At 42.4% G+C, this 144,179-nt stretch overlaps 4 protein-coding genes, 2 long non-coding RNA genes and 1 pseudogene across 6 annotated transcripts; 6 read left to right on the forward strand and 1 right to left on the reverse strand.

Annotated features, from left to right (window-relative positions):
* The first annotated feature begins 11,337 nt into the window (after positions 1 to 11,337).
* LOC143483336 (polymeric immunoglobulin receptor-like) lies at positions 11,338 to 44,849 on the forward strand. Its single transcript, XM_076982179.1, has 5 exons — positions 11,338 to 11,341; positions 11,736 to 12,044; positions 25,824 to 26,129; positions 26,424 to 26,498; positions 44,821 to 44,849. Exons 1-5 carry the CDS (start codon positions 11,338 to 11,340, stop codon positions 44,847 to 44,849), a joined length of 723 nt encoding a protein of 240 aa, XP_076838294.1.
* An 837-nt stretch (positions 44,850 to 45,686) lies between these two features.
* LOC143483167 (uncharacterized) lies at positions 45,687 to 49,350 on the forward strand. The gene is made up of 5 exons (XR_013122423.1): positions 45,687 to 45,796; positions 45,963 to 46,037; positions 46,148 to 46,202; positions 46,962 to 46,999; positions 47,588 to 49,350. It is a non-coding gene; the product is annotated as an uncharacterized LOC143483167 (long non-coding RNA).
* A 19,136-nt stretch (positions 49,351 to 68,486) lies between these two features.
* LOC143483337 (polymeric immunoglobulin receptor-like) lies at positions 68,487 to 92,144 on the forward strand (annotated as a pseudogene).
* A 565-nt stretch (positions 92,145 to 92,709) lies between these two features.
* On the reverse strand, positions 92,710 to 97,327 carry LOC143483035 (uncharacterized). Its single transcript, XM_076981711.1, has 2 exons — positions 96,438 to 97,327; positions 92,710 to 96,353 (listed from the first exon to the last, which is right to left on the reverse strand). Exons 1-2 carry the CDS (start codon positions 97,073 to 97,075, stop codon positions 96,191 to 96,193), a joined length of 801 nt encoding a protein of 266 aa, XP_076837826.1. The 5' UTR covers positions 97,076 to 97,327; the 3' UTR covers positions 92,710 to 96,190.
* Positions 97,328 to 107,052: 9,725 nt separating this feature from the next.
* Positions 107,053 to 110,340, forward strand: LOC143483036 (uncharacterized). The gene is made up of 5 exons (XM_076981712.1): positions 107,053 to 107,205; positions 107,518 to 107,592; positions 107,884 to 107,952; positions 109,285 to 109,330; positions 110,056 to 110,340. The coding sequence occupies exons 1-5, from the start codon at positions 107,109 to 107,111 to the stop codon at positions 110,090 to 110,092; spliced, it is 324 nt and encodes a 107-aa protein (XP_076837827.1). The 5' UTR covers positions 107,053 to 107,108; the 3' UTR covers positions 110,093 to 110,340.
* A 1,290-nt stretch (positions 110,341 to 111,630) lies between these two features.
* On the forward strand, positions 111,631 to 117,424 carry LOC143483338 (uncharacterized). Its single transcript, XM_076982180.1, has 11 exons — positions 111,631 to 111,649; positions 112,254 to 112,446; positions 112,891 to 112,961; positions 113,199 to 113,519; positions 113,636 to 113,941; positions 114,062 to 114,088; positions 114,433 to 114,487; positions 114,881 to 114,984; positions 115,215 to 115,252; positions 116,351 to 116,419; positions 116,703 to 117,424. The coding sequence occupies exons 1-11, from the start codon at positions 111,631 to 111,633 to the stop codon at positions 116,757 to 116,759; spliced, it is 1,260 nt and encodes a 419-aa protein (XP_076838295.1). The 3' UTR covers positions 116,760 to 117,424.
* A 5,977-nt stretch (positions 117,425 to 123,401) lies between these two features.
* LOC143483309 (uncharacterized) lies at positions 123,402 to 126,112 on the forward strand. Its single transcript, XR_013122474.1, has 3 exons — positions 123,402 to 123,849; positions 125,259 to 125,304; positions 125,670 to 126,112. It is a non-coding gene; the product is annotated as an uncharacterized LOC143483309 (long non-coding RNA).
* Positions 126,113 to 144,179: the final 18,067 nt, after the last annotated feature.

Raw genomic sequence — 144,179 nt, forward strand, 5'->3', positions numbered from 1 at the left:
ATCCCAGAATTCAGCAGTGTTGATCAGGGAAGGGATAAGATCCTTCACGGTGGAGATGACTGGACTGAAGAAGAGTGATTCTGGCTGGTACTGGTGCTCTGTTGGATATGTACAGGTTCCTGTTCACCTCACAGTCACTGATGCACTCACAGGTATTTTTGTTTGTGGTGTCTTAATGAATTATGTGTTGTGACCATAATCACATGGTGTTTAATGTTATTATGTTGATTTGAGATTTCATGCATCAAGCTGCTTAATCTTTCCTCATACTGACAGAGGCACCTGACAGTGAGAACCAGCATCAGGGCCGGTTTTGGTCCCCCCCAGTTTTTACGGTTAAAACCAAATATTTAAATAGCGACGAATCCATGTCCCCCCCACTTTTGAAATCAAAATTACGTCCATGCACTGAGCACATGGTGAATGAAAACATGATTGACAGGTGAGGGTTGAGCCAGATGTGACACTGTGTTTCTAAGATCAATTTGCTTATATTTTCTCACCATGGAAACAGCTGTGAATGAAGTTCCTGACATTGTCAAAACATACACTGTCAAAAAAATTCTAAAAAAACGGTAAACGACCGGCAGCAGTGGCTGCCAAACAAAAACTTTAATTTTAAAGTGAAAAACCCTGATTTCAATTAAGTGGAAAAACAATAAATTTACAGAAAAATTCATTAAACATTCTGCAGATAAATACCGTAATTTTACAGATTTTTCCTGTCCATATTCATCATGACTTCCAGGCAGTGGTGGACAAAGTACACCAATTATGTACTTGAGTAAAAGTACAGTTACCTTGCATTGAATATTACTCAAGTAAAAGTAAAAGTATTCACCTCAATTTTTTACTTGAGTAGAAGTACAAAAGTATCTGCCTTCAAAAATACTTAAGTATTAAAAGTAAAAGTAAAAACCTTTTTTTCTTAGCGTCACATCAAAACCCCTAGGCCTACTCGATCAAAAGGTGAACAGGAAACAGTGCCTTACATTTGCCTAGCAAACACAAAATACACAAAACTAGCCTATATTATCCTCACAACATTCATCTCCAAACTTTATCCATATTAATAATTCACACTAGAAAGGTAGACAAGTGGACAAACAGTTTTATATAAAAACATAATTCACCACCAAACAGAACAATAATTTCGAACTGGCCACTTCAGTCCTAGCTTGGGGGACTTTTTCTGAGGTTCTACGTTGTCCACCACATGGCGGGACAGGGAAGCTAGAAGCTCTAGCACCTAGAACTAGAACTGTGTGCAGCCCTACCAACTGAACTCATAATATTAAACTTGGCCGAATAATTAATATAATAATAATCAGAGTTGCCAACTCTCACGCAATGAGCGTGAGACACACGCATTGACTGTCTTTACCAGAGACCGTTTTCACTCGCACTACACTTCACATACATCCGATTTCTCACAATGAAAAAAAATCTAGTTTATTTACCTCTGATCTACATCTATGATTCAATGAGTTACTAGTTCGCTGTGGCGCCAACCACTGGCGATCGATCGCGACATAATACTTAATTTGTGTCCAACAATTTACACTCGCCGCCACCCCCGCCAACATTTTACACACATGCCGCCGCCCCGCCCCCCAACCCTAATAATAATAATTTTAATAATAATTTTAATAATTTTGCTTCGCTCATATTTACTTGCCTTCGCCTCCCTCATATGAATAAATTGCGAAGTTCGCTTCGCTTGTATGTGTCCCCGGCTTTAACGTTTGATGTGGGAGTCTCCTGTGTTAAACTGGCGCTTAGCATCTCCACAGATTGCAATTCGGGTACTAGCACATTGCTTTGGATAAAAGCATCTGTTAAATGTAGTGTACTTCAATGTGATATAATTAACCGGGGTATATAAACCTACTAATCTAATGGTGAACTTACTTCGATGTGTTTTTTCAAGTTTGACAGCGAGTTCATAAATGATGACAGCGATGTGTTCTTCGGAATGCAGAGGAGGAATACGAATAATTCTTCTTTTCGAGGAATACAAACACTTCGGCTAAATAAGGCCAGGGGTGTTGGGGGAAGACATCTGTTGCAGCCATGTCAGATCCTCAGCCATTTAGCGTACAAATCTTAATCTCTTACTGAGCGCTGATTGGTTATAGTCTGTGACATGGTATACTTTTACCTTTCGGTATTTTATTAAACGTTGATTTAAAAATGAATAAGGAACGAGATGTTTCTGTAAATGTAACGAAGTGAAAAGTACAAATTTTCGCTTTGAAATGTAGTGAAGTAAAAGTATAAAGTCTTACCAAATAAAAGTACTTAAGTAAAGTACAGATACATGGAAATGTTACTTAAGTGCAGTAACGAATTACATTTACTTAGTTACTGTCCACCACTGCTTCCAGGACAAACTCAAATGTGCAATGCAAACTGCAGTTATTGTATACAAATGAAAAAGTATATTATACCAATGATGAGCACCTCAATGTCCTCTTTCATCACTTTTAATCATTTAAATCCCCAGGGCTGTACTCAGTGTCTTTCTCTATCACCAATATCAGTAGCCTGAACACACCTACAAACACATAACACTGATGTGAAATGAAAGATACACTCCTTATCATTTACATGTAGGGCATTTAGCAGACGCTCTTATCCAGAGCACCTTACGAAGTGCTTTGCCATCTGTTCACAGAATTAATTCTAAATAGTACATAGATAGGTCAGAATTTAAGATACCCTCGAACCAGAATACTACTAAACTACAGAAATCAATGCAAATACCTTGAAGTACACAAAAACATAGGCAGAATATTGCTAAACTACAGGAATTAAAATGGAAATTCAAATTCACATAGGTACTATATCATACAACGGAAACAACTATGACAAATGCTAGAGATTCAGTCTGTTCTACAGATGAGTCTTCAGTCTACATTTGAAGACTGATAAGGACTCTGCAGTCTGGACAGCCAATGGAAGCTAATTCCACTATCTTGGAGCCAGGACAGGTCTTGAAGTTTGTTTTCTGTGGGACTTTAAGCATGGCGTTTTAAGCCAAGCCGTACTTGAGGTTCAAAGTACTCAAGGTTTGGATGGGGCTTTGACATTGGCCATCATGTAGGGAGGGGTTGGTCCATTTTTGGCTTTGCAGGCAAGCATCGAGGTTTTAGATCTGATGTATGCAGCTACTGGAAGGCAGTAAAGATTGAAAGATTGATTGGGGAGATTGAAGACCAGTCTTGCTGCTGCATTCTGGATCAGTTGTAGAGGTCTGATGACCCATAGAGAAAGATCCGTAAGTAAGCAGTTGCAGTAGTCCAGCTTTGAGATGATGAGAGACTGTACAAGCACCTGGGTAGCTTCCTGTGAAAGAAAGGGTTGTATTCTCTGTATGTTGCAGAGAAGAAATCTGCGAGATCTGGTCATTGGCCTCTCAGAACTGAAAAGCAGAAGTCTGCCTGTTAAAAAGTTGCAGACAAAATCCAAAGTTAGCTGCTGTTAATTTTGTTCCAATAACATTACAAATATTATAGTTCTTATGAGCTGAAATATTTACCATGATTTGGTAACAAATCAGCAAATCAGATTAAAACAAATAAAGTTGTTTAGCAGCACATGTATTTGTTTGATCCTCTCATTGCTTTTATTAAGTATATTCTGTCTAGAATAGATTCAATCTATTTATCTAAATAAATAGATAATGATAAATAGATAGGTAGATGTATCTAAATCTATCTAAATAAATAGATAATGATAAATAGATAGGTAGATGTATCTAAATCTATCTAAATAATGATAAATAGATAGATTTATCTAAATAATTATATAGAAAATGATAAATAGATAGGTAGACAGATAGATAGAAAGAATCTTTCTTTTCAGTTTGGGGCATGACGCCTGTGACGGGCGGGGTGAGCAACTAAAAAGGAAGCGATCACGCCAAGTCTCAGGGAAAAAGGATGGTTTAATAGAAAGTGTGCAAACCAAAACCAGTGCAATAGATCCAAATTAAGGATATAATGACCAGCGGTCAACTGGTACAAAGACAAGACATATATAGGCGAACAAATGACCCTCAGGTGAGACGGATCACGGGCTCCGCCCACCTGAGGGACGCACATGACGTCACAAAACAACAACAACAACAGCCGCTGTGGACAGAGGCGACCGGTAGGGGGCCACCTCACCATGACAGACTCCCCCACCAAGCCGCACTCCCCTCCACTGGGTGTGTGGCACACAGCGGCTGCACACAAAACACGAAGGGGCAGGAAGGCAGGGACAAGCATGAACGCACCTCCTGCAGTCCAAGAGCTGGAACACAAAAACACACATTACTCAGCTCGCCTCCCCGGGTGGAACCCTGGACCAGTTCATGGTTGCTTGTTGTACTTCCTAGTTGTTTGCTTATCGCACATTTATTTTCTTGTTCTCTGTGTTTCCCTGCCTGGTTGTGTTTCCTTGTGTTCATCATGCCTCTCGGACTGCCCTTCTATTATGACCCCGGATTGTTTCAGCGACTCTGATGATGGTATGCCCTTTAATAAATCTCGCTCTTCTCAGCATATGTGTCCGTCCCCTCGCTCCGTGGTGCGTGGTACATAATAACCGACCTCCCAAGGACACAGCAAGAGAGCGAGACTCTGGTAAGTTCGTTCGCTGTAATGAGATGTTGGCTGGTTTAATTTGGTTTGACTCTCCGGTATTACAGCTAGAACAAACCAGAGACAGACCCCTGTTGCTGTGGGAACAAGGAAGTCTCATCGACAACCGAAGAAAGCGCAGCCGCTTTCGGTTTCGACTGGCTTTTGCGATGAGACTCCTATAGGGCGCTGTGTGTCTGCCCGGCTTGGTGAACACTACGGGGAGGATTATCCTGTAGTGCAAGTCGCGGGCAGATGGTTTGAGCACACTGACGAGCATTTGCTTAACCCTCGGTTGGCTCTCTATGACCACTGAGAGCTCCCGACGCCTCGAGGGAGGCTTGTCTGTCTGTGTGTTCTGCCAGGCTCGCCCAGGACCCAGAGGAAGAAGACCTCCCTCCGCTACTCCCGGAAGCCACTCCCCGAAGGCTCCCCAAGAATTTTTTGGGGGGGAGTAGTGGCCACGTCAGCCGGGAGGCCCCGCCCTCCAATGATGTCGGTGCGGCGGTCCCGCCTCCCGAGCACATCAGCCGGGAGGCCCCGCCCCCGATGACGTCAGTATGGCGGTCACGCCCCCCGAGGATGTCAGCCCGGTGGTCCCGCCTCCCGGTCCCTCCTCCCGACAACGTCAGCCCGGTGGTCCCGGCTCCCGACCACGCCTGCCTGGCGTCCCCGGCTTCCCCTGTCGCCTCTTCGTCGCCCACACCTCCAGTTCCCGCGACCCGGAGGGGGTCATCCGCGCCCCCTGACGACTGCACTCCGGTGGCCCCGCCCTGCAATGACTGCAGGGCGGCGGCCCCGCCCTGCGATGACTGCACGGTGGCCCCGCCTCCCGATGGCGTCTGCACGGCGGCCCCGCCTCGTGATGACGTTGGCCCGGCAACCCGTCGTCCGGTGCCTCCGGTCCCTGCGGCTCGTCGTCCGGTGACTCCGGTCCCTGCGGCCCATCGTCCAGTCCCTGTGCCCCGCCGCCCGGCCGCTCCTGTTCCCGCTGCCCGCCAGCCGGCCGCGCCTGTTCCCGCTGCCCGCCAGCCGGCCGCGCCTGTTCCCGCTGCCCGCCAGCCGGCCGCACCTGCTCACGCTGCCCGTCAGCCGGCTGCGCCTGCTCCCCCAGAGACTGTGCTGCCTGCGTGTGGGCATGGACTTGATGTGTTCCCCTTGTTCCCATGTTCCGTCCCTGGTTTTGTGTTGGTCCCAGTTCCCGAACGTAGTTGTATTTCGCGATCGATCGCCAGTGGAGGGCGACATATATATATGGATCAGAGGTAAATAAACTAGATTTTTTTTTTTCGCCGTGTGATCGGAAGTGTGGCGTGTGAAGACGGTAAAATGCGTGTGTCACACGCTTAATGCGTGAGACTTGAGAACACTGATAAAGAAACACCCGTCAAAAACAGGGGAATAAACATTCATTCATTTATTTATTTATTTAGTTGACACTTTTATCCAAAGCAACTTAGAATAATACAAAAGAATAGTTACAATAGTTAAAATTCAGATTTGGCATTAAATAGATGACAGGGCAGTGGAGTATTTATGGTCACTAGAGCAGGTGCTCTAGTTCGCTCTGGCGTCAACCACTGGCAATCAATCGATCGCAATATAATATAATCCACTCTGGCTCTCGCTGGTCCCAGATGATAAAGGGTGTGACAAAAAGCATTGAGCGTGAAAACCATGTTTTCTCAATACAGGCTTAGATATTTCAGACACCCCCCATTCATTAGGCTTGTTTGCATGCGTCCTACCCTCTATGATGTCGTGTTCTTCTCTTATACCTTCCCTCCCCATATTAACTCTCTACTACCCCCTATGGCCAGAGCTGGGATTACAATAAATACCCGTATCCAAGGGACGACGGTTACATCATAAAGCTGTGGATCATACCCGTGATATCGCAGGTGGAGGAGAAGTAAATGTTCCTTGAGGAACACATGACTGAATCCTGTCTGCTCTCCTTATATGAGGCATTTATGTAATGACTGAAATTACTGAATATCCCTGATAGGAACAGATGTGATTCTGCTGTGTACTGAGTTCTGAGGGGGTTAAAGCAAAACATAATTTCATATTCCAATGATTCTTTAGGTTGGAACAGGAGAGACACTGGACTGTCTGACAATACCAAACCCACGTGAGTGCAACAAACCCAAATTATTATTATGTGATATCTTGCTGAAGAGAATGTATCAGGTTCTTAAGAAGCAAAACTTTGTTTCTCCAGGCTATGCTGACTTGTGTGTAATTAAACATTATGGTCTAAGCTTTGTAATTGTATTGGTTATCTGACTCTTTACAAAACTCTGACTCTTTATTAAAAACTGTATTAGCTTCATAGCTGTTGAGGGAAAGTGTCAGATATTCAAGCGCTTCATCTGAGTTTGTGTTCCATCCCAATTCCTTCTGCTGCCTTGTCCTTGGCTTTAAAATGTATAAAAATGTCACGTAGAAAAACAGACTTGAACAAAGACAATGTAACTTAGACAGGGCTGAATTTAAAAAATCTGCCAATTTATTTTTTGACTCAAGATGAGGTTCACAGGAAGTGATGTGTTGTGGACGTCTCAGCAGTTTGGCCCATTGTGATTCATTTATGGTTTTTTATGTTTCAGAGATGTCGTGGAGTTCTGCATTTAACACAACTGAACCGCTGATGTACGGTTGTGGTCTAAGATTGGCGATAATCTTGTGGCCATAAGATTGTGTTCTATTCTGTTGGCTTCTTAAATTGTGATGAAATCTTTTGTACAAAGTTTGTACCAAGAAATGAATCTTCAACTGCTTTCAGCTGTTCATTCCTGGTCTAACTGCATTTAGATAACTCAACTATATCCCCTCATATTAAGTTGTACATTATTGTATTATATTGTATTAAAGTTCCTGTTGTCACGTCCAGCCCCTCCGTCCTCTCTGGTCCCGCCTAGCTCCCCGTTCCCATTCGCTCCTCTGTCTACGAGTGCCCCCACAGAGACTGCCTTGCCCTCCTGAGGGTCTGGGGATGACCCCTTGCCAAACTGTTCAGACATTGGCACCCTTACTGATCCTGTTTTGCGCCTACCTACGTTCCCTTTGTTGCCCTGTCCCCTCCCTGGCTTCCTGTTGGTCCCTCTTCCTGTGTCGACTCCCTGTCCTGTCTGGCCCCGTTCCCACGTCACCGCCCGTTCCTTTTCCCAGCCCTCCTGTACGTCCGGAGTCCGGGCTCTTGTATCCGTCCTGCCCCGTGTCTGTTATCCCTGCCCCAGCCTTGCCTGCTCGTCTCCCTCTGTGTCATGGAGTCTATGTCCCCAGCGTCTGTCCGGCCCTCTCTGGTTGGCGTGCCCCGGAGTTGCACGCCTTGAGGGCGGGTTATGTCACGCCCAGCCCCTCCCTCCTCCCTGGTCCCGCCTAGCTCCCCGTTCCCATTCGCTCCTCTGTCTACGAGTGCCCCCGCAGAGACTGCCTTGCCCTCCTGCGGGTCTGGGGATGACCCCTTGCCGAGCTGTTCAGACATTGGCACCCTTACTGATTCTGTTTTGCGCCTACCTACGTTCCCTTTGTTGCCCTGTCCCCTCCCTGGCTTCCTGTTGGTCCCTGTTCCTGTGTGCATCTTCGTCCGCGTCCGCGTACCTGTCCCTGTGTCTGTCCTCGGTGGTGTCCTCCATGTCCCTGTGCCTGTCTCTGTTCCCCAGGTAGTCACCCACTTTGTTCCCGTCCCCATCTTCGTCGTCCTCCCTGGTGTCCGGTCCTGTACCCTTGACCCCGTCTTGTCCGGCCCCCTTGGTCCTGCCTCCATGTTGTCGCGTACCAAGCCTTTATTCCTGTCTGTCTTTCTGTGCACCGAACTCTGCTTGTTCCCTAGACCACGTCTCCCGCCTGATCGCCTGATCCCTGATCGCCTGTTACCTCTCGGACTCTGCTCTCGCCTCACGACCCCGGACCGTCCTGACCACCGCTACTCCGCTAAAGCCCTGCACCAGCATAACACAGCCGCGTTGACAGCATGGTTCGCTGTACTGAATTGTAAAAATAAAAACAAATCGTTTCTGCATCAGGATCTCTCTCTGCGTGCTCTATTCGTTACACCTGTTTTCACTCCTGTAACGCATTTCTGGGTCTAGACACCCTGGACAAACCGTGAAACATTCTCAAACCAACAGAGAATGATCTTCTCAAATTTCTGGGTTATGGGACAGTAATGTTTTCAGTTTTTAGTGATGTCTTCTCCAATGTGCATGTCCAGTAGGATAATGCAAGTTTCCACTCTAATAGATTCTTATTCTCTTGTGTTTTGCTCACCGCTGTTATTGTTATTGCTGGAGAATGAATAATCTCACCGCACTCACATCCCCCTCCGTCACCATCACATGTCACATGTAAATACAGTATAGAAAAAACTAACAATGTTCTCATGCGTGCATACAGCGTGAGAAAGAGCAATCGAGTTGCCGAGATGAGATGGGCTGCGGTGGAGGCTGTGCTGCCTCAGCTTATCATACACAACACTCTACAACACTCCACTGTGCTGCCACTGCTCCTCGATCGTAACTCCGGTCCATCGTTAACCAGACCCGTTGTTAAGTGGGGACTCACTGTAAACAATATTTCATTTGCTCACAATGAGAAAACATTTCATGACTTTTAGAACCTCATGAAGACATTTTGTTTGCACACCACAGTATCACATGTGTGTTTTTCTTTGTTCTGCTGTGTTCTGCAGTGACACCGTCTGAGAATCTAGAAACCACATCCCACAGTGACCGGACAGCAGACAAGTAATGTGTGTGCGCGTGTGTGTGTAAGGGACAAAACATATTCCTCACACAGCCATACCGACTGTAAACGGTGTTGCTATGTGTTGCTCTATCACCTCTGGGTGCAACAGTTTTCTCAGTAAAAAAAAACTCACCGATTTGTTGTACTGCACAAACAATTATTGTGAAAATATTGCATGCCAAATTCTAATTCCAAATTCAACTTATTTTGAGCAGAATATGATAAACGTACTTTAGCATTTGCAGTATATGTGAACAGAATTAAACGTGAAGCACTGCTCCCTCCTGTTGCAACAGTGTGGTGGGTTGTCAGGTACTTTCCAGGTAGTTCTTTATTGTCTTTAATCACTTTGATTTAGTGTCTTCATTAATGAATAAGCAGAAGAGAGAGATGTAAAAATGTGAGACAAACAAGCACATGATACAGACCAAGTGTCTCTCCCCTGATGCAGGAAGTGTGTTAGTCATTTGCACCCTGCAGGAAGTCTTTCATGTGCTGTTACTCTCTCATGGATTCTGTCATTCTCTTTGTGTTTCTCCTCTGTATCTCAGGTAAAATCAGCACTGGTTCACTCCTATGAACCACCTGTGTGGTCTTCAGTTTTATGGGTGTAACTGGTCCTAGCTGACCTATTAGCTGACCTATTTCAGAGTGCAGTGCGGCTCCAGACATCATACCTGTTTATATACCAAGATACAGACGGTGACCTTTGTAAAGCAGTGTGTGTGTGTGTGTGTGTGTGTGTGTTTCTGCAGACTCAGAGTGCATGAGGACGCTGAAACACGTTGCTGTAAAAGTAGAGACTTTGTCACTATTCCATGTTTTTATGATGAATCCTATAAATCAAACAACAAATTCTGGTGTCAGGGACACTTTGGTCCTCTTGCAGAATAGTAGCCAATACAAACACACATGGAAACTCAGTCACTCAGTGAGCTCAGTCACTGCGCTTAGTTAAAACACTTGTACTTACTGCACTATTACGGCATAATACTCATGCCACTACCTTGCACATCAATCTCGTGTAATTTAGACATCTATTACTCTCATACTGTTATATTTAATATTTTTATTCTATTTAACCTATCTATATCATATATTCATTACTTCTGATACTTTTATATTGTTCTTGCTCTCTTTGTAACTGTGCTGCTGCAATAACTGACTTTCCCTCTGGGATTAATAAAGTTCAATCTAATATAATCTACCTGTGTAGTACTGAAATACAGACAGTGATCTTTGTAAAGCAGTGTGTGTGTGTGTGTGTGTGTGTGTGTGTGTGTGTGTGTGTGTGTGTGTGTGTGTTTGTCTGCAGACTCAGAATATATGAGGACGCTGAAGCACGCTGCTGTAAAAAGTGGAGATTCTGTCACTATTCCATGTTTTTATGATGAATCCTATAAATCAAACAACAAATTCTGGTGTCATGGATACTATTGGTCCTCTTGCACCATAGTAGCTTATACAAACACACAAGGAAGCACATCAGTTATTGATCATCCAACCCACAATACGTTTACTGTAGAACTGAACAGACTGAACACTGATCACTCTGGATGGTTCTGGTGTGCTGCTGAAATTGGTGGTAAACTGGATGATACGGATTATTTGTATCTGACAGTTAGTGCAGGTAAGAAATCCCTCTGTATTAGATATATGTGACACCCTGAATGGATTGTCACATTTATGTATTCAGGTCTATGTTAGAAATGTTAACACCATGTGTGAAGGTTAATGTATTGAAGGTGCGGGTTGTGACCTGAAGGGGGAGCAGTGCTAGAGGTGGACTCGGCTCCGGCTTTAGGTGGGAAAATCCCTCAAAGCAGTTTCAGGAGTTTGAGCGAAGCCACTGTCTCACTGCCTCATCTTTTCATCCTGCCAATACAGGTGGGTAAAAATGAATAAAAGCTGTTCTGAGTAGGGGAGATAATTAGTTAAATGGATGGGGAGTGAGCAAATGGGTACCGCGTTCGAAGTAAGCCTTAAATGGATGCTTTTGTGGATTCATCTGACGAACAAACGGTGTAATGGCGGACGTGTGATTAAGATTGGTTAGTCTAAGACCATGCTAATGTCACGCACAAACATTGACCCAGTATGAATAATGTTTCAGTCCTTGAGTTAGTAAGGGCCTAGGTGGGAAAATCCCCCAAAGCAGTTTCAGGAGTTTGAGCGAAGCCACTGTCTCACTGCCTCGTCTTTTAATCCTGCCAATACAGGAACATAACTGTTACCCTGTCCCAGACATTCTGGGGCGTGCAACATATAGACTCTGAATGTTTGTAAGGCTTCTATCAGATGTTTCTTATGATGGAGGACATGTTTACACTGCTGTATTTATATGTGTTTGTTCAGCTCCTGCGGTGTCTGTGTTGGGGAGCAGAGTGAGTGGAGAGGAGGGGAGCAGCGTCAGTGTCCAGTGTCTCCACAGTGCTGCATATCAGAATAAACAGAAGCAGTGGTGCAGATCTACAGACTGGAGCTGCTACACAGTGGGGAGGACTCACACATCCCAGAATTCAGCAGTGTGGATCAGGATTAGTATAGGATACTTCAAGGAGGTGTTGACTGGACTGAAGAAGAGTGATGCTGGCTGGTACTGGTGTTCTGTTGGAGATGTACAGGTTCCTGTTCACCTCACAGTCAATGATGCACTCACAGTATGTTTGCATGTACCTTTTTGTCTTTAATAATTAGTAATTAAATTGTGAAATTATATGTTGGTGAACCTTTAAGCCAGCTTTAATTAACCTTTAATGACAGCACTGACTAGATACATGTAACCCCGGTAAAATGAGCACTCTTGCTTATCGCTGGGTCGTTCTGTGGATTGAGTGCGTTTGCCCCTCCCACTCTCTTCCCTCCCCCTTCTTCCCCTGTCATTATTTTTTTTCTCAAGCACATGGTGTGAGAGCGAGTTTTGAGCTGAACAAGTAAAGCTAGTATAAATTTACTTGTGATAAAGAGACCTAAAACGTCCAGTATTGGCGTTTTTCTTTTCAATTGTCGTCTAGCTGGGAGCTGAGTGGACTCTCGCCATTTTTTAGTGGATAAACTGGTGGAGAGAGGCTCCGGTGAGTTTGGACATTGTTGGCGGATGAAAGATTCGGTTAAGTAGTATATGTGGTGTATATATTCAGGTTTTGAGAGAGTTAATGAGTTAATAAAATAGTTTAAAGCATATTAAAAGCAACCGGAGTAAAAAACTATGCTGGTTATATGTTGTTAAGAGTTCGTTTTTCTGTTGCTAATTTGTCGGCTAAGCGGGGTGGGCTAGCATTTGGTGTGGGAGATGTACAATTTCAGTGTATAGCGTGAGAGTCTGCAAATACGACTCGGTTATGTGTTATGTGTATGTTTGCAGTACAGCCTTGTTAATCTGAGCCGTATTGTGTAGGTTGCTTTAATAGACGGGAAGCGTTAAGAGAATTTACCCAATCCGGGATTTCCAGAATTCTGTGCTTGTGAGACTCTGCAGCACGAGTTGCTGAAAGCGGCACAGAGAGAGACAACGCGGATGAAGAGAGCCAGCACTAGCAACACACATACACACCCACACCACTTTTTTTTGTCTACCCGGGTAGTGGAGACATAACATCTTTTTGGGACAAACTGATTCATACATGAAAAAAAACCGGACATTGACTTTATCAATTTATTTTCAAGTTAAGCAGCTGTTCTATACTCAAAAGTCCTTATTCAGGGAGTGATGAGATTTTCATGCAGAGTTGAGCTAAATCCAATTTCTGTGAAGTTGACTGTGTGTTTCATAAAACTAGCAATTTTACAATAACTTAATTCAGGAACTTTGCCTTTTGGAGTTTTTTTTTCCAGTAATTGTTTTATAGACTATTTATTGTTTATCAACAGAATTTCATATGTTTAATTGATATATCCCATTGTATACATATTCAAGCCGGATTATCATTTTGTTTATATTTCCTTTATTTTTTTTCCTTTCCTAGTCATCCACACACGTCAGTCCAAAAGGGATCCATTATTTTCTTTTGTCAATAAATACACAACTGTACCTCTGTCCCTGCACAACTTGGTCTGTTTCATTTTTTTTCTGTCCCAGCCCTCCTTTCCGAGCCTAGAGTGTGTGTTTGAACAGTCCAAGTTCATTGGTCGACTCATCCTCCATAGTATTATCATTGTGGCCATTGAGCTACATACGAGTGCTACATCGCTTTTTGTGGCGAGCCAGCCAGGAGGGCTCTGACGACTTGCAACCAGACCATTTTGCACTTTTTCTGTTCTTTTCAAATATTGTGGTTATACGATTTCCAAATCATTATGGATATTGAGGAGCTATATGGGGTAAATTTAAGCAGGTCACTTTGGCTGTCTGGCCTCTCAGGTAGTGAAACTCATGATGAAATCACAGCTGCTCTAGAACAGTATGGTACTGTGACCAAAGTTGTTCAGCTCCAGACAAAGCAGACAGGCGAACCTATAGCTGTTGTTGAGTTTAGTTCTGAAGCTTCTATCCTGGGACCTAAACCTAATTTCCCTATTGAGCTTCCTAGAGCATCAAACATCCAGTGGGTTCTTGATCATATACAAAGCCTACCAGAATTTCAGCCTGCAGTTCAGGAAAGATATGTGACAGAAGGCGACTCTAGTGATTCTGACAGTTCCTCTGATACAAGTGTAAGCAAAACCCTATCACATCACCAAGCATTTGCAGGTGCTAGTCCTACTCCCCAAAAGTCCTCCCAAAAAACACGAAAGCCAGTTAAATCTGAAACCCTGAGTACTGACATGTTGAACCCTCCTGACATACAACGAGTAGTAGTAGAACATGTTATTAGGAATGAATCACTGCCAGCGCAGAGCTATGCATCTAAATGGCTACAAATCTTTTCAGGGAAGATACCAAAGCCATCTGGAGAAGTTAACTTTGAAACATGGTACCTCCATGTAGAGCTTATGTTCCAAGACCATCTTCCTGTTGATGTTCAGAGGAGGAAGATATTAGAGAGTCTCCTCCCACCAGCAGCAACAGTAGTAAAACAGCTTGGCCCCTCTGCTCATCCAGAACAATATGTCACCCTGCTTGAATCTGCTTATGGGTTCGTGGAGGATGGGGAAGAGATTTTCGCAAAATTCTTGAACACACACCAAGATTCTGGCGAGAAAGCTTCGTATTATATCCAGAAACTACAAGTTCTTCTTGGTTCTGCTATCAAAAGAGGTGGTGTAGACCAGTCTGGTGCAAATCGCCATTTACTAAAACAATTCATCCGTAGTTGCTGGGACCACACCCTTATACTTAGCCTACAGTTGGATGCAAAGCTCAGTAATCCCCCAGATTTTGCGGAGTTTCTTCTTTTGCTTCGAACTGAAGAGGACAGAAGATCTTCAAAACTTGAACGGATGCAATGGCATTTTAGCAATTCAAAGCAAAAGACATCCTTGAATTTTCACTCTGCGTTGCAAGTTTCCCAACATCTGGATCCACATGCCGAAACATTACAGAAGTACATGAGTGAGACAGAGCAGTTAAGAAAGGAGCTTGCCGAAGTAAAGCTACAGCTAAGCATAAAGAATTCCAAGAAAGAAAAAAAAAACGATTCCTTGAAAGACACAAACCCAGAAAGCTCTACTAGTGTTCAGGCTAACTCTCTGTCTTACCAGGAACCTGCCAGACCTAGAGATGTTGCACGAACCCATCAGGTTACGTCTGCATCTCAGCCAAAAGCCTGGTTTTGTTTCAGATGTGGACAAGATGGTCACATTGCACGGGAGTGTGTTGAAGCCATAAAAAACGCGTGTTGATCAAAAATTCAAAGAGCTACGAGCCAAGCAGGATGAGTGGAAGATTAGACATGGCCAGTCATTAAACAGGTCAGGGCCCCAGTAAAGGGACAGACTGAGGCCCACTTTGTTAATGCTTGTCCCAGCCAAACTTTGAGAAAAGAAAGAATTGCTTGTGAGAGCTGTGTTGAATGTAAACCCTGCAGCGAACTTATTGATGGACTAGTGGGCCCTAAATGTATGGCCACTGTCGTTATTGAGGGAAATGAGTGTCAGTCTATTCTGGATTCCCGTTCCCAAGTGACTACGCTGTCAAAGTCTTTCCATGAGCAGTACTTGTCTTCACATCCTATATTTCCTTTGAATGATCTCCTTGAAGTAGAAGGTGCTGGAGGCCATGTTGTTCCTTATCTTGGCTATGTTGCCATTAACATCTATTTTGACAGCAGCATTACTGGACAGCCAGCTGAAGTAAGCACACTGGCTCTAGTTGTTCCAAACTGCAGGTCAAACATGGCTGTTCCTGTGCTCATAGGCACAAACACTTTGGACATGCTTTATAGTGCATCTTCTTGTTGTTCTGACCTCCCATCCAATAGGTGTAAAGGGAGTCATGCTTACTCTGCCCTTTTGAAGAACTTGTGCCATAAACACAAAGCAAATAAGGAAGGTGGCAGGGTGGGCAAAGTGAGGCTACAGAGCAAGAGCAATTTTGCAATCTCTGCAGGCCAGAAAGTCGCTTTATCAGGCTATGTGAGAAATGTTGTACACATATCAGGGACCCCGCTACTGGTTGAACCACCTGATTTTCCTTGTTTGCCCAGTGGTCTTGTTTGTTGCAGTTACATTATGACCAGTCCCTCCAGAACTTGCTTTAAAGTCCCTGTTCTGATTAAGAATGAAACTGACCATACCATCACCATTCCTGCAAAGCGTACTATAGCAGAGCTGTTTGTACCAAAAGTTGTTTATCAACCCCCAGCCCCAGGCATCTCAGAGTCTCCTGAGCATTCTAAAATTTCAGCTTCCTATAGCTTGCTAGCTCCTGTAGATGGGCAGAACATGATCTCGTTTAATTTGGACGAATCTCAATTGAGTGTTGAGTGGAAAGACAGAATAACAGCCAAGCTGAACTCTGTTCCTGAAGTGTTTGCCAGTGGTGACCTTGACTATGGTCACACTAATGCGGTCACACATCGTATTCGGCTATCTGACCCCACACCATTCAAACAGCGAGCCCGGCCCATCCATCCATCAGATTATGAAGCTGTACGACTTCATCTAAAGGAGCTGCAGGATGCAAACATCATAAGGGAGTCTGAAAGCCCTTTCTCTTCGCCCGTGAAATACGGACATGTTGAGTTGTCTGCTCATTAGCATAACGTGGTTTACGTCCACTGGAAACAAGGTATCGGATGTTGGTATCAGAGCGATTACGAGTACGGGTAAATGGACATGGTATCGGGCAAATACCCGATACCAGTATCGGTATTCATGCATCTCTATTAGTGACTATAAAACACATACGTATAACTCACATAACCACACTGGGTTAGTGACTATAAAACACATACGTATAACTCACATAACCGCACTGGGTCTGCACACTGCAGGCACACTGCAGTGGTGGTGGGACTGGGGCTGCTGGTTATTCTGGTCATTCTAACCTGCACTCTGAAACACAGAAGAACGCACAGTAAGCAGGCGGCTCCATCTCCTGTTATACTGGCACTCTTGAAAAGAATAAAGTACACCAATTAATCATAGTTACCACAGTTGTTAATTACAGAAACCTGATCAATTTTATCAAAGGCTTATATTACGGTAACCATTAATGTTTGTATTGCTATCCTAGATATATCATTATTATGTCATAATGGCAAGCGTGTATCTGCTGACGTACAAACTCATAACTCTAACCAGCAGAAGAAAACCAATGTGGGAGCAGAAACACTGCTGACACAGTTAGTATTGTGTTTAATGGGTATTAGTGTCGTGTTTGATATTAGTATGATGTTTGATGGGTTTTAGTTTTGTGTCTGATGGATATTAATGTTGTATTTTTTCAAAATAAGCTGCAAGTGATGCAAGTCAGCCATCTTAGCAGTTAGATACATTGTGCCTCAACGAATACAAACACCACAGCCTTCACCTGTAAAACACTGTTAGTTATATGTAAGCACACTGTTGAGATATGGGACTGGAACACTTTGGGTATGGTTAGTTTTGTTTCTGTGTTGGTCTTTATTCTGTTATGTTTGTTGTTCCTTTGTTCCTATAAGTGGACAGTTTAGGTGGGCCCTCTGACTCTCTTACATCCATGCAGGAATACTGCCTGGTTAGTACACCACTTTAGGGGCACGTGCCATCTTTGTATTTTTGGTTAGGGAATTAGTTCGTGTTACGTAGGTTAGTTTCTTTTCTTTATTTCTTTCCTTTGGCACGGTCTACAGTCCACTTATAGTAAACTTAAAGTTTGTTTTGGTCTATTGTGCTGCACTCCAGTAAAAACAAAGTCTGGCAAACCGTTATATCTGTCTCCTAGTTTTCCCAATTCACTTGCACTCCACCGTGTCTTTCTTTATTCGGTCCGCCTCTATCATAGACAGGGGCGGGTCGTAACACCAAAGTTCCCAAACGTGAAACTGTAAGTATGCTGCTAAACATACAGTCAGGTCTGTTGTCATGAACACACCCATTAATTCACTGTCCTGAGCCAAAGACAAGGGAGCACTGGCTGATTGACATCAGTAACTGTTTATGACAATAGTTCAACCTGTTGTAACTGTAAATGGGTGTCTAGCTTACATTCAGTTTCAGTGTCCTTATCAAGACTTTTGCTGGTGATACAGTCTGTAACCAAAGAGAATCCTGGATGGTAGGAGTCTGTGGTTCACCATGTACCAGACCTCTAAAACTGCCCCATTGTTCAGCTCTCTCCCACAACCACAGATGACGGGGTGATCTACAGCTCTGTGCTTCACAAGTAAGACATGGTGGGATCAGAGTGTCAAAAATGGCCTGGACCACAATGCACTGGTGCATTTCTTGACATGTGCATGTGAAAAGTTTAACCAGGTAACCACTTACATCGCAATGCACTCAGCCGTGACCTTTCACCTCCGCTAGCTAAACAGGCATTCCGAACCTGTTCTGGTCCAGACAGTGAAATCATGGGCCAATCCATTAATGGACAGGAACAAATCTCATCAGAGACACATCAGGAACTGACAAAGTGTCTTTGGCACTTCCACCTGATCCTGTAAATGTGCAAATGAATCAGTCTTTGATTTTGCTTCGTTTGAGTAATGCATACAGAAATATAGCGCCACCAGGTGTCAGGTAGAGGACAAGAAGTGGTCTCTTGGGTCTAAATTAAGTGCCTTTATAATTGCAATAAAAGATGAACATATAATATTAACCTTTAAATGATTGTGACTGACCACATGCTGAAGTTCAGAGAGAGACACTGATGTTTTAACATTTTATCATGTTTTGTTCAACTCATGTTTTACCATGTAAAATACTAATTCAGATCTACAGGCATTATTTGTTGTCTTCCTGTGTACCATATGTGGAGCCTTAGGCTACATGGAATTTAAATCCTTGAACAAAACCAAAACAACAACGTGTGAAGAATGTGGGAAACACATTACAGAAACTGAAACACCACATAAAAGTTCATAAGCCACATGAAAACACACCCAGATAGGTTTGTATAGTTTAGGTTAGCCACTTAGCCATCATTACAGCTAGCATATTAGCCCCAATTAGCGTTGTAGGCACTTGAAAATAATCATCAAAACAACAATAGACATTTTAAGTTACCTGTAAATAAACTGAGGTATTTGACTTGCCACAATTATTGTTTCACGGGAGTAATACGTGTGTAAATTCATGTCCAGAAAAAACATCACACACTGCTAACTAAAAAACAAACAGCAATGCCCCACTTGGTATTATTCTGGAGACGATGTTGAGTCTATGTTGCATCAGAACATGAAACAATGACCATCAATCTACAGATGAGACAGCAGACAAGGGACAACAGTCCCTCACAAAACAGATGAGAAACACAACAGGAAAATGTCAAACTTTGTAAACCCAGTTTCCAGAAAGCTTAGGGCATGTTACAAACACCAACACGTAATAAAGAGGAGCTTTTGTTAAACTGTTGTCTAGGGCGCCCCATGTGGGGGATCATACGAACGAACACTGATTAGATCCCAAACTCTTCGCCTCCCTCTGGTGGCAGCCTGCTGGCATTGCATACCACCCCTCACAGTAAAGATTGTCTTGTCTGGATATCAGCCATCCTTTTACAGGTGAATTTGTTTCTTGAGAGCAGGGGAATTTAAATTTTGCAGTTGAATGTATTAATTGATTTCTTTCAAGGACAAACATTCACCAAAACATTTATTGACAACAAAACGTAAACATTTTATACAAACCTGCACATTATTGGTCCTACCAAAGTCAGATACCTCCTATGCAAATATCAGACTTTAAATGTACTGAATAAATTAATTCTATGGCATCTTAAATTTTATTTTCTTAATTTTTAATATGATTATACAAATTGTTTCGGGATAATTAAATCTCCATATTTCATACTATTCAGGTTCATGTTTGTGTGAGAACAGGGTCATTTGCTGTTACGAAGTGACCAGGCAGAGAGGGATCCAAATGCGGAAGAACACCGCTTTTATTGAAATGAGAAGCTGGTACAGAAACAGGCAGGGGAATCACGAGTACTAGGATAAGTAACAGCGTGTTCTTGGCGTGGTCAGGACGGTCCAGGGTCATACCGGGGGAGCAGAAGTCAGGAGGTACAGAGGGACTAGGCAGGAGACAAGGTCGGGGACGTAAGCGAGGGTCAGAACACAGGAAAGCAGACAGGTAATAGAACGGCTTGGTATGCGGCATGAGTCGGCAATACTTCGCGACTGAGACGTGCTGGGGAAGGTGTATAAGTGTGACTGAAAGGGGGCGTGGTAATGAGGGGCAGGTGAGGCTGGTTAGGGAAGATCAGGTGGCATTCCTTACATTTGCGTTTTTACCAAGTTAGAGCAATAAGGAATCAGCTTAGCTGTCGCTCTATCACTTCTGTGAGCAACACTTTTCACAGTAAGAGAAAAATAATGAAGAAAATCAAGTAATGAAAAAACAACATAAAGAAACGAAAATATTGAAAAGTAACTACTTTTCAAAACTTTTCTGAAACCGCAAATAGAAGTACAAGAATAGGTGACGTTATTTGTGGTCAAACACACATGCTTCACTTTCTTATACAGGTGGGCATTTCCTCTTTCACATCAAACGTGGTGATGTTGGACGTTGCAGAAGAGGTGTAATAGTGCACATTAAAGAGTCGATTCCTAAATTAGATGAATGACATAGCCAGTACTGAGAGGAGGAGAGAGGAGTAACACACACCTGCTGTGAAAGGCTGATGAGCTGAACCTGTACTGATACTCCCAGTTCTTCCAGTACTGATTGAAACATGCATGCATTATGAATTCATAGATAAAAGCAAGTCCAGGTATAAAAATGTTGGCAGTGTGTTTGTAAATTTCCTCCATGATTACATTTGAAGTTTTATGACCGAATAAATTGTTTTGTACAATATGTGTACAACCCAATGACCCAAACAACCATGTGCTTAGCACAGAATGAGATCATCAAAGTCTTTACAGAACTGACTAATGAACCACATGTGTCATATTAGTATTCTGGGGATGGTGATTGTGTGATGTCATTGGTTTCCTGTGCATTCTGCTAACTGTGAATGTCCATATTCGGTGGTTCAGAGGACTGTGTGACCGTCTCATTGGACAGCCAGTGTCTCGTCTTTAGGCCACAACGCTTCATTTGCAGCGTGTCTGAAGTAGAGCAGTGTGAGGCACTCTGGGAAAACCTCCTCCTGCAGGTTACAGCCTCACTCTGCAATCGTACCCATATTAGACTGACAACCAGCACCACTGTGTCCAGTAAAGACATGTGGTTACACTGGCAATCACACACCACCCAACATAATTCACACACAGTACACAACATAACTGTTACATGTCTTTCACAGTCTTATTGGTACTTAATATTTTTCTACTCTTCCTATTTTTAATATCATTAGTGTTTCATCTTTATTATCTAAATAACTTTTGTAAACTTGATTTTAAAGGTGCTATACATACAACAATTATTATTGTTTCAACAATTATTATTGTTATCCATCTCCAGAAATATACTTAGGAAGTGATTCCCTCAACAAATCCATATTTCACAATTACTTTTCCTGTCATACAAACACAATGATTGTTGTGCATATTTTACTATGTAATCCTGCAATGAACAACAAACTATTCACACAATGTATATAGCAGACAAAACTAAATCCATTGTATTTTGACCTGCAGGTTTGTTTGAATTCAGAGTGATATAGTTCCACCTCCACATTAGAACAACTGTTTACATGAGTAATCAGACCCCCCAGAAAGTCGCGATGTTGCGATTTGCAACTTCAACGCAACTTCAAGCAAACCCCGCGAATTCAGGGCGGTGTTGCAACTTCAGCCAATCACCGCAACATTCCCGCAAATTTGACCAATCACTGATGTCGTCTTGATGTGACGTCGACAAACTCCCGCCTTACTTCCGTATATACGTTCAAGAGGAGCAGACTGAAAGCAGCATGAGCGACGAAAATAACGGCAAAAAGATCGGGAAAAGCAGTATCCCGGTACACTACATGAAAGCGGGGATAAACTGTCCAGATCAGACCCGCGAATTGATTATCTATGGCCCCCTGGATGATATTTAATTACTATTAGAACCGGCCCGCAGGCCACAGCCGCCCGATGGTGTTTTGCACGCACAAACACTACATTCCCCACAATGCAACGGTAGCCCGCGAAGTCACTGCAGCGCACGCAAGCGGCGAGGGTCTGAGATAAAGTTTATTTATCTCTGATCCATATCTATGAGTTACTAGTTCGCTCTGGCGCCAACCACTGGCGATCAATCTCGATATAATACTTAATTTGTGTCCATTTTACAGGCCGCCCGGTAACAACTTACGTTCGCTAACCCCGCCCCCGTCAACAATTAATGTTCGCCACCCCCTCCAGGATGAAATCTCACTTCAAGCGATCTTGAAAAGTTGGCAACCCTGAATAAATAGGTAAATAGATAATTAAAATGGACTACTAAATAGAGGAAACCATACAACATTTACTCCCTATTGCAATGTACTCACAAAAAAGCAAAAACACACTGCAACTTCCATCGCAATTTTTTTGAAAAACACCCGCAACATCAAACATTTTAGCCCGCAACAATCACAAAAAAGGCCCGCAAAATCCTGGTGGGACTGAGTAATGACAATGAACTTGTCACGTTGAGGACCCTGGCCCCTCCCCTTTTGGGCGTGTGTTTACGTTGTCCACGTGCATCGTCTATCGTCTGTGGATCTAAGTGGTTATGGTTATGTCTTGTGATAATTCGTCTCACCTGTGACTCGTCTCGTAATCACGTGGGGCTAATCTGTCTATTTAATGTGCGCTCGCGCAGTGTCCTGTGCTCGTCGTTGTCTAAAGTTTACTCGTATCTGTAAGAGTTGTATGTTCTTCGTGCGCTTTGTGCGCTATATCTGTGTATTAAAACTAAAGTGACGTCATTCAAGGAGGAATCGTGTCTCTTCCTTCCCTGCTCCGCCGCATGTCACAAGACGACGAGCTGTTTCGAGACACCAGGACCATGCCAGGTTACGCCACCAGGCCAAAGAGAGGAAAGAAGCCCAGCAAGCGACATCACCGCGCTTCGTCCTCCCCCCCACGCCGCTGCTCCACGCCGACTCTGGCACAGATGAAGCGGGACCCCGAGTGCTCATATCTGTTGTGTGCGGCACGGGAGACCGCTATACCGGAATTGGCGGAGGAGTACCGCAAGACAGCGGTGCGGGTGTGGCAAGAGAGACATTCCTCTCCTTCCCGGGAACCCTCGTCCATACGGGTAAGCGTCCCTGAGCTCTATGGGACAGGGACGACACCCAAGGGCAAGCTGGAGGAGGACTCCCCCCTGTGCCAAGAGGCCACACCGTCGATCGAGGAGCTGGAAGAGGACCCAGTGTGTGCCTACCAACTGGTCACAGCCCGGGGGCTCGAGTGCAGGCACCCCGAGCTGGCGGAGATACTCCGTGAGGGAGTGGTGCATCTATGGAGGGAGCGACACCTTGCTCCTTCCCGTGCCACCTCGCCTCTGAGGGTTGGCGCAACCGCGTCCACCCCGGAGGTGGAATTCGGGGAGAAGGATTCTGAGGGGGAGGAGCAGGATGAAGACGAGGAGGACTATCCCCCTTCGGTATGCGACGCCTCCACCGTTAACTACGGTGGCGAGGAGGAGGAAGCCTACCCCCCCTCGGTATGCAACGCCTCCACCGAGGACTACGGTGGCGAGGAGGAGGAGGACTACCCCCCAACGGTGAGCGACGCCTCTACCGTCGACTACGGCGAAAAGGAGGAGGAGGAGTCGGAGAAAGAGGACTACCTCCCTCCGCCCGTAGGTCCCTTTCTCACCGTAGAGGAAGACGGGGAGGAGGAGGAAGGCTCCTATACGGAGGAGGAGGAGGAGAGTCCGCCCTCCTCAGAGAGAACAGCCGGGACTATGAAAAAGAGTTCGGAGAGGAGTCCACCCTCCGATCGCTCTGGCGAGAGTGCATTGGACTGCTCCCGGGGTGGCAGCCCGGAGCAGTCCATGGAGTGGAGCCGGAGGGCAGAGAAGGAGATGGACACAGAGGAAGAGCTCCCTTGCGGCCCGCAAGGCGCGCACGCCAGCCGCGCTGCATCTGGCACGTCCGCCAGTCGTGCTGCACCCAGCGGAGGGTCCGCAGTGAAGGCTGGAAGAGGAGCGTCCCCCGCAGCGCCTGTAGCTCCCGGTCTCTCTCCCCTCCTAGCTCTCCTCCTGGCGCATAGCTGGGCACCTGTTTCATGTTTGTGTGTACCAGTGTTTGTAAGTCTTCCCATTTGTGTGCCTAACCCATTTTTCCCTTTTGTGCCACTATGTGTAAGTGTACCGGTCTGTGTGTTTGTGAACGTGCTGTTTAATGTGTCCAACGTCTTTTCCCCGGTCTTCCCAGGGAGGGTGTGCTAGGCGATTTGTGGCGGACGCAGGACTGAGTGCGTCGGATCCGCCCATCGTTGTGGGTTCGGGGCACTCCGTCCTGTTGGCACCCCAGGACGGGTAGTGCCCTTGGAGGGGGCGTCTGTCACGTTGAGAACCCCGGCCCCTCCCCTTTTGGGCTTGTGTTTACGTTGTCCACGTGCATCGTCTGCGTCTATGGATCTACGTGGTTATGGTTATGTCTTGTGATAAATCGTCTCACCTGTGACTCGTCTTGTAATCACATGGGGCTAATGTGGTCTGTCTATTTAATGTGCGCTCGTGCAGTGTCCTGTGCTCGTCGTTGTCTAAAGTTTACTCGTATCTGTAGGAGTTGTATGTTCTTCGTGCGCTTTGTGCGCTATATCTGTGTATTAAAACTAAAGTGACATCATTCGAGGAGGAATCGTGTCTCTTCCTTCCCTGCTCCGCCGCGCGTCACAGAACTAATCTGGTTTGGAACATTTATAGTTATATATAACACTTCAAAACATTAGCACAGAAAATAGTGCCCATCTTCTTCAACCCATGAACCGTGCTGATTTGTCCAGCAGTGAAGCCACAATTCAAATCTTTCTAAAGAAACACCATTATTAGATCATCTCATGTATTTACGAGAGAGAGAGAGAGGGGGGAAATAATGTGAGAAAATAATGTTCTCCTGATAGATAGATAGATAGATAGATAGATAGATAGATAGATAGATAGATAGATAGATAGCAGAAGAGATGTAAAAATGTGAGACAAACAAGCACATGACTCAGACCAAGTGTCTGACGCAGGAAGTGTGTTTGTCATTTGTGTCCTGCAGCAACTGTTACATGTGCTGTTACTCTCTCATGGATTCTGTCGTTCTCTTTGTGTTTCTCCTCTGCATCTCAGGTAAGATCAGCGCTGGTTCACTCCTATGAACCACCTGTGTGGTCTTCAGTTTCATGGGTGTAACTGGTCCTTTATTAGCTGACGTATTTCAGAGTGCAGTGCTGCTCCAGACATCTCTGAACTGATCTTCACTTTAAAATTGGACATAATACTACCTGCTCAGTACTGAGATACAATGATCTTTGTAAAGCAGTGTGTGTGTGTGTGTGTTTGTCTGCAGACTCAGAGAGCATGAGGACGCTAAAGCAGGTTGCTGTAAAAAGTGGAGATTCTGTCACTATTCCATGTTTTTATGATGAATCCTATAAATCAAACAACAAATTCTGGTGTCATGATACTATTGGGCCTCTTGCACCATAGTAACTTATACAAACACAAATGGAAGCACATCAGTTATTGATCATCCAACCCACAATATGTTTACTGTGGAACTGAACAGACTGAACACTGATCACTGGATGGTACTGGTGTGCTGCTGAAATTGGTGGTAAACTGGATGATAAGGATTATTTGTATCTGACAGTTAGTGCAGGTAAGAAATCTCTCTGTATTAAATATAGACTTGTTGACTGTTTGTAAGGCTTCTATGAGATGTTTCTTATGATGGAGGACATGTTTACACTGCTGTATTTATATGTGTTTGTTCAGCTCCTGCGGTGTCTGTGTTGGGGAGCAGAGTGAGTGGAGAGGAGGGGAGCAGCGTCAGTGTCCAGTGTCTCTACAGTGCTGCATATCAGAATAAACAGAAGCAGTGGTGCAGATCTACAGACTGGAGCTGCTACACAGTGGGGAGGACTCACACATCCCAGAATTCAATAGTGTTGATCAGGGAAGGGACAAGATACTTCATGGTGGAGATGACTGGACTGAAGAAGAGTGATGCTGGCTGGTACTGGTGCTCTGTTGGAGATGTACAGGTTCCTGTTCACCTCACAGTCACTGATGCACTCACAGGTATGTTTACATGTACCTTTGTGTTTTAATGAAGTATGTAAATGGTGAAATTATTTGGCTGTGAACATGACAGCACTGAGTATAGACAGAATAACCAATCCTGTGTCTGTGGTGTGATACTAGATTTGGTCCTAGTCAGTTTTGGTCTTTCATATTTGGTGTGTGTTGTGTCCTGAATGCAGCGTTCTCAGTATGGAGAACAGAGGTATCAACCAGAGCTCATCTTACTGAAAAATGTTCTCACTGATACCAGAATGTGTTTGAAAGGTTAAGTTGTTCATTCTTTCCTCATAGTGACAACAGCTGTGAAAATGACACCTGACAATAAGAAATCCAGCATCAGAAATGTCAAGCCATACACCACTCCAGGTACCAGAACAGGTAGTGTTGTGACCATAATCACATGGTGTTTGACGTTACTGTGTTGATTTGAGAGTTCATGCATCAATCTGCTTAATCTTTCCTCATACTGACAGAGACAACTGACAGTGAGAACCAGCATCAGAGAGACCATTCCTGTACACCAACACATACTGATCTTACATTGGGAACAATCTTACTAACTTCACTTTCTCACGGAGCTTTAAAGACCTCATGAAGCTTCTCACACCTCAGTAGCACATGTGGGGTTTACTCTAATTTGCTGTTGGTTGGTCGGAGAAAACCAGCATCAGAAAGACGAATCCACAGACCACCACAGGTACCATCAGTATTATTGATCTAATTTATGTAGCCAGGTAATATGATTTTTTTCTGTGATGTTAGATAACTATTACTACACCAGCCATGTTCACTATTACACTGACTTATTTTCAACAAAAATGTCATCACATACAGGGATACAGGGATGTGATTACAGTGATTCACGCGTCTCCAACATGATTAATATAGAAATAAACATACCAGCAGTGATCCTCATTACACTGATATGAACACTTACAGAATAACATCACTCACACACACACACACACACGCAGGCACGAACGCACACACACACACACACACACACACACACACACACACACAATACAGGGATCTTGTTTTTTCATGTTAAAGCAAATCATCGATTCACTTTATGGTCTATGATTTAAAAATGTTAAAAGAAATACATTATTACTCAATTAGAAAACAAGCATTTTTTAATCAGAAAAAGTCAGCTTCTATAGGCTATTTAGAATTTAAGTATTTAGTCTGATCTACCACAAAACACCTAAAAAAAAAGTACTGAAAGAAACCTGGTATAATTCACCTAAAGATTAGGCCTACTTCAGAAACCTTCAGTCTCCCCAAAAGAGTTCAATATTTGTACATTGTGTATATTTTTTCTGCATTTTCTATTTGCATATTAATACATAGATGGAAATCCACACCCTTTCTTATGTTGTTTCTTCTTGTTGTTTTGGTATAATAAAGCTGTGGGTCCTACCTGTGATAACGCAGGTGGAGGAGAAGTGAATGTTCCTTGAGGAACACATGACTGAATCCTGTCTACTCTCCATATAATAATAATAATAATAATAATAATTTCCACTTCTATAGCGCCTTTCAAAGTACCCAAGGACGCTGTACAGAGAAATACAAAAAAAAACACAGACAAGAACAGACAATAAAAAGAAAAAGAAAATCCCATAGAACAGACCTAAGTTGAGGAAGTTGTGAGAAAATGTTGATTAAATAGGTGGGTCTTTAGTTGAGCCTTGAATGCGTTAAGAGATGGTAAGAGACGGAGGGAGAAGGGAAGAGAGTTCCAGAGAGTCGGAGCTGCCACACTGAAAGATCGACCACCCATGGTGCTTAACTTGAATCTAGGAACAACTAAGAGTCCAGTGTCAGATGACCGAAGCCGGCGAGTGGGGGCATAGCGGTGCAAAAGATTAGCCAGATATATGGGAGCCAAACCAGAGAGTGCTTTGAAAGTAAGTACTAGAATTTTGTACTGGATACGGAGATTTATCGGAAGCCAATGAAGACGCTCTAAGACAGGTGTTATATGGTCGTACTTCCTTGACTGGGTCAGAACACGAGCAGCAGCATTCTGAACAGTCTGAAGGGACCAAAGAGACTTAGAGGGAAGGCCATAGAAGAGAGAGTTGCAGTAGTATAGTTTGGAAGTGATGAGAGCATGAACCAAGGTTTCAGCAGATGTAGGAGACAGAAATGAACGTAGGTGGGAGATATTTCGGAGTTGAAGGAAGGCTGATTTAGTGAGTGAACGTATCTGAGGTTCGAATGAAAGAGTCAGATCAAACAGAACCCCAAGATTACGTGCAACAGGTGATGATTTGACCGGCATACCAGCAACAGTAAGTGATAGACTTAGTGCCAATAATAAGAAACTCAGTCTTATGGGCATTTAATAAAAGAAAATTGGCTTGTAGCCACAGGTTGAGGTCAGATATACATTTAGTGATGGATGGGGGTGGGAAAGGTGCATGAGGCTTAAAGCTGAGATAAAGCTGAGTGTCATCAGCATAGAGATGGTATTTTAATCCATACTGTCGTAAAAACTCACCGAGTGGCAGAATATAAATAGTAAAAAGCAGTGGTCCTAGCACTGAGCCCTGAGGAACACCCTGAGCAACCGGAGCTAAATCTGATTTACTATTACCCAAGTGTATAAACTGACGCCTATCCGAGAGGTATGAAGTGAACCAAGAAATAACGGTGCCAGAAAACCCAAGATCACGGAGCCGTGAGAGCAGTATTGAATGATTGACTGTATCGAAGGCAGCAGTGAGATCGAGGAGTAGAAGAAGAGAGGCATGGCCATTATCAGAGGAGAGAAGAAGGTCATTTAGCACATAAACAAGGGTGGTCTCAGTGCTGTGCTGAGCACGGAAACCAGACTGGAAAATATCAAAAAGATTATTGGAAGACATGTACTGGAGTAGTTGGGAGGCCACCACACGTTCAAGGATCTTTGAGAGAAATGGTAGATTAGATATTGGGCGATAATTATTTAAAACAGTAGTGTCAAGATTTTGTTTTTTGATAACCGGGGTGATGGCAGATGTCTTTAGATCTAATGGAACGTGACCAGAAACAAGAGAAAGATTAACAAGATGACAGATAGAGGAGGATAGAGAAGAGACGCCCTGTTTTAGCAGTGATGTAGGCAGTGATGGCTGGGTTACCTTGAGAAAGTAATCCGATTACTGATTACTGATTACTCCTTTTAAAAGTAACTTAGTTACGTTACATATTACTTGATTTTAAAAGTAACTACGTTAGATTACAAGTTACTTTAGTAGTTACATTCAGCAGCAAAATAAATTTTTCCAATACTCACTTTATTGGCAGTGCATTTTTAACAGTAACAATGTATTGAAGCAGGTTCGGTAACCGAGGCAGAAACTGCTTAATCCAAAAATCCCGAGGAGGGAAACTTTATTGATAACGCAACCCTGGCGCGCGCAGGCTCCGCCCCCCAGTGTCACTTAAAGGGCAAGACTCGCCGTGAGGAGTAGGAGTCGCTACAGTATCTCCTGACATTACGTTTGTGTAGCTGCGCGGTATTATTTGTAAATTTATTTGTAAACGTAATACAAGCGAACTGGGGTGGGTTTCCCGAAACGTTCGTAGCGCCAAGTACTTCGTAACCTCGTATGAAACGTACGAGGTTAAGAAGTGCTTAGCGCTACGAACGTTTCGGGAAACCCACCCCAGTTCAGTCAGACAGCTTGTGAAACGAAATACCATTACAATTTCAAGCATTTTAAAGTAGGCGACGTTAGTCAAAATTCCAGCACTTTTCAAACGTGGAACACAAAGCAACATTGAAATTGGTCAGGTAAATGTTCCTTCCCCTGTTTTTGAGGGGTGTTTCTTTACACTACCACACGTCGTTACGGGAGGACACTGCACAGAATGACTTGTAAAACGTGCTCGCGCTCTCACAGGGTCGCGCGCAGCGTGCGGAGTCGAGCGCTACGCAAAAGTAGAACTGAGCCAAGAAGAAAGCAAAAATATATATTTTACTAGGGAAAATATAAATAGTAACGCACAGTTATTTGGATAAGTAACTTTAATCTGATTACTGGACTGGAAATAGTAGCGCGTTATATTACTCGTTACCGAAAAAAGTGGTAAGATTAGAGTAACGCGTTACTAAGTAACGCGTTACTGACATCACTGGATGTAGGTATGGGATCAAGAATGCAAGTAGTAGACTTGGAACTGGTGAGGAGTTTAATGATAAGATCAGAGCTAACTAACGAAAAAGTGGAGAATGACAGAGAGGGTGAGACAGTCATCTGGGAGGAAGTGGAGAAAGAAGAACTACGTGATTGAACCTTCAACAAGTCCTGGTAGATAACTGAGACTTTGTTAGTAAAAAAACTAAGAAATGTGTTACATTGATCGGATGTAGGGGCCAGTGGAGATGAAGGGGGACGCAGTAGATTATTAACAATTTTAAATAGTCGTTTGGGGTTGGAACCAGAGTTATTTATTGCAGACGTGTAGTATAGAGCACGGGCTGAGTTTAAGGCATCCTTATATTTGGTCAGATGGTCAATATAAGCCTGGTGATGAACAGGCAAACCAGTTTTCTTATAAAGCCGCTCAAGACGCCTGCCCGTAGTCTTTAGAACACGTAGGTCAGGTGTGAACCAGGGTGACACGTGGGTGGAGGGAACGTATCGAGTTATGACAGGTGCTAAGGAGTTCAGAGTGTCAGAGAGGGAATGATTGTAGACTGATAGGGCAGTGTCAAGATTGGGAATAGTGGGAAAAGGAGATGATTACAGGGCACAGAAGAACACCAAAGAGTTTACAGATGTAAGTTTACGGTAGGTGAGAAGTGTTTTGGAGGAAGGAGGCAGAGTGCTAGGAGAGAGACATGAAGTGATAAACAGATGGTCAGATACCCCAGTGTCATGACCCACCACATTGGTAATAGTTCCAGGAGTGGAACAAATTAAATCCAGAATGTGGCCATGTTTATGGGTAGGAAAATCAACAAGCTGATGCAACTCAAAACAGCTTAACAGTGATGAAAAGTCAAGAGAACCGGATGAGACAGAGTCAGTATGGATGTTGAAGTCACCAAGGGTAACCAGAGAATTTGATAGAGGACTGAGAGTGGAAAGGACTTCACCAAGTTCTTGCAAGAAGTCAGAGACCGAGCTGTTAGGGGGGCGGTAAACTAACAAAAGTACAGATGAGTTGTAACCAGATGTTTTAACTGCCATGCATTCACAGTGAACTGTTTTCTGAATTGTAATTTCACTGATAGTATATTTACTATTAAATATGACAGCTAAACCTCTGCCACGACCACACAGTCTGGGGGCAGAGAGATGTTTAAACCCAGGCGGGGCAGCAGCATTTAAATAGTAGTAGTCATGCTGTAACTGCCAGGTTTCAGTCAGCAGGAGGAAATCAAGGCGATGCTGTCCGATGAGGTCATTGATAAGGGCAGCTTTATTGGAGACATTTATGTAATGACTGAGATTACTGAACAGCCCTCATAGAAACAGTGTAGGAACAGATATGGTTCTGCTATGTTCTTAGTTCTGAGGGGGTTAAAGCAAAACATAATATTCATATTCCCATGACTCTTTAGGTTGTAACACAAGAGACACTGGACTGTCTGACAATAACAAACCCACGTGAGTGCAACAAACCCAAATTATTTTTATGTGAGAACTAGGGCTGCACGATTAATCGTATTTTTATCGTTATCGCGATGTGAAGTTTCACGATAAACACATCGAAAGAGCCACGATAACTCCTTGAATAACAGCAAACTCAAATTGCGTTATCCTCGTCCAGCAATAGAGGGAGCTATTCGCGCTGCAGACTATGATCACGTGACGTAAGTAGGCAAGAGGCAGAGTGAGGCAGAGTTGCCAGGTTCGCGGTTTTCACGCCAAATTGGGCTTGTTTGAAAATCCAGCCGCGGGTAAAAATTCTGGGGCCGCGGGGTGCGGTTTTTGGGCTACTTTTGAGTTGGGCTACTGCGGAAGTTACAAGTCAACACTAAGAATCGATCGCGATATAATACTTAATTTGTCTCCAGTTCACACTCGCAACACCCCCTCCCCTCCGCCGACAACTTACACTCGCAGATTTTGTGCGGAAAACTTTTGTAGGACCTGGCAACCCTGGAGTGAGGTGAACACGCTCATCAGACACGCGATTTGGTTTAAGCCTGGTTTACACTTGATGCGGCGCGAGGGTCCGGGAGACGAAAATAACGTAATCGCGGTGGCTTCGCCCGTGTGCAATTGCCTCGCGCGCTGTCGATTCACGAGGTCGTGCACCTCTCGAATTTTGTAAGTTCGCGCGCGCCGCGTCTCGGCGCAATGAGAACAGTCATGTTTGCAGGGTTCATACACCTATACAAGGTGGAATTCAAGCACTTGTATGTCACTTTCAAGGTCCATTTCAATTATTCCCAGCACGTTATTGAATTAAATATTTATACATATACTCTAAATGATTCGAAATAATTCGCTTTTTTATCACATTATTTAATGTTATTATTTATTTAAAGTTCGCGCGCACCGCGTCTCGGCGCAATGAGAACAGTCATGTTTGCAGGGTTCATACACCTATACAAGGTAGAATTCAAGCACTTGTACGTCACTTTCAAGGTCCATTTCAATAATTCCCAGCACGTTATTGAATTAAATATTTATACATATACTCTAAATGATTCGAAATAATTCGCTTTTTTATCACATTATTTAATGGATATTTATTTTCAAAACGCCCAATCTTAACGTCTTCACGTTCTCTCATGTTTCGTCCTGGAATTACAAGAGGCTCGTATTTGTTAACGTAATACAAGAGAATTGTTCAGTCAGACAGATATTTGTTGTGAAACGAAGTAGTTACAATTTCAAGCCTTTTCAAATACTTTAGCCTAAATTCCAGCACTTTTCAAACCTGAAACACAAAGCAACATTAAAATTGGTCAGGTAAAAGTTCATTCCCCTGTATTTGAGGGGTGTTTTTATGTTGGCTTGCGAAGCAGCCAACATACTGTTCTCTCTATTCTTCTTATTATTATTATTCTATTCGAGTTTTCGGTAACTTTCACAGGTCGCAGTTTTTGAACTAGAACCTTGAAAATTGGCAGGATCACAGATCCCATATGGAAGAAGTGTGCTTGTGCTTTTGGGACATATCGGACATACGGTGTCCTCAGGACAAGTCCTCAAAGTTGACTTTTTCCCATAGAGAATGAATGGCGGAATGTTCAGAACTGAACATTCCGTAAGGGAAATCCCCACAGGCTCACACAACACACGCACGGAACCTCTTCTCTCCCTCAGTCCCTGCAGCAGTATTAACTGTATAACTGAACAACCACTCAATTTTAACTAACCCACAACCAATTACCCCTCAACAGTAATTGCCCCATAACAGTAATTGCCCCACCACAAATAAATACCCCCTCAAAAAAAAAACAAAAAAAAAAACAAGCTTTTACCTGGAACTACACAATAATCTTAATACACATCAACAACAATAACCCCAACAGGTCAATAACCCCTCAATATCAACTACCCCACCGCCAATTGCCCCTCAGCAGTAATTGCCCCAAACAGCTAAGTTACCTCTTAACTTTAACAACCCCATTAAACGAATAGCCTTCAACAATATCAAATACATCAGCATTAACTACCCCAATGGCAATAGCCCCTCAACAGTAATTGCCCCACCACAGGTAATTGCCCCTCAACAACAAATACAACATCTAAACAAGCTTTTAACAGGAACTACACAGAAATCTTTAAAGCTATCAACAACAATAACCCCAACAGGTCAATAACCCCTCAATGCCAACTACCCCACAGCCAATTACCCCTCAACAGTAATTGCCCCACCACAGGTAAATACCCCCTCAACAAAACATTCCACATCTAAACAAGCTTTTAACAGGAACTACACAGAAATCGTTAAAGCTATCAACAACAAAAACCCCAACAGGTCAATAACCCCTCAATGTCAACTACCCCACAGCCAATTACCCCTCAGCAGTAATTGCCCCACCACAGGTAAATACCCCCTCAACAAAACATTCCACATCTAAACAAGCTTTTAACAGGAACTACACAGTAATCTTAATACCCATCAACAACAATAACCCCAACAGGTCAATAACCCCTCTATATCAACTACCCCACAGCCAATTACCCCTCAACAATAATTGCCCCACCACAGGTAAATACCCCCTCAACAAAACATTCCACATCTAAACAAGCTTTTACCAGGAACTACACAGAAATCGTTAAAGCTATCAACAACAATAACCCCAACAGGTCAATAACACCTCAATGTCAACTACCCCACAGCCAATTACCCCTCAACAGTAATTGCCCCACCACAGGTAAATACCCCCTCAACAAAACATTCTACATCTAAACAAGCTTTTAACAGGAACTACACAGTAATCTTAATACCCATCAACAACAATAACACCAACAGGTCAATAACCCCTCAATATCAACTACCCCACAGCCAATTACCCCTCAGCAGTAATTGCCCCAAACAGCTATATTACCTATTAACCGCAACAACACCATTAAACTAATAGCCTTCAACAATAACAAATACATCTGCATTTACTACCCCAATGGCAATAGCCCCTCAACAGTAATTGCCCCACCACAGGTAATTGCCCCTCAACAAAACATTCCACATCTAAACAAGCTTTTAACAGGAACTACACAGTAATCTTAATACCCATCAACAACAATAACCCCAACAGGTGAATAACCCCTCAATATCAACTACCCCACAGCCAATTACCCCTCAGCAATAATTACCCCAACAGCTAAACTACCCCTCAACTGCAACTACCCCTTTAGCCAAATACATCAGCATCAACCACACCAGTCAATTTAGTAGCTGATGCCTAGTGCTACACTGATTATCATATTGATGCCATTTGTCTATCCTCCCCTTCTATCATTTCATTCATCCTTCCATCCTCCCATAGGAATGCATTGATTTAATCAATCCCTTAATTTTCAAGATATAGTGATCAAACTTCGTAAAATGACTCAGGAGCTGATGCCTAACACCACACTGAATATCATATTGATGCCATTTGTCTATCCTCCCCTTCTATCATTTCATTCATCCTTCCATCCTCCCATAGGAATGCATTGATTTAATCAATCCCTTAATTTTCAAGATATAGTGATCAAACTTGGTAAAATGACTCAGGAGCTGATGCCTTGCACTGCACTGAATATCATATTGATGCCATTTGTCTATCCTCCCATTCTATCATTTCATTCATCCCCCCATCTCATAGAAATGCATTGATTTAATCAATCCCTTAATTTTCAAGATATAGTGATCAAACTTGGTAATATGACTCAGGAGCTGATACCTAACACCACACTGAATATCATATTGATGCCATTTGTCTATCCTCCCGTTCTATCATTTCATTCATCCCCCCATCTCATAGAAATGCATTGATTTAATTAATCCCTTAATTTTCAAGATATAGTGATCAAACTTCGTAAAATGACTCAGGAGCTGATCCCCAACACTACACTGTATATCATATTAATGTCATTTGTCCTCCCCTTCTATCATTTCATTCATCCCTCCATCCTCCTATAGGAATGCACTGATTTCATCCATCTCTTAATTTTCAAGACTTAATGATCAGACTTGGTGAAATTACCCAATAGCTGATCCCTAGCACTTCACTGAATATCAATTAACAGTGATAACATTGAAACAACCTTTAACATCATTTAGCAGGTTGTCAACATTTAAACAGCCTTCAATTTAGCAGGATATCAACATTAAAACAACCTTTAAAATTAGGTCAACAACATTCAAAACAGCGTTTCAGCTGCTTTGCAAGCCAACATAAAGTTTGTTCACAAACTTTGCCTATCTAGTTTTTATACTACTAGGCCTACATATCGTTTCGGACAACACTGCAAAGAATGTGACACGGCAAGATTAAACGCTTCCGCCGTTCGTGGAGGTTAACGAGGTGTGCGGAGTCGCTCGTGAAAGTATAAACCTAGATTGAATCTATTGTTGAATAAACCTGCAAAATATTTGGAATTATTCTGGATTCATTACACAGTAAAAAACAAAACAAATTAACGTGCTGCTGTTCAGAGAGACACTACATTTCTGTATTTTAATCTTAATTTATCGTGGTTCACATCGATATCGGGATATCCAACAATGTTATCGCACATCGCAATTCTAGTCCATATCGTGCACCCCTAGTGAGAACTTCCTGAAGAGAATGGAGAAGGTTCTCGTGAGGTAAATCTTTGTTACTGCAGGCTATGCTGAGTTGTGTGTAATTAAACATTACAGTGATGGTGAAAGCTGTCACGATACGGCGGGCCCCCCACTGGTCATCACCCCCATATACAGCGGCAGTTGTCTTGTTGTTGTTGCTTTGTGGTCATCCCTCAGGTGGGCGGGGCCTATGATCCGCCTCACCAGACGGTCATTTGTTTGTCTATATATGTCTTGTCTTTGTACCAGTTGACTGCTGGTTATTATATCCTTAATTCGGATTGAGTCAGAGGTTTTTGTTATACATTAAACCCTCTTTTTTCCCTGAGACTTGGCGTGATCGCTTCCTTTTTCATTCGCATCCCTGCCTGTCACAAATGCTCTGTGATTGTAGTGGTCATCTGACTCTTTACAAAACTCCGATTCTTTATTAAAAACCGTATTAGCTTCATATGTGTTGATGGAAAGTGGGTGTCAGATATCCAATCATTGGATGTATAAACACATGATGTACAAAAAAGGACTTGAACAAAGTTAATTTAACTTTGACAGGGCTAAATTTTAATAATCTACCATTTTGTTTTTAGACTGAAGATAAGGTTCACAGGAAGTGATGTGTTGTGACATCTCAGCAGTTTGATCCTTTGTGATTCATTATTTGTTTTATGTTTCAGAGATGTTGTGGAGTTCTGCATTTCACACACAACATAATAGGGAACAGGTGCTAGTATTCTGGTGATTGGGACCGAGGGACTGGTTTGGTGCTCGGGGGTGTGTGTTGTGAAGCAGTGTGAACTGAGACACGCGCCCTCTGGTGGCGACCCGGCCTCCCCACTGTGACAGAAACATTATAAAACTAATAGTTTTCACGAGATAATGGTCTCACTTCCCTCGTCTGACAATCTGCTCTTCATGTATTTCAACACCATCATGTTTTTTGTTCTACTCACTATAGTGAATGTGAATGTGTCCTGTATGAATAAATATCCATTAACATCATTACTGATGTTGTTGTCATTTAGTTTTAATGGAAGTTGAAATTCCAGAGTCAAGTTTGCAGACATCCCTATTTTTCCAGAGGTTCCAGGAGTCTCCAGCATTTTAATAGGGACTCAAGATTAGAGACAGAACTAGAGACAGATTAGAGTCCAACATTCAACTTTTTTGAGATTTGATTGACTGAGGCAGAGCATGAGAGAGGGTGAGACACACACACACACACACACACACGAAGACACATACCTACTGCGGCATCATATGTAATTCCATCAAACATAATAGACAGTTCATCTTATGTTCATAGATAGAGATGCTCTGATGTCTTAACATGTTTTGTGTTTGTGTAACTCGTGTTTTAACATGTTGTTTAACATTATTTGAAATGTTCACACACACTGTCCTGATGTTAGATGTAAGAGTCATGCCCAAGGTTAATGCCTAATGAACATTCACAACATTGCCTTTGGTGTTTTTATGCTTTAATTTTCTGAGTTCACTGCATACTGTAACTGTAGGACAGCATGACTGTCAGTATAATCAGGGGAGATGCACCCATACAGACTGAACCCCTGCTTGATACTCTAGGAGGATACCCACCCAACCAGATAAACCACCCCCCCCCCCCCACCCCTGTGACCCCGACGTGAAGATAATGGATGGATATATCTTGTAAGGTCGATGGAATTAGCATCCACAAACATCAATACTTGGGTAAGCACTAGAGCAAAAGAAAAAACACGTGCCAAGATTGAGCTTCAAAAAAAAAATAAAATCTATTGAAATTCTGACATTTCATTCCTTTCCTTATTCTTATAACTCAAATAGCATGGTCAAAACAATCTAACCTACGTCATATGGATCGGGCCATACTATGTCTAACAAATAGGAGTGTGTTATATTTACAAAGTAATTAAATGTTAGTCATCAAAATCACACGTGTAATTACAAACATATATCTTACAGACCTAATACTTGGTTAATTACAATATTACTGTTCTATGTTATTGTGGATCATTGTTTTTAATTCATTTATTTAGATGTCTACCTTTCTGTGATAGAAAGCGGAGTGCGAGGTGAGAATGGAGGTAAAGATATTGTTCACAATCTCTACAGGGCAGCACGTCATAATAAAGCATTGTGGAGATCTGGCGCCATCTGGTGGTAGTACATGTAGTCACAGGAGTACTAACGCACCTCCTCAGCTAATGATCACGCTGGTCTGAAGGAACCAGCTTATCGGTCTATCACTTCTGTGTGCAACACTTTTCCCAATAAGAGAAAAATAATGAAGAAAATCAAAAATAATGAAACAAAAATATTGAAAATTTTTCAAAACTGCAAATAGAAGGACAAGAATCTGTGATGTTATTTGTGGTCAAAGACGCGCGCTTCACTTTCTTGTGCAGTTGTGCGTTTACTCTGTCACATCACACGTGGTGATGTTGGACATTGCAGAAGAGGTGTGATAGTGCACATTAAAGAGTCGTCTCCTACATTAGAGGAAGTGAATAACAGAGAGGAGGAGAGAGGAGTAACACACACCTGCTGTTAAAGACTGATGAGCTGAATCTGTACTGATGACAGAATAAACAGTTTTATTCAACATCGTGTGATGTGATTGGCTTCTTGTGCATTTTGGTAACTGGATGCATTCAGTGGTTCAGAGGACTGTGTGATTGTCTCATTAGACAGCCAGTGTCTCGTCTTTAGGCCACAACGCTTCATTTGCAGCGTGTCTGAAGTAGAGCAGTGTGAGGCACTCTGGGAAAACCTCCTCCTGCAGGTTACAGCCTCACTCTGCAATCGTACCCATATTAGACTGACAACCAGCACCACTGTGTCCAGTAAAGACATGTGGTTACACTGGCAATCACACACCACCCAACATAATTCAATCAATCAATCAATCAAAGTTTATTTGTATAGCGCTTTTAACAACTCAAGTTGTCGCAAAGCAGCTTTACAGGGTTTACAAGGTTAACAATACTATGGGTCCAGAACCCTAATGAGCAAGCCAAAGGCGACAGTGGCGAGGAAAAACTCCCTATGATGGTGGGGAATAGGAAGAAACCTCGGGAGAACCAAGACTCAAAAGGGAATCCATCCTCCATTGGGCGGCCCGTTAACACACAAATACACAAGTCACACATAATTCACACAATCAGACTAGGTAAAAGGTAGAATTGAAAGTTCTGGGTTTTGATATTGTCACTGTAAATGTCTGTTGATGAATGCCAGGCTTTCATTCCGTGTCGGAGCAGTGATGCTGGTATTGTAGGCTCCGACTGCAGTGTTACTCCCCAGGTGAACCCCGGTATCAGCACATCCACCGGCAGCCAGACCATCCCCCAGGTGCCTGCAGGTGCCTGTATCCAATCGTCTTGGGTAGAGCCATGCAAGAAGATAGATAATACAGACTGAGTGGACATGAATTTAAACCACCGTTGATTTAAATCGTAGCTCACGTGCCAGTGATCAGCATGTGGCTCCGGCAGACTAATCTATAGCAGCATAACTAAAGGGAGAGGTTCAGAGGTGACCACAGGCATGAGGGCTCACTGAGACATTGCTTTCCAGTCAAGTCATAGTCACAAATAGAGTGATGCCAAGACACAGCTGGATGACAGCATCAACATCTCAGATCACCAGAAATCTCAACGTCTGGGGGCCCCCAAGCCCCTACACCTTACAAGGGGAATTTTAGCTGAAGGCTTGACTAAACAGGTGAGTCTTAAGTCTAGATTTAAAGATTGGAACTGTGTCAGAGCCTCGGATTGGAGCTGGAAGGCTATTCCATAATTGAGGGGCTTTAAAAGAGAAAGCTCTGCCTCCGGCTGTAGTTTTACAAATTTTTGGAACTACGAGAAATCCAGCATTTTGGGAGCGCAAAGGGCGAGATGGGTTGTAGTAATCAATGAGTTCACTCAGATATTGCGGGGCTGTCACGGTGAGGCGGCCCCCTACCGGCCGCCTCTGTCCACAGCGGCTGTGTTGTTGTTGTTTTGTGACGTCGTGTACGCCCCTCAGGTGGGCGGAGCCCGTGATCCGTTCCCACCTGATGGTCGTTTGTCTGTCTATATATGTCTTGTCTTTGTACCAGTTGACCGCTGGTCATTATATCCTTAATTCGGATCTATTGCACGGGTTTTAGGTTTGCACACTTTATATTAAACCATCCTTTTTCCCTGAGACTTGGCGTGATCGCTTCCTTTTTGTTGCTCACACCTGCCCGTCACAGAATGACCAGCCACCCTTCGGAAGCCGCCGAGTCTCTTTTTCTTTCTCCTTCGTTCGTGGTCATGTCTCGTGGTAAGTGTTTGTCTGCGTGGTGTCTGATTGAAGAGATCCGCCGTGCTTTTGTGTTGTTTGTGGCACGGCGAGGGACAGGGCTCTCGCCCTGGAAATACTCTTCGTGTTTGTTGTTTGTTTGTGTGTGTGAAGAGTTCCGCCGTGTTTTCGTGTTGTGTCCGTGGCACGGCGAAGACCAGGAATGTCTTCCTGGCGATAACTCTTCGTGTTGTTGTGAATGTGTGTATGCGTGAACGGACGTGTCGATCGATATGCGCGCTCGTTGTGTTATATGTTACATGTTCTGTGTGTGACGCTGGTGCCGCTCCTCACCGTCGCCTCGCTCCCCGTGTTGTCTTGTGTTTCATGTGGGGAGCGACTGCGAACGTGAGCGGCGCGTCACTGTGTCTGTTTATGGAGAGCGCGCGTTTGTGGGTCCCGTCTGTTTGTGTGTACGCCGTTTTTTGTTTGCTTGTCTAGTCTTTGCGTGTGTGTTGTGTCCTAACGTGTTGTCTAATGTTTGCGTGTAATTCCACGCATGCTCCTCCCCCTGAATGTGTGTTTGGGGGGGGACCGGCTGTGGTCCCGTGCCATGGGGTGTGGCACGGAGGGCGTCTCTCCCAAGGGAGGCCCTGAATAGGGTAAGGCGCGTTTGTGTTTTGTGTTTGTGTGTGTGTGTGTGTGTGTGTGTGTGTGTGAGGGTGTGTTCTTTGTGCAGGTGCTTCTCCTTGGCAGTGTTCCTGGACCTTGTGGGGGTCTCCACCTGGCAGGAGCCCCCTTGTGTTGTGGGGTGACCGGAGCCCGGTCGTGAAGAGCCCCTCCCTAGAGGGCTGGGGCCCCCGGATGTTTGGGGACCATGGGGCTCCGGTCTGAAAAGCTCCTGCTGGGGATGGAGATCCTCCCTCCTGCCCGGGGTGACCAGGAGGCCCTTGGGGCTGCTCCCTAGCCCGCGTCGGGGGTGCTCTGGGCCTCGGTCTCTGGCGCTCCTGGGTTGGGTGGAGGAGTCCACCTTGAGATGAGAGGCCCCGGGAGGGGTTGGCTCCCCAGGAGGCTGGGGTGACCCCTAGCAGAAGGCAGGGGTCAGCTCTGGGATGAGGTAGGTCCAGGAGGTGAAGTAGCCACGCCTTGGAGAGGTAGCCTGCACACCCACACACACACACAAGGGACGAGAGAGGAGCCGTAGCCCCTCGTCCTCACACTCATGGGGCTTACCAGCTGAATGCCGGTTAGGGCGTGAGGGCCCTGTGACCGACTGGGGCGTGGTTTTGTGTTGTTAACGGCCCGGTCGGTCCAGGGTCCCGCCCAGGGAGGTGAGCTGACTAATGTTATGTGTTTTGTGTTTCAGCTCGTGGACTGCAGGAGGTGTGTCCCTGCCTGTCCTTGCCTTCCTGCCCCTTCATGTTGTTGTGCAGCCGCTGTGTGCCACACACCCAGTGGAGGGGAGTGCGGCTTGGTGGGGGGGTCTGTCACGGTGAGGCGGCCCCCTACCGGCCGCCTCTGTCCACAGCGGCTGTGTTGTTGTTGTTTTGTGACGTCGTGTACGCCCCTCAGGTGGGCGGAGCCCGTGATCCGTTCCCACCTGATGGTCGTTTGTCTGTCTATATATGTCTTGTCTTTGTACCAGTTGACCGCTGGTCATTATATCCTTAATTCGGATCTATTGCACGGGTTTTAGGTTTGCACACTTTATATTAAACCATCCTTTTTCCCTGAGACTTGGCGTGATCGCTTCCTTTTTGTTGCTCACACCTGCCCGTCACAGGGGCAAGACCATTTAACGCCTTATAGGTTAACAGGAGAACTTTAAATTCAATGCGATATTTAATCGGCAGCCAGTGTAGTGCAGCGAGAGTGGGACTAATATGATCGAATTTCCTAGCCTTGGTTAGGACTCTAGCTGCGGCATTTTGTACAAGTTGTAGCTTCTTTATGGACTGTTTAGAGCATCCAATTAGAAGACTATTACAGTAGTCCAATCTCGACGAGACAAAAGCATGAACTAGCTTCTCTGCATCAGCTAAAGAAAGTAAGTGTCTCAGCTTGGCAATATTACGTAAATGGAAAAAGGCAGCCTTAGTGACATTGCATACATGTGTGTCAAATGAAAGATCAGAATCAATAGTGACACCTAAACTTTTTGCAGTAGATTTTGGTGTTACTGAAAAACCATCTAGGGTAAGGGGAATATCAGCCCAATTGCTTCTAACAGCTTTAGGCCCAAGAATCAGTACCTCAGTCTTGTCAGAATTTAGTTTAAGAAAATTAGACGCCATCCAGTTTTTAATATCCTGGACGCAGTTCTCAATCTTGAGAGTTGTGGTGGTATCATCTGGATTAGAAGATATATACAACTGAGTATCATCTGCGTAGCAATGGAAGCTAATACCATGCCTACGAATGATAGTGCCCAGTGGTAGCATATATAATGAGAATAATATGGGGCCCAGTACAGATCCTTGTGGGACACCATACTTTACTTTAGAATGCTCAGAGCATTCGTTATTTACTAGCACAAATTGGTAACGATCTGTCAGGTAGGACCTGAACCAGGAGAGTGCTTGACCTCTTATGCCAATGAGTGTCTCCAGTCTATTAAGTAGAATATTATGATCAATGGTGTCAAAAGCAGCACTGAGGTCTAGCAGTATGAGAAACGAAATGTGTCCTTTATCAGAGGATATTAAGAGATCATTCAGTACTTTAGTTAGTGCTGTTTCAGTGCTGTGATGAGCTCTAAATCCAGACTGAAATAACTCTAAGACATGTTCTGTCTGTAAGAAGGAAGAGAGTTGTGAAGAAACTACTTTCTCTAAAATTTTGGATATGAATGACAGATTAGAAATTGGCCTATAGTTGGACAGTTCTTGGGGGTTAAGACCAGGTTTTTTAATTAGCGGCTTGATGACTGCAAGTTTAAATGAACTGGGAACGTAGCCCAGGCTCAGAGAATAATTTATTATAGTAAGCAACGGTTCTACATTGCTGTGCAGTAATTCTTTAAGTAGATGGGTTGGTACAGCATCTAGTATGCATGTGGAGGGTTTAGCAGATTTCACCAGTGAAATAAGCTCCTCACGACCAATTGGGGAGAAGGACTCGAACAGGGCATCAGAGCTGACCAGACAGCTGTCAAGGTGCATTGGCATGTTGACAGGCTCTGAGATAGCACTACTAATGTTTTCCCTAATTTTATCAATCTTATCATTAAAGAATTTCATAAAATTGTTACTGCTACACTCTAGTGGAATAAGAGAATTGTTTTGTTCATGACTCCTCGTAAGGCTGGAAACAGTTTTAAAAAGGAGTCCTGAATTGTTTTTATGTTTTTCTATTAAGGCCGATAAGTATAAGGACTTTGCCATATGGAGGGCATGCTTATATTCAATAAGGCTGCTTTTCCATGATAGTCTATACACTTCTAACTTCATATTTCGCCATTTACGTTCCAGGATCCGCGCGGCTCGTTTGAGGCTACGCGTGTGCTCATTGTACCATGGCGCTATTCTTCTCTCCGTGGCTCTCTTATATCGTAGTGGTGCAACTTTGTCTAAAGCTGTACGAAGGGAAGTCTCGACGTGCTCGGTGAAACGCTCTAGTCCTTCCGGAGCTACAAGTGGATCAGTGTTTGTCAGACCCGGTAAAATATCAGTGAGCGCGGCTATGGTGCTGGGTGTTATAGCTCGTTTAATTTGATAATTCACACACAGTACACAACAGAACTGTTACATGTCTTTCACAGTCCTGTTGGTCTTCCATTTGTTCTACTCTTCCTGTTCTACTCTTACTATTTTTAATATCATTAGTGTTAATATCATCATCATCTAAAGAACTTTGTAAGCTTATTTTTAAAGGTTCTATACATACAACAATTATTGAGAGAGAGAGAAATAATGAGAAAATAATGTTCTCCTTATTAATAAAAACCAAATTGACCCAAACTTTCATAAATTGCTCGTTTTCTTTATTTTTGTCTTTCATCATTTTTAGTGAATTAGTGAAATAGCAGAAGAGATGTAAAAATGGGAGACAAACAAGTACATCACTCAGACCAAGTGTCTGACGCAGGAAGTGTGTTTGTCATTTGTGACCTGCAGCAACTGTTACAGGTGCTGTTACTCTCTCATGGATTCTGTCGTTCTCTTTGTGTTTCTCCTCTGTATCTCAGGTAAGATCAGCGCTGGTTCAATCCTATGAACCACCTGTGTGGTCTTCAGTTTCATGGGTGTAACTGGTCCTTTATTAGCTGACCTATTTCAGAGTGCAGTGTGGCTCCAAACATCTCTGAACTGATCTTCAATTTAACATTGGACATACATCCTACCTGATCAGTACTGAGATCCAGACAGTGATCTTTGTAAAGCAGTGTGTGTGTGTGTGTGTGTGTGTGTGTGTGTGTATCTGCAGACTCAGAGTGCATGAGGACGCCGAAGCACATTGCTGTAAAAAGGGGAGATTCTGTCACTATTCCATGTTTTTATGATAAATCCTATAAATCAAACAACAAATACTGGTGTCATGGATACTATCGGTCCTCTTGCACCATAGTAGCTTATGCAAACACACATGGACGCACATCAGTTATTGATCATCCAACCCACAATATGTTTACTGTGGAACTGAACAGACTGAACACTGATCACTCTGGATGGTACTGGTGTGCTGCTGAAATTGGTGGTAAATATGATGATATGGATTATTTGTATCTGACAGTTAGTGCAGGTAAGAAATCTCTCTGTATTAAATATAGACTTGCTGACTGTTTGTAAGGCTTGTATCAGATGTTTCTTATGATGGAGGACATGTTTACACTGCTGTATTTATATGTGTTTGTTCAGCTCCTGCGGTGTCTGTGTTGGGGAGCAGAGTGAGTGGAGAGGAGGGGAGCAGCGTCAGTGTCCAGTGTCTCTACAGTGCTGCATATCAGAATAAACAGAAGCAGTGGTGCAGATCTACAGACTGGAGCTGCTACACAGTGGGGAGGACTCACATATCCCAGAATTCAGCAGTGGTGATCAGGGAAGGGATTAGATCCTTCACGGTGGAGATGACTGGACTGAAGAAGAGTGATGCTGGCTGGTACTGGTGCTCTGTTGGAGATGTACAGGTTCCTGTTCACCTCACAGTCAGTGATGCACTCAGAGGTATGCTTGCATGTACCTTTGTGTTTTAAATGGTGAAACTATATGTCGATGAACATGTAAAACATGATAATACTGACTAGAGACATAATAACTAATCCTGTGTCTGTGGTGTGATGCTAGATTTGGTCCCAGTGTAAAAGAGTAGAAGTCTTTTCTGTCCTCATAGTGACAACAGCTGTGACAAAGACACCTGAAAATAAGAAAACCAGCATCAGAGATGTTAATCCACACACCACTCCAGGTACCAGAACTAATATGTATCTTATAATGGCAACAATTTTACATCTTTCACTTTCTCATGAAGCTTTTCACACCTCAGTATCACATGTGGTGTCATTCTGTGTTCTGCAGTGACACCATCAGAGAATCTAAAAACCACTGCCAACAATGACTGGACAACAGCCAAGTAATGTGTGTGTGTGTGTGTGTGTGTGTGTGTGTGTGTGTGTGTGTGTGTGTGTGTGTGTGTGTGTGCGAGAGTGTGCGAGTGTGTTTGTGTTCTGTGTATGGTGGAAAACATATTCCTCACGCTGGTTTCATGACTATAAAACATGTACGTATAACTAATATAACCACACTGGATTAGTGACTATAAAATACGTATGTATAACTAATATAACCACACTGGGTTAGTGACTATAAAATACGTATGTATAACTAATATAACCACACTGGGTTAGTAACTATAAAATACATATTTATAACTAATATAACCACACTGGTTTCATGACTATAAAACATGTACGTATAACTAATATAACCACACTGGGTTAGTGACTATAAAACACATACGTATAACTCACATAACCACACTGGGTCTGCACACTGCAGGTATGGGACCATCATGACTGTTTGGCTCCCAGTGGCGGTGGGACTGGGGCTGCTGGTTATTCTGGTCATTCTAACCTGCACTCTGAAACACAGACAGACACGCAGTAAGCAGGCGACTCCATCTCCTGTTATACTGGCACTCTTGAAAATATTAAAGTTAATGCCAGTAACCATATTAGTGTTAATAAAACTGATCAATTTTAACAAAGGTTTATAGTGCTGTAACTGTTGTATGCTTGTATTGCGATCCTATGTATTATCACAAATAAACATCTTATGTTGTGATGGGAAAACTGTATCTGCTGACATACAAACTCATAACAATTTTCCCCAGGGGAAAACCAACGTGGGAGCAGCAACACTGCTGACACAGTTAGTATTGTGTTTGATTGGTATTAGTGCTGCATTTGTTGGTTATTAGTGTTTTGTTCAGTTATTATTGTGTTTGATGGATATTAGTGTGGAGTTTGTTATTATTATTGTGTTTGGTGGATATTAGTGTTGTGTTTGATATTAGTATGGTGTTTGATGGATATTAGTGTTGAGTTTGATATTAGTATGGTGTTTGATGGATATTAGTATTGTGTTTGATATTAGTATTGTGTTTGATGGATATTAGTGTTGTGTTTGTTATTATTATTGTGTTTGGTGGATATTAGTGTTGTGTTTGATATTAGTATGGTGTTTGATGGATATTAGTGTTGTGTTTGATATTAGTATGGTGTTTGATGGATATTAGTGTTGTGTTTGATATTAGTATGGTGTTTGGTGGTTATTAGTGTTGTGTTTGATATTAGTATGGTGTTTGGTGGATATTAGTGTTGTATTGTTTTTCCAAGATAAGCTGCAAGTGATGCAAGTCAGCCATATTAGCAGTTAGATACATTGTGACTCATCTAATACAAACAGCACCAAATACTTATTCAGGGATCATTACTGATTAGCTTTTTGTTTCCACAGTCTTCACCTGTTCAGCTTCATACAGATGTCATCTACAGCTCTGTAACCATAGTTCCCAAACGTGAACCTGTAAGTATGCTGCTAAACATACAGTCAGGTCTGTTGTCATGAACACACCCATTAATTCACTGTCCCGAGCCAAAGACAAGGGAGCACTGGCTGGTTGACATCAGTAACTGTTTATGAGAATAGTTCAACCTGTTGTAGCTGTAAATGGGTGTCTAGCTTGCATTCAGTTTCAGTGTCCTTATCAAGCCTTTTGCTGGTGATACAGCCTGTAATCAAAGAGCATCCTGGATGGTAGTCTGTGGTTCACCATGTACCAGACCTCTAAAACTGCCCCATTGTTCAGCTCTCTCCCACAACCACAGATGACGGGGTGATCTACAGCTCTGTGCTTCACAAGTAAGACATGGCGGTATCGAAGTGTCAAAAATGGCCTGGACCACAATGCACTGACATGTGCATGTGGAAAGTTTAACCACTTACACAGAGGTCAGTCCTGTGCAAGTGCTGTGAGTTCATGCAATCGTCGTCTCGTGGGAAATCTTCAGCTTGAGCAAGTGTGAATAAGTCGATGAGTCATTAACTGCGAAGTTCTTCATGTCAAAACATGCTTTAATAAACACTGAAATGTACTTGATTTTCTGTTCATGTTGTGGTCACACTCCCATCTGTTTTGCTAGTAAATGTACTGTGACTCTATATGTTTTGGGACTGACCAGAACACTCATGTTCATACTCAGTATACCATTTAATCATCCCTAATTTTGCATGCTCAGAACTGTATAGAATGCATCACTTATTTTCGTTCCGCAATGGTTATGCTTAATTATACTCAATACTTTAAATGTCAATGGTTGATTGATGTTTGTTCACGAGTGGCTACTACGCTAATTGGGGCTACCACACTGTAGGCCTACTGACCGCTGTCTAATGTAAACTACACAAACCTATCGAGGAGTATTTTCAGGTGCCTTATGAAATTTTATGTGGTGTTTCAGTGTCTTTAATTTGTTTCCCACATTCTTCACATGTTGTTCCTTCAGTTTTGTCCAAGGATTTAAACTCCCTTTCTTTACATTGAACGCTTCTCTCTGATTTCTCTCACACGTCACAAGAAAAGGGGGCTGTGTCCACATTACCGAAACAAACGTAAGGAATAATGCCAAAATGAATGCACAAAGAAAGTATTTTTCTATAACTTGTGTGTGAGTGACTTTTATTGTCCACGAGTCATATTGGACGAGTCAGAGTCGAATTGAGAGTCATTATGGACGAGTTTCAAGTCAAGTCTGAAGTCTTTTTGTTGTAGGCGACTTAAGCGCGAATTCGACTCGAGTCGCTCACTCGACTGCCCATCTCTGGATCCTCCCAACGAACACTGATTAGATCCCAAACTCGTGGTCTCCCTCTCGTGGCAGCCTGCTGGCATTGCGAACCACCAATCACAGTAAAGATTTTTATTTGTCTGGATAACAAATCAGCCGTCTTTTAACAAGTGAATAAGTTGAATGTAATAATTGATTTATTTCAAGGAATATATTCACCAAAACATTTATCGACAAGAATGCTTAAAAATAAAACACAAACCTGGGCATTTATGGTCCTACCTGTCACGGTGACAGCTCCGGACCCTTCCCTGTGGGCGTGCCGCTACGTTGTCTGTGTGCCGTTGTGTCCATGTATGTACTTCCGTGGGTGTGGGTTGTCTGTGAGCGTGTTCGTAGTCGCACCTGTGCCTTGTCTTGTGATCACGTGGGTCAGCGTTATTCACCTAATAAATTTTGTTAAATATTATTAAAATTAAAAATTATTTACAAACTTTATTTTTTTTTGGGGGGGGGGCTAATTAAATCTTCATATTTCATGCTATTCAGGTCCGTGCTTGTGTGTGGGAGGGGGGTTGTTTGTGTTTTCACCAAGTTAGAGCAATAATTCTTAAACACGACACATCCCTGTTTCACTGTGATATCAGAATCAGAATTCTTTATTGATCCCCGAGGGGAAATTGCAGATGTTACAGATGCCCGATTGCATACATCCAATAAAATATATGTTAAATATATCTATAAATCTATATATACACATGTATATACATACATATAATAAGAATAAAGTGGCAAAGTAAGAGTAAAGTGGCAAATGCAGTGGTGAAGTGATCTGTGTTATTGCACATTTTGTTTTGCACATATTAAAACTATATACTGTATATAAGTTGCTATTGCACATATACATTTTAGTTACACATGAAGTGAGAAGTTGAAGTGTTTAATGGCCACAGGTAGGAATGACCTCCTGTAGCGCTCTGTGGTGCTTTTGGGTGGAATGAGTCTGGTATTTAATTAGAATATATGTACTTTCTTGGTTTATTATCATATTTAGTGTTATATGCAACTGTGAATCATTGTTTTTTATTCATCTAAATGCCCACCTTTTAGAGTGAGAGGTGAGAATGAAGGTAAAGATTTTATCCACAATCGCTACAGTGAATCTCATTAGAATAAAGCATCGTATAGATTTGGCCCAGCTAGTGATCACGCTGGTCTGAAGAAACCAGCTAAGCTGTCGCTCTATCACTTCTGTGTGCAACACTTTTCCCAATAAGAGAAAAAATAATGAAGAAAATATAATATCAAGAAACGAAAATATTGAAAATTGACAACTTTTCGGAAACTGCAAATATAAGGACAAGAATCGGTGATGTTGTTTATGGTGCTACTTTTGTCAAACATACACGCTACACTTTCTTATACAGTTGTGCATTTCCTCTGTCACATCACACGTGGTGATGTTGGACATTGCAGAAGAGGTGTGATAGTGCAAATTAAAGAGTCGTCTCCTACATTAGAGGAAGTGAATGACACGGCCAGTACTGAGAGGAGGAGAGAGGAGAAACACACACCTGCTGTGAAAGGCTGATGAGCTGAACCTGTACTGATACTCCCAGTTCTTCCAGTACTGATTGAAACATGCATGCATTATGCATTCATAAATTAAAGCAAGTCCAGGTATAAAAATGTTGACAGTGTGATTGTAAATTTCCTCCATGATCAGATTCAAAGTTTTATGACCCAATAAATAGTTTTGTACAATATATGTACAACCCAGTGATCCAAACAACCATGTGCTTAGCACAGAATGAGATCAACAAAGTCTTTGCAGTACTGACTAATAAACTACATGTGTGAGTCAGATTAGTATTCTGGGGATGGTGATTGAGGCCCACCGTCTGCACCGAGGGGACTGAGGCTGCTTGGCCGGGGAACAGGAGCCTTGACTGTTGCTGTGGAACTGTGGAGCCACCCTGCGACCACGGACTTGTGTTAACGGGCCGCCCAATGGAGGATGGGTTCCCTTTTGAGTCTTGGTCCTCCCGAGGTTTCTTCCTAATCCCCACCATCATAGGGAGTTTTTCCTCGCCACTGTCGCCTTTGGCTTGCTCATTAGGGATCTGGACCCATACGATTGTAAAGCTGCTTTGTGACAACGTGTGTTGTGAAAAGCGCTATATAAATAAATTTGACTTTGACTTTGATTGTGTGATGTGATTGGTTTGCTGTGCATTCTGGTAATTGTGGATGTCCATATTTGGTGGTTCAGATGACTGTGTGACCGTCTTATTGGACAGCCAGTGTCTCATCTTTAGGCCACAACACTTCATTTGCAGCGTGCATGAAGTAGAGCAGTGTGACAACAACTGTGAAAATGACACCTGACAATCAGAAAACCAGCATCAGAAATATCAATCCACACACCACTCCAGGTACCAGAACAGATAGTGTTGTGACCATAAACTTTAAGCTTTAAAGACCTCATGAATCTTCTCACAGCTCAGTATCACATGTGGGTTTTACTCTAATTTGTTGTTTGTGTTCTGCAGTGACACAGTCGGAGAATCTTATTAACAAGAAAACCAACATCAGAAAGACAACTCCACAGACCACTCCAGGTACCATCAGTATTATTGATCTATAATTTTTTAAGTAAAATTATTTTTTTTACATTCTATAACTATTACTACAACAACCATGTTCACTATTTCATTGACTTATTTTAAACACAAATGTCATCATATTTCTCATTTGACAAGGTGGCACAAAACTTCCTGTGTCATCGTCAATTTGCTGTTTACTTGTTCCTTGTTTGACAATGTCAGGAACTTCATTCACAGCTGTTTCCACGGTGAGAAAAGAAATAAGCAAAGTGATCTCGCAGTATGGCCCCGCCCTCACCTGTCAATCATGTTTTCATTTGCCATGTGCTCAGTGTTTTAATTTCAGTTGTCACACCTCTTGGTTTAGTCCTCTGCCTCTGGTTATTATTTACGCCTGTGTCTAGTTCCTCATTAGTCTTGTGAATATACATCCTGTGTTCCTTGGTGGTCATTGTCCATAACGAGCACAGTTTCCTGTGTTCAAACTGTACTCGTTGTAAATGGCATTTTCACATTCAGTGTTTTAGGAACAACTGTAAAATCAAGTTGTCACGGTGAGGGGGCCGGGTCGCCACCAGAGGGCGCGCATCCCGGCCAGCAGCCGATCCCAGCACACACCCTCGAGCACGCAACCACTCCCACAATCACCAGAATACTAGACACCTGTTGCTTGTTACGTTGCTCTTTTTTAAGCCCGCAGGTCGTCTGGTCCAGTGCTGCACATTGCCACTACCTGAGCGTCACTGGACCCAACGTGTCCTTCACGTGTGTTCCTTTTTGTATACGCGCTGCGAGCATTACTTTGCATTACTTTCTGTGTGTGCGTTAAGAGTTATTACTCTTATTAGTTGTAGTAGTGTAAAGTAGTTGAATTGGTGCTCCAGAGCTGATAAAATCACACCATTCCATTACAGTATAGCTGCAGTCAGGAATGTCTCATCATCTACAGCAGTGGTTCCCAAACTTTTTCTGCCCCCCTTTAGTAGATGAGAATATTTTTGCCTCCCCCCCCCCATATTGACTAGGGATGCACCGATTCACGTTTTTCACTTCCGATACCGATTCAGATATCTGAGGCTTCGTATCGGCCGATACTGATCCGATACCTAGTGGCGGACTTAGCAATTTGGGGGCTCAAGGCGAAATTAGCTAGGGGGCCCATCAACATTAATATGCGAGATATAAGTCAGCTAATCAGGGGGCCCCTACAGTGGGCTGCAGTGGGAGGGGCCCAAGGCAGTTGCCTAGCCACGCCTCTATGCAAAGACCGCCTCAAGACCGCCCCAGGTTTATTTTGGTCAACCAGCAAATAAACGGACTAAGTGGAATACCACCAGCCGCGAGTATTAAGGTTGAACTAACTCCGAAAAGCAAGCAATACAAGCATAGAATTAGACTGAATAGATCTGTTTTTATGGATCGGTCACATTGTCCCCGATACCCGATCTAGAATTTTTTCAGATATTAATATCGGAATCGGTGCATCCCTAATTGACACATGTGCACGTTTTACTTTCAAGCTCCGCGCCCCCCCTGCAATAGCTCCGCGCCCCACCTAGGGGGCGCGCCCCCCACTTTGGGAACCACTGATCTACAGAATACACACCCTTTATGTTGTTTCTTGTTGTTATTTTGGTATAATAAAGCTGTGGGTCATACGTGTGATAACGCAGGTGGAGGAGATGTTCTTTTAGGAACACATGACTGAATCCTGTCTGCTCTCCTTATAGGAGACATTTATGTAATGACTGAGATTACTGAACATCCCTGATAGAAACAGTGCAGGAACAGATATGGTTCTGCTGTATTCTGAGTTCTGATGGAGTTAAAGCAAAACACAATATTCATATTCCCATGATTCTTTAGATTGGAACAAGAGAGACACTGGACTGTCTGACAATGACAAACCCAGGTGAGTGCAACAAACCCAAATTATTATTATGTGAGAACTTGCTGAAGAGAAGGCAAATCATTGTTACTGCAGGCTATACTGAGTTGTGTGTAATTAAACATTACAGTGATACTCTAAACTATGAAATTGTAGTGGTTACCTGCCTACTGCTTAGTTAATAAGTGCTTAAACATTAATTAAGGAACCGTATTGTAAAGTGTTACTACTTGGACAAAGATAATCTAACTTTGACAGGGCTGAATTTAATAATCTGCCATTTTTGACTCAAGATAATGTGCACAGGAAGTGAAGCATTGTGGACGTCTCAACAGTTTGGCCCATTGTGATTCATCAATGGTTTGTTTTATGTTTCAGAGATGTCGTGGAGTTCTGCATTTCACACAACTGAACCAGCTCTGATGTACGATTCTTGTGTACTAAGATTAGTGAAATTCTTGTGGTGATAAGATTGTGGCCTATACTATTGGAGTCTTAAATCATGATGAAATCTTTTGTACCAAATGTGTACCAAGAAATGCATATTCAAGCACATTCAATTTTGTATTTCTAGTCTAACTGCATTGCCCTGTACATACCTAAACTATATCCCTTCATATTAAGTTGTATATTATTGTTGTATTAAGAAAGGTTCCTGTTTTCACTGTTGTAAACCTGTTCAGTGACTAGTTACATGGGACAGACTATGAAACATTATAAAACTAATAGTTTACATGAGAAAATGGTCTCACTTCTCTCTTCTGACAGTCTGTTTTTCATGTATTTCAACACTGTCATGTTTTTTGTTCTACTTACTCTAGTGAATGTGAAGGTGTGCTGTATGAATAAATATCCATTATCATCATTACTGATGTTGTTGTCATTTAGTTGTAATGGAAGTTAAAATTTCAGAGTCAAGAGTGTGTAGACCAGGGGTCGGCAACCTATGGCACGCGTGCCACCGTTGGCACGCCGAGGCATAATCACTGGCACGCGCCACGCTGGACCAGCATCAGCAAAAAAATTAATAATAAAAAATAGAGCACGATCCTCCAATCGAAATCGCTCCTCAACGCTCTGCTCGGCGGAGGCGTTTATACTTGGCGATTGATCGAGATATAATACTTAATTTGTGTCCATTTTCAACCCATCCCACCACCACCCCCCCTCCGCTAACAATTTACACTCGTCAAACCAATATTTGAAATGTTCACACACACTGTCCTGATGTTAGACGTAAGAGTCATGCCTATGGTTAATGTCTAATGAACATTCATAACATTGTTTTTTGGTGTTTTTAAGCTTAAAAAGGGATGAAGACTTTAGTTTAGTTCTTCATTATTTTTCTCTTACTGAGAAAAGTGTTGCACACAAAAGCTGGTTCCTTCAGACCAACTTAAATTTTCTGTGTTCACTGCATACTGTAACTCTATCAGTATAATCACTGCATACTGTAATTGTACCAGGACAGCAGGACTGTCAGTAAAATCAGTGATAAAGCATCCAGACAGACTGAACCCCTGCTGGACACTCTAGGATACCCACCCAACCAGATAACCAGATAGCCCCCCCATCCACCACCCCCGTGACTCCGACTAGTGGGATTATGTAGTGAAGATAATGGATGGATGGATGGATCTTGTAACGTCGATGGAATTAGCATCCGCGAACATGAAAGTGAGGTAAAGAAGAGAGTGCAGGCAGGGTGGTGTGGACGGCATAAAGTGTTTGGGGTGATCTGTAATAGAAGGGTGTCGGCTAGAATGAAAGGAAAGATCTATAGGACAGTAGTGAGACCTGCTATGTTGTATGGACTGGAGACAGTGGCACTAACAAAGAGACAGGTGAGGGAGATGGAGGTATCTGAGATGAAGATGTTGAGATTCTCATTTGGAGTGACGAGGAAGGATAGGATCAGAAATGAGTTTATTAGAGGATCAGCACATGTAGCATGTTTTGGAGATAAAGTTAGAGAAGCGAGATTGAGATGGCTTGGACATGTACAGAGGAGGGAGGAGAGGAATATTGGTAGGAGGGTCTTGAGGATGGAACTTCCAAGCAAGAGGAGGAGAGGTAGACCTAAGAGGAGGTTTATGGATGCAGTGGGAGTGGATATGAGAGTGGCTGGTGTGTCAGTGGAGGACACTCAGGACAGGGCCAGATGGAGGAGTTTGATCCACTGTGGCGACACCTAAACGGGAATAGCCGAAAGAAGAAGATCAATACTTGGGTAAGCACTAGAGTAAAAGAAAGAACACGTGCCAAGATTGAGCTTCAATTAAAAAAATTTTATTGAAGTTCTGACATTTCATTCCTTTCCTTATTCTTATAACTCAAATAGCATGGTCAAAACCATGTTAATCCGTGCTCCTAAGTCATCCTTATTTCCACCCGAATCCATCATCCCAAGAACTACCGATCTAACCTGCATCATATGGATCGGGCCATACTATGTCTAACAAATAGGAGTGTGTTATACATGTGTAAATACAAACATATGGCTCTTACAGATCTACTACTTGGATTATTACAATATTACTGTTCTATGTTATTGTGGATCATTGTTTTAATTCACTTAGATGTCTACCTTTCTGTGATGGAGAGCAGAGTGAAAGGTGAGAATGGAGGTCAAGATATTGTCCACAATCTCTACATGGCAGCACGTCAGAATAAATCATCATGGAGATCTGGTGCCATCTGGTGGCTCATCTTCATAGTACATATCACCCGTCAGGAGCACTGAGGCACCTCCTCCCAGCTAGTGATCACGCTGGTCTGAAGGAACCAGCTTAGCTGTCACTCTATCACTTCTGTATGCAACACTTTTCCCAGTAAGAGAAAAATAATGAAGAAAATTAAGTAATGAAAAAACAATATAAAGAAATGAAAATGTTGAAAAGTGAAAACTTTTCTGAAACATCAAATAGAAGGACAAGAATCAGTGACGTTATTTGTGGTGCTACTTTTGTCAAACACGCAGACTTCACGTGATGATGTTGGACGTTGCAGAAGAGATGTGAGTGCACGTTAAAGTGTCGTCTCCTACATTAGAGGAAGTGAATGACACGGCAGTAGCGAACCGTGACCTTTAAACCTGGGCCCGCTACCCCCCCCCCCCCCCCCCCCGATTTTTTTTTTTTTCCTTTCTTAATAAACTGCAATAAAGAAAAACTGAGACGACAGTACAGCTTTAAAAACGTAATAAACAATAATATCTGTACTAGATAACGTCTTAAGCAAAATAAGTTTCCAAACAAAATAAGGTTCACAGCTCCGTGGTTCTCGGAGGCGGAATATGTAAACAGAGGACGTCAAAGGGATGAATCGAAACTAGCTAGCGGTGGTGCTAACGACAGCTAGCGTCGCCACAGCGGGCGGAAATTATCATACAGTTAAGCCCGCCCACTAAGAGAGAAGATATGATTGGTCAATTTTGCTGTCATTTGAAACTGGTATTGCGCTGAATTCTAACTGCCAGGCCCTCTGTAAACGAACAGAGGGCATCACAGTCCTGATAGGGGGAGACACAGGCTCACAGGCTTCCACTTAACCCCTCACCTTCCAACACAGATTGAATAGACACGGGTGAATATTTTATTTGCTTATATTTTTGTAATTGTTTAGATGTCGAATGTCAAACTGTAAGTAGATAAAATAAAATTGGATAATTATATATATAATGCTTAAGAATATTTTAGGCCCTCTGAGAGGGCGTAGAGGGCCCTGACGGTTCCCCACTGTGACACGGCCAGTACTGAGAGGAGGAGACGAGTAACACACACCTGCTGTGAAAGGCTGATGAGCTGAACCTGTTCTGATGACAGAATAAATAGTTTTATTCAACATCATGTGATGTGATTGGTTTCCTGTGCATTCTGGTAACTGTGGATGTCCATATTCGGTGGTTCAGAGGACTGTGTGATTGTCTCATTGGACAGCCAGTGTCTCATCTTTAGGCCACAACGCTTCATTTGCAGCGTGTCTGAAGTAGAGCAGTGTGAGGCACTCTGGGAAAACCTCGTCCTGCAGGTTACAGCCTCATTCTGCAATCGTACCCATATTAGACTGACAACCAGCACCACTGTGTCCAGTAAAGACATGTGGTTACACTGGCATTCACACACCACCCAACATAATTCACACACAGTACACAACAGAACTGTTTCATGTCTTTCACAGTCCTGTTGGTCTTCCATTTGTTCTACTCTTCATGTTCTACTCTTACTATTTTTAATATCATTAGTGTTAATATCATCTTCATCATCTAAAGGACTTTGTAAGCTTGTTTTTAAAAGTTCTATACATACAACAATTATTGAGAGAGGGAAATAATGAGAAAAAATAATGTTCTCCTTATTAATAAAAACCAAATTTTTTCATTTCTTTCATCATTTTTAGCAGTGTTCTCAAGTCTCACGCATTGAGCGTGTGACACACGCATTTGACCGTCTTCACACGCCACACTTCCGATTTCACACGCCGGGAAAAAAAAATTAATCTAGTTTATTTACCTCTGATCCATATCTATGTCGACCTCCATTGGCGAGCGATCGCGATATACAACAACTTACGTTTGTCACATCACCACCCCCCCCCCCCCCCCCCCGCTCAACAACTTACGTTCGCCCCCCCCCCCCCCCCCCCCCCCCCCCAACTTACGTTCGCCCACACACCCCCCCCCCACATTTGACTTAAATGTACTGAGTAAATGAATGCTATGGCATCTTGAATTTTATTTACTTTAACATTTGTGATACACAAACTTTCAATTGTTTTGTGATAATTAAATCTCAATCATTTATACTATTCAGGTACATTTTTGAGTGTCGGAAGGGGGATGTTTGCGTTTTTACCACAACAGAATAAAGCATCGTAGAGATCTGGCGCCATCTCGTGGCTAGTCTTTATAGTACATGCCACCTATGAGCACTGAGGCACATCCTCCCATCTAGTGATCACTGGTCTGAAGGAACCAGCTTAGCTGTCGCTCTATCACTTCTGTGTGCAACACTTTTCACAGAAAAAGAAAAAATAATGAAGAAAATCATGTAATGATGAAATAATATAAAGAAACAAAAATATTGGAAAGTGAAAACTTTTCAAAACTTCTGAAACTGCAAACAGAACGAAAAGAATCTGTAACATTATTTGTAGTGCTACTTATGTAAAACACGCACACTTCACTTTCTTAAACTGTTGTGCATTTCCTTTGTCACATTACATGTGGGGATGTTGGACATTGCAGAAGAGGTCTGATATTGCACATTAAAGAGTCGTCTCCTACATTATAGAAAGTGAATGACATCACGCACGCACACCTACGGGCAATTTAGAGTGACCAACCAACCTAACACGCATGTCTTTGGACCGTGGGAGGAAACCGGAGTACCCGGAGAAAACCGACGCAGGCACAGGGAGAACATGCAAACGCCACACAGAGCAGCCCAGAACGAGAATCGAACCCAGACCACCTTGCTGTGAGGCGACAGCGCTAACCACCACACCACCGTGCCGCCATTCACACACCACCCAACATAATTCACACACAGTACACAACAGAACTGTTACATGTCTTTCACAGTCCTGTTGGTCTTCCATTTGTTCTACTCTTCCTGTTCTACTCTTACTATTTTTATTTTTTAAATTTTCATTAGTGTTTCATCTTTATCATCTAAAGAACTTTGTAAGCTTGTTTTTAAAGGTTCTATACATACAACAATTATTGAGAGAGGGAAATAATGAGAGAAAATAATGTTCTCCTTATTAGTAAAAACCAAACTTTCATAAATTGCTCCTTTTCTTTCTTTTTTGTCTTTCATCGTTATTAGTGAATTAGTGAAAATAGCAGAAGAGATGTAAAAATGTGACACAAACAAGCACATGACTCAGACCAAGTGTCTGATGCAGGAAGTGTGTTTGTCATTTGTGACCTGCAGAAACTGTTACATGTGCTGTTACTCTCTCATGGATTCTGTCGTTCTCTTTGTGTTTCTCCTCTGCGTCTCAGGTAAGATCAGCGCTGGTTCACTCCTATGAACCACCTGTGTGGTCTTCAGTTTCATGGGTGTAACTGGTCCTTTAACATTGGACATAAATTTACCGGCTCAGTACTGAGATACAGACAGTAACCTTTGTAAAACAGTGTGTGTGTGTGTGTGTGTGTGTGTGTGTGTGTGTGTGTGTGTGTGTGTGTGTGTGTGTGTGTGTATCCGCAGACTCAGAGTGCATGAGGACGCTGAAGCACGTTGCTGTAAAAAGTGGAGATTCTGTCACTATTCCATGTTTTTATGATGAATCCTATAAATCAAACAACAAATTCTGGTGTCATGGATACTATTGGTCCTCTTGCACCATAGTAACTTATACAAACACACGTGGAAGCACATCAGTTATTGATCATCCAACCCACAATATGTTTACTGTGGAACTGAACAGACTGAACACTGATCACTCTGGATGGTACTGGTGTGCTGCTAAACCTGATCAATATAAACCATACGATAAGGATCATTTGTATCTTAAAGTTAGTGCAGGTAAGAAATCTCTCTGTATTAAATATAGACTTGCTGACTGTTTGTAAGGCTTCTATTAGATGTTTCTTATGATGGAGGACATGTTTACACTGCTGTATTTATATGTGTTTGTTCAGCTCCTGCGGTGTCTGTGTTGGGGAGCAGAGTGAGTGGAGAGGAGGGGAGCAGCGTCAGTGTCCAGTGTCTCTACAGTGCTGCATATCAGAATAAACAGAAGCAGTGGTGTAGATCTACAGACTGGAGCTGCTACACAGTGGGGAGGACTCACACATCCCAGAATTCAACAGTGTGGATCAGGAAAGGGATAAGATCCTTCACGGTGGTGATGACTGGACTGAAGAAGAGTGATGCTGGCTGGTACTGGTGCTCTGTTGGAGATGTACAGGTTCCTGTTCACCTCACAGTCAATGATGCACTCACAGGTATGTTTGCATGTACCTTTGTGTTTTAAATGGTGAAACTATACGTCGATGAACATTTAAAACATGACAGCACTGACTAGAGACAGAAAAACTAATCCTGTGTCTGTGGTGTGATACTAGATTTGGTCCCAGTGTAGAAGAGTAGAAGTGAGTCAGTTTGACTCTTTCATGTTTGGTCTCTGTTGTGTCCTGAATGCAGCATTCTCAGTATGGAGAACAGAGGTAGCAACCAGAGCACATCTTACTGGAAAAGGTTCTCACTGATACCAGAATGTGTCTGAAAGGTTGTTTTTTCTGTCCTCATAGTGATAACAACTGTGACAAAGACACCAGACATTAAGAAAACCAGCATCAGAGATGTTAATCCACACACCACTCCAGGTACCAGAACTAATATTTATCTTTCACTTTATAATTAAGCTTTTCACACCTCAGTATCACATATGGGATTTTCTGTGTTCTGCAGTGACACCATCAGAGAATCTAAAAACCACTGCCAACAATGACTGGACAACAGCCAAGTAATGTGTGTGTGTGTGTGTGTGTGTGTGTGTGTGTGTGTGTGTGTGTGTGTGTGTGTGTGTTCTGTATATGGTGGAAAACATATTCCTCATGGTTTCATGACTATAAAACATGTACGTATAACTAATATAACCACACTGGGTTAGTGACTATAAAATACGTATGTATAACTAATATAACCACACTGGGTTAGTGATTATAAAACACATACATATAACTACCATAACCACACTGGGTTAGTGACTATAAAACACATACATATAACTACCATAACCACACTGGGTTAGTGACTATAAAACACATACATATAACTACCATAACCACACTGGGTTAGTGACTATAAAACACATACGTATATAACTACCATAACCACAATGGGTTAGTGACTATAAAACACATACGTATAACTCACATAACCACACTGGGTTAGTGATTATTAAACACATACATATAACTAACGTATAACACTGTGTTAGTGATTATTAAACACATACATATAACTACCATAACCACACTGGGTTAGTGATTATAAAACACGTACGTATAACTCACAAAACTTCACTGGGTTAGTGACTATAAAATACATATGTATAACTCACATAACCACACTGGGTCTGCACACTGCAGGTATGGGACCATCATGACTGTTTGGCTCCCAGTGGTGGTGGGACTGGGGCTGCTGGTTATTCTGGTCATTCTAACCTGCACTCTGAAACACAGACAGACACACAGTAAGCAGGCGGCTCCATCTCCTGTTATACTGGCACTCTTGAAAAGATTAAAGTTAATGCCAGTAACCATGTTAGTGTTAATAAAACTGATCAGTTTTAACAAAGGTTTATAGTGCTGTAACTATTGTATGTTTATATTGCTATCCTATATATTATTACAAATAAACATCTTATTATGTCATGATGGCAAACGTGTATCTGCTGACGTACAAACTGATAACTCTGACCAGCAGAAGAAAACCAACGTGGGGGCAGCAACACTGCTGACACAGTTAGTATTGTGTTTGATTGGTATTAGTGCTGTATTTGTTGGTTATTAGTGTTTTGTTCAGTTATTATTGTGTTTGATGGATATTAGTGTAGAGCTTGGTATTATTATTGTGTTTGGTGGATATTAGTGTTGTGTTTGATATTAGTATGGTGTTTGATGGATATTAATGTTGTGTTTGATATTAGTATGGTGTTTGATGGATATTAATGTGTTTGATATTAGTATGGTGTTTGATGGTTATTAGTGTTGTATTGTTTTTCAAGATAAGCTGCAAGTGATACAAGTCAGCCATATTAGCAGTTAGATACATTGTGCCTCAACTAATACAAACAGCACCAAATACTCATTCAGTGATCATTACTGAGTAACTTACTGTTTCCACAGTCTTCACCTGTCCAGCTTCATACAGATGTCATCTACTGCTCTGTAACCATAGTTCCCAAACGTGAAACTGTAAGTATGCTGCTAAACATACAGTCAGACCTGTTGTCATGAACACACCCATTAATTCACTGTCCTGAGTCAAAGACACGTGAGCACTGGCTGGTTGACATCAGTAACTGTTTATGAGAATAGTTCAACCTGTTGTAGCTGTAAATGGGTGTCTAGCTTACGTTCAGTTTCAGTGTCCTTATCAAGACTTTTGCTGGTGATACAGTCTGTAACCAAAGAGAATCCTGGATGGTAGGAGTCCGTGATTCACCATTTGCTAGACCTCTAAAACTGCCCCATTGTTCAGCTTTCTCCCACAACCACAGATGACGGGGTGATCTACAGCTCTGTGCTTCACAAGTAAGACATGGCGGTATTGAAGTGTCAAAAATGGCCTGGACCACAATGCACTGACATGTGCATGTGGAAAGTTTAACCACTTACACAGAGGTCGGTCCAATGCAAGTGGTTTGTTCATGCAGTCGTCCCCTCGTGGAAAATCTTCAGCTTTAGCAAGTGTGAGTAAGTGAATGAATCATTAACCATGTTCTTCATGTCAAAACATGCTTTATTAACCACTGAAATGTACTTGATTTTCTGTTCATGTTGTGGTCACACCACCATCTGTTTTGCTAGTAAATGTGCTGTGACTCTATATGTTTTGGGTCTGTCCAGAACACTCAAGTTCATACTCAGTATACCATTTTATCATCCCTAATTTTGCGTGCTCAAAACTGTATAGAATGCATCACTTATTTTTGTTCCACAACAGTTATGCTTAATTATACTCAATACTTTAAATGTCGATGGTTGATCCATGTTTGTTCACAAGTGGCTACTACGCTAATCGGGGCTACCACACTGTATTGACGGCTGTCCAACGTAAACTACGCAAACCTATCAGGGAGTATTTTCAGGTGCCTTATGAAGTTTGATGTGGTGTTTCAGTGTCTTTAATTTGTTTCCCAAATTCTTCACACGTTGTTCCTTCGGTTTTGTCCAAGGATTTAAACTCCCTGTAGCCAAATGATCCATGTAGGGTATTCCAGCCATAGCCATGGCAACCACATTTCTTTACATTGAACGATTCTCTCTGATTTCCCGCTCGCGATAAGCGATGTTGTGATATGTCATGAGAAAAGGGGGCTGTGTACCGAAACAAACCTAAGGAATAATGCCAAAATGAATACACAAAGAAAGTATTTTTCTATAACTTGCACACAGCTCCTGGATAACGGAGTGTCTTTTATTGCCCACGAGTCATATTGGATGAGTTCAAGTCGAATCGAGAGTCATTATGGACGTCAAGTCTGAAGTCTTTTTTTGTAGGCGACTTAAACGCGACTTCGACTCGAGTCGCTCACTCGAGTGCCCATCTCTGGATCAGACCAACGAACACTGATTAGATCCCAAACTCGTGGTCTCCCTCTGGTGGCAGCTTGCTGGCATTGCGAACCACAAATCACAGTAAAGATTTATATTTGTCTGGATAACAAATCAGTCGTCCTTTTACAAGTGAATAAGTTGAATATATTAATTGAATTCTTTCAAGCAATTTATTCACCAAAACATTTATTGACAAGAATGCTTAAAAAAAACCACGAACCTGGGCATTTATGGTCCTACCAAAGTCACATCCTTGTATGTAAATATCAGAGAATAATCTCAATATACTCAATAAATGAGTTCTGGCACTGTTAATTTTGTTAAATATTATTAATATTTAAAATTATTTACAAACTTTAAATTTTTGGTGGGGGGGGGTAATTAAATCTTCATATTTCATACTATTCAGGTGCTTGTGTGTGGGAGGGGGATTGTTTGTGTTTTCACCAAGTTAGAGCAATAACTCTTAAACACAACACAGCCCTGTTTCACTGTGATATCAGAATCAGAATCAGAATACTTTATTGATCCCCGAGGGGAAATTGCAGATGTTACAGTTGTCCGATTGCATATATCCATTAAAATATATGTTAAATATATCTATCTATTTATACACATGTATATACATATAATAAGAATAAAGTGGCAAAGTAAGAGTAAAGTGGCAAATGCAGTGGTAAAGTGATCTGTGTTATTGCACGTTTTGTAATGCACGTATTAAAACTATATACTGTATATAAGTTGCTATTGCACATATACATTTTAGTTACACATGAAGTGAGCAGTTGAAGAGTTTAATGGCCACAGGTAGGAATGACCTCCTGTAGCACTCTGTGGTGCTTTTGGGTGGAATGAGTCTGGTATTTAATTAGAATATATGTACTTTCTTGGTTTTTTATCATATTTAGTGTTGTATGCAACTGTGAATCATTGTTTTTTATTCATCTAAATGTCCACCTTTCAGAGTGAGAGGTGAGAATGAAGGTAAAGATTTTATCCACAATCGCAGATCTATACAAAGCATCGTAGTGGCTGGTCTTTGTAGTACATGTCACCCAGGAGCACTGAGGCACCTCCTCCCAACTAGTGATCACGCTGGTCTGAAGAAACCAGCTTAGCTGTCGCTCTATCACTTCTGTATGCAACACTTTTCCCAGTAAGAGAAAAATAATGAAGATAATATAATATAAAGAAACAAAAATATTGAAAATTGACAAGTTGTCTGAAACTGCAAATATAAGGACAAGAATCAGTGATGTTGTTTGTGGTGCTACTTATGTCAAACATACACGCTTCACTTTCTTATACTGTTGTTCATTTCCTCTGTCACATCACACGTGGTGATGTTGGACATTGCAGAAGATGTGTGATAGTGAGTCGTCTCCTACATTAGAAAGTGAAAGACACGGCCAGTACTGAGAGGAGGAGAGAGGAGTAACACAAACCTGCTGTGAAAGACTGATGAGCTGAACCTGTACTGATACTCCCAGTTCTTCCAGTACTGATTGAAACATGCATGCGCTATGCAGTTATAGATAAAAGCAAGTCCGGGTATAACCATGTTGAAAGTGATTTATACAGTAAACAACTAATAATGTACCAAATGCTTCAAATATTTTTGATATTTTGCACAGTGCCTGTCTGACAAAGTTTGATATGCGCACTGACGGTGACTTTTTTTTGTTAATGTTCTCTAATGTTTATTAAAAAAACAAAAAAGTAAATAAATAAATAAATAAAAGCTGAATAAAGCCAACCTACCATGTTTATTCATTTATCTGAGTGTTTTAGGTTTTTCCTTTTAAGTTCCTTTTAAGATCCCATTTAAAGGTGTTCTAGAAAAAAAAATCCTGATTTGACTATTAGTCGACTAAAGGGAAAATCTAACGAATCAAATTCGACTATGAAAAACCTTAGTTGAAGACACCTCTATGTCCTACACTGTTGGCTTCTTAAATTGCGATGAAATCTTTTGTACAAAGTTTGTACCAAGAAATGAATCTTCAACCACCTTCAGCTGTTCATTTCTAGTCTAACTGCATTGCCATGTAGATAACTCAACTATATCCCCTCGTATTAAGTTGTACATTATTGTATTTATCTCATAATAAGTTCCTGTTTTCACTGCTGTAACCCATTTCTGGGTCTAGACACCCTGGACATACCATGAAACATTCTAAAACCAACAGAGAATGATCGTCTCACATTTCTGCGTTATGGGACAGTAATGTGTTCAGTTTTTAGTGACATCTTCTTTAAATGAAATGAAATGTGCCATATTTTGTCAATTGTGATTTTTTACACCCCAATCAAAATTTGTCCTCCGCTTTTAACCCATCTGTGCAGTCAGAACACACACACACACACTAGTGATTACTAGGGGGCTGTGGATCACACGTGCCCAGAGCGGTGGGCAGCCCTAGCCCGGCGCCCGGGGCGCAGTTGGGGTTAGGTGCCTTGCTCAAGGAAACCTCAGTCATGGCCTGTCTGGGAATCGAACCCACGACCCTCCGGTCACAAGACTAGTTCCCTAACCGCCAGGCCATGACTGCCCTAATGTCTCAATATGCTTGTCCAGTAGGATACATGCATACATGCATGTATCCAATCTAATATGAATGAATGAATGTTCAATTTATATAGCACCTTTCAAGATAACCAAGTTCGCTTTACAATTTTAACAAAGGTACCAGTCTTACACGACCAATCACACACCGGCAGGAAGCGGCAGCCAATTGCACACAGCGTACTCTCTACCAGAATCCACAGCCCCCTGGGGGACTGAATGGGGTGCAGGAAGGGGAGAGAGGACAGACCCTAGTGGCAGAGCACCATCCACCACTGGGCACACAAACACACACACATTCATGCACAAACACTCAGACAGCTTATTGAACAGAGAGACACAGTTAAACACTCAGGGAGAATTTGTCAAGGAATCAGGGAATGCCAATTTACCTAACCTCCATGTTTTTGGACTGTGGGAGGAAACCAGAGACCCCAGAGGAAACCCACGCAGACACGAGCAACATGGAAACTCCATGCAGATAGGGACTTGAACACAAGACCCCAGTGCTGAGAGGCAAACATGCTAACCACCAAGCCACCGCGTTGCCCAATAATAGAGTCTTATTCTCTTGTGTTTTGCTCACCACTGTGTTTGTTATTGGTGGAGAATGAATAATTTCACCGCACTCACATCCCCCTCCGTCACCATCACATGTCATGTGGTGGAGTCCTGAATGCAGCATTCTCAGTATGAAGAACCAGTGATGGACATTCCAGGTTCAGAAAGTAAAACTCCTTCCCAGGATTTTACTCTACCTTTCTGGATTTTCTAATTAGTGCAAGCCAGGTACAATTAGTGGAATCAACACAACCCAAGAAGCCTGAGCAAAATATTGGTGAGGAATTTTACTTTCTGAACCTGGAATGTCCACTTCTATGGAGAACAGACAACAACCACTGTAATTACTGAAAATGTTTTCACTGATGCCAGAATGGGTTTCAAAGGCCCTTTCATAACTTTTAAATCAGATTACTTATTTTAATTCTAACAACAGTGGAAAAAACCTGGTCAACCACTCAACGACTTACTTTTCTCATACTTTTCTCATACCGAGTGTAGCACCTGACAGACCATGAGCCACTTAGAGACTACTCCATATACAACAACTGACAATCAAGTATAAATTAAAATAAAATATATTTGGGTTTATTCTTTTAGGTTCATAACTATGACTACAGAATTCTGTATTTGGTGTTACTGTCAACCATTTAACATACAATATTTCATTTGCTCACAATGAGAAAACATTTCATGACTTTTAGATCCTCAAGAAGTTTTAGACATTTTGTTTGCGCACCACAGTATCACGTGTGTTTTTCTGTTCTGCTGTTTGTGCTGTGTTCTGCAGTGACACCGTTTGAGAATCTAGAAACCACAACCCACAGTGACCGGACAACAGACAAGTAATGTGTGTGCGCGCACGTGTGTGTGTGTGTGTAAGGGGCAAAACATATTCCTCACACAGCCATAGCGACTATAAAAGGTGTTGCTATGTGTTGCTCTATCACCTCTGGGTGCAACAGTTTTCTCAGTAAATAAAACTCCAAAATATCACACTGATTTGTTGTACTGCACAAACAATGATTGCCCATGTTTTGCATGCAAATTTCTAATTCCAAATTCAATTTATTTTGAGCAGTATATGATAAACGTACTTTAGCATTTGCAGTACATGTGAACAGAATTAAACGTGAAGCACTGCTCCCTCCAGTTGCAACAGTGTGGTGGGTTGTCAGGACTTCTCAGATAGTTCTTTATTGTCTTTAATCATTTTGAGTGTCTTCATTAGTGAATAAGCAGAAGAGAGAGATGCAAAAATGTGAGACAAACACACAAGACACAGACCAAGTGTCTCTCCCCCGATGCAGGAAGTGTGTTAGTCATTTGCGACCTGCAGAAACATGTGCTGTTACTCTTTCATGTATTCTGTCGTTCTCTTTGTGTTTCTCCTCTGCATCTCAGGTAAGATCAGCGCTGGTTCACTCCTATGAACCACCTGTGTGGTCTTCAGTTTCATGGGTGTAACTGGTCCTTTATTAGCTGACCTATTTCAGAGTGCAGTGTGGCTCCAGACATCTCTGAACTGATCTTCACTTTAACATTGGACATAAATCCTACCTGTTCAGTTCTGAGATACAGACAGTGATCTGTGTAAAGCAGTGTGTGTGTGTGTGTGTGTGTGTGTGTGTATCTGCAGACTCAGAGTGCATGAGGACGCTGAAGCACGTTGCTATAAAAAGTGGAGATTCTGTCACTATTCCATGTTTTTATGATGACTCCTATAAATCAAACAACAAATTCTGGTGTCATGGATACTATTGGTCCTCTTGCACCATAGTAACTTATACAAACACACATGGACGCACATCAGTTATTGATCATCCATCCCACAATATGTTCACTGTGGAACTGAACAGACTGAACACTGATCACTCTGGATGGTACTGGTGTGCTGCTAAAATTGGTGATAAATATATTCCGGATGATAAGGATTATTTGTATCTGACAGTTAGTGCAGGTAAGAAATCCCTTGGTATTAGATATAAACTTGCTGACAGTTTGTCTTATGATGGAGGACATGTTTACACTGCTGTATTTATATGTGTTTGTTCAGCTCCTGCGGTGTCTGTGTTGGGGAGCAGAGTGAGTGGAGAGGAGGGGAGCAGCGTCAGTGTCCAGTGTCTCTACAGTGCTGCATATCAGAATAAACAGAAGCAGTGGTGCAGATCTACAGACTGGACTGAAGAAGAGTGATGCTGGCTGGTACTGGTGCTCTGTTGGAGATGTACAGGTTCCTGTTCACCTCACAGTCACTGATGCACTCACAGGTATGTTTACATGTACCTTTGTGTCTTAATGAATTATGTAAATGGTGAAATTATTTGGCTGTGAACATGACAGCACTGAGTATAGACAGAATAACTAATCCTGTGTCTGTGGTGTGATACTAGATTTGGTCCTAGTCAGTTTTGGTCTTTCATGTTTGGTCTCTGTTGTGTCCTGAATGCAGCATTCTCAATATGGAGAACAGAGGTAGCAAACAAAGCTCATCTTACTGAAAAATGTTCTCATCTTACTAAAATGTTCTCACTGATACCAGAATGTGTCTGAAAGGTTTAGTTGTTCATTCTTTCCTCATAGTGATAACATCTGTGAAAATGACACCTGACAATAAGAAATCCAGCATCAAAAATGTCAATCCACACACCACTCCAGGTACCAGAACAGATAATGTTGTGACCATAATCACACGGTGTTTGATGTTACTGTGTTGATTTGAGAGTTCATACATCAAGCTGCTTAATCTTTCCTCATACTGATAGAGACACCTGACAGTGAGAACCTGCATCAGAGAGACCACTCCTGTACACCAACACATACTGATCTTACAATGGGAACAATCTTACAAACCTCACTTTCTCACGGAGCTTTAAAGACCGCATGAATCTTCTCACATCTCAGTATCACATGTGGGGTTTTACTGTTTGTGTTCTGCAGTGACACAGTCAGAGAATCTTATTAACAAGAAAACCAGCATCAGAAAGACGAATCCACAGACCACTCCAGGTACCATCAATATTTATTTATCTATAATTTATGTAGCCAGGTAATGTGATTTTTTATGTTTGATAACTATTACTACACCAGCCATGTTCACTATTACACTGACTTATTTTCAACAAAAATGTCATCACATGGGGATACAGGGATGTGATTACAGTGATTCACCTCTCCACCATGATTCATACAGAAATAAACATACCAGCAGTCATCCTCATTACACTGATATGAACACTTACAGTATAACATCACACACAGATACCCACACACACAAACACACACACTCACACACATTTTTAAAACAAGCATTTTTTAATCAGAAAAAGTCAGCTTCTATGGGCTATTTAGAATTTAAGTATTTAGTCTGATTTACCACAAAACACCTAAAATCTAAAGAAGAACTCTGAGAAGTACTGAAGGAAACCTGGTATAATTCACCTAAAGATTTCTTCAGTCTCCCCAAAAGAGTTCAATATTTGTACATTGTGTATATTTTTCCTCTATTTTCTATTTGCATCTTATTACATAGATGGAAATACACACCCTTTCTTATGTTGTTTCTTGTTGTTGTTTTGGTATAATAAAGCTGTGGGTCCTACCTGTGATAACGCAGGTGGAGGAAAAGTGAATGTCCCTTGAGGAACACATGATTGAATCCTGTCTGCTCTCCATATAGGAGACATTTATGTAATGACTGAGATTACTGAACATCCCTGATATAAACAGTGCAGGAACAGATATGGTTCAGCTGTGATCTGAGTTCTGATGGGGTTAAAGCAAAACATAATATTCATATTCCCATGATTCTTTAGGTTGTAACGCGAGAGACACTGGACTGTCTGACAATAACAGTTGAGTGCAACAAACCCAAATTATTATTATGTGAGAACTTCCTGAAGAGAATGGAGAAGGTTCTTGTGAGGCAAATCTTTGTTACTGCAGGCTATGCTGAGTTGTGTGTAATTAAACATTACAGTGATGGTGGAAGCTCTGTCATTTTAGTAGTTGTCTGACTCTTTACAAAACTCTGATTCTTTATTTTAAAAATCTGTATTAGCTTCATAGCTGTTGAGGGAAAGTGAGTGTCAGACATCCAAGCGCTTCATCTGAGTGTGTTCAATCCCAATTCCTCCTGCTGCCTTGTCCTTGTCTTTGAAATGTATAAACACATCATGTCCAAAAAAAGACTTGAACAAATATAACTGACAGGGCTGAATCTTAATAATCTGCCATTTTGTGTTTTTACTCAAGATAAGGTGCACAGGAAGTGATGCGTTGTGGACGTCTCAGCAGTTCGGCCCATTGTGATTTATTGATGATTTGTTTTATGTTTCAGAGATGTCGTGGAGTTTTGCATTTCACACAACTGAACCACTGATGTACGATTCTTGTGGCTGAAGATTGGTGATAATCTTGTGGTGATAAGATTGTTGCCCATTCTGTTGGCATCTTAAATCAAGATTAAATTTTTTGTACCAAGTGTGTACCATGAAATGCATCTTCAAGCACCTTCAGCTGTTTATTCCTGGTCTAACTACAGTGCCTTGTAGACAACTAAACTTTATCCCTTCATATTAAGTCGAATATTATTGTTGTATTAAGAAAAGCTCCTGTTTTTGCTATTGTAATCCTTTTCTGTGTCTAGTCACCCTGGACAGACTACAAAATATTATAAAACTAATAATTTTCATGAGATAATGGTCTCAGTTCTCTTTTCTGACAGTCTGTTCTTCATATATTTCAACACTGTCATGTTTTTTTGTTCTACTTACTATAGTGAATGTGAACATGTGCTATATGAATAAATCTTCATTATCATTGCTGATGCTGTTTTTTTGGGTCCCGCCAACCAGCCTCGCAGGAGAGGCCGGCCACCCCGCTAAGGGCCAAGACCTGCTCCCCCTGCACCCCCCCGGCCCCACACCCCAAAGCCAAGAGGCAGCACCCCCCCAAGCCCCCCCAAACCGCCAACCAGGGCAAACACACAGACACCCCAGGTTGGCAGCCCCGGCCGGCCCTCCAGCCCAGGAAGCCGCCGGCACAAGCAGTCCCCCCAGAGTCGAGCCCCAGCCACCAACTAGGCCACCTGGGAGCTGAAGCTCCAACCAACCACCGCCACTAGCTAATGGAACTGACCAGTGGGAACCAAAGAGAATTAAATTCCTCCAACTGGTCTTTAGAGGAAGCAGACATTCTCTCCAGACAGATGTGATCGAGTAATAAATTTTTGTAATGAGTAATATGCAGGTTCTTTTTTGCTTTCCAATTCATGAGGATGGTTTTCTTGGCGATGCATAGGGCAGTGATAACTATGTGTGATGTGTTTGCCTCCATAGCCAATTCACTGATGTCTCCTAAGATGCACAGTCTGGGGGAAGTTAGGATGCAGCATTTAAACCATGTGGACAACTCTACACATATCTTCTGCCAGAATTCCTGAACAGGCCTACAATCCCATATACATTGCCTCTACAGTGGGTGCATATGTTTGACTGTGCTAGGCCCATTTGGAACATCCTTTGTCCTGTATAGTGTGTTCAATGAAGGACTTTGTATTGTATAAATTGTAATTTGGAGCTTTTACTTATTTTGAAGATATTTGTAAATATATCTGTCCAAAAGTTTTGATCTGCATTGTAGAGCTGGGCGATTAATCGATATTATCTATTAATTCGAATTTACAGTTAAGGACTATGTGTTTTTTATGAACATCGATTTTCTGAGTTTTAATTTTCACCACCCACACTGCACTGTGGGCTCCCGTAGTTCAGTGAGCTTAGCACCTCCCACCCATCCACCCTCAACACACACACACACACACACACACACACACACACACACACATAAACATGACGGCGGAGCTTGTGCCCAAGAAAAGAGCAACTACGAAACGATATGTGGTAGTATAAAGAAACACCCCTCAAAAACAGGGGAAGGAACATTTACCTGACAAAAATTTATGTTGCATTGTGTTCTAGGTTTGAAAAGTGCTGGAATTTAGGCTAAAGTGAGGGCAGCCCTGTTCTTAATCAGAATGTAGACAGCGTAACTGTCAGTACGCAACATGCAACAATTGTTAAATTGTATTCGTTTTCCATTTTATTAAAAAGGGCACCAAATTATTTATATCTATTTATTTTTTGAGGGTGTGTTTGTTTATTTTTTATTTTAAGTTTGAGGGTGCATTGTGTCAGTGCTTAAACTATGTTGGAGAAAGCCTTCTAAAAGTTACTGGATGTTCTCATTTGTTTACAATTGTTTTTTGCTTGTTTCTGGTTGCACTTTAACCCCAAAGGGGAAACTTAAGTGAAAAATAAATTAAAACTTTTTTAACCATTCCTTTATCATCTGTAGTTTTTTAGTAGAGGAAAAAAAAATCTATTAAAATCGAAAATCGGATAAAAAAAAAATTTATCTGTCACGTAGGGCTACACCCCCCTCTCCCCTGCTTGTTACAACGACTCTGCATACGGTATGTCCTTTATAAAATCTCGCTCATCTCAGCATTTGTATCCGTCTCCTCGCTCCGTGGCGCGAGCCACGTTACATTATCGAAGATTTTTTTGGGGGGCCATATCGCCCAGCTCTACTGCATTGTTAAAAAGGCCTCGTTCCCATTTGGCTATCGGAAGGGTGATTTGAGTCATCAAATTTTAACAATAATTTATACATTTTTTATAATAATTTAGGAGTACAAAGATTTAAACATTCAGTTGATTAAATCTCTCTTGAATGATGGATTTCAATTGTTGATATTCAAGAAATCTACTGTTGTTTATTCCTGAAATGTGACAAAGTTTCTGTGACGGGCAGGGTGAGCGAAACAAAAAGGAAGCGATCACGCCAAGTCTCAAGGAAAATGTATGGTTTAATAGAAAAAGTGCGCAAACCAAAAACCTGTGACTTGATCCAAATGAAGGATATAATGACCAGCGGTCAACTGGTACAAAGACAAGACATATATAGACAAACAAACGACCCTCAGGTGAAACGGATCGCGGGCTCCTCCCACCTGAGGGACGAACACAACAACCACAACAACACCACAACTGCCGCTGTAGACGGAGGTGACCAGTAGGGGGCCCGCCATACCGTAACAGTTTCCATCTTTAATAACATTTTTTATTGCCTTATTATGTCATGATGTGAAATGTAGTAGGGGTGCCTGCAATAGTCGCTGATTCGACTATAGTCGACTATAACCCCTAGTCGACTATGAACGTCATAGTCGAATGTACCATTCTAACTGCATGGAGGTGCCCAAGGATGCTGCTAAGCATTAGTTGTTACATGAAATGTCTTTGTTTTCGTTATATATAGCCTTTTGTCAAATAAAATCATCCTAATTTGTGTTAATAAATATTTTAAAATGATGTTTGCGCATTAACAATAGGCATCTTCCTTACTACACATTAATAAATCACACCCTGCACTTGCACAATCCAAACGAGCAGAGCTGAACACGCTACAGAATACGCACAGCATCTGCCGAGATTATAATGGCTACTAAAAAACTTCAAAAGTATGTCAAAGTGCAAGTTATGTCATCAACGTCTTTCATTTCGCACGACAACAACCAACATGGCATACCATTTAAAACGGGTAAGGCAAAAAAAAAAGAACAGTTCAGCCGTTTGTCCTTTCGGTCGTGTCATCTTGTCTCGTCGCGGTGCCTCTCGGCAAGTAGGCATATGTAGTACCTCTAAACATTATTATTTTGTTTTATTGTATGGTTTTCTATGACAAATGCAGATACGATGTTAGAAACTACATGTACCATAGTCCTGTCTTGCCGCGCCAGTTTATCAAAAGCATTTCCTGTGAATTCCCGGGAAAATTGACCATTCAGGTAATGCTATGGGTGATTGACATGTCAGTGGCTTATCAGGTAATAGAGTGGGAGGGAATCCCATGACGGGTTTTACTTTTCCTCAGAGAGAGTGTGAGTCTAGGAGAGACGAGTGGTGTTCTGCATTTCAAAGTAATCCAGTTTACCTTTGAGTTTTTCAAAGTCTAAACTCCGTTAGTTGTTTAAAGGGCTACTGTAGATCTTAGCTGAATTATTCAGACATCAAGCTGTGTTGTGGTCATTTCTGTGGAGTTTCAACTCGGAGACTGCGTTCGCTCGAGGTAACGGGAAAGGTTTAGCTCCGTAAGCTAGCTTATTACATCAGTTGCACCATGTGGAGTCCCTGTGCTGAAGCTCTACAGCGGCCTCGTGACTACATCGAGAAGCTACTCATCGTGGGACAGGGGTGGACTGGCATACATTGCTACCGGGGATTTCCCCGGTGGGCCGATGGGTTAGTGGGCCGCTGGCCACCGGTGGTCTAACTCAGCCCGTGGAGGAGCCACTGCCGCGCACTGCGGCCCCGGCCCGTAGTTATTACCTCCCCCGCTCCAGTCAGACTAACCTGCGCGGCCGCGGACTGAGCCTGTAAACACATGAACGAGTTGGACCGGGTCGCGGACTGGGCCAGCTGATGCGGGCTGACGGTATGCAGCGGAGATCAGAAAAAAAACCAACTTGTCCCAGAAACTCCGGGCCGGACTACGAGCAGTTTAATTTGTAGATAACATGTTATTTAAAATGTTCTGCTGTCGCCTCTGCAACGTCTAAGGCACCATGTACAAATTACCTTAACATGGTTAACACGGACGCAAGTGGCGGTCTTAAAGGTTTCAGAGCACTGTTTTTTTTAAAGCTATTGAAATTCTTAGATTAAAACTAACCACCACAAATAGGTACGAGGAAGAAATACCCACGTTAGAGTTGTAGTTTGTTCTTTAGGATGCACTTTGCGTAAAACAACTTGTTTGGTGGTCTTATGATGGACTATTTAAAAGCCACTATGTGGCTTTGTAATCGTATTATTGCTGGAATTAATATTGTCCATATGACAATAAATGCCGTCATATACACTACGTGCCATGTATAGATTCACATACAGTATACACACACACACACACACACACACACACACACACACACACACACACATATATATATATATATATATATATATATATATATATATATATATATATATATATATATATATATATACACACACACACATACACAGTATATATACACAGATATATATAGTGATATAGTGGGCCAGTCTGTCAGGAACTCCCGGGCCACTTTTTCTCCCCAGTCCGCCCCTGTCGTGGGACAGTACAAGCTGGACTGTTGCTAACTGTAGAAGGAGCTGCCAGTTGGGTTGGTAACTATTCAGCCCTTCTGGTTGCGTCGCGGCCGAGCCATTGAACCGAGACACTGGGGATACGTGAGTACTCATTGCCGCACCGCCAGTCATCGAGGATATAAATTGTCATCAATGTGCACCAACGACATGGGCCCCACCGATGAACTTTGAAGTGACGAGTGTTACGAACCTACTTCATTACTGTGTTTTTGTCTGACCGAAACTTCGCGTTAAGAGTGTCTGAGATAAATGTATTGTGTTAGTTACCGTCACAGTAAATTCATTGAGTGTGTTTAACATAAATGAGCATTGTGTTGATGTGGTTTATTATTAATGGAAGTTCGTAACGTGATTTCGTAATGAACAAGCATTCACTTGAAACAGGTAAATAAATTTGGGAGAATACTCCAGATAACCAGTTAGTATTACATTAATGGAGGCACCGCTATATTGTTAATCTCATGTTTATTTGTGATGTACCCTACCTAAAGATGTTTACATCTATTCGGCACCTTAGGAAAGGGTTACATTAATGGAGGCACCGCTGGGATTTCTGTAAGTTTATCTCCCTAAGAACTGTACATTTACCAAATTTTTTGTATTTAATTGTTGAATGTTTACTGTGTTACTATGGAGCTTGGGCATGCTGTAGAGTGGTGTAAACAAGAAGATATTCAGCCTTTCAATGCTATTGTGCTGGGAAAAGTTCAGATTGGAATATCAGACGTTGTTATTGCAAAAGTATTAGGAACAGTCAAAGTTTTTGGGCGTACCAGGCAACGTGGTCGTCGTAGAGACACCTCAGGAAAATCTGAGTTCATACTAGTCGAGAGTAATATTGTTTTAGACTCTCACAACACACCTCCTGAGGTTGGTATTGAAGGAGAAATAGGGCCTTGGGATGTACACTTGGTGAGCAGTTTGGTAGCTAGTAGTCCTAGCTCAGATGATGACGTCTTTTACACTAAGTTGCGTACGCTGACCTTAGTGCAGAGCTAGTGAATGCTATAGGCAAACTAGTAGACAAGTGTGGTCAGGTATCTGCTGATGGGGTTAGCTACAGAAAATTAAGGTTGTTCTCAGGAGCCAGACCTGTTCCCCCAGGTGAGGAAGACTACAATGTTTGGATGGAGCAAGCTACACAAATGGTTAGTGAATGGCAATGTAATGAAGCTGTAAAGAAGCAATGCTTAGTAGAAAGTTTGAGAGGGCCAGCTGCTGATATTGTTAGGTTCCTAAAAGTCAGCAACCCTTCTGCTACTGCCACAGACTATTTAGCTGCCTTAGACACTGCTTTTGGTACTACAGAGAGTGGAACAGACTTAATGGCCCGGTTCAGACACACTTACCAGGAGAAAGGGGAAAAGCTCTCTGCTTTCTTATACAGGCTGGATAAACTTCTTCATCAGGCCCTGTCTAAAGGTGGTATTGCAGCTGAAGACCTGAACCGAGTTCGAATAGATCAGCTTGTAAAGGGTGCTCTTACAAGTGATATGGTGGCTCTCAAGTTTCGACTCACTCATAAGTTACGAGATCCTCCATTCTTTTCGCAACTACTAAGAGAAGTTAGGGAGGAGGAAGAATGGATCAGAGATAGAGAAGGAGTGAGAGCCGAAGTTGCCACTGCCATCGTTTCCCAGCCACCTAAGGTTTCGGAGCTGGAAAGCTTAAAGAATGAGGTGAAGGAACTGACCACTTGTGTCGCGAAGTTGCTGAATGAGAACACTGAGAAGGCGCCGCAGAGTGTGTCAGTAGAAAGGGCAGATGTGTTTCACTCTGGAGTGCTTGATGGTGCAATATCCGACCAAAGCAAATCTAGATCCAAGTCCACAGGGGTCTTCTGCTATCAGTGTGGGGAAGATGGACACACTAGAAGAGAATGCAGAGCTACTGAAGATTTGAGGAAAGTTAACAGGAAGCTGATTGACCTGCACCGGAAGAAGGGAAACTCCAACGGAGCTCTTTGAAGGAATGGCTTAGGGTTCCAGTTGAAACACGTTCCACTAAATGCTCACCTACACCAGTAAGCACCACACATATACCTAAGGGTTTAGTGGGGCCTACCTCGGAAATACCAGTTCAGGTAGAGGGAATTTATGCTCGAGCACTACTAGATAGTGGTTCCCAAGTTACTATTTTGTACAGAAGCTTCTATGACACACATCTGACACATTTGCCAATAGAACCGGTAGAGGACCTAGAAATCTGGGGTCTAAGTTCCCACAAATATCCTTATGATGGGTATCTGTCAATTAAGCTAGAGTTTACTGGAGGGATAGCAGGGGTAACGGAAACAGTAGACACATTAGCTTTAGTGTGCCCTGATCCTGTCTCTGGGTCTAATGTAGCTCTTTTAGTGGGAACTAATACTCAGATAATGAGGAAACTGTTACATGCATGCAAAACCCAAGGAGGCGAACAGTTTTTGAGCACACTCACAATACATCCCATGATCAGAAAAGCTTTTGAGTCCTTGGAAGAGAATGCAAACTCTCCTGAAGACACAAGTCAGAAGGGAACTGTCTGGTTTGTTCACCATAAGCCTATTGCTGTGAACCCAAACCAAGTCCTTAGAGTGATTGGCACACCCAAGTTCCCTGGAGAACTTAAAGATTCACTCCTATTGGTGGATCAGCATTATGAAGAACCGTTGTCAGGAGTGCAAGTGAGACCTGAGGTGCACTCTGCCTCTGTTATAGACCATAGACGCGTAGTGGTCACTGTGAGAAATGTTTCCAGCAAACCTGTCATTCTGAAACGAGGGACACCCCTTGCACATATCTTTCCTGTCACCATGGTTCCACAGGTAAATGCTCCCGGGTCAGAGAAGCACTCTGTCTTGTCTTTTGATTCCTTTGATTTTGAGGATTCTCCAATGCCAGAGGAAGCTAAAAGGCATCTTTGCGAGAAGATGATGGAGAGAGCTGAAGTGTTCTCTTGTCACGAGTGGGATGTGGGTTGTTCCACAAGCACCATGCATGAGATCAGACTGACAGATTCAAAACCTTTCAGAGAACGTTCTCGCCGCCTAGCCCCTGCTGACATAGAGGATGTGCGCAAGCACCTACAACAACTTCAAGAGAATGGGATAATTTCAGATTCAAAAAGTCCATATGCGTCCCCAATCGTGGTAGTCCGCAAGAAATCAGGGAAAGTCCGAATGTGTGTGGACTACAGAACCCTCAACCAGAGAACTGTTCCGGACCAGTACACTGTACCTAGAGTTGAGGATGCATTGCATAGCTTATCTGGGAGCAAGTGGTTCTCCGTTTTGGACTTGAGAAGTGGGTACTGTCAGATACCTATGCGGGAAGCGGACAAAGAAAAAACTGCTTTCATTTGCCCACTAGGTTTTTACCAATTTGAGCGGATGCCTCAGGGGATTTGTGGAGCACCAGCCACGTTCCAAAGAGTCATGGAGAGGACGGTGGGAGACATGAACTTCCTTGAAGTCTTGGTGTACCTCGATGACCTTATTGTGTTTGGGAAAACTGTGAAGGAACATGAGGAGAGACTTCTCAAAGTTCTTGATCGATTGAAGGCAGAAGGTCTGAAACTGTCTTTGGATAAGTGTCAGTTTGCGAGGTCTTCTGTTACCTACATAGGGCATATTGTGTCTCAAGACGGAGTAGCTACTGATCCATCCAAGATAGAGGCTGTGGTGTCATGGCCCGAAGCTACCCGAACTTAGATCTTTTCTGGGTTTTTGTGGGTACTACAGACGCTTTGTGAAGGATTTTTCCAAAATCTGTCGTCCTCTTAATGAATTGTTGCAAGGTTACTCTCCTCAATCCAGTCAGAAAGGCAAAGACAGAAAATCCTCTCAAACCAAAGAATACTACAAGACTTCTGAACCTTTTGGTTCTAGATGGACCAGCGACTGTGATGTTGCTTTTGAGAAGCTTAAAGCCAGGTTGACTCAAGCTCCAGTGTTAGCTTTTGCTGATACTCAGAAACCTTATGTCTTGCATGTGGACGCAAGCCTGGTTTGCTTGGGGGGTGTTCTGTATCAGGAGCAGGATAACCAACTGCGTCCAGTAGCATTCATTAGCAGAAGTCTTTCTCCTTCTGAGAGAAACTACCCAGCTCATAAGCTTGAGTTTTTAGCTTTGAAATGGGCTGTAGTAGACAAACTACATGATTACCTTTATGGTGTTCCTTTCAAGGTTGTAACGGACAACAACCCTTTGACCTATATATTGACCTCAGCCAAGCTTGATGTTACAGGGCACCGGTGGCTGTCTGCGTTGTCCACGTACACTTTCAGCCTGAAATACAGACCAGGGAGAGCCAACATAGATGCCGACTCTCTGTCCCGACGCCCTCATGCAAGTCTATGCTCTGATGATGAATGGCAGGAGATCTCAGCTCCCGGAGTTCGAGCCTTGTGCCAGGGAGTGACCCTGAACACTGGACAAAACTTTTCTAGTTGTCTTGTGAATTGTATGGGAGCCCATGTGTCTGTTGTGCCTACGGCTTATTTTGGTAGTACCCTAGTGGGAGCTGAACAGCTAACTATCTTAAAGGCTGATGACATTCAAAATGCTCAAAAGAGTGACTCTTGTATTGGGGAAGTCTGGTTAGCTTTCAATGAGGGAAAAAGTGCATGGAGCATCCAGGCTAAACATCCAGGCCTTCGTGTCCTGAAGAAAGACTGGGATAAATTGTCTCTTGAGAAGGGTCTGTTGTACTGCACAATTATGCTGTCCGACCAGAGAACCAGACGACAGCTCGTGCTGCCCAAGCAGTTTCATAACTGTGTTTTAAAGTCTCTGCATGATGACAGTGGTCATTTAGGGTTTGACAAGACCTATGCCCTTGTACGAGACAGATTTTTTTGGCCTCGCATGAAACGTGAGGTGGAGGCCTATTGTCAGACTTGTGACAGGTGCATAAAGAGAAAGACCTTACCTCAAAGGGCTGCCCCGTTATCCCATCTGAGTAGTTCTGGACCTCTGGACCTTGTCTGTATTGATTTTCTCACCATTGAACCAGATTCTCACAATATATGCAATGTGCTAGTGGTAACCGATCATTTCACGCGATATGCGCAAGCTTTTCCTACGAAAGACCAGAAAGCTGTATCTGTAGCCAAAACTCTGTGGTAGAAGTATTTCATCCATTATGGTCTGCCTAACCGAATTCACTCTGACCAGGGGAGGGATTTCAATAGCAGATTAATTCATGAGATGCTGACTATGTTGGGAGTAAAGAAATCCAGAACAACTCCGTATCACCCTCAAGGTGACCCTCAGCCAGAAAGATTCAATCGCACCTTACTGGACATTTTGGGGACTTTGGGTAGTGAGAAGAAGTCTAACTGGAGTCGACACATCACCCATTTGGTGCATGCTTATAACTGTACTCCCAATGAGGCAACTGGTTTCTCCCCTTATTATCTTGTGTTTGGGCGTGAAGCTAAACTTCCCATTGATATATGTTTTGGCGGCTCAGCTGGTGGAGATTCCCACACCTCATACTTGAAGTACGTGTCCCGTATGAAAAAGGAGTTGGAAGGGGCCTATCAGTTAGCACAAGCTACTGCTGACAAAATGAACCAAGGGAACAAGCGGCGTTACGATCAGAAAGTGAGATATCATTGCTTGGGCACAGGGGACAGAGTGCTCATTCGAAATCTAGGTCTTAAGGGGAAGCAGAAGCTTGCTGACCGGTGGGGTCCAAGTCCTTACATAGTGGAAAGTAAACTTCCTGATTTGCCAGTATACCGTCTGAAAGCAGTAGATGGGATGGGGCCTATAAAGATCATGCATCGTAATCATCTTTTGCCTTTAGGACAAGAAGTTAGGCTGACTCCTGATGTTGACTTTAGCTCTGTACCTGCAAGACGTGCTCTAAGACGGAGGAAGGTTAAAGATACAGGGGCTGCCTTCATGCCATCAACTATTCCTGTTCCAAGAGATGATGATCAGCCATCTGCACAGTATTCGTCAGACAGTGAGTCCTCTTATGGATGTTTTGCTGAGGATGTTGAGATCTCCCCAAGAGCTGAAGTACGTGCTAGAGAGGCTACCGGTGATCTACCTTCTATATCTTCCCTGGAAGAAGATGCCCTCCTAGTGTCTGATTCTCTAAGTGCTATGCCTGAGCCAAAAGGTTTTTCCTCAGAGAGGGTGGGAGAGTCACGTCAGGATGAGAGTGACACAGATCATCATATTGCTGACACGGACACAACTGGTAGCCTCAGAAGGTCAGAGAGAAACAGAAAGCCTACTGAGCGTTTGACTTATGACACATTAGAAGAGCCTAGTAGGAGGGCAGTAGTGTCAGTCAACAAATGTAGTGTTGGGTTACCAAAACAGGAAGAGGCTGGTTTTCTTTTTGATTTCAATAGTTACCATGCCTGGTGGTGTAACTGACATGCATTATGTTTGAAATGTGTACATAGTTCTGGGACGTTGCTATGCCCAGTGATTGTGACTTAGTTATGATGGGTCATTAATGTTTAACAAGAGTTTCTCCTAGTGATGTTAGCTTAGCATGGGGTCATGCTGTTTTGTAGTGGGGGGGAGTGTAGTACCTCTAAACATTATTATTTTGTTTTATTGTATGGTTTTCTATGACAAATGCAGATACGATGTTAGAAACTACATGTACCATAGTCCTGTCTTGCCGCGCCAGTTTATCAAAAGCATTTCCTGCGAATTCCCGGGAAAATTGACCATTCAGGTAATGCTACGGGTGATTGACATGTCAGTGGCTTATCAGGTAATAGAGTGGGAGGGAATCCCATGACGGGTTTTACTTTTCCTCAGAGAGAGTGTGAGTCTAGGAGAGACGAGTGGTGTTCTGCTTTTCAAAGTAATCCAGTTTACCTTTGAGTTTTTCAAAGTCTAAACTCCGTTAGTTGTTTAAAGGGCTACTGTAGATCTTAGCTGAATTATTCAGACATCAAGCTGTGTTGTGGTCATTTCTGTGGAGTTTCAACTCGGAGACTGCGTTCGCTCGAGGTAACGGGAAAGGTTTAGCTCCGTAAGCTAGCTTATTACATCAGTTGCACCGTGTGGAGTCCCTGTGATGAAGCTCTACAGCGGCCTCGTGACCTCATCGAGAAGCTACTCATCATGGGACAGTACAAGCTGGACTGTTGCTAACTGTAGAAGGAGCTGCCAGTTGGGTTGTTAACTATTCAGCCCTTCTGTTTGCGTCGCGGCCGAGCCATTGAACCGAGACACTGGGGATACGTGAGTACTCATTGCCGCACCGCCAGTCATCGAGGATATAAATTGTCATCAATGTGCACCAATGACATGGGCCCCACCGATGAACTTTGAAGTGACAAGTGTTACGAACCTACTTCATTACTGTGTTTTTGTCTGACCGAAACTTCGCGTTAAGAGTGTCTGAGATAAATGTATTGTGTTAGTTACCGTCACAGTAAATTCATTGAGTGTGTTTAACATAAATGAGCATTGTGTTGATGTGGTTTATTATTAATGGAAGTTCGTAACGTGATTTCGTAACGAACAAGCATTCACTTGAAACAGGTAAATAAATTTGGGAGAATACTCCAGATAACCAGTTAGTATTACATTAATGGAGGCACCGCTATATCGTTAATCTCATGTTTATTTGTGATGTACCCTACCTAAAGATGTTTACATCTATTCGGCGCCTTAGGAAAGGGTTACACATATAAACATTTTTTGTTGTTGTTTGCTTTTAAACCCCGTTACTTGAACCTTTACATATATTTTTTTGCTGTTTTGCGATTTTTTTATATTTTAGTCGACTAAAGGGAAAAGCTGACGAATCAGATTCGACTATGAAAATCCTTAATTGAATACACCCCTAAAATGTAGTTTCACTTTCTTATTCTGACAAATGTCTGGATTGTTCCAAATGGGTGTTAGTTTGTATAGGATAAGTGGGGACTGAGTTAATTTTAGAAATTCCCACCAGGCTGTCAAGCATTTTGAAATGGTATTTTAATGGTATCGACTTTCCCCATGAGCGATATAGGTAAAGCGTTCCAATGTGTGAGATCATCTTCTATTGTTTTTAATAGAGGGATATGATTTAACTGCACTAAGTCTAAAAGTCTAGCAGAGATATGTATGCATAAATATCTAATATTACCTGATTGTAGTGGAGTGGTAGTCGTATTCTGGAAACTACAATCATTGCTGATGCTGTTGTCAATTACTTGCAATGGAATTTGAAATTCCAGAGTCAGAGTGAGGCTACACAGACATCCCTCCTCTCTCAGAGGTTCCAGGAGTCTCCAACATTTTAATAGGGACTCACACAAATGGACACAGATTAGAGACACATTAGAGTCCCAGAATCATATAATTGTTACGTTTGGAATAGGCAAGAGTGACGCAAGTGCAGAATGAAGAGATTTAATAAGACAACACAACTAGACAAGGCTTTAGAGAACTTAAGGGACTGGGATCACGGCCACAGAAGACAAGTACACACAACCGAATACACAGGTGATCAACTACTATAACAAAACTCAAAGGCATAAACATACACAAACTGGACACCAGCCAATGACTACAGCTAACGAGACACAAAGGCAAAAACATAGGCACGACATAGTCTAGTGACCTGTTTGTTAGTCTAACACTGAAGTTCACGAAGCCTGATAACAGGTTAACAGGCAAAAAATAAAGTTTACGAAACACAACAATAGGTTAAGAGGCTAACAATGAAGTTCACGAAACACAATGCATACAAACAAGCATACATGGGACAACACTACACTACGACTCCAAACAGAAAACTAGAACAAAGGAGAAACTAGAAACGGGGGCTAAACAGAAAACAACCGACAGCGAGGCTAAACAGGAAAATTATTGACATATGAAACAACAAACGAAAGGAGCAGAAAACTAAACACACGGCAGATTACAAACAGAGATTAACTAATACCCGTAACCACAACCAGAAATAGAAATGCAAGAAACTAGCGAACAAGCAACAACATGGGAGACCAAGACATAGGGAGAGAACACTCACAGGGATGACCAGCGCTGGTAGTCCGGGCAGAGGGAACTAAATACACATACACAGGGGAGGGTGAAACAAGGGACAGGTGGACCGCTAAGGAGGGGGCGTGGTAAGCAAACGGGGACTACGAAAACCGGGAAACAAGGTGGAGCTAAGGAGGACAACACCGGACTGGTGTGGAGGGCGGAGCCAGATGTTACAATAATAATAAATATATATGCAATGTATGTAGTTCTAAACAGTTATAGTTATTGCACATGGTATATTAAATATTGCACATGGTAGATTTAAATATTGCACATGGTAGAACAGTAAGAGCTGTAAAGTACAGTGAGCGGTTTGTTGTACAGTACAGATGAGCTATGGAGAGCAGTGGCTGTTATACAGTACAGGTGAGCTATGGAGAGCGGTGGCTGTTGTACAGTCTGACGGCGTGTGGAAGGAAGGACCTGCGGTATCGCTCCTTCACACAGCGCGGGTGCAGCAGCCGGGCGCTGAAGGAGCTGCTCAGTGCTGACAGGGAGTGGTGCATGAGGTGGGACAGGTTCTTCAACATGTGCTTGAATTTGGTCCTGGTCCTCCTGTCTCCCACCACCTCCACCGGGTCAAGATGGCCCCCCAGGACAGAGCTGGACTTCTTGATGATTTTGTTCAGTCTCTTCCTGTCAGCAGTGGAGATGCTGCCCCAGCAGACCACTCCATAAAAGATGGCTGATGCCACCACAGGAGCGCGCACTCCACTCCAAAGGACCTGAGTCTCCCCAGGAGATGTAGTCTGCTCTAACCTTTCTGGTAGATTGCAGCTGTGTTGTCAGTCCAGTCCAGCTTGTTGTTGAGATGAACACCCAGGTACTTGTAGGACCTCACCATCTCAATGTCCATTCCCTGGATGTTCACTGGTACAGGAGAAGAGTGTTTGGCCCTGCGGGAGTCCACTACCAGTTCTTAAAGTTCATCTTATGTTCATATATAGAGCTGCTCTGATATCTTAACACGTCTTATTATGTTTGTATAACTCGTGTTTTAACATGTTGTTTACCATTATTTTAAATGTTCACACATTGTCCTGATGTTAGATGTAAGAGTCATGCCTAAAATACACGTTTGCATTTTGTGGAAATTTACAAATGTGTAGAATGTGCTCCAGTAACTACAGATTTTATTAAAATCAATATTAAACGTGATATGAAGGAATGAACATTCAGAACTTTCCCTTTGCTTTGTGGTGTTTTTATGCTTTAAAAAGGATGAAGCCTTTGATTTTCTATCACTGCATACTGTAATTATACCAGGACAGCAGGACTGGCAGTATAATCAGGGGTGAAGCACCCAGACAGACTGAACCCCTGCTGGATACTCTAGGAGGATACGACCTCCCGATGGACCCAGATGTAGATGAAGGGAGAAGAGGGGGGGGGATCAAAAGAGAGACAGGATTTAAAATGAAAGAGTTGGGGTGAAGGGTCACACACAGCTCTACCTGCTACACTGTGAAAGTGAGGGAATCCTGTAAGATGTAGAAAGTGTGTAAAGTGTGGGGAGTGATGGAGGAGATGTGGGGGGAGGAATGGAGCTGGAGACCAGTGATGGGCACTCGAGTGAGTGATTAGAAGTTGGGCTTAAGTCACCTACAAAAACACTTCAGACTGACTTGAAACTCTTCCATAATGACACTCGACTCGACTCTACCAAAATAACCGAACAATAAGAGTCAGTCCGTTATTCAGGCGCTGTGTGTGAGTTACAGAAAAAATACTTTATTTGTTTCAGTAATTTAGGACACAGCTCCCTTTTCTCGTGATGTATCACAACATCGCTTGGTTGTTGAACAAAACCAAAAGAGCAATGTGTGAAGAATGTGGGAAACAAATTAAAGACACTGAAACACCACATAAAAGTTCATAGGCCACCTGAAAACACACCCAGATAGATTTGTATAGTTTACATTAGCCACTTAGCCATCATTACAGCAGGGTTGCCAACTCTCACGCAATGAGCGTGAGACACACGCATTTGACTGTCATCACACGCTCACACGCCATAGGCCTACATCCGATTTCTCACGCTGAAAATAAATCTAGTTTATTAATCTCTGATCTACATCTATGATTCAATGAGTTACTAGTTCGCCAACCACTGGCGATCGATTGATCGCGATATAATACTTAATAACATTTTACATCCCCCCGTTAACAATTTACACTCGCAACCAACCCCCAAACCCCCCCCCCCCAACCGTCAACAATTTACACTCGCCACCCCCCCCCCCCCTCAACAATTTACACTCGATGAGACAGCAGACAAAGGACAACAGTCCCTCACAGAACAGATGAGAAACACCACAGGAAAATGTCAAACTACCCAGTTACCAGAAAGCTTAGGGCATGTTACAAACACCAACACGTAATATAGAGGAGCCTTTGTTAAACTGTTGTATAGGGCGCCCCCATGTGGGGGATCAGACGAACTAACACTGATTAGATACCAAGCCCATGGCCTCCCTCTGGTGGCAGCCGGCTGGCATTGCGAACCAGCCCTCACAGTAACGATTTCCTGTCTGGATAACAAATCATTGGTCTTACCAAAGTAACATACCTCCCATATAAATATCATAGTTTAAATGTACTGAATAAATTAATTGTATGGCATCTTACTTTACTTAATTTTTAATATTTAAAATGATGATACAAACTATTTTGGGATAATTATATCTCCATATTTCATACCAGGGGCGATTTTAGGATCTGGTCTTTAGGGGTGCCCAGCCCCCAGTGCTCACAGAGCCCCCAGTGCTCACAGGTGCAGAGCAAGTTTTTTGCATAATATAATATTTAAAATTACCCTAGCCTCGCTCCTGTTTCATACTATTCAGATCACGGACGTAATTTTTGTTTTTCAAAAGCCAGTTTTGGTCCCCCCCCAATTTTTACAGTTAAAACGAAATATTTAAATAGTGACGAAGCCATGTCCCCCCACTTTTTAAGGGTTAAAAAACTAATATCTAAATAGCGACGAATCTAGTCCTAGGACCATGCAGAAAACGACCGCTCCGAGCTCCGCTCCGGCAGAGCTCCGGTAACACAACGCTATCATTGTGGATCATTGTTTTTATTCATCTAGATGTTCACCTTTCATCGTGAGAGGTGAGAATGGAGGTAAGTAATACTGTCAATAAGTATATTGTCCAGAATGTCTGGAGTGCAGCGTGCCAGAATGAAGCTTCATGGAGATCTGGCGCCATCTGGTGACTCGTTTTTGTAATACATGTCAGCGAGGAGAACTGATGCATCTCCTCCCAGCTGGTGATCACGCTGGTCTGAAGAAACCAGCTTAGCTGTCGCTCTATCACTTCTGTATGCAACACTTTTCCCAGTAAGTGAAAAATAATGAAGAAAATTAAGTAATGAAAAAACAATATAAAAAATTAAAACTTTTCAAAACTTTTTTGAAACCGCAAATAGAAGGACAAGAATCGGTGACGTTATTTGTGGTCAAAGACGCGCGCTTCACTTTCTTACAGTTGTGCATTTCCTCGGTCACATCACACATGGTGATGTTGGACATTGCAGAAGAGGTGTGAGTGCACATTAAAGAGTCGTCTCCTACATTAGAGGAAGTGAATGACACGGCCAGTACTGAGAGGAGGAGAGAGGAGTAACACACACCTGCTGTGAAAGACTGATGAGCTGAACCTGTACTGATACTCCCAGTTCTTCCAGTACTGATTGAAACATGCATGCGTTATGCATTCATAGATAAAAGTCCAGCTATAACCATGTTGAAAGTGAAGTTTTATGGCCCAATAAATTGTTATGTACAATATATGTACGACCCAATAATCCAAACAACCATGTGCTTAGCACAGAATGAGATTAACAAAGTATTTACAGTACTGACTAATGAACCACATGTGTGAGTCAAATTAGCATTCTGGGTATGGTGATTGTGTGGTGCTTCTTTGAGAAAGATAATCTCTTGTGCTTTCACTTTTTCACCACTGAGTCACAATTTACCACTTTGCCTGAAAAATTATATTTGAAATGAAAGGGGTGAATGTGCATGCATGTATTGGTTTGTTCCCTTAAAATGTTAGGAAGCAACACTGATCGTGAATCCATTTCACCTGCTGTTGTGTAAATGGAACAGACAACAGGTAGAAATGAGAGGCAATTAACAAGACACCCCCTATAAAGGAGGTTCTGCAGGTGGTGACCACAGACATTTTCTCTGTTCTCATCCTTTCTGGTTGATGTTTTTTGTCAGTTCTCTCACCATAAAGGTAGCATGATGCAGTGTCTACAACTCACAAAATTGCTCAGGTAGTGCAGCTCATACAGGGTGGCACATCAATGCGAGCTGTGGCAAAAAGATTTGCTGTGTCTGTCAGCACAGTGTCCAGAGCATGGAGCAGATACCAGGAGACATGGAGGGGGCCGTAGGAGGGCAACAACCCAGCAGCAGGACCACTAACTCCTCCCTTATGTATGGAGGAACAGGAGGAGCAGTGCCAGAGCCCTGCAAAATGACTTTCAGCAGGCCACTAATATATGTAAATGTGTGTGTGTGTTTACATACAAACACACATACATATACATACACTATATACAGAGGAAAGAATGTGAGAAAAAAAAGAACATGACTCAGACCAAGTGTCTGATGCAGGAAGTGTGTTTGTCATTTGTGCCCTGCAGAAACTGTTACATGTGCTGTTACTCTCTCATGGATTCTGTCGTTCTCTTTGTGTTTCTCCTCTGTATCTCAGGTAAGATCAGTGCTGGTTCACTCCTATGAACCACCTGTGTGGTCTTCAGTTTCATGGGTGTAACTGGTCCTTTATTAGCTGACCTATTTCAGAGTGCAGTGTGGCTCCAAACAACTCTGAACTGATCTTCACTTTAACATTGGACATAAATCCTACCTGTTCAGTACTGAGAGTACAGACAGTGATCTTAGTAAAGCTGTGTGTGTGTGTGTGTGTGTGTGTGTGTGTGTGTGTGTGTGTGTGTGTGTGTGTGTGTGTGTGTGTGTGTGTGTGTATCCGCAGACTCCGAGTGCATGAGGACGCTGAAGCACGTTGCTGTAAAAAGTGGAGATTCTGTCACTATTCCATGTTTTTATGATGAATCCTATAAATCAAACAACAAATTCTGGTGTCATGGATACTATTGGTCCTCTTGCACCATAGTAACTTATGGCAACACACATGGAAGCACATCAGTTATTGATCATCCATCCCACAATATGTTCACTGTGGAACTGAACAGACTGAACACTGATCACTCTGGATGGTACTGGTGTGCTGCTGAAATTGGTGGTAACTATGATGATAAGGATTATTTGTATGTGACAGTTAGTGCAGGTAAGAAATCTCTCTGTATTAGATATAGACTTGCTGACTATTTGTAAGGTTTCTATCAGATGTTTCTTATGATGGAGGTCATGTTTACACTGCTGTATTTATATGTGTTTGTTCAGCTCCTGTGGTGTCTGTGTTGGGGAGCAGAGTGAGTGGAGAGGAGGGGAGCAGCGTCAGTGTCCAGTGTCTCTACAGTGCTGCATATCAGAATAAACAGAAGCAGTGGTGCAGATCTACAGACTGGAGCTGCTACACAGTGGAGAGGACTTACACATCCCAGAATTCAGCAGTGCTGATCAGTGATGATGAGAAAACATTCTTCAAGGTGATAATGACTGGACTGAAGAAGAGTGATGCTGGCTGGTACTGGTGCTCTGTTGGAGATGTACAGGTTCCTGTTTACCTCACAGTCAATGATGCATACACAGGTATGTTTGCATGTACCTTTGCGTCTTAATGAATTATGTAAATGGTGAAATTATTATTTTAAAACATGACAGCACTGAGTATAGACAGAATTAACAATCCTGTCTCTGTGGTGTGATACTAGATTTGGTCCTAGTCAGTTTTGGTATTTCATATTTGGTCTCTGTTGTGTCCTGAATGCAGCATTCTCAATATCAATCAATCAATCAATCAAAGTTTATTTGTATAGCGCTTTTCACAACACACGTTGTCACAAAGCGCCTTACAGGATTTAAAAGGTTAACAATACTACGGGTCCAGAACCCTAATGAGCAAGCCAAGGGCGACAGTGGCGAGGAAAAACTCCCTAAGATAGTGGGGAATAGGAAGAAACCTCGGGAGAACCAAGACTCAAAAGGGAACCCATCCTCCATTGGGCGGCCCGTTAACACACAGATTACACAAAATACAGACAAATACACAAGTCACACACAAATCACACAATCAGACTAAGTAAAGGTAAAAATGAAAGTTCTGGGTTATGATATTGTCACTGTAAATGTCTGTTGATGAACGCCAGGCCTTTATTCCGTGTCGGAGCAGCGATGCTGGTATTGTAGGCTCCGACTGCAATGTTACTCTCCAGGTGAACCTCGGAGAAAAGATACGAGATGTAGTAAATATGTAACAGATTAATCAAAGGCCAAACTAAACAGATGAGTCTTTAATCGAGTTTTAAACATTGAGACTGTGTGGAATATGGAGAACAGAGGTAGCAAACAAAGCTCATCCTACTGAAAAATGTTCTCTTCTTACTGAAATGTTCTCACTGATACCAGAATGTGTTTGAAAGGTTAAGTTGTTCATTCTTTCCTCATAGTGATAACAGCTGTGAAAATGACACCTGACAATAAGAAATCCAGCATCAGAAATGTCAATCCACACACTACTCCAGGTACCAGAACAGGTAGTGTTGTGACCATAATCACACAGTGTTTGATATTATTGTGTTTATTTGAGAGTTCATGCATCAATCTGCTTAATCTTTCCTCATACTGATAGAGACAACTGACAGTGAGAACCAGCATGAGAAAGACCATTCCTTTACACCAACACATACTGATCTTACAATGGGAACAATCTTACAAACTTCACTTTCTCACGGAGCTTTAAAGACCTCATGAATCTTCTCACAGCTCAGTATCACATGTGGGTTTTACTCTAATTTACTGTTGGTGTTCTGCAGTGACACCGTCGGAGAATCTTTTTAACAAGAAAACCAGCATCAGAAAGACGACTCCACAGACCACTACAGGTACCATCAGTATTATTGATCTAATTTATGTAGCCAGGTAATATGATTTTTTTCTGTGATGTTTGATAACTATTACTACACCAGCCATGTTCACTATTACACTGACTTATTTTCAACAATAATGTCATAATGTCATCACATATAGGGATACGGGGATGTGATTACAGTGATTCATGCGTCTCCAACATGATTAATATAGAAATAAACATACTAGCAGTGATCCTCATTACACTGATATGAACACTTACAGAATAACATCACACACACACACACACACACACACACACACACACACAATACAGGGATCTTGTTTTTTCATGTTAAGGCAAATCCTCGATTCACTTTATGGTCTATGATTTAAAAATGTTAAAAGAAATACATTATTACTCAATAAGAATACAAGCATTTTTTAATCAGAAAAAGTCAGCTTCTATAGGCTATTTAGAATTTAAGTATTTAGTCTGATCTACCACAAAACACCTAAAAAAAAGTACTGAAAGAAACCTGGTATAATTCACCTAAAGATTAGGCCTACTTCAGAAACCTTCAGTCTCCCCAAAAGAGTTCAATATTTGTACATTATGTCAATCAATCAATCAAAGTTTATTTGTATAGCGCTTTTCACAACACATGTTGTCACAAAGCGCCTTACAGGATTTAAAAGGTTAACAATACTACGGGTCCAGAACCCTAATGAGCAAGCCAAGGGCGACAGTGGCGAGGAAAAACTCCCTAAGATAGTGGGGAATAGGAAGAAACCTCGGGAGAACCAAGACTCAAAAGGGAACCCATCCTCCATTGGGCGGCCCGTTAACACACAGATTACACAAAATACAGACAAATACACAAGTCACACACAAATCACACAATCAGACTAAGTAAAGGTAAAAATGAAAGTTCTGGGTTATGATATTGTCACTGTAAATGTCTGTTGATGAACGCCAGGCTTTCATTCCGTGTCGGAGCAGCGATGCTGGTATTGTAGGCTCCGACTGCAATGTTACTCTCCAGGTGAACCTCGGAGAAAAGATACGAGATGTAGTAAATATGTAACAGATTAATCAAAGGCCAAACTAAACAGATGAGTCTTTAATCGAGTTTTAAACATTGAGACTGTGTCTGAGTCCCGAATAGAGGCAGGAAGATTATTCCACAATTGTGGAGCTTTAAAAGAAAAGGCTCTTCCACCTGCTGTGATCTTTTTGATCCTAGGAACAGTTAATAACCCTGCGTCCTGCGAGCGAAGTGAACGCGCTGGGTTATATTGTTCAATAAGTTCACTAAGATAGTCTGGAGCTAAGCCATGCAGCGTTTTATATGTTAATAAAAGTATTTTATAGTCAATACGGAATCTAATTGGCAGCCAGTGTAATGACGATAGTACGGGACTAATGTGATCAAACTTTTTAGTTTTTGTTAAAACTCGTGCTGCTGCGTTCTGAACCAGCTGGAGTTTGTTTATCGATTTACCAGAACATCCAGCTAGGAGACTGTTGCAATAATCTAAACGAGAGGATATGAATGCATGGATTAGTTTTTCTGCATCACTAATATTTAATATGTTTCTAATTTTGGCAATGTTGCGCAAGTGAAAGAACGCTACCCTAGTTATATTATTAATATGTGTATCGAACGAGAGATCTGGGTCTATTGTGACGCCCAAGTTCTTTACCTCTGCGCTGGGGGTTATAGTAAAAGAATGTAGATTCAATGCTGCATTATGTATCTTGTCTCTCGCAGCCCTAGACCCAACTATTATCAATTCTGTTTTATCGGCATTTAGTGCTAGAAAGTTACATGCCATCCAATGTTTTATCTCTTCTACACATTTCTCAATCTTACTGTTTGCGCCTAAATCATCGGGTTTTGCCGATAAATATAGCTGAGTGTCGTCTGCGTAGGAATGGAAACTGATGTCATGCTTATGCATAATTTCGCCTAAGGGTAACATGTACAGTGTGAATAGAAGTGGTCCTAGGACTGTCCCTTGTGGGACACCATATTTAACCTGCACAGATTTAGAGGTTTTATTATTAACACTTACACATTGGAAGCGGTCAGTTAAATATGATCTAAACCAGGAGAGTGCGACTCCTTTAATACCTACTGTGTTTTCTAGTCTATCCAGCAAAATGTTGTGGTCTACAGTATCAAAAGCTGCACTAAGATCCAACAGTATAAGGAACGAGACGAGCCCATTATCGGCCGATATTAGTAGATCATTCACTACCCTGAGTAAAGCTGTTTCAGTGCTGTGGTTTGGTCTAAATCCTGATTGGAACTTTTCATGGATACTATTTGATTGGAGATAGTGGTTTAACTGATTGGAAACTGCTTTTTCTAAAATTTTAGAGATAAATGGGAGATTAGAAATGGGTCTATAGTTGGCTAAAATCTGCGGATCGAGATTCTGTTTTTTAATCAAGGGTCTAATTACGGCGCATTTTAATTGTTTGGGCATGTAACCTAGGTTAAGGGAGGAGTTAATCATATTAAGTAAGGGCCCTGCAGTGGCTGGGAGTAGGTCTTTAAATAGACGGGTTGGAACTGGGTCAAATATACATGATGTAGGCTTAGACGAATTAATCAATGTTGTGAGCTCTTTTTGCGATATAGGATTGAAGATATTTAGCTCAGTAATATTTTTGGATGCATAGTTACTAATAGCTGAACTACTGGGGTTGGATTGGAGGTTAGGCTGCAATGTATTATGACTCTGTAGTCGGATATTATCTATTTTATTATTGAAAAAGTTTAAAAATTCATCGCTAGTGTGTGTAAGTGCTGTGTTAGAACTAGTGTCGTTGATATTTCTTGTTAGTTTAGATACCGTCGCGAAGAGAAATCTAGGGTTATTCTTGTTGTTTTCTATTAGTGTCGAATAGTATGCGGCTCTAGCTTTTATTAGGGCATGTTTATATTTGACTATGGCGTCTTTCCATGTGATTCTAAACACTTCTAGTGAGGTGGATTTCCATTTTCGCTCCGCTGCTCGAGCTGCCTGTTTTAGAAGACGAGTGTGTTCGTCATACCATGGTGTAAGCTTTTTCTCCCTAATTAATTTTGTTTTAATTGGAGCTACACTGTCTAAGGTATTGCTGAGTGTGGAATAAAACTGTTGTGTTGCCTGTTCCAATTCATTGGGCTGCAGTGGCATAGTGTTCGGTAGCTCTGGCAGTAAGTTTATAAATGTTGCTGCAGTGTCGGATGTAATAGTGCGCGTGGTTTTTGTATGGCGCATCTGATGTACATTGTATAAAGTCATTTCATATATTAGTAAGAAATGATCTGAAATGGCGTCATTTTGGGGGATGACTGCCAGATGTTCTATGTTTAATCCGTAAGTAAGTATTAAGTCTAAGGTGTGTTTACAGCGGTGGGTAGGCCCTGTCACATTTTGGGCTATACCTACTGAATCTAGTATGGAGTCGAACGCAATTTTCAGTGGGTCTGATTCATTTTCATAATGAATGTTGAAATCACCCACAATTACAAATCTCTCGATGGTTAAGACTAGTTCCGAAAGAAACTCAGCAAATTCCTGAAGAAATTCTGAGTAGGGACCCGGCGGTCGATAGATGGTCACTAATTTAAGCTTTGTTTTATTGCCTATACGATTATTGCCTATTTCACCTATCAAAGCCTCGAATGAGTTAATAGAGGTGGTTGGTTTTACAGTAAAACCTATGTCTGTGTCATATATTGTGGCTACTCCACCTCCACGCCCTGTGATACGGGGCTGATGAACATAACTGTATCCAGGAGGAGCTGCTTCATTAAAACTTACATATTCGCCTACTCTAGCCCATGTTTCTGTTAAACAGAGTGCATTTAGTCTGTTATCTGAGATTATTTCGTTTACTATCACAGCTTTTGATGCAAGTGATCTAATGTTTAAAAGTCCTAGCCTTAGCTTAATATTGCTGCTCACTTCATGTTGATTATTTAATTTAATTTTAATTAGATTTTTAAAACATATCGCCCTGTTATTCTTATACCTGCCACGGCTAACAGACACAGTCTCAATGGTTTGGTAGTTAGGGAAGTAAGTTCTACTTAGCTGATTTGCGTGGTTTGTTGTGGCTGGTCAGGCCCGACGTAGCACGTCCTCGATGTTCCTGGAGAGGACTGCCGAGCCTAGGCGACTGGGGTGAAGTCCATCTCGGCGGTAGAGTGATGGACGCTCTCGGAAACTCTCCCAGTTGTCGACGTAGTCCACGCCGGCGCTGCTACAGGTGTCCCGGAGCCAGCTGTGGAGACAGAAGAGACGACTGTATGACTCGCACCCTCGCCGGAACGTTGGAAGCGGACCGGAGACAACAAGCCTGGCCGACGTCTTCTTCCGCGCGGTGTCCAGAAGCGATCGGTAGTGCTCCTTCAGGATCTCGCTGCGCCGGGCGAAGGTGTCGACAGCCCCCACGTGAAGGACGACGGTGCCGAAGTCGTCTCGCTGCTTCAGCGCCGAGGGAAGCCGCCTGGCCACGTCCAGGACACGAGCGCCTGGAAAACATGACACAGTGGGGGTTCTTTTAGCGCCTGGCAGGTGAATCTTCACGTGTCGTGTTATCGAGTCGCCGATAACAAGGATACCGCCCTTATTCTTCTTCGGTGCCGGCGCTGGTGAGGGTGGTGTCGGACGCAGGGGTGAGGGCGAGGCGGAGGACCTGGAGCTGAGCACCTCGAACGGATTCGCAGAGGAGAAGTCCGGCTGAGGTAGGGGTGACGACGCCGGCTGCCTTCCGCGTCCTCGCTGGCGCTCCCAGCCTGGTGCCCGGGTCAAGATGGCGGTCGCGCTGAGCCGCCGTGACGAGGGAGTGGAGACGGCCGAGTAGGCAGCGTCGCGGGCGGCCTCGAGCCTGGTCCTCTCCTGGGTGAGCTCCGCTTGCTTCTCCAGAAGACGCTGGATCTGCCGACCCAGCTTGTCCAGCTCCGAGCCGAGCTTGACGAGAGCCCGTTCCTCCGCGGTAGCCATGAAAAAACAGGGGAGACAAAACAGAGGGAGAAAGAAAGAAACAGGGGGAGAAAACAGAGGGAGAAAAAAGAGACGAGAAAACAGAAACGAGATAAAATAATCAGATGTCGGTAAGTGTATTATACTGATTTAGAATTGTAGTGTTTAATGTAAGTGTATTAGGCTATAGCTAAGCTATGCTAATGTGATACGTGAATCCGCGTTTGCGTGCGAGCGTGCTGCCGTGCGCCGGTGAAAACAGGAAACAGGAGTGTCGTCCTATGTATATAATATTATGTATTATGTATATAATAATATATTAACATATATTATGTATATATTTTCTGCATTTTCTATTTGCATATTAATACATAGATGGAAATACACACCCTTTCTTATGTTGTTTCTTCTTGTTGTTTTGGTATAATAAAGCTGTGGGTCCTACCTGTGATAACGCAGGTGGAGGAGAAGTGAATGTTCCTTGAGGAACACATGACTGAATCCTGTCTGCTCTCCATATAGGAGACATTTATGTAATGACTGAGATTACTGAACAGCCCTCATAGAAACAGTGCAGGAACAGATATGGTTCTGCTATGTTCTGAGTTCTGAGGGGGTTAAAGCAAAACAAACATTCATATTCCCATGATTCTTTAGGTTGTAAAGCAAGAGACACTGGACTGTCTGACAATAACAAACCCACGTGAGTGCAACAAACCCAAATTATTATTATGTGAGAACTTCCTGAAGAGAATGGAGAAGGTTCTCGTGAGGCAAATCTTTGTTACTGCAGGCTGTGCTGAGTTGTGTGTAATTAAACATTACAGTGATGGTGGAAGCTCTGTCATTTTAGTAGTTGTCTGACTCTTTACAAAACTCTGATTCTTTATTTAAAAAAACTGTATTAGCTTCATAGCTGTTGAGGGAAAGTGAGTGTCAGATATCCAAGCACTTCCTCTGAGTGTGTGTTCCATCCCAATTCCTCCTGCTGCCTTGTCCTTGTCTTTGAAACTTATAAACACATCATGTCCAAAAACAGACTTGAACAAATATAACTCTGACAGGGCTGAATCTTAATAATCTGCCATTTTATGTTTTTACTCAAGATAAGGTGCACAGGAAGTGATGCGTTGTTGACGTCTCAACAGTTCGGCCCATTGTGATTCATCGATGATTTGTTTTATGTTTCAGAGATGTCGTGGAGTTCTGTATTTCACACAACTGAGCCACTGATGTACGATTCTTGTAGCTGAAGATTGGTGATAATCTTGTGGTGATAAGATTGTTGCCCATTCTGTTGGCATCCTAAATCAAGATTCAATTTTTTGTACCAGGTGTGTACCATGAAATGCATCTTCAAGCACCTTCAGCTGTTTATTCCTGGTCTAACTACAGTGCCTTGTAGATAACTAAACTTTATCCCTTCGTATTAGGTTGAATATTATTGTTGTATTAAGAAAAGCTCTGTAACGTGGCTCGCGCCACGGAGCGAGAGAACGGACACAAGTGCTGAGAAGAGCGAGATTTATTGAAGGGAATACCAGAATCGTCGTCGCTGAGCCAGTCCGGGTCGATAACGGGAGGGCAGTCCGAATAGCAGGCGAACACGGGCATAACGATGACAGGGGAACACGAGAACAGACAATGAATCACAAAACAAAAACACACGACGGCCAGGTATACAATCAAACAGCAAACAGTCCAACATCCAAAATATCAAAATACCAGACAACGGACAAGGGAGACTCAGGGGCTTAAATACAATGAACTGAAAACGAGGGACAGGTGTGAACGATAATACAGGGGCGTGGTAACAAACGAGGAATCACGAAGACAAACGAGCTGGGCGGGATAAACAAGCAGGGAACACGGACATGAGGGAACCCAGAGTGACAGCTACGAGAGGGGGCGTTGCCCTACGTGACAAGCTCCTGTTTTTGCTATTGTAATCCTTTTCTGTGTCTAGTCACCCTGGACAGACTACAAAATATTATAAAACTAATAATTTTCATGAGATAATGGTCTCAGTTCTCTTTTCTGACAGTCTGTTCTTCATATATTTCAACACTGTCATGTTTTTTGTTCTACTTACTATAGTGAATGTGAACATGTGCTATATGAATAAATCTTCATTATCATTGCTGATGCTGTTTTTTTTGCCCACCTCCACCCCCCCATCTTTGGAGGACAACTTTGTTTTTATGTACGGATCAAATGATAACAATTATGTATAATATGTGTAGTAATATGTGTAGTTTTGATCTGCATTGTTAAAAAGGCCTCGTTCCCATTTGGCTATCGGAAGGGAGATTGAGTCATCAAATTTTAACAATAATTTATACATTTTTTATAATAATTTAGGAGTACAAAGATTTAAAAATTCAGTTGATTGTGATTAAATCTCTCTTGAATGATGGATTTCAATTGTTGATATTCAAGAAATCTACTGTTGTTTATTCCTGAATTGTGACAAAGTTTCTGTGACGGGCAGGGTGAGCGAAACAAAAAGGAAGCGATCACGCCAAGTCTCAGGGAAAAAGGATGGTTTAATAGAAAAAGTGCGCAAACCAAAAACCCGTGACGTAGATCCAAATTAAGGATATAATGACCAGCGGTCAACTGGTACACAGACAAGACAAATATAGACAAACAAACGACCCTCAGGTGAGACGGATCACGGGCTCCGCCCACCTGAGGGACGAACACAACAACACAACAACCGGACAACTGCCGCTGTGGATGAATGCGACCAGTAGGGGGCCCGCCATACCGTGACAGTTTCCATCTTTAATAACATTTTTTATTGCCTTATCATGTCATGATGTGAAATGTAGTTTCACTTTCTTATTCTGACACATGTCTGGATTGTACCAAATGGGTGTTAGTTTGTATAGGATAATTGGGGACTGAGTTAATTTTAGAAATTCCCACCAGGCTGTCAAGCATTTTGATGTTTGAATCTAAGGACTTAAACCAAGCAACAGAGGGTTTATTTGGGATTAGTGAGAATAGTTGATTTTTGGTAAAACCATAATTTTAATGGTAGCGACTTTCCCCATGAGCAATATAGGTAAAGCGTTCCAATGTGTGAGATCATCTTCTATTGTTTTTAATAGAGGGATATGATTTAACTGCACTAAGTCTGAAAGTTTAGCAGAGATATGTATGCCTAAATATCTAATATTACCTGATTGTAGTAGAGTGGTGGTCGTATTCTGGAAACTACAAACATTGCTGATGCTCTCTCTCAGAGGTTCCAGGAGTCTCCAACATTTTAATAGGGACTCACACACATGCACACAGATTAGAGACAGATTAGAGTCCCAGAATCAACTTTTTATAGTGATAAATATAAAAAGGGAATAGTGTCAGGAAATACACATATATAAGATCCGAATATGAATATTCAGATAAACAAGAGAAATAAATAGAGTATAAATATATATGCAATGTATGTAGTTCTAAACAGTTATGGTTATTGCACATGGTAGATTAAATATTGCACATGGTAGATTTAGATATTGTACATGGTAGAACAGTAAGAGCAGTAAAGTACAGTGAGCGGTTTGTTGTACAGTACAGGTGAACTATGGAGAACAGTGGCTGTTGTACAGTACAGGTGAACTATGGAGAGCAGTGTGTGTTGTACAGTACAGGTGAGCTATGGAGAGCAGTGGCTGTTGTACAGTACAGGTAAACTATGGAGAGCAGTGGCTGTTGTACAGTACAGGTGAGCTATGGAGAGCAGTGGCTGTTGTACAGTACAGGTGAACTATGGAGAGCAGTGGCTGTTGTACAGTAAAGTATGAGCTATGGAGAGCAGTGGCTGTTGTACAGTACAGGTGAGCTATGGAGAGCAGTGGCTGTTGTACAGTACAGGTGAGCTATGGAGAGCAGTGGCTGTTGTACAGTACAGGTGAACTATGGAGAGCAGTGGCTGTTGTACAGTCTGACGGCGTGTGGAAGGACCTGCGGTATCTCTCCTTCACACAGCGCGGGTGCAGCAGCCGGGCACTGAAGGAGCTGCTCAGTGCTGACAGTGAGTGGTGCATGGGGTGGGACAGGTTCTTCAACATGTGCTTGAATTTGGTCCTGGTCCTCCTGTCTCCCACCACCTCCACCGGGTCAAGATGGCCCCCCAGGACAGAGCTGGACTTCTTGATGATTTTGTTCAGTCTCTTCCTGTCAGCAGTGGAGATGCTGCTGCCCCAGCAGACCACTCCATAAAAGATGGCTGATGCCACCACAGCATCGAAGAAGGTCCTCAGGAGAGTGTGCTCCACTCCAAAGGACCTGAGTCTCCTCAGGAGATACAGTCTGCTCTGACCCTTCTGGTAGAGTGCAGCTGTGTTGTCAGACCAGTCCAGCTTGTTGTTGAGATGAACACCCAGGTACTTGTAGGACCTCACCATCTCAATGTCCATTCCCTGGATGTTCACTGGTACAGGGGAAGAGTGTTTGGCCCTGCGGAAGTCCACTACCAGTTCTTATAGTTCATCTTATGTTCATATGTAGAGCTGATCTGATATCTTAACACGTCTTATTATGTTTGTATAACTCGTGTTTCAACATGTTGTTTACCATTATTTTAAATGTTAACACATTGTCCTGATGTTAGATGTAAGAGTCATGCCTAAAATACATGTTTGCATCATGAGTGATGCTGTATATATGGTTTTATTGACTATTTTTGTGGAAATTTACAAATGTGTAGAATGTGCTCCAGTAACTACAGATTTTAATTAAAATCAATATTAAACGTGATATGAAGGAATGAACATTCAGAACTTTCCCTTTGCTTTGGGGTGTTTTTATGCTTTAAAAAGGATGAAGCCTTTGATTTTCTATCACTGCATACTGTAATTATACCAAGACAGCAGGACTGTCAGTATAATCAGGGGTGAAGCACCCAGACAGACTGAACCCCTGCTGGATACTCTAGGAGGATACGACCCCAGATGGACCCAGATGTAGATGAGGGGAGAAGGGGGGGGGGGGGGTCAAAAGAGAGACAGGATTTAAAATGAAAGAGTTGGGGTGAAGGGTCACACACAGCTCTACCTGCTACACTGTGAAAGTGAGGGAATCCTGTAAGATGTAGAAAGTGTGTAAAGTGTGGGGAGTGATGGAGGAGATGTGGGGGGAGGAATGGAGCTGGAGACCAGTGATGGGCACTCGAGTGAGTGAATCAAAGTTGGGCTTAAGTCACCTACAAAAACACTTCAGACTGACTTGAAACTCTTCCATAATGACACTCGACTCGACTCTACCAAAATAACTGAACAATAAGAGTCAGTCCGTTATTCAGGTGCTGTGTGTGAGTTACAGAAAAAATACTTTATTTGTTTCAGTAATTTAGGACACAGCTCCCTTTTCTCATGATGTATCACAACATCGCTTGGTTGTTGAACAAAACCAAAAGAACAATGTGTGAAGAATGTGGGAAACAAATTAAAGACACTGAAACACCCCATAAAAGTTCATAAGCCACCTGAAAACACACCCAGATAGGTTTGTATAGTTTACGTTAACCACTTAGCCATCAATACAGCAGGGTTGCCAACTCTCACGCAATGAGCGTGAGACACACGCATTTGACTGTTTTCACACGCTCTCACGCCACACATCCGATTTCTCACGCTGAAAAAAATCTAGTTTATTCATCTCTGATCTACATCTATGATTCAGTTACTAGTTCGCCAACCATTGGCAATCGATTGATCGCAATATAATACTTAATTTGCCTCCATTTTACATCCCCCCTGCTAACAATTTACACTCGCCACCAACCCCCAAACCCCCCCCCCAACCGTCAACAATTTACACTCGCCACCACCCCCCCCCCCTCAACAATTTACACTCGATGAGACAGCAGACAAAGGACAACAGTCCCTCACAGAACAGATGAGAAACACAACAGGAAAATGTCAAACTACCCAGTTACCAGAAAGCTTAGGGCATGTTACAAACACCAACACGTAATATAGAGAAGCCTTTGTTAAACTGTTATATAGGGCGCCCACATGTGGGGGATCAGACGAACGAACACTGATTAGATACCAAGCTCATGGCCTCCCTCTGGTGGCAGCCGGCTGGCATTGCGAACCAGCCCTCACAGTAAAGATTTCCTGTCTGGATAACAAATCAGCCGTCCTTTTAGGTGAATAAGTTTCTTTTGAGCAGGAAAATTAAAATTTTGCAGTTGAATGTATAAATTGATTTCTTTCAAGGAAAAATATTCACCAAAACATTTATTGACAAGAATATTTAAAAGTTAAATACGAACCTGGACATTATTGGTCCTACCAAAGTAACATACCTCCCATATAAATATCATAGTTTAAATGTACTGAATAAATGAATTGTATGGCATCTTACTTTACTTAATTTTTAATATTTAAAATGATGATACAAACTATTTTGGGATAATTAAATCTCCATATTTCATACTATTCAGATCACGGACGTAATTTGGGGGGGGGGGGGGGGGGGGGGGGGGGGGGGGGGGGGGGGGGACATGTCCCCTCCCCACTTTTTCAAAAGCCAGTTTTGGTCCCCCCCAGTTTTTACAGTTAAAACCAAATATTTAAATAGTGACAAAGCCATGTCCCCCCACTTTTTAAGGGTTAAAAAACTAATATCTAAATAGCGACGAATCTAGTGCTAGGACCATGCAGAAAACGACCGCTCCGAGCTCCGCTCCGGCAGAGCTCCGGTAACACAACGCTATCATTGTGGATCATTGTTTTTAGTCATCTAGATGTTCACCTTTCAGCGTGAGAGATGAGAATGGAGGTAAGTAATACTGTCAATAAGTATATTGTCCAGAATGTCTGGAGTTCAGCGCGCCAGAATGAAGCTTCATGGAGATCTGGCGCCATCTGGTGACTCGTCTTTGTAATACATGTCAGCCAGGAGAATTGATGCATCTCCTCCCAGCTGGTGATCACGCTGGTCTGAAGAAACCAGCTTAGCTGTCGCTCTATCACTTCTGTATGCAACACTTTTCCCAGTAAGTGAAAAAGAATGAAGAAAATTAAGTAATGAAAAAACAATATAAAAAATAAAAATTTTTCAAAACTTTTCTGAAACCGCAAATACTGTAGAAGGACAAGAATCGGTGATGTTATTTGTGGTCAAAGACGCGCGCTTCACTTTCTTATAGTTGTGCATTTCCTCGGTCACATCACACATGGTGATGTTGGACATTGCAGAAGAGGTGTGATACTGCACATTAAAGAGTCGTCTCCTACATTAGAGGAAGTGAATGACACGGCCAGTACTGAGAGGAGGAGAGAGGAGTAACACACACCTGCTGTGAAAGACTGATGAGCTGAACCTGTACTGATACTCCCAGTTCTTCCAGTACTGATTGAAACATGCATGCGCTATGCAGTTATAGATAAAAGCAAGTCCAGCTATAACCATGTTGAAAGTGAAGTTTTATGGCCCAATAAATTGTTATGTACAATATATGTACGACCCAATAATCCAAACAACCATGTGCTTAGCACAGAATGAGATTAACAAAGTATTTACAGTACTGACTAATGAACCACATGTGTGAGTCAAATTAGCATTCTGGGTATGGTGATTGTGTGATGTGATTGGTTTGCTGTGCATTCTGTGAACTGTGAATGTCAATATATGGTAGTTCAGACAACTGCGTGACCGTCTCATTGGACAGCCAGCGTCTCGTCTCTAGACCACAACATTCACAGCCTCACTCTGCAGTCATATACATATTAAGCTGGCAACCAACACCACTGTGTCCAGTAAAGACATGTGGTTACACTGGCAATCACACACCACCCAATATAATTCACACACGGTACACACAGTGTATTTTGTCTTGCATGTTTTGTTTCAATGCAAAGTTAAATAGTGCTACCTCCACTATTACAACAATGCTGTGAGTTTTTCAGGTGCTTCTTTGAGAAAGATAATCTCTTGTGCTTTCACTTTTTCACCACTGAGTCACAATTTAACGCTTTGCCTGAAAAATTATATTTGAAATGAAAGGGGTGAATGTGCATGCATGTATTTGTTTGTTCCCTTAACATGTTAGGAAGCAACATTGATCGTGAATCCATTTCACCTGCTGTTGTGCAAATGAAACAGACAACAGGTAGAAATGAGAGACAATTAACAAGACACCCCCTATAAAGGAGGTTCTGCAGGTGGTGATCACAGACATTTTCTCTGTTCTCATCCTTTCTGGTTGATGTTTTTTGTCAGTTCTCTCACCATAGAGGTAGCATGATGCAGTGTCTACAACCCACAGAAGTTGCTCAGGTAGTGCAGCTCATACAGGGTGGCACATCAATCCAAGCTGTGGCAAAAAGATTTGCTGTGTCTGTCAGCACAGTGTCCAGAGCATGGAGCAGATACCAGGAGACATGGAGGGGGCCGTAGGAGGGCAACAACCCAGCAGCAGGACCACTAACTCCTCCCTTATGTATGAAGGAACAGGAGGAGCAGTGCCAGAGCCCTGCAGAATGATCTCCAGCAGGCCACTAATATATGTAAATGTGTGTGTGTTTACATACAAACACACATATACATATACTATATACATGTAACAAACTGGCGGGGCAGGTAGGACGCAGATGCAGATATAAGGAAGTTTAATATAAACGACTAACACAAAAGGAGTATAATACATACAAAGACCGAAGAAGACAAGCAAGTTAACACAAAAAGACACAGAGAGCATGAACTAACTGAACAAAAACCACTACTCACGACTAGAACATTGAACTTAATCTTTCTACTGACAAAATACAATAACCCACAACCACAGAGACCAAACACAGGACTTAAATGCACTGACTAAACAAGGAACACAACAAGACACACCTGAAAGTGATAACGAAGGGCAGAGAACACGGCAGGGGTGTGAAAACAGAGACAACTAGGAAATGTCAAAATAAAAGACACTCAAAACACACAGAGAACAAAACAAAAGACAAGACTGACAGGGGGGAGGCAGGACCACATGACAATACAGAGGAAAGTATGTGAGAAAAAAAAGAACATGACTCAGACCAAGTGTGTGTACCCCGACGCAGGAAGTGTGTTTGTCATTTGTGTCCTGCAGCAACTGTTACATGTGCTGTTACTCTCTCATGGATTCTATTGTTCTCTTTGTGTTTCTCCTCTGCATCTCAGGTAAGATCAGCGCTGGTTCACTCCTATGAACCACCTGTGTGGTCTTCAGTTTCATGGGTGTAACTGGTCCTTTATTAGCTGACCTATTTCAGAGTGCAGTGTGGCTCCAAACATCTCTGAACTGATCTTCACTTTAACATTAGACATAAATCCTACCTGTTCAGTACTGAGATACAGACAGTGATCTTTGTAAAGCTGTGTGTGTGTGTGTGTGTGTGTGTGTGTGTGTGTGTGTGTCTGCAGACTCAGAGTGCATGAGGACACTGAAGCACGTTGCTGTAAAAAGTGGAGATTCTGTCACTATTCCATGTTTTTATGATGAATCCTATAAATCAAACAACAAATTCTGGTGTCATGGATACTATTGGTCCTCTTGTACCATAGTAGCTTATACAAACACACATGGAAGCACATCAGTTATTGATCATCCAACCCACAATATGTTTACTGTGGAACTGAACAGACTGAACACTGATCACTCTGGATGGTACTGGTGTGCTGCTGAAATTGGTGGTAAATATGATGATATGGATTATTTGTATGTGACAGTTAGTGCAGGTAAGAAATCTCTCTGTATTAGATATAGACTTGCTGACTGTTTGTAAGGCTTCTATCAGATGTTTCTTATGATGGAGGACATGTTTACACTGCTGTATTTATATGTGTTTGTTCAGCTCCTGCGGTGTCTGTGTTGGGGAGCAGAGTGAGTGGAGAGGAGGGGAGCAGCGTCAGTGTCCAGTGTCTCTACAGTGCTGCATATCAGAATAAACAGAAGCAGTGGTGCAGATCTACAGACTGGAGCTGCTACACAGTGGGGAGGACTCACACATCCCAGAATTCAGCAGTGTGGATCAAGGAAGGGATTAGATCCTTCAAGGTGGAGATGACTGGACTGAAGAAGAGTGATGCTGGCTGGTACTTTTGCTCTGTTGGAGATGTACAGGTTCCTGTTCACCTCACAGTCAATGATGCTCTCACAGGTATGATTGCATGTACCTTTGTGTCTTAATGAATTATGTAAATGGTGAAATTATTATTTTAAAACATGACAGCACTGAGTACAGACAGAATAACCAATCCTGTGTCTGTGGTGTGATACTAGATTTGGTCCTAGTCAGTTTTGGGCTTTCATGTTTGGTCTCTGTTGTGTCCTGAATGCAGCTTTCTCAGTATGGAGAACAGAGGTAGCAACCAGAGCTCATCTTACTGAAAAATGTTCTCTTCTTACTGAAATGTTCTCAATGATACCAGAATGAGTCTGAAAGGTTAAGTTGTTCATTCTTTCCTCATAGTGACAACAGCTGTGACAATGACACCTGACAATAAGAAATCCAGCATCAGAAATGTCAATCCACATACCACTCCAGGTACCAGAACAGATAGTGTTGTGACCATAATCACACGGTGTTTGACGTTACTGTGTTGATTTGAGAGTTCATGCATCAAGCTGCTTAATCTTTCCTCATACTGACAGAGGCACCTGACAGTGAGAACCAGCATCAGGGAGACCACTCCTGTACACCAACACATACTGATCTTAAAATGGGAAAAATCTTACTAACTTCACTTTCTCCTGGAGCTTTAAAGACCTCATGAAGCTTCTCACACCTCAGTAGCACATGTAGGTTTTACTCTAATTTACTGTTTGTGTTCTACAGTGACACAGTCGGAGAATCTTATTAACAAGAAAACCAGCATCAGAAAGACGACTCCACAGACCACTCCAGGTACCATAATTATTTATTTATCTATAATTTATGTAGCCAGGTAATATGATTTTTTATGTTTGATAACTATTACTACACCAGCCATGTTCACTATTACACTGACTTATTTTCAACAAAAATGTCATCACATGGGGATACAGGGATGTGATTACAGTGATTCACCTCTCCACCATGATTCATACAGAAATAAACATACCAGCAGTCATCCTCATTACACTGATATGAACACTTACAGTATAACATCACACACACACACACACACACACACACACACACACACACACACACACACACACACACACAATACAGGGATCTTGTTTTTTCATGTTAAAGCAAATCATCTATTCACTTTATGGTCTATGATTTAAACATTTTAAAAGAAATACATTATTACTCAATTAGAAAACAAGCATTTTTTAATCAGAAAAAGTAAGCTTCTATAGGCTATTTAGAATTTAAGTATTTAGTCTGATTTACCACAAAACACCTAAAATCTAAAGAAGAGCTCTGAGAAGTACTGAAGGAAACCTGGTATAATTCACCTAAAGATTTCTTCAGTCTCCCCAAAAGAGTTCAATATTTGTACATTGTGTATATTTTTCCACTATTTTGTATTTGCATCTTATTACATAGATGGAAATACACACCCTTTCTTATGTTGTTTCTTCTTGTAGTTTTGGTATAATAAAGCTGTGGGTCATACCTGTGATAATGCAGGTGGAGGAGAAGTGAATGTCCCTTGATGTCATGTGGTCCTGCCTCCCCCCTGTCAGTCTTGTCTTTTGTTTTGTTCTGTGTTTGAGTGTCTTTTATTTTGACATTTCCTAGTTGTCTCTGTTTTCACACCCCTGCCGTGTTCTCTGCCCCTCGTTATCACTTTCAGGTGTGTCTTGTTGTGTCCCTTGTTAGTTGATGTATTTAAGTCCTGTGTTTGGTCTCTGTGGTGGTGGGTTATTGTATGTTGTCAGTGGAATGATTCAGTGTAATGTTCTAGTCGTGAGTAGTGGTTTTTGTTTTGTTTGTTCATGCTCTGTGTCTTTTTGTGTTAACTTTCATGTTCAGCTTTGGTCTTTGTATGAGTTGTGCTCTTTTGTGTTGGTCTGTTATATTAAACCTCCTATATCTGCATCTGCGTCCTACCTGCCCAGCCTTGTTTGTTACACTTGAGGAACACATGATTGAATCCTGTCTGCTCTCCATATAGGAGACATTTATGTAATGACTGAGATTACTGAACATCCCTGATAGAAACAGTGCAGGAACAGATATGGTTCTGCTGAGTTCTGAGGGGTTAAAGCAAAACATAATATTCATATTCCCATGATTCTTTAGGTTGTAACGCGAGAGACACTGGACTGTCTGACAATACCAAACCCACGTGAGTGCAACAAACCCAAATTATTATTATGTGAGAACTTCCTGAAGAGAATGGAGAAGGTTCTCGTGAGGCAAATCTTTGTTACTGCAGGCTATGCGGAGTTGTGTGTAATTAAACATTACAGTGATGGTGAAAGCTGTCACGGTATGGCGGGCCCCCTACTAGTCGCCCCCGTATACAGCGGCAGTTGTCTTGTTTCGTTGTGTTCGTCCCTCAGGTGGGTGGGGCCTATGATCCGCCTCACCTGACAGTCGTTTGTTTGTCTATATATGTCTTGTCTTTGTACCAGTTGACTGCTGGTTATTATATCCTTAATTCAGATCGAGTCATGGGTTTTTGGTTTACGCACATTATACATTAAACCCTCCTTTTTTCCCTGAGACTTGGCGTGATTGCTTCCTTTTTCGATTGCACCCTTGCCCGTCACAAAAGCTCTGTAATTGTAGTGGTTATCTGACTCTTTACAAAACTGAGATTCTTTATTAAAAACTGTATTAGCTTCATGAGTGTTGATGGAAAGTGGGTGTCAGATATCCAATCATTGGATGTATAAACACATGATGTACAAAAAAGGACTTGAACAAAGTTAATTTAACTTTGACAGGGCTAAATTTTAATAATCTGCCATTTTGTTTTTAGACTGAAGGTTCACAGGAAGTGATGTGTTGTGACATCTCAGCAGTTCGATCCTTTGTGATTCACTGATGATTTGTTTTATGTTTCAGAGATGTTGTGGAGTTCTGCATTTCACACACAACATAATAGGGAACAGGTGCTAGTATTCTGGTGATTTGGACCGAGGGAGTGGTTTGGTGCTCGGGGGCGTTTGTTATGAAGCAGTGTGAGCTGAGACACGCGCCCTCTGACGGCGACCCGCCCTCCCCACTGTGACAGAAACATTATAAAACTAATAGTTTACATGAGATAATGGTCTCACTTCCCTCGTCTGACAATCTGCTCTTCATGTATTTCAACACCGTCATGTTTTTTGTTCTACTCACTATAGTGAATGTGAATGTGTCCTGTATGAATAAATATCCATCATCATCATTACTGATGTTGTCATTTAGTTTTAATGGAAGTTGAAATTCCAGAGTCAAGTTTGCAGACATCCCTCTTTTTCCAGAGGTTCCAGGAGTCTCCAGCATTTTAATAGGGACTCAAGATTAGAGACAGAACTAGAGACAGATTAGAGTCCAAGAATCAACTTTTTTGAGATTTGATTGACTGAGGCAGAGCATGAGAGAGGGTGACACACACACACACACACACGAAGACACATACCTACTGTGGCATCATATGTAATTCCATCATACATAATAGGTAGTTCATCTGAAGTTCACAGATAGAGCTGTGTTGATGTCTTAACATGTCTTATGTTTGTATAACTCGTGTTTTAACATGTTGTTTAACATTATTTGAAATGTTCACTCACACTGTCCTGATGTTAGATGTAAGAGTCATGCCCAAGGTTAATGCCTAATGAACGTTCAGAACATTGCCTTTGGTGTTTTTATGCTTTAAAAAGGACAAAGACTAATTTTCTGTGTTCACTGCACAGAAAATTATATTATCGAATATATCGAAATTATATTATATTATATCGCGATCGATCGCCGAGTATAAACGCCTCCGCTTAGCAAAGCGCTGAGGAGCGATTTCGATTGGAGGATCGTGCTCTCTGTCTGAGATTTTTTGCTGATGCTGGTCCAGCGTGTCGCGTGCCACTGATTATGCTTCCGCGTACCAACAGTGGCACGCGTGCCATAGGTTGCCGACCCCTGCTCTAGGAGGATACCCACCCAACCAGATAACCCCCAACCCACCCCCCACCCTCGTGACCCCGACGTGAAGATAATGGATGGATATATCTTGTAAGGTTGATGAAATTAGCATCCGCGAACATCAATACTTGGGTAAGCACTAGAGCAAAAAAAAGAAGGCGTGTCAAGATTGAGCTTCAAAAAAAAAAAAATCCTTTCCTTTCCTTATTCTTATAACTCAAATAGCATGGTCAAAAACTATGTTAATTCATGCTCCTAGGTCATCCTTATTTCCACCCGAATCCATCTTCCCAAAAACCGATCTAACCTACGTCATATGGATCGGGCCATACTATGTCTAACAAATAGGAGTGTGTTATATTTACAAAGTTAATCAATGTTAGTCATCAAAATCATACGTGTAATTACAAACATATATCTTACAGACCTAATACTTGGTTAATTACAATATTACTGTTCCATGTTATTGTGGATCATTGTTTTTAATTCATTTATTTAGATGTCTACCTTTCTGTGATGGAGAGCGGAGTGAGAGGTGAGAATGGAGGTAAAGATATTGTTCACAATCTCTACAGGGCAGCACGTCATAATAAAGCATTGTGGAGATCTGGCGCCATCTAGTGGTAGTACACGTAGTACACGTCACACAGGAGTACTGACGCACCTCCTCAGCTAATGATCACGCTGGTCTGAAGGAACCAGCTTATCGCTCTATCACTTCTGTGTGCAAAACTTTTCCCAGTAAGAGAAAAATAATGAAGAAAATAAAAAATAATGAAACAAAAATATTGAAAATTTTTCAAAACTGCAAATAGAAGGACAAGAATCTGTGATGTTATTTGTGGTCAAAGACGCACGCTTCACTTTCTTATGCAGTTGTGCGTTGACTCTGTCACATCACACGTGGTGATGTTGGACACTGCAGAAGAGGTGTGATAGTGCACATTAAATTGTCGTCTCCTACATTAGAGAAAGTGAATAACAGAGAGGAGGAGAGAGGAGTAACACACACCTGCTGTGAAAAGCTGATGAGCTGAACCTGTACTGATGACCAAATAAATAGTTTTATTCAACATTGTGTGATGTGATTGGTTGTTTCCTGTGCATTCTGGTAACTGTGGATGCATTCGGTGGTTCAGAGGACTGTGTGACCGTCTCATTGGACAGCCAGCGTCTCGTCTTTAGGCCACAACGCTTCATTTGCAGCGTGTCTGAAGTAGAGCAGTGTGAGGCACTCTGGGAAAACCTCCTCCTGCAGGTTACAGCCTCACTCTGCAATCGTACCCATATTAGACTGACAACCAGCACCACTGTGTCCAGTAAAGACATGTGGTTACACTGGCATTCACACACCACCCAACATAATTCACACACAGTACACAACAGAACTGTTTCATGTCTTTCACAGTCCTGTTGGTCTTCCATTTGTTCTACTCTTCCTGTTCTACTCTTACTATTTTTTATATCATTAGTGTTAATATCATCTTCATCATCTAAAGAACTTTGTAAGCTTATTTTTAAAGGTTCTATACATACAACAATTATTGAGAGAGAGAGAGAAATAATGAAAAAATAATGTTCTCATTAATAAAAACCAAATTGACCCAAACTTTCATAAATTGCTTGTTTTCTTTATTTTTGTCTTTTTTCATTTTTTTCATTCATTTTTAGTGAATTATTGAAATAGCAGAATAGATGTAAAAATGTGAGACAAACAAGCACCACTCAGACCAAGTGTCTGATGTAGGAAGTGTGTTTGTCATTTGTGTCCTGCAGCAACTGTTACATGTGCTGTTACTCTCTCATGGATTCTATCGTTCTCTTTGTGTTTCTCCTCTGCATCTCAGGTAAGATCAGCGCTGGTTCACTCATATGAACCACCTGTGTGGTCTTCAGTTTCATGGGTGTAACTGGTCCTTTATTAGCTGACCTATTTCAGAGTGCAGTGTGGCTCCAGATATCTCTGAACTGATCTTCACTTTAACATTGGACATACATCCTACCTGCACAGTACTGAGATACAGACAGTGATCTTTGTAAAGCAGTGTGTGTGTATGTGTGTGTGTGTGTGTGTGTATCTGCAGACTCAGAGAACTTGAGGACGCTGAAGCACGTTTCTGTAAAAAGGGGAGATTCTGTCACTATTCCATGTTTTTATGATAAATCCTATAAATCAAACAACAAATACTGGTGTCGTGGATACTATTGGTCCTCTTGCACCATAGTAGCCAATACAAACACACGTGGAAGCACATCAGTTATTGATCATCCAACCCACAATATGTTCACTGTGGAACTGAACAGACTGAACACTGATCACTCTGGATGGTACTGGTGTGCTGCTGAAATTGGTGGTAAATATAAACCAGATGATATGGATTATTTGTATCTGACAGTTAGTGCAGGTAAGATATCCCTCTGTATTAAATATAGACTTGCTGACTGTTTGTAAGGCTTCTATCAGATGTTTCTTATGGTGGAGGACATGTTTACACTGCTGTATTTTTATGTGCTTGTTCAGCTCCTGTGGTGTCTGTGTTGGGGAGCAGAGTGAGTGGAGAGGAGGGGAGCAGCGTCAGTGTCCAGTGTCTCTACAGTGCTGCATATTGGAATAAACAGAAGCAGTGGTGCAGATCTACAGACTGGAGCTGCTACACAGTGGGGAGGACTCACACATCCCAGAATTCAGCAGTGTGGATCAGGGAATGGATAGGATCCTTCACGGTGGAGATGACTGGACTGAAGAAGAGTGATGCTGGCTGGTACTGGTGCTCTGTTGGAGATGTACAGGTTCCTGTTCACCTCACAGTCACTGATGCACTCACAGGTATGTTTACATGTACCTTTGTGTTTTAAATGGTGAAACTATATGTCAATGAACATTTAAAACATGACAGCACTGACTAGAGACAGAATAACTAATCCTGTGTCTGTGGTGTGATACTAGATTTAGTCCTAGTGTACAAGAGTAGAAGTGAGTCAGTTTGACTCTTTCATATTTGATCTCTGTTGTGTCCTGAATGCAACATTCTCAGTATGGAGAACAGATGTAGCAACCAGAGCTCATCTTACTGGAAAATGTTCTCACTGATACCAGAATGTGTCTGAAAGGTAGTATTTTCTGTCCTCATAGTGACAACAGCTGTGACAAACACACCTGAAAATAAGAAAACCAGCATCAGAGATGTTAATCCACACACCACTCCAGGTACCAGAACTAATATTTATCTTATAATGGCAACAATTTTACATCTTTCACTTTATCATGAAGCTTTTCACACCTCAGTATCACATGTGGTGCCATTCTGTGTTCTGCAGTGACACCATCAGAGAATCTAAAAAACACTACCAACAATGACTGGACAACAGCCAAGTAATGTGTGTGTGTGTGTGTGTGTGTGTGTGTGTGCGAGAGTGTGAGAGTGTGTTTGTGTTCTGTGTATGGTGGAAAACATATTCCTCACGCTGGTTTCATGACTATAAAACATGTACGTATAACTAATATAACCACACTAGATTAGTGACTATAAAATACGTATGTATAACTAATATAACCACACTGGGTTAGTGACTATAAAATACGTATGTATAACTAATATAACCACACTGGGTTAGTAACTATAAAATACATATTTATAACTAATATAACCACACTGGTTTCATGACTATAAAACATGTACGTATAACTAATATAACCACACTGGGTTAGTGACTATAAAATACATATGTATAACTCACATAACTACACTGGGTCTGCACACTGCAGGTATGGGACCATCATGACTGTTTGGCTCCCAGTGGTGGTGGGACTGGGGCTGCTGGTTATTCTGCTAATTCTAACCTGCACTCTGAAACACAGACAGACACGCAGTAAGCAGGCGGCTCCATCTCCTGTTATACTGGCACTCTTGAAAATATTAAAGTTAATGCCAGTAACCATATTAGTGTTAATAAAACTGATCAATTTTAACAAAGGTTTATAGTGCTGTAACTGTTGTATGCTTGTATTGCTATCCTATGTATTATCACAAATAAACATCTTATGTCGTGATGGGAAAACTGTATCTGCTGACATACAAACTCATAACAATTTTCCCCAGGGGAAAACCAACGTGGGAGCAGCAACACTGCTGACACAGTTAGTATTGTGTTTGATTGGTATTAGTGTATTTCTTGATTATTAGTGTTTTGTTCAGTTATTATTGTGTTTGATGGATATTAGTGTGGAGTTTGTTATTATTATTGTGTTTGGTGGATATTAGTGTGGAGTTTGTTATTATTATTGTGTTTGACGGATATTAGTGTTGTGTTTGATATTAGTATGGTGTTTGATGGATATTAGTGTTGTGTTTTATATTAGTATGGTGTTTGATGGTTATTAGTGTTGTGTTTGATATTAGTATGGTGTTTGATGGATATTAGTGTTGTGTTTGATATTAGTATGGTGTTTGATGGATATTAGTGTTGTGTTTGATATTAGTATGGTGTTTGACGGATATTAGTGTTGTGTTTGATATTAGTATGATGTTTGACGGATATTAGTGTTGTGTTTGATATTAGTATGGTGTTTGATGGATATTAGTGTTGAGTTTGATATTAGTATGGTGTTTGATGGATGTTAGTGTTGTTGTCACGTTGAGGACCCCGGCCCCTCCCTTTTGGGCGTGTGTTTACGTAGTCTACGTGCATCGTCTGCGTCTGTGGATATTCCGTGGTGATGAATCGTCTCGTAATCACGTGGGGTTAATGTGGTTTGTCTATTTAATGTGCGCTCGCGCAGTGTCCTGTGCTCGTCGTTGTCTAAGTCTACACGTTGTGTGTGTGCTTGCTCCGTGTTACTCGTGCGCGATTGCGCAATACTTGTCAGATTAAAGTCACGTTTGCTCCGCAACCCGAGGATTCTGTGTCTCGTCCTTGGCTGCGCCCGAACGTCACAGTTGTGTTTGATATTAGTATGGTGTTTGGTGGATATTAGTATTGTGTTTGACATTAGTATGGTGTTTGACGGATATTAGTGTTGTGTTTTATATTAGTATGGTGTTTGATGGTTATTAGTGTTGTGTTTGATATTAGTATGGTGTTTGATGGTTATTAGTGTTGTATTGTTTTTCCAAGATAAGCTGCAAGTGATGCAAGTCAGCCATATTAGCAGTTAGATACATTGTGACTCATCTAATACAAACAACACCAAATACTTATTCAGGGATCATTACTGAGTAGCTTTTTGTTTCCACAGTCTTCACCTGTCCAGCTTCATACAGATGTCATCTACAGCTCTGTAACCATAGTTCCCAAACGTGAAACTGTAAGTATGCTGCTAAACATACAGTCAGACCTGTTGTCATGAACACACCCATTAATTCACTGTCCTGAGCCAAAGACAAGGGAGCACTGGCTGGTTGACATCAGTAACTGTTTATGAGAATAGTTCAACCTGTTGTAACTGTAAATGGGTGTCTAGCTTACATTCAGTTTCAGTGTCCTTATCAAGCCTATTGCTGGTGATACAGTCTGTAACCAAAGAGAATCCTGGATGGTAGTCCGTGGTTCACCATGTACCAGACCTCTAAAACTGCCCCATTGTTCAGCTCTCTCCCACAACCACAGATGACGGGGTGATCTACAGCTCTGTGCTTCACAAGTAAGACATGGCGGTAACGAAGTGTCAAAAATGGCCTGGACCACAATGCACTGACATGTGCATGTGGAAAGTTTAACCACTTACACAGAGGTCAGTCCTGTGCAAGTGGTGTGAGTTCATGCAATCGTCCTCTCGTGGGAAATCTTCAGCTTGAGCAAGTGTGAATAAGTCAATGAGTCATTAACTGCGAAGTTCTTCATGTCAAAACATGCTTTAATAAACACTGAAATGTAGCCTACTTGATTTTCTGTTCATGTTGTGGTCACACTCCCATGTGTTTTGCTAGTAAATGTGCTGTGACTCTATATGTTTTGGGACTGACCAGAACACTCATGTTCATACTCAGTATACCATTTAATCATCCCTAATTTTGCATGCTCAGAACTGTATAGAATGCATCACTTATTTTCGTTCCACAACAGTTATGCTTAATTATACTCAATACTTTAAATGTCAATGGTTGATTGATGTTTGTTCACGCTAATTGGGGCTACCACACTGTATTGACAGCTGTCTAATGTAAACTACACAAACCTATCGAGGAGTATTTTCAGGTGCCTTATGAACTTTTATGTGGTGTTTCAGTGTCTTTAATTTGTTTCCCACATTCTTCACATGTTGTTCCTTCAGTTTTGTCCAAGGATTTAAACTCCCTTTCTTTACATTGAACGCTTCTCTCTGATTTCTCTCACGCGTCACAAGAAAAGGGGGCTGTGTCCCAAATTACCGAAACAAACGTAAGGAATAATGCCAAAATAAATGCACAAAGAAAGTATTTTTCTATAACTTGTGTGTGAGTGACTTTTATTGTCCACGAGTCATATTGGACGAGTCAGAGTCGAATTGAGAGTCATTATGGACGAGTTTCAAGTCAAGTCTGAAGTCTTTTTGTTGTAGGCGACTTAAGCGCGAATTCGACTCGAGTCGCTCACTCGACTGCCCATCTCTGGATCCTCCCAACGAACACTGATTAGATCCCAAACTCGTGGTCTCCCTCTCGTGGCAGCCTGCTGGCATTGCGAACCACCAATCACAGTAAAGATTTATATTTGTCTGGATAACAAATCAGCCGTCTTTTAACAAGTGAATACGTTTAATGTATTAATTGATTTATTTCAAGGAATATATTCACCAAAACATTTATTGACAAGAATGCTTAAAAATAAAACACAAACCTGGGCATTTATGGTCCTACCTGTCACGGTGACAGCTCCGGACCCTTCCCTGTGGGCGTGCCGCTACGTTGTCTGCGTGCCGTTGTGTCCATGTATGTACTTCCGTGGGTGTGGGTTGTCTGTGAGCGTGTTCGTAGTCGCACCTGTGCCTTGTCTTGTGATCACGCGGGTCAGCATTATTCACCTAATTAATTTTGTTAAATATTATTAAAATTAAAAATTATTTACAAACTTTTTTTTTTTTGGGGGGGGGGGGGGGGGGCTAATTAAATCTTCATATTTCATGCTATTCAGGTCCGTGCTTGTGTGTGGGAGGGGGGTTGTTTGTGTTTTCACCAAGTTAGAGCAATAATTCTTAAACACGACACATCCCTGTTTCACTGTGATATCAGAATCAGAATTCTTTATTGATCCCTGAGGGGAAATTGCAGATGTTACAGTTGCCCGATTGCATACATCCAATAAAATATATGTTAAATATATCTATAAATCTATATATACACATGTATATACATACATATAATAAGAATAAAGTGGCAAAGTAAGAGTAAAGTGGCAAATGCAGTGGTGAAGTGATCTGTGTTATTGCACATTTTGTATTGCACATATTAAAACTATATACTGTATATAAGTTGTTATTGCACATATACATTTTAGTTACACATGAAGTGAGAAGTTGAAGTGTTTAATGGCCACAGGTAGGAATGACCTCCTGTAGCGCTCTGTGGTGCTTTTGGGTGGAATGAGTCTGGTATTTAATTAGATTCTATATGTACTTTCTTGGTTTATTATCATATTTAGTGTTATATGCAACTGTGAATCATTGTTTTTTATTCATCTAAATGCCCACCTTTTAGAGTGAGAGGTGAGAATGAAGGTAAAGATTTTATCCACAATCGCTACAGTGAATCTCATTAGAATAAAGCATCGTATAGATTTGGCCCAGCTAGTGATCACGCTGGTCTGAAGAAACCAGCTAAGCTGTCGCTCTATCACTTCTGTGTGCAACACTTTTCCCAATAAGAGAAAAAATAATGAAGAAAATATAATATCAAGAAACAAAAATATTGAAAATTGACAACTTTTCGGAAACTGCAAATATAAGGACAAGAATCAGTGACATTATTTGTGGTGCTACTTTTGTCAAACATACACGCTACACTTTCTTATACAGTTGTGCATTTCCTCTGTCACATCACACGTGGTGATGTTGGACATTGCAGAAGAGGTGTGATAGTGCAAATTAAAGAGTCGTCTCCTACATTAGAGGAAGTGAATGACACGGCCAGTACTGAGAGGAGGAGAGAGGAGTAACACACACCTGCTGTGAAAGACTGATGAGCTGAACCTGTACTGATACTCCCAGTTCTTCCAGTACTGATTGAAACATGCATGCATTATGCATTCATAAATTAAAGCAAGTCCAGGTATAAAAATGTTGACAGTGTGATTGTAAATTTCCTCCATGATCAGATTCAAAGTTTTATGACCCAATAAATAGTTTTGTACAATATATGTACAACCCAGTGATCCAAACAACCATGTGCTTAGCACAGAATGAGATCAACAAAGTCTTTGCAGTACTGACTAATAAACTACATGTGTGAGTCAGATTAGTATTCTGGGGATGGTGATTGAGGCCCACCGCCTGCACCGAGGGGACTGAGGCTGCTTGGCCGGGGAACAGGAGCCTTGACTGTTGCTGTGGAACTGTGGAACCACCCTACAACCACGGACTTGTGTTAACGGGCCGCCCAATGGAGGATGGTGTTACATGGTCATGTTTCGTCTCTTCTGTTTCTTGCGTTTCAATAGTCTTTGTGAAGTGTTGGCCCCGCCCTCTGTGTTAGTTTGGTTCCTAGAGTCACTCAGCTGTTGAGTTCTCGGCTGATAAGTATCCAGTTATATTCTCCGATGTCTAATCTCCTGGCGTGAGTCATTCTGTTCGTTACCCGTGCTTAGTCTCACCGTTTCTCCGTGGGTAGATTTCGTCTGTCTAGTCCGGTATTGTTGTTCTTCCATTTCTGGTCGTTGAGTCGTGCTCACCTGTCGTTCCGGCTTTCTTTATCTACGCTACCAAAGTTAAGTAGTCTCTCGCTTTGATCCTTGAGGTTCTGGGGTTGTTAGGTTTGCAGAGCCGTTTATTCTCTGCGAGGTTTCTGTGTGCATGTGTTATGTACTGTCGGTGATCTAGTCGTCACGTAAAGAGTGTTACTGCCCAGGTTGCATACGTTATGTACTGTTGGTGATCTAGTCGTCACGTAAAGAGTGTTACTGCCCATGTTACATGTGTTATGTACTGTCGGTGATCTGGTCGTCATGTAAAGAGTGTTACTGCCCATGTTACATGTGTTATGTACTGTCGGTGATCTGGTCGTCATGTAAAGAGTGTTACTGGCCATGTTACATGTATTATATACTGCCTGTCTATGAAAGTAGATCTGTCTCAACACGACTGGCCTATGTAAGGCTTTGAGTTATACTGCATGTCTGTTAAAGTACTGCTTGTCTGTTAAAGTAAAGCTGTCTCGTGTTTAACATGCCTCGCCGTTCCCGTGCGTTAAGGGTTGGCACGATTCGCCTCCAAGAGGCTCAGAGTGTTTCTCTCAATAAATTGAGTTTTCTTCCGCATTTGCGTCCGTCTCCAAGTTGCGAATCGTTACAGAATGACTCACCTATTGAGGACGCAGCGAGTAACCTCAGTGTGGACTCTCCAATTGAGGAGGGAGGTTGTAAAGAGACTATGTTGGTAACTGTTGGTTCTGATGTAAAGCCTGCTATTGCGAGCCGTGCTGAGAGCAGACTAATGTATTCGAACCAACTTCGTGTGTTGCAGTCGGAGTTTTCGTTAGACTCGGAGGGAAAACCTGTTATTTTACCTTCAATCATGCCCTGCCCTTATGAATTTAGTGGCGAAGGAGATAATGTTGATTGTTTCATTATGCGATGTGAGCTGTATTTTCAACATTTAACTTGCCCTAAACCTCCAGATAATGTATCCGTACTCTTTATGAGATCTCTCTTACGGAGTGTAGCTCTCGAGTGGGCGGACCTTGTTTTGGCTACTAGACCAGAGGAGGCCTGGACCATTGAGGGATTTTTTCCGTTTCTTAAGTTGAGGTTTTCTAGAACTAAAGTCCTACGTAGTCCAGATGCCAATGGGATTCCTTCCATCAAACATTTGAACCCCTTAGCTACATCGGGGTTGAGATGTTCTGAAACGGGTGTACCTCCTGATTGTCGACCTCTCATAACCCATCTTTTTGACCCTATCTGTTATGTAGGGAAGAAAAAGAGAGTTAAGGAGGCCGCGCTGCCTGACTCCCAGTCTGAACCGGAGGCCGCGCTGCCTGACTCCCAGTCTGAACCGGAGGCCGCGCTGCCTGACTCCCAGTCTGAACCGGAGGCCGCGCTGCCTGACTCCCAGTCTGAACCGGAGGGTCCGCTGCCTGACTCCCAGTCTGAACCGGAGGGTCCGCTGCCTGACTCCCAGTCTGTCCCGGAGGGTCCGCTGCCTGACTCCCAGTCTGTCCCGGAGTGTCCGCTGCCTGACTCCCAGTCTGTCCCGGAGTGTCCGCTGCCTGACACTCGGATGGAGTCGGTTCCTGTTCATCCAGCTTACCAAGAGCCTCTATGCGGTACTTCTGTTACAAATTCGACCACAGAAGAGCCTTCTGGAAGTGTCCTTTCTATTTTTGAACTTTTAAACGGCTTTGACCGTAGGACTATGCCCTTACTCCTTGCCCCTGTTCCAGGTTATGTTTTAGTCCCAGTGCCTGTTATGATGTCTTTGCCTGTACGGGTTCCTGTTATTCGGGAAGTGTGTAAACATTACGTTTCTGTTCCTATGTATTCATCTATGCCTTGTGTGCTTACTTATTGGGTGCCGGTGCATATGTCTGTTGTTTTGTGTATATTGTTATCTGTTTTTGTGCGTTCATCTGGTGTTAGTTTTGTTCCCCATGGCCCCTCTTCGGGGTCTCCGTTGGGTTCCGGTTTAGCTGAGTCTGTGCCTGCCAGTCCGGTGTCCGTAGCCCTGGATCCTGTCCAGTGCCCCAGGGATCTGCGACCCTCCCGTTCTCTTGGAACAGATTCTCAGTCGGTCGGGCCCGTATCTGCGTCGGCCGGTGCCTCGGTACTGTCTTCGAGTGGTCCTGCGCTGTGGTCTTCGTGTTCTGTTAGGGATCCTTCTGGTTCATTTTGCGAGTTGTCTGGCCCACGGTCTGATTCATCGTCTGTTTCCTTTGCCCATTGTCAGTCCTCTTTTGTCCCCTCTAGGTCCGAGTTGTCCACGCCGGTTGTTATCCCGGTGTCTGGTTCGTCTTCCCTGGCTTCTTCTGGGTTTTTGTCTGATTCTATCGGTCCCCTTTGAGGGGATTTTTGCGTGCCCCAGTGTGGCACGCTTTAGGGGGGGGTACTGTTACATGGTCATGTTTCGTCTCTTCTGTTTCTTGCGTTTCAATAGTCTTTGTGAAGTGTTGGCCCCGCCCTCTGTGTTAGTTTGGTTCCTAGAGTCACTCAGCTGTTGAGTTCTCGGCTGATTAGTATCCAGTTATATTCTCCGATGTCTAATCTCCTGGCGTGAGTCATCCTGTTCGTTACCCGTGCTTAGTCTCACCGTTTCTCCGTGGGTAGATTTCGTCTGTCTAGTCCGGTATTGTTGTTCTTCCATTTCTGGTCGTTGAGTCGTGCTCACCTGTCGTTCCGGCTTTCTTTATCTACGCTACCAAAGTTAAGTAGTCTCTCGCTTTGATCCTTGAGGTTCTGGGGTTGTTAGGTTTGCAGAGCCGTTTATTCTCTGCGAGGTTTCTGTGTGCATGTGTTATGTACTGTCGGTGATCTAGTCGTCACGTAAAGAGTGTTACTGCCCAGGTTGCATACGTTATGTACTGTTGGTGATCTAGTCGTCACGTAAAGAGTGTTACTGCCCATGTTACATGTGTTATGTACTGTCGGTGATCTGGTCGTCATGTAAAGAGTGTTACTGCCCATGTTACATGTGTTATGTACTGTCGGTGATCTGGTCGTCATGTAAAGAGTGTTACTGGCCATGTTACATGTATTATATACTGCCTGTCTATGAAAGTAGATCTGTCTCAACACGACTGGCCTATGTAAGGCTTTGAGTTATACTGCATGTCTGTTAAAGTACTGCTTGTCTGTTAAAGTAAAGCTGTCTCGTGTTTAACATGCCTCGCCATTCCCGTGCGTTAAGGGTTGGCACGATTCGCCTCCAAGAGGCTCAGAGTGTTTCTCTCAATAAATTGAGTTTTCTTCCGCATTTGCGTCCGTCTCCAAGTTGCGAATCGTTACAGATGGGTTCCCTTTTGAGTCTTGGTCCTCCCGAGGTTTCTTCCTAATCCCCACCATCATAGGGAGTTTTTCCTCGCCACTGTCGCCTTTGGCTTGCTCATTAGGGATCTGGACCCATACGATTGTAAAGCTGCTTTGTGATAACGTGTGTTGTGAAAAGCCCTATATAAATAAATTTGACTTTGACTTTGATTGTGTGATGTGATTGGTTTGCTGTGCATTCTGGTAATTGTGGATGTCCATATTTGGTGGTTCAGATGACTGTGTGACCGTCTTATTGGACAGCCAGTGTCTCATCTTTAGGCCACAACACTTCATTTGCAGCGTGCATGAAGTAGAGCAGTGTGACAACAACTGTGAAAATGACACCTGACAATCAGAAAACCAGCATCAGAAATATCAATCCACACACCACTCTAGCTACCAGAACAGATAGTGTTGTGACCATAAACTTTAAGCTTTAAAGACCTCATGAATCTTCTCACAGCTCAGTATCACATGTGGGTTTTACTCTAATTTGTTGTTTGTGTTCTGCAGTGACACAGTCGGAGAATCTTATTAACAAGAAAACCAACATCAGAAAGACAACTCCACAGACCACTCCAGGTACCATCAGTATTATTGATCTATAATTTTTTAAGTAAAATTATTTTTTTTACATTCTATAACTATTACTACAACAACCATGTTCACTATTTCATTGACTTATTTTAAACACAAATGTCATCATATTTCTCATTTGACAAGGTGGCACAAAACTTCCTGTGTCATCGTCAATTTGCTGTTTACACATCACACTTGTGTGACGCCGATGGCGTCGGGACAGAGGCAGCCGGAGACGTGGGTTGAACAGAAGGGAGTTTATTCTCCATAGCAACCAAACCAGTAATAACTCTTAACGCACACACAGAAAGTAATGCAAAGTAATGCTCGCAGCACGTATACAAAAAGGAACACACGTGAAGGACACGTTGGGTCCAGTGACGCTCAGGTAGTGGCAATGTGCAGCACTGGACCAGACGACCTGCGGGCTTAAAAAAGAGCAACGTAACAAGAAACAGGTGCATCAGTATTCTGGTGATTGTGGGAGTGGTTGCGTGCTCGGGGGTGTGTGCTGGGATCGGCTGCTGGCCGGGATGCGCGCTCTCTGGTGGCGACCCGGCCCCCTCACCGTGACAACTTGATTTTACAGTTGTTCCTAAAACACTGAATGTGAAAATGCCATTTACAACGAGTACAGTTTGAACACAGGAAACTGTGCTCGTTATGGACAATGACCACCAAGGAACACAGGATGTATATTCACAAGACTAATGAGGAACTAGACACAGGCGTAAATAATAACCAGAGGCAGAGGACTAAACCAAGAGGTGTGACAACTGAAATTAAAACACACATGGCAAATGAAAACATGATTGACAGGTGCAGGCGGGGCCAGACTGCGAGATCACTTTGCTTATTTCTTTTCTCACCGTGGAAACAGCTGTGAATGAAGTTCCTGACATTGTCAAACCCTACATTAGGGAGACCATTTCACATATGATCTCAAGCATAGTGTCAGACCAAACAATGGAAAAAATAATGTAGAAAGTAGCTGAACTGGTGCTCCACAGGTTTAAACTATAAGTTTCCCAATCTTTACAAACATTTCACACATTACCAGGCTTTCTAAAGCTGATAAAATCACACCATTCCATTACAGTCTAGCTACTGTCAGGAATGTCTCATCATCTACAGAATACACACCCTTTATGTTGTTTCTTGTTGTTGTTTTGGTATAATAAAGCTGTGGATCATACCTGTGATAGCGCAGGTGGTGGAGAAGTAAATGTTCTTTGAGGAACACATGACTGAATCCTGCCTGTTCTCCATATAGGAGACATTTATGTAATGACTGAAATAATTACTCAATATCCCTGATAGAAACAGTGCAAGAACAGATATGGTTCTGCTGTATTCTGAGTTCTGAGGGGGTTAAAGCAAAACACAATATTCATATTCCCATGATTCTTTAGATTGGAACAAGAGAGACACTGGACTGTCTGACAATGATAAACCCACGTGAGTGCAACAAACCCAAATTATTATTATGTGAGAACTTGCTGAAGAGAATGGAGAAGGTTCTCATGAGGCAAATCATTGTTACTGCAGGCTATACTGAGTTGTGTGTAATTAAACATTACAGTGATACTCTAAACTATGAAATTGTAGTGGTTACCTGCCTACTGCTTAGTTAATAAGTACTTAAACATTAATTAAGGAACCGTATTGTTACTACTTGGACAAAGATAATCTAACTTTGACAGGGCTGAATTTAATAATCTGCCATTTTTGACTCAAGATAATGTGCACAGGAAGTGAAGCATTGTGGACGTCTCAACAGTTTGGCCCATTGTGATTCATCAATGGTTTGTTTTATGTTTCAGAGATGTCGTGGAGTTCTGCATTTCACACAACTGAACCACTGATGTACGATTCTTGTGGACTAAGATTAGATAAATTCTTGTGGTGATAAGATTGTGGCCTATACTATTGGAGTTTTAAATCATGATGAAATCTTTTGTACCAAGTGTGTACCAAGAAATGCATATTCAAGCACATTCAATTTTGTATTTCTAGTCTAACATTGCCCTGTACATACCTAAACTATATCCCTTCATATTAAGTTGTATATTATTGTTGTATTAAGAAAAGTTCCTGTTTTCACTGTTGTAAACCTGTTCAGTGACTAGTTACATGGGACAGACTATGAAACATTATAAAACTAATAGTTTACATGAGAAAATGGTCTCACTTCTCTCTTCTGACAGTCTGTTTTTCATGTATTTCAACACTGTCATGTTTTTTGTTCTACTTACTATAGTGAATGTGAAGGTGAGCTATATGAATAAATATCCATTATCATCATTACTGATGTTGTTGTCATTTAGTTGTAATGGAAGTTAAAATTTCAGAGTCAAGAGTGTGTAGACTGTTTCTAGAGGTTCCAGGAGTCTCCAGCATTTTAATAGGGATTTAAGATTAGAGATAGAACTAGAGACACACGAAGACACATACCTACTGTGGCATCATATGTAATTCCTTCATACATAATAGGTAGTTCATCTGAAGTTCAGAGATAGAGCTGTTTGGATGTTTTAACAGGTCTTATGTTTGTAATACTCATGTTTTAACATGCTGTTTACCAATATTTGAAATGTTCACACACACTGTCCTGATGTTAGACGTAAGAGTCATGCCTATGGTTAATGTCTAATGAACATTCATAATATTGTTTTTGGTGTTTTTATGCTTTAAAAAGGATGAAGACTTAAATTTTCTGTGTTCACTGCATACTGTAACTCTATCAGTATAATCACTGCATACTGTAATTGTACCAGGACAGCAGGACTGTCAGTAAAATCAGGGATGAAGCATCCAGACAGACTGAACCCCTGCTGGACACTCTAGGAGGATACCCACCCAACCAGATAACCAGATAGCCCCCCCATCCACCACCCCCGTGACTCCGACTAGTGGGATTATGTAGTGAAGATAATGGATGGATGAATCTTGTAACGTCGATGGAATTAGCATCCGCGAACATGAAAGAGAGGTAAAGAAGAGAGTGCAGGCAGGGTGGTGTGGATGGCATCACGTGTCTGGGGTGATCTGTGATAGAAGGGTGTCGGCTAGAATGAAAGGAAAGATCTATAGGACAGTAGTGAGACCTGCTATGTTGTATGGACTGGAGACAGTGGCACTGACAAAGAGACAGGTGAGGGAGATGGAGGTATCTGAGATGAAGATGTTGAGATTCTCATTTGGAGTGATGAGGAAGGATAGGATCAGAAATGAGTTTATTAGAGGATCAGCATATGTAGCATGTTTTGGAGATATCTGCTTTTAAAAAAATGCTTAAAACCTATCTTTTTAAATTGGCTTTTAATTTATAATCTACATATCCAAGTGTGTATAAATATGTGTGTGTGTAGGTATGTATATGTATATGTATATGCACGTGTGCATATGTGGATATATATATATATGCCCTATATATGTATTTTATGTTTATCTTTTTGTGTATTTTATATATTGAGTGTATTTTTCGGGATAGGGTACACTTCGGGATAGGGTACACTGCTGCCTGTTCCTTACTGTAACGTTCTGCGCGAGGCAGAACAGGGAGGCGGACACAAATGCTGAGGAGAGCGAGATTTATTCAAGGAAATTCCAAAAGCAGCGTTAAACGGACAGGCATGGGTCAAACCGGGAGGGCAGCCAGAACAAGAAAGGACAACAGGCATATTCAGACAAGAAACTAACGACGGAGGGGAAAACACGGAACAGGCAGAAGTAGAAGGATAACAAACGCAAAGCTCAAACTTACAACAGCAGGTGACGGGATTAAACAAAAAGACCGATACGGACATGGGAGACACAGGGACTTTTATACACAGAACGAAACTAGGGACAGGTGATGACAATGACACAGGGGCGTGGTAACAAACGAGGAATCATCAAAACCAACGAGCAGGGCGGGACAAACAGGCAGGGAACACGGACATGAGGGAACCCAGAGTGACAGCTACGAGAGGGGGCGTTGCCCTACGTGACACTTACATTATCTTATGCCTTCTGTTTTAATGTGTTTTGTAAAGCGTCTTTGAGCACTGTGGAAAGCGCTATATAAATAAAATGTATTATTATTATTATTATTATTATTATTATTATTATTATTATTATTATTATTATTATTATAAAGTTAGAGAAGCCAGATTGAGATGGCTTGGACATGTACAGAGGAGGGAGGAGAGGAATATTGGTAGGAGGGTCTTGAGGATGGAACTTCCAGGCAAGAGGAGGAGAGGTAGACCTAAGAGGAGGTTTATGGATGCAGTGGGAGAGGATATGAGAGTGGCTGGTGTGTCAGTGGAGGACACTCAGGACAGGGCCAGATGGAGGAGTTTAATCCGCTGTGGCGACACCTAAACGGGAATAGCCGAAAGAAGAAGATCAATACTTGGGTAAGCACTAGAGTAAAAGAAAAAACACGTGCCAAGATTGAGCTTCAATTAAAATTTTTTTTTTGAAATTCTGACATTTCATTCCTTTCCTTATTCTTATAACTCAAATAGCATGGTCAAAACTATGTTATTCGGTGCTCCTAAGTGATCCTTATTTCCACCCGAATCCATCTTCCCAAGAACTACCGATCTAACCTGCATCCAGAGCCGGAGTGGCTAATCGGGAGATTCGGGAGGATTCCCGATGGGCCGGCTCATGTCAGTCTCTAGTTTGGGCCGATTGGGAGGGAAAAATAATTTTGGGCCGGATTTGGACATGAAACTCCCGGGCTGAAAAAGTGTCCCACTCCGGCCCTGCCTGCATCATATGGATCGGGCCATACTATGTCTAACAAATAGGAGTGTGTTATATTTACAAAGTAAATTAATGTTAGTCACCAAAATCACACATGTGTAAACAGTGGCGTGCACACATAGACATCAGGTGGTGCTAAAGCACCACCAACTCTGCCCTTTATCAACGAAAGTGCCCTTTTGAAAATTCGGTTTAAAAATATATATATATTATTATTAACATTTTTCTGAGGTCGGTTTAAAATTATCTTTAGAAAACCTGAGCGATTAAAATCAATGCCCTGAAATGAGCCACCACCTCGCACACACCCGACCTCTCTCTTCCTTTAACACCAGACGCGCTGCAGCAGCAGTTCAGTTCAGCGAGTGGAAGGAAGCGTCTTCAGCACAGCACACACGGTCACAGATAGACTTCTTCTCCCGTGCCCCACCAGCCAGGTCACATACACATCAAGTAAAATCGTACCGTTTGCCCTCTAAGCCCAACGTGAAACCATTTTCTTGTGCTTTAAAATGTCTCATACAGCACCAAACTACTAAGCATTTTTAGCCGACTGGTCACCCGATAAACTAGTCGCTCTAGCCCAAATCAATGATAGATAACGTGAGGACGACCACATACAAATAATTAATGTAGAGTTTGCAAACCTATGTGTTAAGCTGAACATTTTCTGTTGTATAGGTTTTGTTAAGCAACATAAATTAACACATTTGTTTGTGAAAGAAGAAACGGGAAGTTCCCCATTAACTGTGAAAAATGCCCATCTGCATTCATGTAATGACAACACTCAGTAGCCTATAACTCCTTCTCGTACTTTTTGACTTTTTACTGTCTTAATTTTAGGCCTATATTGCTTTACTAATTGCAAAATATATGCAACAAGGCCTGCAGACAGTGGAGGGTAAACAGAAGTTAATAGTATATAGTTAATATTGGATATGGATTTTATCAGTTGGCGGTGTGACTTTTTTTCCATTGAAAACTCACGTTTAGAGAATGTTACAAATAAAAGTCAAATTTCATTCAACATGTGCTTGTAATGTTTTTTTTTATAATAAAGTGCCCCCCCTCCCCCTGAGCACTTGCCCCCCAAAATATCTGTGCACGCCACTGTGTGTAAATGCAAACATATGGCTCTTAAAGATCTACGACTTGGTTTATGACAATGTTACTGTTCTATGTTATTGTGGATCATTGTTTAAATTCATTTAGATGTCTACCTTTCTGTGATGGAGAGCAGAGTGAGAGGTGAGAATGGAGGTAAAGATATTGTCCACAATCTCTACAGGTCAGCGTGTCAGAATAAATCATCATGGAGATCTGGTGCCATCTGGTGGCTCATCTTCATAGTACATATCACCCGTCAGGAGCACTGAGGCACCTCCTCCCAGCTAGTGATCGCTGGTCTGAAGGAACCAGCTTAGCTGTCGCTCTATCACTTCTGTGTGCAACAATTTTCCCACTAAGAGAAAAATTATTTTTTTTTGTCCCCCATCTTTGGAGGACAACTTTGTTTTTATATCAAATAATAGATCAAATAATAATTCTGTATAATATAGTGATGACAATTATTGGGGTTAGGTGGACCATGAGAGGATAGAATATAGAAAGAAAAGAGGGGGAGAGAGAGAAAAAGGGAAAAGACAGAAGGGCGGGGAAGAAAAAAAAAACATACATACATATATACGAATATATACATATATATACACACGCATATATAAAAAAAAGATATAATAATAAAGAAATTAAATATATATAAAAAACAAAACAAAAACAACCAGCTCAAATGACCACTGCAAAGTAGAGCAGAAAGTGTACCCAAGACATACAGCACAAATGACTGTGATGTATATGTATGTATGAATGTGTGTTTATGTGCAACACAAAAGTGCAACATAGGATAAATGTACAGAATGTACTTGCCAGCAAGGGTAGAGAGCTGTGACAACATCCCCCCAGAGGCCAGAGGTAGGCAGAGAAAGGCCCGGGAATCCCACCCACCCACGGCCCCCCCAGGAACTGTGGAGTCCCAGGGCCGCATTTCCCCAGTGACCCCCGCATGCCTGCCCCAGCAGGCGGGAAAGGGAGACCCCGGACAGCGCCCCCCCAGCCAAGGAGTGCAGGTCCAGGGGAACCAGAGGAAACAGAGCCCCCCCCCGCCATGGGCCAGTAGCAAAGCCCCAGCGCCACGTGCCCCCGGGAACCACCCCCCACCCGGCAGGGCCCCCTTCCCGCCGAGGAGCCCCGAGCCGCCCCGGACCACAACCGCCCAGAGGAGTGGGCCAACCGCCCCCACGCCGGAGCACCAGGCCGGGCCCCAGAACTCCAAGGCCCCCCTTCTGGAGTGGAGCAGTAATCACAGGGGAGCAGCCAGGAGTGGACCGGGCACAATAAGCTCCAGACCCAGAACCAGCCGTCCCCACACATACACACTTATTTACATTCACCCCCATATATACACCCCTACATACCTGCACACAACCCCTTATATACACCCTTACCATGTATACACCTACACCCATCCTTAAACACATACGTATACACACATACACCCCCAAACTCACCCTCATATGTAGACCCTCACATATACAGTATACACCTACACACACATGTACATTCACCTCAACATACATTCCCACACACGTTCACCCACACCCATATACACTTTTGTGGACATATATACCCCCACATATGTACTCACACATTCACCCCAATATATACACACGTCCCCATATCCCCCCACCCAACACGTACTCATTCATCTACCTATACCAACAGAGACAAGGACAAAAACACACATTCATCCAAACTAACACCCTCTCTGCGGCGGGGGCAAATGGCTGGACCAGCAAGGACCGGCAGCAGCCCCAGGACGCGGGTGAACCATGGTAGCAGGCCCACCTCGTCAACCTCTGGGTACATGCCTGCCCCCCAGGATCCTAAATGTAAAAGGACTGTGTGTGTGTGTGTGTGTGTGTGTATGTGTGGGGGGTGGGTGGGTGGAAATGCGTAGGTCCAGAGGAAATGGTCCTCTGGAAGAGGAGAGCCTGCTTGCTAGCTGGCTCATTAGGCACCGAGATTCGCTGCCCTCCCGGCTCGAGGCAGGGAGCGGGGGGGGGGGGGGGGGGGGGGGGACATCCCACCCCGTCACCGTATCCAATCCCGGCCCCCACCACCCCCAACGCCGAGAGTAGGCATCCACATACACCTAAACACATACTCTCACACACGTATACCCCCACACACATTCATACCATATATACATCTCCACACACATATACACCCACACACCTTGTGCCATGTGCACATCTCACCCATGCAGGCACCCACCACCATACCTATCGCACAATAATCATACAACAATAGACATCAACAGGGTGAAGATGTGCTGGTCTGAGTCCGGAACCCAGCGCCCCCGGCCCACCCCAGATACCCCCAACAGCCACCGCCCCACTCCCACCACCCAGGCACCTCACAGCCCCAAGGCCCAGACCCAACGCCCCGACACAAGGCCGACCGACCCACCCCACCCAGCGGTGCGCCCCCACGCAGGCCCGGGTCCCGCCACCTAGCCCTGCAGGGGAGGCCGGCCACCTCCCTGAGGGCCAGCACCTGCTCCCCCCGCACCCCCGGCCCCACACCCCAGAGACCAGAGGCAGCGCCACCCGAGCCCCCCACCGCCAGCCAGGACAAGCACACAAACATCCCAGGTCGGCAGCCCCGGCCCTCCCGCCCAGAAAGTGGCCGGCACGAGCAGTCCCCCCAGAGTCGACCCCCAGCCACCAACTAGGCCACCCGGGAGCTGATGCCCCAGCCAACCACCCCGACTAGCTAATGGAACTGATCAGTGGGAACCAAAGGGAATTAAATTCCTCCAACTGGTCTTTAGAGGAAGCAGACATTCTCTCCAGACAGATGTGATCGAGTAATACATTTTTGTAATGATTAATATGCAGGTCCTTTTTTGCTTTCCAGTTCATGAGGATGGATTTCTTGGCGATGCATAGAGCAGTAAGAACTATGTGTGATGAGTTTGCCTCCATAGCCAATTCACTGACGTCTCCTAGGATGCACAGTCTGGGTGAAGTTGGGATGCAGCATTTAAACCACGTGGACAAGTCTACACATACCTTCTGCCAGAATTCCTGAACAGGCCTACAGTCCCATATAGCATGCATATAGTGATCAATTATATTGCCTGTACAGTGGGTGCATATGTTTGATTGTTCTAGGCCCATTTGGAACATCCTTTGTCCTGTATAGTGTGTTCTATGAAGGACTTTGTATTGTATAAGTTGTAAGTTGGGGTTTTTACTTATTTTGAAAATATTTGTACATATATCTGTCCAAAAGTGTTGATCTGGATTAATAGAGAGATCTTGTTCCCATTTGGCTATCGGAAGGGAGATTGAGTCATCAAATTTTAACAATAATTTATATAGTTTTGATAATAATTTAGGAGTACATAGATTTAAAAATTCAGTTACCCATACTGATATTTCTAGATTCAGTTGATTGCGGTTGAAAGAAATGAAAATGTTGAAAAGTGAAAACTTTTCTGAAACAGCAAATAGAAGGACAAGAATCAGTGACGTTATTTGTGGTGCTACTTTTGTCAAACACGCAGACTTCACGTGATGATGTTGGACATTGCAGAAGAGGTGTGATAGTGCACGTTAAAGAGTCGTCTCCTACATTAGAGGAAGTGAATGACACGGCCAGTACTGAGAGGAGGAGAGAGGAGTAACACACACCTGCTGTGAAAGACTGATGAGCTGAACCTGTACTGATACTCCCAGTTCTTCCAGTACTGAGAGGAGGAGAGAGGAGTAACACACACCTGCTGTGAAAGGCTGATGAGCTGAATCTGTACTGATGACAGAATAAACAGTTTTATTCAACATTGTGTGATGTGATTGGTTGTTTCCTGTGCATTCTGGTAACTGTGGATGCATTCAGTGTTTCAGAGGACTGTGTGACCGTCTCATTGGACAGTCAGTGTCTCGTCTTTAGGCCACAACGCTTCATTTGCAGCGTGTCTGAAGTAGAGCAGTGTGAGGCACTCTGGGAAAACCTCCTCCTGCAGGTTACAGCCTCACTCTGCAATCGTACCCATATTAGACTGACAACCAGCACCACTGTGTCCAGTAAAGACATGTGGTTACACTGGCAATCACACACCACCCAACATAATTCACACACAGTACACAACAGAACTGTTACATGTCTTTCACAGTCCTGTTGGTCTTCCATTTGTTCTACTCTTCCTGTTCTACTCTTACTATTTTTAATATCATTAGTGTTAATATCATCTTCATCATCTAAAGGACTTTGTAAGCTTATTTTTAAAGGTTCTATACATACAACAATTATTGAGAGAGAGAGAGAGAAGTAATGAAAAAATAATGTTCTCATTAATAAAAACCAAATTGACCCAAACTTTCATAAATTGCTTGTTTTCTTTATTTTTGTCTTTCATCATTTTTAGTGAATTATTGAAATAGCAGAATAGATGTAAAAATGTGAGACAAACAAGCACCACTCAGACCAAGTGTCTGATGCAGGAAGTGTGTTTGTCATTTGTGCCCTGCAGCAACTGTTACATGTGCTGTTACTCTCTCATGGATTCTGTCGTTCTCTTTGTGTTTCTCCTCTGCATCTCAGGTAAGATCAGCGCTGGTTCACTCCTATGAACCACCTGTGTGGTCTTCAGTTTCATGGGTGTAACTGGTCCTTTATTAGCTGACCTATTTCAGAGTGCAGTGTGACTCCAAACATCTCTGAACTGATCTTCACTTTAACATTGGACATACATCCTACCTGTTCAGTACTGAGATACAGACAGTGATCTTTGTAAAGCAGTGTGTGTGCGCGTGTGTGTGTGTGTGTGTGTGTCTCTGCAGACTCAGACAGCATGAGGACGCTGAAGCACGTTGCTGTAAAAAGTGGAGATTCTGTCACTATTCACTATTCCACGATTCTGTCACTACTCTGCTTGACCTTTCGGCTGCCTTTGACACAGTCAATCATGAGATCCTCCTGTCCATCCTCTCAGGCCTTGGTATCACTGGCAATGCATGGACATGGTTTGCATCCTACCTGGAGGGTCGTTCCTACCAAGTAACATGGGGAGGATCAACATCCACGCCATGCAAACTCTCCACCGGTGTTCCACAAGGCTCAGTGCTGGGTCCACTTCTTTTTTCCCTTTATACCCGCTCACTGGGTGAGTCAATCTCTGCACATGGCTTCTCTTATCACTGTTATGCGGATGACACCCAGCTCTTCTTTTCCTTCCCACCCTCTGACACACAGGTTTCAGCTCGAATCTCTGCATGTCTGAAAGACATTGCCTCTTGGATGGCAGCTCACCACCTAAAGCTTAACCCAAGCAAGACAGAGATGCTGTACATCCCTGCAAGAGCCAGTCCTCATCGTGATCTTCCTATCTCATTCGAGAACACCGTGATCACTCCATCCATGGAAGCGCGTAGCCTTGGTGTAGTTGTCGACAATCAGCTCTCCTTCACGGCCCACGTTGCTAACACAACACGATCATGCAGATTCGCCCTTCACAACATTCGGAGGATTCGGCCATTTCTCTCTAGGGAGGCCACTCAGGTCCTTGTCCAGTCCCTTGTTATCTCAAGACTGGACTACTGCAACTCCCTACTGGCTGGTCTTCCTATGCATGCCATCAAACCCCTGCAACTGATCCAGAACGCTGCAGCTCGGTTGGTCTTCAACCTTCCCAAGTTCAGCCATGTCACTCCCTTGCTGTCCTCCCTCCACTGGCTTCCGGTAGCTGCCCGCATCAAATATAAAACCCTGGTGCTGGCCTACAAAGCAAAGAATGGTCCAGCTCCTCCTTACTTGATGGCCATGGTAAAACCCAGATGCATACCTAGAGCCCTCCGCGCCTCAAGTATGTCTCGTCTTGACCCTCCATCATCCAGGACACATGGGAGACAAGCATCCAGACTTTTCTCTGTCCTGGCTCCAAGGTGGTGGAATGAACTTACCTTGTGTGTCCGAACATCGGAGTCACTTGCTGTCTTCAGACGCCGACTGAAGACCCACCTCTTTCAAGTGCACTTTGCATAATTATGCTTTGTCTATTGTACTTTATCGTCTCTTTCCTCAGGTATTGTGCATAATTGGGTTATAGGAATTGTTTACTGTCTTTTTCCTCAGGGGATGTGTATATTCAGGTATAATTGTTAGGTATCATTTGACTTTCGTCTAGTGGTTTTTCCAGCTTAGAGTACCTTGTGTTCAGAACTATCTATTCTACCTTGGAGATTCCAAGCAACTACATAGCACTTTTGTAAGTCGCTCTGGATAAGAGCGTCTGCTAAATGCCATAAATGTAAATGTAAATGTATTCCATGTTTTTATGATGAATCCTATAAATCAAACAACAAATTCTGGTGTCATGGATACTATTGGTCCTCTTGCACCATAGTAGCTTATACAAACACACATGGAAGCACATCAGTTATTGATCATCCAAACCACAATATGTTTACTGTGGAACTGAACAGACTGAACACTGATCACTCTGGATGGTACTGGTGTGCTGCTGAAATTGGTAATAAACATAATCCGGATGATAAGGATCATTTGTATCTGACAGTTAGTGCAGGTAAGAAATCTCTCTCTATTAAATATAGACTTGCAGACTGTTTGTAAGGCTTCTATCAGATGTTTCTTATGACGGAGGACATGTTTACACTGCTGTATTTATGTGTTTGTTCAGCTCCTGCGGTGTCTGTGTTGGGGAGCAGAGTGAGTGGAGAGGAGGGGAGCAGCGTCAGTGTCCAGTGTCTCTACAGTGCTGCATATCAGAATAAACAGAAGCAGTGGTGCAGATCTACAGACTGGAGCTGCTACACAGTGGGGAGGACTCACACATCCCAGAATTCAACAGTGTGGATCAGGGAAGGAATAAGATCCTTCAAGGTGGAGATGATTGGACTGAAGAAGAGTGATGTTGGCTGGTACTGGTGCTCTGTTGGAGATGTACAGGTCACTGATGCACTCACAGGTATGTTTGCATGCACCTTTGTGTTTTAATGTAGTAATCAAATGGTGAAATTATATGTTGATGACCATTTAAACCACATAATAACTAATCCTGTGTCTGTGGTGTGATAGTAGTCCTAGTGTACAAGAGTAGAAGTGAGTCAGTTTTTTTCTCTTTCATATTTGGTCTCTGTTGTGTCCTGAATGCAACATTTTCAGTATGGAGAACAGAGCAACCAGAGACCATCTTATTGAAAAATGTTCTCAGTGATATCAGAATATGACTGAAAAGTAATTTTTTTCATTCTTTCCTCATAGTGACAACAGCTGTGACAATGACTGCTGACAATGAGAAAACCAGCATCAGAGAGACCAATCCACACACCACTCCAGGTACCAGAACAGATAGTGTTATGCCCACAGGAACAAGGTGTTTGATGTTATCAACTACGTTGGTTAGGTTGGATAACTATTACTACACTATCCATATACACTATTACACAGACTTACATTTTACAATCCGCTAAACACAACTGTCATCACATTTCTCATTTGACAAGGCAGCACAAAGCTTTATGTCACCATCAGGTTGCTGTTTACACATCACACTTGTTTCTACAGTCATTCCTAAAACACTGAATGTGAAAATGCCGTTTACAATGAGTACAGTTTGAACATAGGAAAAGGCTACAGGGATGTGATTACATTGATTCACGTCTCCACCATGATTCTTACAGAAATAAACATAGCAGCAGTCATTCTCATTACACTGATACGGACACTTACTGTTTAATAATACACACACACACACACACACACCTGTGCACACAATACAGTGATTTTGTTTTTTAGAAAATTTGAGTTTAGCTCTTATAAATGCTTTTAGAATTAATTTGTTAATTCTGTTCTACTTTAACGACATCTGTGACTGCAGTTTCCAGCAGTGAGGACAGCATGTAAGTTCATTTATCACTTTCCTATATTGTACTGAAGACAACAACTGAGGTCCATCACATGACATATGTTAATTGTGATACGATGCATTTGATGCGTTTACTATGGTGGTAGTTTATAGTCCAAATGTAGACATTCATTTCTTGATCCTTGTTTAATATACTTTTCATTTCTGTTACTCACTCCATATTTTAATGCTTTTCTTTAAATATCTGAAATGAATTTCTACAGTTTAAAACAGTACTGTTTCAGTGAGTACTGTATAAGTTTTGTCAGTTCTGTTAATTCTGTTAAAGAGTTCATTTTAAGTTTCTGGTTAACAACCTCACACCTTCTTGTCTACTATCTGGTTAACACCATAACACCATATTCTTTTCTTTTTTTTTGGACAAAGTGTCACATTTTCTTCTATAGCTACAACTCACATGAATACAACTGAAAACAAAGAACAAACCCAGGAAAACAAGTAACTGAAGATTAATTGCTGATCACGTCTACAGATCTTTCCAGTGTCCATAACATACATTTATTGATGTGCAAAAACACATCTATGAGAGATAAATGTACTGCCCATCACTGGTTACACTCCACAGTGATGTAAAATACAGGATGAATACTCTCTAAATATACTGTCCTCTGATTCATTTAGTAAGAAATGACTTGTGCTAACAAATATGTCCCCTCCTCAGGGACAAAAAGATCACAGTTATTTGGAGTCTGATGGGGGTGGGACTTCTGCTGCTGACCGTTCTGGTTTTCTGCATCTGTATGTCAATAAGGAAGTTTAGTAAGTGTCCCTGACGGGGGTAAGACCTAAAGACATTTGAAGCTATTGCTATTAAAAACACATTAAAACATCCTGAAAGGTTGCTTTGATTTTAGTTATTGGCTTAAGGTTATTGGATTAAGTACTCATCATTTCACTGTAAACATGAACACTGCACTGGTCAGTCATGGGTCACATCTATCAATGGCATCGGCACAGCCAAGGGCAAGCCATACCATCTCCTAATTGCTTGTACAGAATTATCTTTGGTAGAAGCATGTAACCAGGATACAAAATACAGGTGAAATATGTAAACATCAAATTACACATCCATATACACTGACCGGCTGCTTTATTAGGTACATCTTGCTAGTACCGAGTTGGACCCCCTTCTGCCTTTATAACTCCCTTAATCCTTGTGGGGTAGATTCAACAAGGTACTGGAAATATTCATCAGAGAGTCTGGTCCATATTGACATCCACGCCATGCAAACTCTCCACCGGTGTTCCACAAGGCTCAGTGCTGGGTCCACTTCTTTTTTCCCTTTATACCCGCTCACTGGGTGAGTCAATCTCTGCACATGGCTTCTCTTATCACTGTTATGCGGATGACACCCAGCTCTTCTTTTCCTTCCCACCCTCTGACACACAGGTTTCAGCTCGAATCTCTGCATGTCTGAAAGACATTGCCTCTTGGATGGCAGCTCACCACCTAAAGCTTAACCCAAGCAAGACAGAGATGCTGTACATCCCTGCAAGAGCCAGTCCTCATCGTGATCTTCCTATCTCATTCGAGAACACCGTGATCACTCCATCCATGGAAGCGCGTAGCCTTGGTGTAGTTGTCGACAATCAGCTCTCCTTCACGGCCCACGTTGCTAACACAACACGATCATGCAGATTCGCCCTTCACAACATTCGGAGGATTCGGCCATTTCTCTCTAGGGAGGCCACTCAGGTCCTTGTCCAGTCCCTTGTTATCTCAAGACTGGACTACTGCAACTCCCTACTGGCTGGTCTTCCTATGCATGCCATCAAACCCCTGCAACTGATCCAGAACGCTGCAGCTCGGTTGGTCTTCAACCTTCCCAAGTTCAGCCATGTCACTCCCTTGCTGTCCTCCCTCCACTGGCTTCCGGTAGCTGCCCGCATCAAATATAAAACCCTGGTGCTGGCCTACAAAGCAAAGAATGGTCCAGCTCCTCCTTACTTGATGGCCATGGTAAAACCCAGATGCATACCTAGAGCCCTCCGCGCCTCAAGTATGTCTCGTCTTGACCCTCCATCATCCAGGACACATGGGAGACAAGCATCCAGACTTTTCTCTGTCCTGGCTCCAAGGTGGTGGAATGAACTTACCTTGTGTGTCCGAACATCGGAGTCACTTGCTGTCTTCAGACGCCGACTGAAGACCCACCTCTTTCAAGTGCACTTTGCATAATTATGCTTTGTCTATTGTACTTTATCGTCTCTTTCCTCAGGTATTGTGCATAATTGGGTTATAGGAATTGTTTACTGTCTTTTTCCTCAGGGGATGTGTATATTCAGGTATAATTGTTAGGTATCATTTGACTTTCGTCTAGTGGTTTTTCCAGCTTAGAGTACCTTGTGTTCAGAACTATCTATTCTACCTTGGAGATTCCAAGCAACTACATAGCACTTTTGTAAGTCGCTCTGGATAAGAGCGTCTGCTAAATGCCATAAATGTAAATGTAAATGTATTCCATGTTTTTATGATGAATCCTATAAATCAAACAACAAATTCTGGTGTCATGGATACTATTGGTCCTCTTGCACCATAGTAGCTTATACAAACACACATGGAAGCACATCAGTTATTGATCATCCAAACCACAATATGTTTACTGTGGAACTGAACAGACTGAACACTGATCACTCTGGATGGTACTGGTGTGCTGCTGAAATTGGTAATAAACATAATCCGGATGATAAGGATCATTTGTATCTGACAGTTAGTGCAGGTAAGAAATCTCTCTCTATTAAATATAGACTTGCAGACTGTTTGTAAGGCTTCTATCAGATGTTTCTTATGACGGAGGACATGTTTACACTGCTGTATTTATGTGTTTGTTCAGCTCCTGCGGTGTCTGTGTTGGGGAGCAGAGTGAGTGGAGAGGAGGGGAGCAGCGTCAGTGTCCAGTGTCTCTACAGTGCTGCATATCAGAATAAACAGAAGCAGTGGTGCAGATCTACAGACTGGAGCTGCTACACAGTGGGGAGGACTCACACATCCCAGAATTCAACAGTGTGGATCAGGGAAGGAATAAGATCCTTCAAGGTGGAGATGATTGGACTGAAGAAGAGTGATGTTGGCTGGTACTGGTGCTCTGTTGGAGATGTACAGGTCACTGATGCACTCACAGGTATGTTTGCATGCACCTTTGTGTTTTAATGTAGTAATCAAATGGTGAAATTATATGTTGATGACCATTTAAACCACATAATAACTAATCCTGTGTCTGTGGTGTGATAGTAGTCCTAGTGTACAAGAGTAGAAGTGAGTCAGTTTTTTTCTCTTTCATATTTGGTCTCTGTTGTGTCCTGAATGCAACATTTTCAGTATGGAGAACAGAGCAACCAGAGACCATCTTATTGAAAAATGTTCTCAGTGATATCAGAATATGACTGAAAAGTAATTTTTTTCATTCTTTCCTCATAGTGACAACAGCTGTGACAATGACTGCTGACAATGAGAAAACCAGCATCAGAGAGACCAATCCACACACCACTCCAGGTACCAGAACAGATAGTGTTATGCCCACAGGAACAAGGTGTTTGATGTTATCAACTACGTTGGTTAGGTTGGATAACTATTACTACACTATCCATATACACTATTACACAGACTTACATTTTACAATCCGCTAAACACAACTGTCATCACATTTCTCATTTGACAAGGCAGCACAAAGCTTTATGTCACCATCAGGTTGCTGTTTACACATCACACTTGTTTCTACAGTCATTCCTAAAACACTGAATGTGAAAATGCCGTTTACAATGAGTACAGTTTGAACATAGGAAAAGGCTACAGGGATGTGATTACATTGATTCACGTCTCCACCATGATTCTTACAGAAATAAACATAGCAGCAGTCATTCTCATTACACTGATACGGACACTTACTGTTTAATAATACACACACACACACACACACACCTGTGCACACAATACAGTGATTTTGTTTTTTAGAAAATTTGAGTTTAGCTCTTATAAATGCTTTTAGAATTAATTTGTTAATTCTGTTCTACTTTAACGACATCTGTGACTGCAGTTTCCAGCAGTGAGGACAGCATGTAAGTTCATTTATCACTTTCCTATATTGTACTGAAGACAACAACTGAGGTCCATCACATGACATATGTTAATTGTGATACGATGCATTTGATGCGTTTACTATGGTGGTAGTTTATAGTCCAAATGTAGACATTCATTTCTTGATCCTTGTTTAATATACTTTTCATTTCTGTTACTCACTCCATATTTTAATGCTTTTCTTTAAATATCTGAAATGAATTTCTACAGTTTAAAACAGTACTGTTTCAGTGAGTACTGTATAAGTTTTGTCAGTTCTGTTAATTCTGTTAAAGAGTTCATTTTAAGTTTCTGGTTAACAACCTCACACCTTCTTGTCTACTATCTGGTTAACACCATAACACCATATTCTTTTCTTTTTTTTTGGACAAAGTGTCACATTTTCTTCTACAGCTACAACTCACATGAATACAACTGAAAACAAAGAACAAACCCAGGAAAACAAGTAACTGAAGATTAATTGCTGATCACGTCTACAGATCTTTCCAGTGTCCATAACATACATTTATTGATGTGCAAAAACACATCTATGAGAGATAAATGTACTGCCCATCACTGGTTACACTCCACAGTGATGTAAAATACAGGATGAATACTCTCTAAATATACTGTCCTCTGATTCATTTAGTAAGAAATGACTTGTGCTAACAAATATGTCCCCTCCTCAGGGACAAAAAGATCACAGTTATTTGGAGTCTGATGGGGGTGGGACTTCTGCTGCTGACCGTTCTGGTTTTCTGCATCTGTATGTCAATAAGGAAGTTTAGTAAGTGTCCCTGACGGGGGTAAGACCTAAAGACATTTGAAGCTATTGCTATTAAAAACACATTAAAACATCCTGAAAGGTTGCTTTGATTTTAGTTATTGGCTTAAGGTTATTGGATTAAGTACTCATCATTTCACTGTAAACATGAACACTGCACTGGTCAGTCATGGGTCACATCTATCAATGGCATCGGCACAGCCAAGGGCAAGCCATACCATCTCCTAATTGCTTGTACAGAATTATCTTTGGTAGAAGCATGTAACCAGGATACAAAATACAGGTGAAATATGTAAACATCAAATTACACATCCATATACACTGACCGGCTGCTTTATTAGGTACATCTTGCTAGTACCGAGTTGGACCCCCTTCTGCCTTTATAACTCCCTTAATCCTTGTGGGGTAGATTCAACAAGGTACTGGAAATATTCATCAGAGAGTCTGGTCCATATTGACATAATAGAATCACGCAGCTGCTACAGATTTGTCGGCTGCACATCCATGATGTGAATCTCCCGTTCCACCACATCCCAATGGTGCTCTATTGGATTGAGATCTGGTGACTGTGGAGGCCATTCAAGTACAGTGAACTCATTGTCATGTTCAAGAAACCAGTCTGAGATTATTTGCGCTTTATTACATAGCACATTATCCTGCTGGTGTCAGGTCCTGCACTCCCCGATCTCGCCACCAGAGGTCTGACTCCCCGGAGTTTTAGTGTGCACCAGCTGTCTGTCATTACAACTGATTGTGAAGCATATTTAACACAGCCAGCCCCCTTGCTCGTTGCGAAGTATTGCCATTCTTCCATAGTCTGCATACCAAGCGTTTATCTCGTTAGTCTCTCTGTGTATGATTATCTGCCTGGTTCTCTCGACGTTGCCTTTGCCTTGCCTTCGACATCACCTCTGTTATCTGGATTACTCGATCCCTGCCTGTACGACTACGTTTCTGGATTGTCCTTATTAAAACCCTTGACCTGCACATGGATCCCAACATGCCTCACGAGTCTGATTCGTTACAGCTGGAAGTGATGCTCAATTGGTATTAATGCGCCAAAAGTGTGCCAGGAAAATATCCGCATCTCCATTGCACCACCACCACCAGCCTGAACCGTTGATACAAGGCAGGATGGATCCATGCTTTCATGTTGTTGAAGCCAAATTCAGACCCTACCATCTGAATGACGCAGCAGAAATCGAGACTCCTCAGACCAGGCAATGTTTTTCCAATCTTCTATTGTCCAGTTTTGATGAGCCTGTGCAAATTGTAGCCTCAATTTCCTGTTCTTAGCTGACAGGAGTGGCACCCGGTGTGGTCTTCTGCTGCTGTAGCCCATCAGCCTCAAGGATTGACAAGTTGTGCGTTCAGAAATGCTCTTCTGCAGGCCTCGGTTGTAATGACTGGTTACTTGAGTTACTGTTGCTGTTCCATCAGCTCGAACCAGTCTGGCCATTCTCCTCTGACCTCTGGCATTAACAAGGCATTTGCGTCCATAGAACTGCTGCTCACATTTTCTCTTTTTCTGACCATTCTCTGATTGTATGTGAAAATTCCAGTAGGTCAGCAGTTTCTGAGACCAGCCCATCTGGCAGCAACAACCATGCCATGTTCAAGGTCACCTAAATCACCTTTCTTCCCCATTCTGATGCTCTGTTTGAACTGCAGCAGATCGTCATGGCCATGTCTACATGCCTAAATGCACTGAGTTGCAGACATGAAATTGG

This window comes from Brachyhypopomus gauderio, chromosome 19 (assembly GCF_052324685.1).
Source record: "Brachyhypopomus gauderio isolate BG-103 chromosome 19, BGAUD_0.2, whole genome shotgun sequence".
Taxonomy (NCBI): Eukaryota; Metazoa; Chordata; class Actinopteri; order Gymnotiformes; family Hypopomidae; genus Brachyhypopomus; species Brachyhypopomus gauderio.

Excerpts from the sequence above, each read along its gene's own strand:
- LOC143483036 (XM_076981712.1), top strand. The coding sequence starts at position 107,109 with ATGACTGGACTGAAGAAGAGTGATGCTGGCTGGTACTTTTGCTCTGTT. Across the intron at positions 107,593-107,883 it reads CAATCCACATACCACTCCAG|TGACACAGTCGGAGAATCTT; the intron begins GTACCAGAACAG and ends TGTGTTCTACAG. Across the intron at positions 107,953-109,284 it reads GACTCCACAGACCACTCCAG|GTTGTAACGCGAGAGACACT; the intron begins GTACCATAATTA and ends ATGATTCTTTAG.
- LOC143483035 (XM_076981711.1), bottom strand. The coding sequence starts at position 97,075 with ATGGCTACCGCGGAGGAACGGGCTCTCGTCAAGCTCGGCTCGGAGCTG. Across the intron at positions 96,354-96,437 it reads GACACCGCGCGGAAGAAGAC|CTGGCTCCGGGACACCTGTA; the intron begins GTCGGCCAGGCT and ends CTGTCTCCACAG.
- LOC143483336 (XM_076982179.1), top strand. Across the intron at positions 12,045-25,823 it reads CAATGATGCACTCACAGTAT|CTCCTGCGGTGTCTGTGTTG; the intron begins GTTTGCATGTAC and ends GTGTTTGTTCAG. Across the intron at positions 26,499-44,820 it reads CAAGCCATACACCACTCCAG|GTAAGATCAGCGCTGGTTCA; the intron begins GTACCAGAACAG and ends TCTGTATCTCAG.
- LOC143483338 (XM_076982180.1), top strand. Across the intron at positions 112,962-113,198 it reads GTTTCTCCTCTGCATCTCAG|ACTCAGAGAACTTGAGGACG; the intron begins GTAAGATCAGCG and ends GTGTATCTGCAG. Across the intron at positions 114,985-115,214 it reads GAAACACAGACAGACACGCA|GGGAAAACCAACGTGGGAGC; the intron begins GTAAGCAGGCGG and ends AATTTTCCCCAG.